The 144,179-nt window shown below is 37.5% G+C and overlaps 1 protein-coding gene and 2 long non-coding RNA genes across 3 annotated transcripts; 2 read left to right on the forward strand and 1 right to left on the reverse strand.

Moving 5' to 3' along the window:
- The first annotated feature begins 18,602 nt into the window (after nt 1–18,602).
- On the forward strand, nt 18,603–32,797 carry LOC309441109. The gene is made up of 4 exons (XR_014184313.1): nt 18,603–18,740; nt 22,390–22,495; nt 27,258–27,342; nt 32,666–32,797. It is a non-coding gene; the product is annotated as an uncharacterized lncRNA (long non-coding RNA).
- A 4,393-nt stretch (nt 32,798–37,190) lies between these two features.
- LOC309441466 lies at nt 37,191–76,837 on the forward strand. The gene is made up of 5 exons (XR_014184382.1): nt 37,191–37,280; nt 39,314–39,601; nt 42,009–42,183; nt 44,457–44,561; nt 75,982–76,837. It is a non-coding gene; the product is annotated as an uncharacterized lncRNA (long non-coding RNA).
- Nucleotides 57,130–62,317, reverse strand: LOC309441129 (uncharacterized protein). The gene is made up of 5 exons (XM_082055592.1): nt 61,729–62,317; nt 61,073–61,213; nt 58,189–58,326; nt 57,792–57,868; nt 57,130–57,705 (listed from the first exon to the last, which is right to left on the reverse strand). The coding sequence occupies exons 1-4, from the start codon at nt 61,806–61,808 to the stop codon at nt 57,796–57,798; spliced, it is 432 nt and encodes a 143-aa protein (XP_081911718.1). The 5' UTR covers nt 61,809–62,317; the 3' UTR covers nt 57,130–57,705; nt 57,792–57,795.
- Nucleotides 76,838–144,179: the final 67,342 nt, after the last annotated feature.

Consider the following 144,179-nt stretch of genomic DNA (forward strand, 5'->3'; position numbering starts at 1 on the left):
TCCACAACAGCTTCTCTTTTGCAGAGTGCAAGAAATAAGGAGATGAATAAATTTTCTTGAAGAGACAGAAAGGTCTAGAAAAGACCCTTATAATTCTTCTTCCTGTGTGCATGTACTAGTCTTGTTTATGTTTTGCTGCTTGAAAGGATTTATTTAGATTTTTCTTTTCAGGTACTACAATAAGCTTTTTAAAAATATATTCCATTGCAGTTTCCTTTGATTTATTTCTGATATGGTCTTTAGTGGATTCAGTTCTGAAAGAAGCGAGTATTTTTTGAAACTTTACTTCCCTGAATTCTCACGTTCTTGCATGGCAGCATAGTCTGCTCTATTTTTCTGAGTGAAAGTGTACAAAATACCTGTCTCAGCAGCCCCCTGTGAGTGAGATGTCATGTAAATTGCTTAACTATTTTTTTTTTTTAATTATGGGATTTTTTTCATTCCATACTGCATCACTTAGAGGGCAGAGGCTTTATAAAATGCATTTGTAGAATTGATGTTGGCAGTTCTTAGAGCTGAAATTTGCAGTAGTACAGCTAACTGTAGAGTTGCAGGGTTGAGTAATTAATTTACAATGGCCAGGAAGTTCCAGTTGTTCTGTTTGTTCCCTCCAGCTGCTGCCCAGAAAGACAGTCTCTGACAGAAACTTAGTTTCCAGATAATGCTAAAACTGAAATGATAATTGATGGTGCAGGATTTTATTGTACCCAAAAGGTGGAAGTGTCACTTAAAATAGCTTTCCAACATGGTTTCCCAAATACTTTCTGTATCTTAGTATAAAAAGTTGTTCTGGATCTAATGAGGCAGATAGTCTTGCTCAACAGTGCTGAAGAACCTTGTTCTTATATACAATTTGGATGTTAAACACAATTGGAAAGAGTTGCTTTTATTTTCAGTGAAACATTTTACTTGCTATTTTTATTTCTTTTTTATTTCCGTAATTATCTTCCCACTTGACAAAGCTTTGATTTGTATAAATACATCCCACTTACAGGGTGATGGCTATCTTATAGTGCATTTTGGTGCTGGGAGGAGGCTGAACTGAGGAGGGGATGGGTCAAAGCTCAGGAAAGTTCAAAATTCACTGCACAGAATTGGTTCATTGTGCAGCTGTCGGCACAGAGCTATGCAGTGTGTTCCTGTGGCACCTCAGTCCTAACTAACGGGAGGAGATCTGAAAAGCAGTTCATATCCTGATGTGTTGCTAAAGTGGCTAAATGTAGAGAGATGATAATAATTTTCTTTTTCTCTTCATAATTTACTGCTTTTGGAAAGTTTTCTGGATTGCGCTTGACTTCAGAAAAGCTGTTTTGGCTGTGTTTAGAGCAATGCCTCTTGGGATTATTTTGCACAAGAATAAAATGTGAAATCAGCTATCTGATAAAAGCATATTCATCTTAAGATATTTATTAGACTAAGGCAACAGTTCAAAAGGATTTTGTTCAGCATGGTTACAGTCTGTCTTAGTGTCGGTGCAACTCCAGAAGTAGCAAAGCTGAGAGCCTGGCCAGCGTGGAGGATGTTGGCCATATGGTGGGCAGTGCTTTGGGGCAATGCCATGCCACCAAGGTGGTGGAGAAAACTCTGTTTTTATGAAAAGACTTGCTTGTGCTTTTGGTCATCCTTGCTTCCTACACTTACTCCTGGTTTACAGTTTTTGAAGATCTTGTAGTGCCTGAAGTTGGCAAGGGAGATGCATAGTCGCATAGTGACAAATTTATTCAGAAACTAGTGTTTTGGCTTGGAATCAGAATTCTTCTATTTCCAATAGTTTTGCTTAATTGTGAAAGGAGTTGCTTAATTTCTAATGCCTTTGCATCATTTTGTTTCTGCACTATTTTGGGAGTGGGGAGCAGAGAGAGGAGGAAAGTAGCAGAGCAAGTATAGTATAAGCTACTTACTGCAACATCTGTAGTACAGGCAAAGGATGAAAACATGGCATTTGCACAGCTTCAGTTGGAATGGCAGTTAATGTGAGCAATACTTTTAAGCCTGTGAGATGGTTTACAATACTTAATACCTTAAGACATCAGGACCTACCCTTCACAGTGAGCTTGCCTAACATTTCAGACTTGAGTTGCCAGTATCTCACAGTGTGCACTCATCCACTGGCAGTGTGTGAAAAGGTTTGCAGCATTACTGTCTTCCACTTTGTTTTTAAAGTAGTATTTTTCAGCTTTAAATTAAAGCATATTCCAAGCATATAAAGTAAATTATTTTCTCAGTGTGATATAGCAGCAGAACTAGCAGAATAAATGTTTGGGTCTTTGTTCCTTAAAGTAACTTGATGCCTGATAACAAATGTTATTCTTATACAAGAAGTAGTGTCCAACTGCTGTTGTTAGTATTTGAATGACACATCTTTCTCCATCCTCCTGTGGTAGCAGTGAGGATGGAGAGATGGAGTTGGTGAGGATACCTCAGACAGGGAGCTGTATCCTGCTTCAGTCCCCATTTGCACTAGGGCACACAGACTACAGAGAAATTTGGCGTTTGCTGCTGTATTTGGATCTAGCTTAGTTGCCCCCAGGATGTGTATAAAGAGCTTGGAGAAAGCGGAGCACGCTTTGTAAGAATTAACTCTCCTGGTATTTTAGCTTCTGAGTTCTACCAAGTCTCTGAACTTACAGGAGATGAGGAATTGGGGCATTTAATGTGTTTTTTCCACAGAGACTTCTAGCTTGGGCATGGTGGTAGCTGAAGGCATATCTGCAAAAAGTGATGTCCCTTAATGAGTTTCAAGTCCCAAAAACACAAGGTCATTGCAGCTTTTCAAAGGAAGGTTCTCCAACATGAAGTAAACACAATGCATGAGAAATTGAGGCAGAAAGTATTAAGTATAAGCTACTAAAAGCTAGTTTTTGTCTTTGGTAGTACTGGGTGAATGAAAGAGGTGGGTGGGTGCATAATGCAACAATGAACTTCTGGGACAGCCAAATTTAGAGACTCATAATCTCTGATACACTTTTGCAAACTGTGATTTACCAGGGAGCTATTTAAAGTGTTTGGTCATTCTTTAAAACATGTACCTTTAAAGTAGGACAGGTTGTGGTATAAAAAACAATGCTTTACCTTAAAATTTCCAGATCCAGCTGTTTCAGACTTCTGTTCACTGTGCCATCATGAATTGTAGAGTAGAGATCTTGTTAGCGTTGCTTGCAAAAAGAGGAAATGCTCAGTTCTTGAATTTCAATTACATGCATTAATCTGCACAACAGCATTTTGGTCATGTGAGGTATGAACATTTTGTTCTCTTAGACTCCTTGCCCTTGTGCATGTTGCGTTCTATCCAAACTGTTCCCCGTTCGCATGTCATGTGTTTGCCATATGTCAGCTATCCAGCAGGGGAAAAAAAAAACAAGCATGGGTGGCCGATGGCTGTTGCAGGCAGGAACGAGGAAGGCAGAGAGAAGGGATCTTTATTTTTAAAGTGTTCTTGAAGTGTAAATTTTAAACTGCTGCTTCCATGGTAATGAAAGATGCCTTAGGATCAAACCTAGGGAGCTATTTTATATCAAGGGTGTAACTGAGATACGCTCTGTAGAGAAGTACAGCAGATGTTTCCCAATTAAACTTTTTTCTTGTAGTTTATACAGCCAGTGGGATGAGATGGTTATAGAGGATGGTGAGTGCAGTTTCTCAGATCCCAGGTGAGCCTTTCACCCTGACCTGTGGCATCTCTGGTGGCTGTTGGAGCAGGTGACCGCTGCAGTGTTTCACTATTCTGATGTGCGTCTGGTGAGAGCTTTTTAGTCTTCCATCTCATTATCCGTCAGCATATGGGTCTGTGTGTACAAACACAAACCCATGCTTGATCTTTTCCATAGCCTGGCTGTATCTTGGCCTTGTTCTACAAAGAGGGTTTTTTCATTTTGCTGCTAAGACTTGAAAGAATTGTTTCCCTTATTCTGAAAATTATAGCTCACAGAAAAGTACAGAGGCAAGGCTTGATTTTCTCTAAATATCACTGACACAAAGGGAATATGAACTTTCCATGAATTAATCGATCCATATTAGTTGTACAAACGGTGAAAGTATGAAAATTAGATTTTCTTTAGCTGAACACAGAGGTATGGGAAATGCTGTACATTTTTCATCATTAGGTAGGCATAATCTACCTGAAGCTGGATAACACATAAAAGGCTGAATGGAGATACCAGTATGTTTCTAAAATAGCTGTGCAGGTGTTCTTGAAATGTTTGAGCATATAAATGGATCTGTTCTTGGCAAGTTTTTCCCATTCTTATTTACTTTAAGTCTGAAGGGAACAAAAGCACATTATAAAGCTATGGTAGCATTCAAATGCTGGGAATTAGAAGCTCATTAAAAAAACAAAAATAAATTGAGATTATATTGCAGAGGAGAGGAAAACTTAGCAGCCATTAAGACAACAAAATTACTCCCTACGTGGAGTATTTTATGACCAAAACTCTGAGGAGGCACTTGAGGAGTGTCATCAAAATACCACAGCCTGAAGACCTAGTTTTTATTTTTAGACAAATTTAACTTTCTTCAACACTGAAAAAACAAACAAACAAGCAAAAAGATTAGCTCCTGGTTGCAGACTTTCTTCCTGAAGGGTCTTTTCTTCATATACAATGATAAATGAGAGATCATTAAAACATACATATTTAAAAGTAAGGCCAAACTTCTATCATCATTCCTTATCTGAGAAGCCCCCAGCATACAACACTGCATTTAGCTCTAAGGCCCAGTAGGTCTCATGCCTGGCATTAAAACTCTATGTGAAGTAAATTATTCAAAGTTAACAGGAAAAAAACTAAACAAATATAGAGACAGGTACTTTTTCAACAGATTTCATGAAGGAATTGAAGGTGCCTGCATTTGTGAATGCATGTTTCTGATGCAAGTATTAATTTCAGCTAGAATGAGTGTGTGCATATGGCTTCAAAGTGTCCTTTGCTTGCAAGTACCCAAGAGCTGATAACATGTTTTCAAAATACTTATGTCCAAAATGCTAACTTACCTACTTCTTGCAAAGCAGGTGATACTGTTTTATATTGAGACCACTGGGGCCAAGGGTTTAGAGGCTGTAAGTTCACCATCTTGTTCTCATGGTTTTTCTGGACAGGCTTCACCTTTAGGATAAACAAGACAGTTGTTGAATGAAAGACTTATCTCAAAGAATGCTGAAATATCACCCGGCTCTTACAGTTTGGAATTCAAGACACTTTTCTTCTATACAGGGTTGACTGAAGCTTCTCTTGTCTTGGTATTTTAGAAATCCAGTCAGAGCTCTTTGTTCCCGGTGCATTTCTCATTAACCTGAAGGGGCGGGTTGTCAGTTGCAGAGTAGCACTAAGGCTTGATGGACGTCCAAGCCCAGACACTGGGACAGAGCAAAGCCCCTGGAAGAGAGGAGGCTGGTAGCATACTCTGTTTTTTCCACAGCGTATCACTAGAACTATACAAATGTGTTAACACTTGAGAAGTGAACACTTCTTTCTTTCAGGAAAATAGACAAAGTAAATAATCTGAATGTTCAAATATGAAGAAATTCCTGTTGACAACATATAGGAAGGAGGTCTGTAGTGAGCAATGCTTATTCTTTTTGCTGGAAATGCCCTTACAGAATTATTTTATTTCTTTAGATAATGGAGTTATCTGCAGTCCTTGGCAAATGCAAAAGGAATTGGTCTCATAAGGCTGAAAAATATTTCCTTACTTCGCAGAGAAACTTTAGGGAAGGATAGCCTTGCGTTTATTATAAGTAACTCATACATAAATACCACTACTGTATAGTTACTTTTATAAACAAAACGTAGGTTCGTTTTTATCTTTCCCATATGTAAAAATACTGCTACCGCTCTTTTGTTTTTGATGTGTTTATATTGAAGCCGAAGATTTAATATGCAGCATGCTGTGTTGTAGTACTACTGTACTTCAGAGAAAAGCCAAGGAAGCTCCTTTGGACTGAATGTCCTAGCAAACTTTACTGGATTTTTATCTTTCTTCTTTCAAATATCTAAGAAAAGAGAAAACAGTTTATTGCTAATCATAAGAATGTTTACATTTAACTAATGAAGCTTGCAGATAAAAACAAAATCTACTGAAGAAAACCATTTTGGGATTCAGTTTTGCTTTTCACAGGTAAAGAAATAAAACCTTTTTTTTATATTATAATGGAGCCAAGGGATTGTATATGAAGTAAAGTTATAAATCTTTATGCACAGGAAACAAGTTTAGAAAAAGTCAGTGGTATTGAGCAAGCTAGCGTCAGCATTGGATATCATAGTCTACCATTAATGAGAAAAATAGCATGAAGTGTGGGGTCTTTTTTCAGGCTGGTTGCCAAGCTATAGCTGACAGTGAAATATATTGATCTTGTCAGAAGTTAGCAGATCCTCTGCTGTCTTTTGCTCTAAGGGGCTGAATCCCCAACAATCATCTCCACTGTCATTTGTCACATTTGGTCAGCTGAAACAATGAGGATTACTCGTAAAGCAACTAAAGGAGCTCCTAGGTTCCCTCCATCCCAAAGTTAAGTTTACTCTGTTTTCTTGTCATCGTCTTTTAGATTACTTTGATTCCTTATTTTTTTACTTTACTGTGCTGCCTTCTGTGTGTGTTACTTGGTGGAATGTCTCATGGTACAAGCAGAGTACTAAGACATGGTATTTCTCCATACGTTGTGCCAACTTCTTTCTTCAATCCAGTATTTTCCTAAATGCCTGTGGTCCACTGGTAAGGCGATTACAGAGATGCCTGCAGTCCTTCCTTACCACTTTATTAAACATTTCACTTTTCCTCTCAGCTTCATGGAATTTGGTTGTAGATAGAGAGCTTCTTTCTGCATTTCCACCTGGCTTTAGTTCAGCATGTTGGTAGCCCTCTGTATAAAATGAACCTTGATAAAGAGAATATTCATCCTTTTCAGCTAGCTTTCCAACCTCCTAAGTTTTGAATTATGAATGTTTTTCTTTGTAGTAGAGTGTTGTGGGAAATAAGAAAACACTTCAACAACACAGCCAATAGCTTTGGCAATATAAATGCTACTTAAGTGTGAAGCATGGTTTCTTCATGGTATGCTTCTCCAGGCTACAGTTCCTCTCTTTGTGTCCGTCCCTCTTTTCAGTTCAAAAATAAATATATTCAAACCAAACGTCAAAGAAAAACTTTCCTTTCCTTTTTAGAATAGTAATAGATTCAGGACTGTGTAAAGCCTTGCATAGAGACAGCTTTGCACAGCATCAGTCTTCTACTTATTTATCACTCAGGAAAATATTTGAAGAAGCATTATAACTCTGTACTGAACTGAACTGCTGCCCTCTGCAAGTTGGAGCGCATTATGCTTTGGTTCAATCATAACACATGAAGCTCAAAGAAAGCCCTCTGCAATATTTAATGATGCTTTCTATGCATTTCCGTTTTCTTCAGAAGTTAGGGCAGAAGGCTATTGAAAATCTCAAATTCACTAAACTTAAGCCAAGAATAATAACAGCAAGAAAAAATACTTATGACTTAGGAATGAGTTTTGGGTAGTCCCACAATAACCTTCTGTCTGCTAAGTTTCTGATCATTTATTCTGCTCTCTTGGGTATGTATTGAGTAAATATACCACAACAGCATAATTTAATTCATTTAGTGGTTTCTTAAGGCTGCTTGCAAGAATAATCTTAAAAACTCCATTAGATAAAAAGGAAATAACTGTAATTTTAACAAAATTAAAATAGCACTATGTATGAACAATAAAATAGTGAGATCTGTTATGAGGCCATGCCTGCAAGTTGCTGAATTTCTGCACATCTGACTTAAACTACTTCTTGGAAATGACCTTTCTCAATTTAATTTAATAATGTCTGTTTTATAAACTTTTTTGTAGTTTGCTGGGGAGGTTAAAGTATTTAACCTAGTTATTAAAAGCGTGAGGAAAAAAAGACAGTGGAAAGAAAAAATGCTTTGCCTTATATGTATACTTTTTTCCCTGGTAAGCAGAAGTCGAAAATAAAATAGTGTCTTTATACTCTGCCATCCTGTGGCCAAAATTGAATTTGACAGATGCTTGGTAGAGACAGGATGGGTTGTGGGTAATAGAAATTAGAATAGACATAAAAGCTGCAAAAATACTTAAACATCATACTTCAGATACAGTTTGAGAATTCTAATCTAGTAATATGTTCACATTTGGGCAGTTTGCCTTTGTACACATATACCTAAAAAACAATGAAAAATACTTGCAAACCCCTATTTTTAGGTGGTAGTTGCAATTTATAATCTGAGAGAAGATTAAATAGTGTCTGGTAATAGAGCAGTACTTGTATAGCCTTCTAAATGCATCAAAGTATTTTGTAAATAGGTGGGAAAACTGAGGCTCGGGAAAACCCATTTTTTCATACTGTTTGGCAACAGATCTGGGAAGAGCCTGCAGAGTCTCAGTTTGCAGTCTTGGCTTTGACCTCCAGCCGAGTGACTCAGTAGCCAGGCGAGCATCCTTGATTCATCCCACCGCCTTCCTGGCAGCCCCACTCGAGTCTGGGGGCGGCAGGACGGGAGGGAGCTGCGAGAAGGGACGTGCTTCAAATACCAGACAGAGCTCTTTGCCAGTGCGATGCGCAGAGTGAAACCTAAAACAAAACTTTCCCAACAAGCTGATGTCTTCCCTGGTCTTATTCTGTTGCTTTCTAAAATTGTCTTCTGGTATGAAATAAAATCTCCCGGACTGTGAGAGCCAAGAGCGACGGCAGCCAGGGCGATGCTGTGGGAACGTCTCTTCCCACATCTTGTCTGCGGGAGCCTCCACACCCCTGTGCTCCACACACCCCTTCTGCACCTGCTGCTTATGTACTTGTTTGACATTCTAGTAACATGTTACTTCTGAACTCTTATGCTGTTGTCTGAATATTAATATATAGGGACCAGTTAATACATGCTGGAGCAAATAACTTGCTTGTTATTCTCCTAGATGTCGGTTGCATGTGCTGTTTTAGTATGGTGCATGCGGTAAGTATGAAATGGAGTGGTGAGGCCCCTTTTCCAAGCCTTTTTGCTAATTATTTAGATAGAAGAAAATAACGGTTACCTCCCAGAATGAAAAGGAAAATTTCATCTTGTTTTTTTGTTCCAAAGATTGAAACTGTTTGTTTGTTTGTTTTGATATCTCCAGTTCTTACCAAAACACCATTAAATATTTCAAGTGACCACTGACATATGTTTGGTTGTACCTTGTCAAAACAAGAATATAGAACTTAAAACTATAGTAAAAAAATATTTGCATAGAACCATTTCCTGGTCTTTTAATGTTGAGGTAAACGGATAGAGACATTTTTATCAGCTGTAATTTGTTGGGTTTGCCTACTCGTTTTAGTCAAGTAGGAAGAAGTTAAATAGAACTCTTTATGTAGTTCAGTGAGTATATTAATTGGCTATGTGGTTTGTAGGCTGCAGAGGAAAAGACAAAATGGAAAAATGATTTACATTTTACACCTTCAAACTGTAAAATGCTTGGGCTATTATGTTTTATAAATATTCATTATTAATAATAGTTCTATTTCCCTTAACTGCTCTGGACTACATCTTCAGCCACTGGCTCTGGTACCACAAAGATTTCACTTTCTATCTCATAAATTCTCTGTTGGCAAAGTTCAGTTGTTTCAGTATAATTTTATTGTCAAAGGAAGTCATCACCAGGAGAAGAGGCAATTTCTTAGTGAGTAAAGCCAGTTGGAGTTTTCTGGATTGGCATTTGAGTTTATAGGTGTGACAGATCAGAGAATATAACTGCAGAATTGTTTTCTTATCAGAGATTATTAAGTTCCTCTTCTGTGTGAGCTGAAAAGTTACAGTTTTGAACCACATGGTGCCTTTTCATGCTGTCGGAAAATAAGAAAATTCCTAAACTAGTGTTAAAGACTAACACAGCAAAAAAAAAAGCCTATTTTGTTTGGTGGTTACTTAACGTTCTGTTCCTTCTAAAACCCAAAGGATCATAAAGGGTTAAGAACCTTCTTTCCTGTAGGAATGGAAAATGTAGCAAGTATCTGTTTACCAAGGGACTTGTGGGATTGTTCCTAGGGTACCAGGGTAAAGCAGACTTCTGGGGTGAGGTGGAAAGAACAGCTTCCTTTGAAAAGAAAGGTTGCTGGAGATATGAAGGTATGTCGAGTCTCTCTTGTGCCACGTCAGCACTGTTTCACAAACACCACAGTGCTGGTCTAATCTGGTGTCCTGCTGGATGCCCTGGTTATCCTGTGGCACTCTGGGGCCACAGCTGGGCAGTCCACTGGGTAAAACATGCTGTGTTTATCTAAAGAGGTCATTCTTGGTCAGGAATGACTAGAAGTCTGACAGTCCAGATAGTTTTGAAAGTACAAAGCCATTCTGTAGGCATCAGGCTTTCATCACATCGGTGGGAAGTTTGGAGATGCAGAATGAGCTCGGTGTGTGCGTCTGGCTGCTGGGCGGTCGCTGGGAGCCCCATTCGTTTCCACGGCTCCGCTTTCCCTTGACAGCTGCCCCTGCTGTGGAAGCCAGAAAGGAGGCACAGATGCGAGTAACGGGATGGCAATGCTGCTGCAGAAGATCCGCTTCCTATATCACCTGTTTAGCTTCGTTGGACTCCAGTGACATGGCTGGGAAGCAACAACAAAAATGTCCTGTTGCCATTTTTAGTCCTGAATGACATTTATAGCATCAGGCACAGGAGATGTTCCTCAGCTCTGAGTGAATGAAGCCTCTAAATCAAGAGCTGTACAGCTGCTAATAAAGCAGCTGCTTACTCATCGGATCTCGCCTCCTTGCAAATTCTTCACATCTCTGCTCAGATTTCATTTCCTAGATGTATGGAAAGTATATATCCATCAAGGAAGGTGCTATTAAGGACAAATAAATGATCAAGCTTGCATGTAGTATATTTTATTTGGATTGTCATTTGGATGAAGGCACTCTCAGAAATGGCTTTTTAACTGGCAGACTGTGCTAGAGCAGAAGTGATTCAGAGGAAGAATAAAGCCTGTGAAACTCGCTTCGAGCAGGGCTGGAAAGAGGCAGTAATTTGTCCCTTGCTCCATTATATAATTTGACAGTAGGTTAAAAGTGCTTTCGGCTGCAGAACCAGCTCTTCTAAAAGCAGCTTGTACAGACAGCAGATTTTCCTGTGTCCTGACTTTTTTTGAGGGCTGTTGACTCCTGTATTTTCAGCCTGTGATGCAGAAACTCAGCTCGAAGGCATGTGTCACAGCTTGTCCCTGAGGACAGAGACCCCAAATGCAGCCTGCAGCCAGGCTGGGGGATCTCCCCACCCTGATGGAGCCTCAGCCTCCTGCAGGGATGTGCTGGGAGCTGGGAAATGGGAACCAAGCGATGGGTGCCCTTGGCAACAGGCATCTCTCTCTCCTTCTCTAAAACCCGTGTTTTACTGCCCCTCACTTTCTACCTCACAGAACACAGTAAATATTCAGGCTGCATCTCTGCCCATTTCCTAATATTTGGAAGTCTGCCCTGAAGGGGTGTGTATGTAAGAACTGGCCAGGGAGTAAGGAGCAATGTTTCTGTTGAAGTTAAACCTGCTGCAGTAGAGTGAAAAGTAGGTGTGGTGTTTGTTTGTGGGTTTTTTTGTTTGTTTGTTGTTTTTGTTGTTGTTGTTTTGGGGTTTTTTGTTTGTTGGTTTCATTTTTTTTCTTTCAGAAACAAGCCCCAGAGCAAAATTACCTTTTCAGGAAATTCACAGATTTGCTTTAAAAATTTCCCTCTGCTTCAACATGTATTCTTTGCCAGCTGGTCTCTGGAATTCATTTAAATTCTTTTTGTCAGCAGCTACCATAGCCTAAGTATTAATGTAAAAGTTTCCAGTGGATTTTGTTAATTTGACTCCTTGGATTGTCCTGATGGTTAATCAATGGATCCGTTGTGGCAAGAAAGATTTCAGAAATTTGATTTTGTTTGCCAGTGCTTGGTAATTTCAGATATAAACTTGGTGAATATTAAAGAAAAATGGTGGCTTTTACAGGCTTTATTAGACAAATGTGTAAGCATGTTGATTATGCTGTTTATTTTGTAGATCTCAAATGACTGCATGCTAATCAGTTGCCTTTTCCTTAACTACTCTGGAGTTGCTTTTCTAGCAGTTTCTTCTTTCCTCACTCCCTAGCCATGTGTATACATTCTCTCTTAGTCTTTTGTTCTACATAGATGTTCTGTTGATGATCTTTGAATGCAGGCAGGGAAAAGCCCCTTGTCAGAATTGGTTTTTTTTTCCTGTCTTTGGCAGTGAAACATTTGGCCACGTCTCCACATTCTCTTCCTACCAGTATTGCTTCCAGATGTTTTTTTTTGGTGCTTCTTTCTTGTTTGCATTTGGATAGTTGCTTGATCATTAGCATTCTGCTTTCGAGAGGGAAGCCTTTGACTTGGTAGCAACTAGACATGAACACAAGCCGCAATTGTCTGACCTCAGCTTCCTCAGTTTGAGGTTATGTTTGGATTTGAGATGCTGGCTTGGCATATGGCAACAGTAAAACCCAGCCACAAAGTTCATTTCTGAATTTGGAGGTGGATTTTACCAATGATCCAAGACTACACAACATACTGCTCTGTGTTAACTACATGTAAAGTCAAACTCTCTTGCTAGAGATTTAACCCCCTTTTTGTTGTTTGGAACAGTGGTATGGGCAACTTGCATCTTCAGTGAAAATAAATGACCTGTTAATCCCAACTTGATGTGGTTTTGCTCCAGAGTGCCATAAATATCATCTCAGTAAGGAGGGCAGGCTCATTTTGTATGCTTGAAGTGAGACTATCTCTCCATGAGGTTTGCAGTGACCCTGGCACAGACCTGAGCTGTGCTGCTCCAATAGGGGGAACTGAAGCTCAGTTTCTGCCTGCAGCTGCCTCAAACACCTTTTCCTTCCCTTAGCACTGTGCAGGCCCTGGATGGGTCTCAGAGGAATGGGCCTTGCTGGAATGACAGCTGTGACAGCACTATGAATAATTCCCTAGGGCCTTTGATGCAGGAAGAATTATTAATTACCAATTTAAATAAAAAAACAAGCCCTACTACCCTATATTTCTCATGGTTCCCACTATTCATGCATTATGCACAAGAAAAGGAGTATGGTGTTATATAGAGCAGGTATTCCCATCCTGTCTCCTGGCTGTTGCTTCAGGCATGAAAAGATCAATTATTAGCTTCCCAGCCCTTAAGTGGTGTCTGTGTTTCACAAGTGTCTGTTTTTGGAGCATTTCCTGCCTCTTACTGGTGGAGAATTTGTCCCTTTATCCCATCCTTAGGGAGCAGAAGACTAATTGGAGACCAGGCTAACTACATGCCATCCTCAAATCAATTCAGCCATAGTTCAGAATTCAGATGGGTCCCAAACTCAGACTGTTACAGAAATGGAGACCTACAGGCCCCAAGTGACAAAAACATGGGAAGTATCCCATGAGTGACGAACACTTAACTGTGTTACAATAAGGCTGTTGCAGACAAATCCACCCCAGCCTAGACAAGTGAGATGCCTTCATCAAATTGAAAGCAAAAATGGTTTGTGCCTGTGGGTCCTCAAGACTGAAAACCCCATTGTTGGGCATCCGTACTGTCAGGAGGAAAAGGATGAAAAAAATTTCACTCTGCCATTCAAACCTGCTGAAAGAATTGAAGAGTAGTTTTTGTTGGTTTGGTTTGGTTTTGTTTGTTTTTGTTTTGTTTTGTTTTGTTTTTTAGTTTCGTTCCAGCAAACTTCATGTGTCACACCTCTTTCCTCATCTGGGAGAAAGACAATATAAACATGGTATTATAAACTGTGGCTAATTTGGCAGAATACAGATGTTTATTCCTATGACTGATGGGGAGCAGACTTGTACCAAAAGTAGTCCAGAAGTGATTAAATCTGGAGAACAATGTCACATGTGCATGGTTCACAGCGACTCATCTCATTTGTGCTTTCTCTGTCTCAGCCTGGAAGGAGTGGGCCATGACCACATTTCTCTAGATCTGGCAAAGGCATGAAGAAACACAACAGCTCTCCCTTTCTTCGGCCCACAGGAGGGCAACGTCGAGCTGCAGCTGAAACTAACAGGCTTTGCCAAAGCAGGTGTACAGTTTACTAATTTAAGAATTAATGAATTGAAACGAATTAGCTAATTTAGACATATTATAGACTATGGCTATTTAGTGAGTGGTGTGTCAGTCTGCATCCGCTCTGTGTTTGGTTGTGTTGCAATTAATCTGTAATTGTCCTAAATTCCTTTTGTCATTTGTAGCCAAAAAGAATATGTTGTAAAGAAAAAAGCAAATTTGTTTGTTAGATAGTAGGTCTGTGGTTTGTTTTTTTTTTTTACTTCATGCTTCTCTTCCCAAGCTATATTATATAGTTAAGTGTTGTGTTGAAGAAAACGGACTATTGGGATTATGATTTTGAATTTTGGAGTTATTGCGGAGTTACATGTATGTTAAGGACTATGTTACAAGGGTTGCAGGCTGAGAATTGCATGATACTGACCATTTTAAGTTCTGTTATTTGGGTGACATATCAGCTATAGTGTTTAATGCAGGTGGTTTTCAGTAGTCATAGTGGTAGCAGCAAATGTAGCTGCACAAAGGGTTCCTGTTTTGTAATAGCCTGTAGTCTCCATGAGCTCTGATCCCAGGCTGGAGCTAGGTGCTTAGGGAGGCTGAGAAGTCTGACTCTGGAGGAGCTGAGAAATGAGGTCCTAAGAGGCTGAGAAGCCAGGTCAGAGGGAGTTTGGCTCTCATGCTCTCTGAGGCTCTGGATGTGATGTTGTCAGGTTGCATTCAGTTACTAGAATAAAGCATTTCTTCCTCTGTACAGATAGTGGAACATGCCAGAAATAATAAGTTGGAGCAGAGACATGTCAGAGCAGGAAGGGGAGCAGGTGTTTGGTACCTTTGCCTTTGTTACTGCGCAGGTGTGAGCAGGCTCAGAGCTGGAGCATGGCAGAGCAGCCCAAGAAGTACATGCAGCACCTTACCTACCTTGGAGCTCTGGGCTAACCAAGTGGGATGAGGGCACCGAGCATCCTACTGATACATGAAAGGGCATGGAGACCTTGAGGAGGGCAAGTTCAACAGGCTGCTCTGAGCACGGAACCTGTGAGCTTTGGCACCAGGCTGGATGAAGAGGGCAGGAGTGAGGTGTTCTGCTTTTTTTATTGTGAGCATATAGAGACCTCTCTATCATTTTTTCCACAACCTATTTGTGTAGATGAAATGGGGAAAAGTAGTAAAGAATAGATGGCTAAAGACTTAGTAAGGAGATGCCTAAGGAAGTGCAGTATGCAGGAGCTTACTCTACAGTCTGGTACCCATTTCCACTGGAGCATACTGAGCCCCAGGTGATGGATAAGCTGGCAGTGAGAGATAAGGAAGGGAGAGAGCACCAGCAGCTGCAACAGGGACATCACAAACTTTTTTTCAAAACTCACCTCTGCTATATCTCTTTGGCTGGTGTCCTGGTTTGACTGAAAACAAGTTAATTTCTTCATGCAGCTAGAAACTCTTCTTTTCATAGCTAGCATGGTTATTGTTTGGATTTAATTTGAGAATAATAAGATAGCACCCCAAGATAGAATTAATGTTTTTCTTCAAGTAACTTTCCAGTTGAAATGAAGAGAATAAAAGAACTTACTGTTTCCTTAGTTGTTTTCTGGGAGACTGAGTTATTTCTGGGCTTTCTGTTTGCAGTTGTGAGGCAGCTGGGAAGGGGGAGTATAGATGGGGCAGACCTTGACTGACAGCCGAGCTGATCAATAAGAATGTTCCATGCCATTAGCATTTTGCTTCATATTTAATGGGAGTTGGTTTTCCAGGTAGGGAGACCAGTTCCAGTTCTGCTTAATTCAGGTTTAGTTCTGTTTGGCAGTTCCTTTAGTTTGGCTTTTTGCTGTTCTGCCATTTTGCAGTGGCCTCTGGGCCTTTCTTCCTTTTTGGGATTGGCTGTTCAGGACAAGGGTGCTGTCTTCCTGGGACTGTCTGCTTGTTGAGGACAGATTTCATGAGGAATTGCATTGAGTATTGCATTTTATTTTATTTTATTTTATTTTATTTTATTTTATTTTATTTTATTTTATTTTATTTTATTTTATTTTATTTTATTTTATTTTATTTTATTTTATTTATTTTTTCATTGTATATATATATTAGTAGTAGTATACTAGTATTTTTTTGTTATTTTATGAAACTGCTTTTATCTCAATCTACAAGTTTTCTCCCATTCAATTCTCTTCCCTGCTTGAGGGTGGAGGGTGGGGAGTGAGTGAGCGGCTCTCCTGGTTTTGATTACTACCTGGGGTACAACTACAACAGCTGGTAAAGCTGTTTTTGCCAGGGCAATTACCAGGATGCCTGAACTTTGAGGCCTTTTTCTGCAAGTGGGGTGGGAACCCGGGTGGGGATTGTGTTTGGCAAGGACAAAAAACATTGGTTGTTACTAACCAGAATGATCTGGAGGGACAAAGAAGGCAAAGATATTTAGTAAAAATGGTGTCTTTTATTAGCCCTACTGATCCACAGTCAGGTTGAGGGAGCTTTCACGTTTTATGCCCATACTCCATGGATGTTAATTGTATGGTTAAGAGATCTTCATTCAGGTGCTTTGTGGTCTCATAGAGATGTGTTGCCAATTCAAACAAAAGTTACAGTTTGGAATCTTTTTTTTTTTCCCCCCTCCAGCTGTATAAGCTAAAAGCATTTTTGAAAGTGAAAACCAGGAGTCTGTAACAAGGCATGGATTTTGTGCCAAGTTCCATGGTTCTGCAAGTGGAGAATACTTGAAGTCCCTTTTTAATGTTCAAAGCAGGAAAGAATGAGATAGGCCTCCCCTCCCTTATTCTGTCCTTTTTTTTTTTCCTAGGGGCTCCCAAAGTATACTGTCATATACTAAACCAGCTTTGACAGGACATTATAGGTGATGGATTGGTGCGTAAAGGATCCCTTCTAGTATTTTATTAGAAAAGTAATTGTTTGGATTTGTATCACTTCTAGTTTAGCCAGAGGCAGATATATAGTTTCATAGAGCCAGTAAGATTAACTCTCTGTGGATTGACATTTTTGTAAACTAGCAATCTTGCAAAGACTCAAAAAAAGCTAAAGTAGAAGAATGGGCCTGTGCCCATTTTGCTCTTTATCAGCAAATGCCCTTTTCAGGTCCTTGGGAGTCAGACTTGCATTTGAAAACTATTCCAAAGCACTGTGCTTTAAAGAAGGAAAAAAAAAAAAAATCAGTCTGGAAATGATCTGGTGTACAAACCTACTTTATTAGCCTTGTGTTGTTGGACTCCGTAACAGTTTTCTTTGTGCTGTCCTGCTGTTGCCAGTAAGAAGTGTAGGTCTTCAGATGCAGTTATTCAACTAATTTTTAACAAAGGGTAAGTACAGATACTAAGAGATTAATCAGAATTGTCTGTTTCAAGGTGAATAATAAAAACTCTTAGTGTTTTTATGTAAAGTTTATTTATGCTAATAAAATGAGCATGTTTGTTAAAAGTAACTCTCATTTCTATATATGCATTTGGCTTATTTTTGATGGCTTATGTAGAAAGGCTTCAAGGGCTTTGTTCCACTCATGTTTTACCTCCTCCTTCTGCTTTGTCACAATCCGATGGGAACAAGATGCTCCATACATCTTTACAGGGCAAGACCACCCAATAGTGATAACAGCAGCCAGATACATCAAATCCAAAAAAAAAAAAAAGGGGGGGTGGGTGGGGAGGGAGCCCGATGAAGCATATAGAGGTGAACACAGGGAAATATGCAGATGTGATCACTCTGTAGGTGATGAAAAGAAAGGCTTAGGTTTGTGCCCATCACAGCAGCTTCTCTGGCCACAGGCGTCCCTGCAGCAGAGGAGCTTAGCCAGGCACAACTGCCATCGCAGTGAAGTGCTCAAACAATGAGTGACGCAATCCTATGTCTGCCAAAGTCCTCCCTTTCATGCCTTGGTTTACAGCTAGAAACCCTAGGTTAGCATAACAAGGTAAGACATTATTTCAGATGAGCTCAATTTGCCCTGACTTGCCTCAAACTGAGATTCCACAGGTCTGCTCAATTTCTCTCTCCATCTAGAGGTTCCCTTCTCATGCCACCTCTAATCCATGTTCTCCAGCCCCCTTTTTCTACTGCTGTAGTGTCCTACAAACTCCTTCTGACACAGAGAAGTTCACAAGCTGTTTCTGGTGTCAGTGCTTCCCCCCACCCCCTGCAGTGCTGCGTTGCTGTGTCAGCACCAGAGGAGCCGTCACTGCTGAGGAGTTGCACAAACTGTGTGTGGGATGGGATGAGAAACATCTCAAAGGCATCACTGCTGCTATGGGAAATGCCTGTGAAGCTGGAGTGTTAAATTATCATTGACAGTTGATTTATAGCAAGTGGGATGATGTAGTATGGAAATAAGATATTCATAAAAACACAGCCTGTGAAAACAAAACCCCTTTTTCCTACTCCATCTCAAAAGAACATGAAGTATTTGGACTAGATCCAGCTATAGCCCAAACTTCTACACGAAAAAATGTCAAATGGCAAAACATAGAGGAAAATGTGAAACTGTGGGAGGAGACTGACTAGAGCATTATTCGAGGAGCTAGTACTGTTTTGACATAAAGTTGAAGGACTTCTGTTCCTTACTGCATAGCCTTGATAAATCAAAAACTTCAGATAACATCTTTTGAAATGTTGAACAATGATAACAACCTCTTGGACAAAGCTGCACACATCAAACTTACCAGTTAGGATGGTATCCAGTCCAGTAGTTTGCAGCTAGCAAGTACTTGTGAATACTTTCTGTTTTGGTTTGATTTTTTCAATTGAAAAATAATGCATTTCGAAGTGAAGCGTGAGTTATTTGTGTGCATGTATGTGTGTTTGTGTATAAATGCACTGATTTCAATTAGTTCCTTGGCCTTTGGGCCCTTGGCATGTAGGCCAGAACTAGGCTGTGATTCACTGCTGTTGAGACCTTCAGGAGTAACTACGGACATGGCAGAAATCCATACAGCTGTAATAATTATCTTATTCAGGATATACACAGTCTATGCCTAGCTCAATTAGTTAGATGAAAGGATGAGAAAAATTAAATGATGTTTCCAAATTCTTTAAATGAAAGTCTTTTTCAAGCTGCAGCTGCACTCGTGCACACACACACACAAATTGTCCTCCAGAAAAAACAAAGAACTCTGCATGTACTGCAGCTTCCTTGTGTAATCCCTTAGACACCCAAATTCCTAGCCCTTGAACATTCATAAATGATCTGAAATTTATTTGCCATCAGTGACTTCCTACTGTGGAGGAGGAGTCTGGTACTCTACAGAACATTCTGGGACCAGTACTGAGTGACCTACAAGCAAAACCCTCAGATAGAGCTTTGAAGGGCTGGGAACATGACAAGAGCTTTGTGAAGCAGGGCTGTGGGAGTCTTGGGATGACAGATTAGTCGATAGGAGGCTGCACATTGTGGCCACAGAGAACCTCGTGGCAGCAGTGAAGGCAACCACCAGAGTTTGTGCAGCTTAAAAGCACAGACCCTGCTACTGAAGCTAAAAGGAAATTGCCATTATTTTTTGATAACATGGAGACTGACATTGTTCAGCCATGTCTCATAAGTCTTTCCATGAGCAGCTGTGCTTCACAGACCAGTGAGCCTGCTCCTTAGATATGTCTGGTGACATGGTATGCGGCAGAAACAAGCACAGCCTGGTGGTGCTCTGAGCCATCATCGTATTAGCATGGCACTACTTCTGAGGTAGTAAATCCTGCAGATTAGCAAGTGTGTTAGGGTGGGCTCTGTGACATGCTCGTGCTCTCAGATGGCTTTTGGATCAGGTCTGGCTTGTGTCCTGACACTCCAGGGCACAGGCAGAGTGAACCTGAGTTGGATTCAAGTATCATACATAGGTAAAATACAATTTATTTATCTATTTGAGAAAAGGATGGGAAGCTCTCAGGTGGGTATAAATACCCTAGTTCTCCTGAAGTGGCTGGCTGGGTAGCTCCTGCAAACCTCTTGCTGTGGGATTTTGGCATTTGGCATGTCGTGATGAGTTGAAGTCCAGGCATCTAAAATCCTTAACAGCACTAAGGAATTAAAATCTGAAGCTCTGGATCATCAGTGTAAAGGAAGTACTATATAACTTAACTTCACAAAGTTCAGAGTTTTCATTCCCTTCTGTAATAGTGGAAATTTCTTTAAGCAGGGGAAGAGGTGTCCGTTTTGGGTGGTTTATATCATGTGTCAGAAGAGCAGAGGAGTATGCATGGAGCAGGGATGTGATTAATGACTGGGTGGAGAATAACTGTTACTCTCATGTATAATATTACAGGCTAGCAGAAAACAGAGACAGATGTTTTCATTACATTTTCTGTCTTCAAAAGATGGTAAATTAAGGGTGGTCTTAGATAGCAAGGTGCTTTTCAAAAAAAGCAAGGGGAGAGCACTGAAATTGATGTATTAGTCATTCTTTGTCCTCTGAAGAATGACAATGCAGTATACCAGGCTATGGAACTCTGCTTATAGTGCAATTTGTCATGAAAAATTGTGCTTTCTTTCTCCATCATCTTTGTTAATAATTGATACCTATTCTAAGATCTTAACACTTAGCATTTGTGCAGTAACAGAAAAATAAAACCTCCAATAGAGAGCCATAGACTAAAAAAACCCCAACCTTTTCTTATGCTGTTTTTACTGATATAGTGAGCAGAAATGTCACTTCTGGAAAAAAAAAAAGTTATGAAAACATTTTAGAGTGAACCGTCAAGGGACAAATTGTATCTGGAAACAGTAACTACAGGAGCATGTGATGTTCCCATTTTGGGGAAGCAGCACTATAGATGGCCCTATATATTTGCTCTACTTTATTAATCCAACATATCTGCATTACTAGGGGAGAAAATGATTTTTCAATAATAAGTACCATAAAGAAAAGGTAGTAAAACAATTACAATTTTAATAGTTACATATTATCTAAGTTTTTTTGGGATTTGTTAATATAATTGCCAGAAGCAATTATTTGCTCAGCAAGTATAGATAATTCTGTGCTCTCAGTTGTCAAACTGGAGGCAGGAACCAGCCAGCAATACTCCAATGCTGTCTTGAAGAGCAGAGCCTCAGAGCGGGTGTTTCCTTCTCCTTGGGTACCCCTCTGACCACTCGGAGCAGTGACCAGAAATCAGTTCTTGACTGCAGGATCAAGTATGTGGTGCTGAACTATTTATCAAAGAATGGATCCGTAAGACTGTAAGCTCTAGTATCCTTTATGGCTAGAGACAACAAATACCACTAGCCCACAAAAGCAGCATCCTTGAAAACCTGGTAAGAGGAAGATGCTGTGGATTTGAACTGACTGTACCCTTTTTCCTTTAGGAATGCTGTAAACAGAAGCACCTGACTTTAAAAAGCTGTGCTAGATTTTTGTTGTTTTTTGAAAAGCTGCTCTTTCAGATAGTTCATCAAAATAAGTATTTCTCTTTCATTTCTTCCTAAACATAAATTCTGCCAAATGTCAGCAGTGGTGGAAACTGTGAGCTGTGTATGCACGAAAGGAGCCATGCCGACACTGGCAGTGAACTTTGGCAAAGATGCTCAGCTGTGTTTAGAAAGGGCCACCTCCAGGAGCAAAAGACAAGTTCAACAACACAGCTCTCATAATATTTTCCAGAGTTTGCTGTGAGTGCTGATGATTTTCATACTTTCAAGATTTATTTTGTCAAGCCATAGAAGGAAATATCATCAACATAAATGTCAGAAAATTCTGTTTGGATCCAGCTATCCTTGGGTACAGCTGGTTTGCGTTTTTTTACATCACAGCTATAATGGTTAAAGCAAGGTATTCTGACTATCATAACTGGAGTCAGTTCCAGCAAACACTTTGCTTGTCCTTTTCTAGGGTGTTTTAAAGTGTGTGGCTTACTAGCAGTTCCAAATGCATGTTAGAAGAATTTATTTTAAAATTCCAATTACACATATTTGGATGTGAGCAAAAACCCTAATTTATAGTGGTGCTAGACAGCAAAAAGTACTGCATATTAGTTTTAGCTAGTGGCAGGAACATAGTAATCTTCCTAAAAGATCAGGTTATTTCAGTGTATATACAAGAAGGAACTACTAATCCTGTTTCTTTATTAAAGTAAACAAGAGATAAACATCCATTTCCTAAAGTTCTTTGTCCTGTGCATTTTGTTGGTCTTCATATATTCACTGAGCTTTCTCTCTGCTTGCTTTCTTTTCCATGGATTTTTATGGAATATATTTAGCAAGGAAAAGGTTTTGGACAGTCTCACTATAGTAAAATCATATGAGCACTGCCCTCTTTTGTAAGTAATTTATCCCTTCTCTCTTGTTAAAATAAATGTATATGTTGGGTAGTCTGTACTACCTGCCGTCAAATATCCTTGGCTTTCTGTATTTAAACCTTGTGTCTTGGCAGTAGGAGAATTTGACTTCTGATCATTGAGCATCACTGAACTTCCATACAACTAATGAAGCAGACTCCTGTTATGAAGGGCTGTTACGGGGAGCTCTGCAAATCACAGGTGAGTGACATTACTACTAGCTGTGATTTCAAGATCATTCCCATTTCAGGTTTAAACAATGCATGTATACATATGTAATAATAATGAAAATAATATAAGCAAAGCCCAGGAGTGCAGAAGCACTCATACCAGGGTATCTTTGGAGAATGGCCAGTTTAGCAGAGATCAGTAAAAAATCTTGTTGGTTGTAGCTGTAGCCTTAATTCACTATAAAACCTAATGAACTGTTAGGTCATATTTGGACTTAGATGTAACAACATTGATTAGAAAGCAAAGTAAATAAAGTATTTTTTTTTAAAAAAAAAAAGGCTTACAGAATCAAACCAGCAGGATACTTCTCCTGCCAGTTCCTTTTGTTACTGGGAAGTACTTGACCATTGTCACATCTTTTTGGATCAAACAAGATACTTGTGCCAGCACAAGCTGCTACATTTAGTTTGTATCTGAATACAGACTCATAGTGTTGGAGGCGATTAAGGCTCAGGGGATTCTCAATGTCCCCCAGTAAAACTCATGGCATGAATAGGGAAAAGAGACACACAGGCTTGCATGCCGTACACATGTACATTTGGAGGAAATGATTAACCAAAACTTGAAAACTTTCAATTTAATATTAAATGTGCTTCACCCTCAAAAAAAAAAAAAAAGCCCAAACAAAAACAAATGACATGCAGGATTCCTGAGTCTAATTGAAAAAAAAGTTTAGTAGGCACTTTAGTGTCAGTAATTAAGACAATATCTATGCTTAAGACATGAAATTTGAAATGTTTAACTTAATCATGTATTTCTTACATGTGCAATGGCGGTCTTCTGACATTTTTCAAACCTTGATTGCTTAAAAGTCCAAGTATAATACCACATTAGTATTCAGAAAGAATGTTGGAATCTTCATGCAGTATTTGATCAGGCTAAGTATGCATCCCACTTTGATTAAGACTTCGTTGATCCGTGAGTAAAATCATTAAACATTCATAAACGGCCATTGCTTTTTCTCCTCCTCAAGAGTGTACTGACAGATTTTATGCAATTATTTGTCTCAAGTAGCTTCCTGAACTTTTAACCCCCTTTATATTCTCTTATGCCTGCTTATATTAAGTCAAAAAAATCTTCATTTCAAAGCATTTTTAAAAGCTAATATAAAATTCATTTGAGTTCAGTGAAACAAAATTATGAAAAAGCACCCTGTCATGGTGCTAATTAACTACACGGATGGTTTCCTTTGAGGAATTATTTTTTTCAATACTTTAATTGCCAGGTTAAAATACCTTCGAGTCTAGGCTCATCTTTTAGAAATATGTTACTGAAAGTGATAGCCAGATAATGTTGCCCTCCAAGGCAATCTGATATCACTTACATCTCCTGCTCACACAGCTCAGTGGCATGAGGATAGACAGAGAATTTAATCCACATGGGATTTTTTTTTTTTTTTTGTCTTTTAGCCAGGTTTCCTAAACACACAAGGTTTATGCTTCTTTTAGCACTCTCTCACATGATTCCTACAACCTTTCTCATTATTTGTATGTTGTCTGATATGAGAGGAACGTTACTGGAGCTCCAAGGTGTGCACCGCAGCACGGAGCCACATCCAGCCCCGAGCTGTGCCACAGCTGCCAGACACCACCTTCCCTTCCCATGGGCAAGACCCAAACCACCAGAACTCAAGCTTGTCCTTGTGGTGCTCATGGACCTGTCTGAGGACACGTATAAGCCCGTTCCACCCTTTGGGGCTTGGCTGGAGCTATATGGAGAAGTGGTATGAGAGGAGAACTGCTTGCCACCCTGCGAGACCCACGGGCAGTAGCTTTCCCTTCCTCCCGTGCTTCATGTTCTTGTGCTCTAACTCTGAGCTAGAGGTGCAAGAGCCCAAAAGAAACAGATGTAAGCCATTATGTTCAGAGACTATTTTAATGCTGAAATACTTAGAAAGCAATTCGAATTGATAAGTATGCCAAACTGGGAGAGAAAGCAGGCTTTTTCCATGATTTGTTCTAAATCTGAAAATTCCATTTTAGAAATCTGTAAGAAGTGGTCTTAAATACTTTTATTAAGACATGCTTATATAATGTGTTTAAAAATTTCAGATGTGCACTTATTACAGTTAAAACTGATTATAAACCCCCTATTAGCTTCAAGAGGAGGGATTAATTAAAATAATGATTAATTATTGGAAAAACACCTGCATGGAATCTTAGGTTCTCAGACCTGTTTGCTTTTGCTGCTTTGGTTTAACTTTAATGTGTATTGAAGCCTAAGTAGGATTTTGGTACAAAATATGAAGGATATGTCTGTATTGGAGAAGAAAGGCATACATTTTGTATTCTGAGTAAGAACTAGATTGGCTTTGTTTAAAAGTGGACTGTAAATCTTCCTAAATTAGTGGATTCTAAAGTTTAAGAAAGGTTTTGTATTTTTTTTCTTAGTTCCTTTTATCTTCGAGATTTTTTCCCTGCCCCATCTTTTTCCACTGCTTGCTTTAATTAGAGAACTAATGCATTACTAACATCAGAGATACCAGGAAACAAATTTTTAGTCATTAATAACAAATGAGAATTTTAATCAAATAATTAGAAACATTTCAGGGTGGGTTGTTTTTTAAATACCTTTTTCTACCAGAAATCAAGAATGGAATAATTTCTCATGTGTCTATGCATTCATAGCACAGGATTTGGAGTTGTAATAGCCTTCCTTGATTCCTTGATGCTAAAAATTGAAAAATGGATATTGCTGGTATTTCTCTTTATAACTCTTTAAAGAGCAAAACCCCCTCAAAATAACCTCACATAATATTTTTTCAGTCCTCCTTTAAGGCTAAGTGACTATCTAGCTTTTACATATTTAGGACTTTCAGCTTAGCCAAGGGAATAAGAAAATTTCCTCCTACTCCTCTCATTATGTTGCTTACAGTCACATGTAATCTGAATGTAGTCAATACTAGCTCAGTCGATGCATAAAAGGGCCCTAATTTCTTTGTCAGAATGATAAGTACATCCTTTGACAAGTCATCGCTGAGACTTATTTTCAAACATTTTGCAATGCTTTTAGCAATCCATTGCTTTGCTAGGTGGCATTTAGCATCTCATGTTTGATAAAGTTTTTATTTTTGCTAATTTGTTAAGTAGTCCTTTTTCCAGCAAAATTTCTAGAAGCTATTTGTATTATTTGATTTACAAAAATTTTTTTCACCTTGTTAAAGTCCTTAGTATTGCAGGCAAAGGATATTTAGAAGTCTTAAAAGATTATCATTCTTGATACAGCTATGAAAAAAATAGCTGTTGTCCAAAAAATCCATGCGGTATTCTAACTTCCTTCACTAGTCTCAACATATATAACAACAAACACATGAAAAACCAGAAAAGTCAGGAAGACCAGAGTGCTGCTTTTCCAGATTTTCCTCATTTGAACCACGTGATTTTCTGACATTATTTATCACAGTGTCACAGTATGTTTGGGATTGGAAGGGACCTCAAAAGATCATCTAGTCCAATCCCCCTGCTGGAGCAGGAACGCCTAGGTGAGGTCGCACAGGAACATGTCCAGGCGGGTTTTGAATGTCTCCAGAGAAGGAGACTCCACAACCTCCCTGGGCAGCCTGTTCCAGTGCTCTGTCACCCTCACTGAGAAGAAGTTTTTTCTCAAATTTAAGTGGAACCTCTTGTGTTCCAGCTTGATCCCATTACCCCTTGTCCTATCATTGTTTGCCACCGAGAAGAGCCTGGCTCCATCCTCGTGGCACTCACCCTTTATATATTTATAAACATTAATAAGGTCACCCCTCAGTCTCCTCTTCTCCAAACTAAAGAGACCCAGCTCCCTCAGCCTTTCTTCATAAGGGAGATGCTCCACTCCCTTAATCATCTTTGTTGCCCTACGCTGGACCCTCTCCAGCAGTTCCCTGTCCTTCTTGAACTGAGGGGCCCAGAACTGGACACAATATTCCAGATGTGGTCTCACCAGGGCGGAGTAGAGGGGAAGGAGAACCTCTCTCGATCTACTAACCACCCCCCTCGTAATACACCCCAGGATGCCATTGGCCTTCCTGGTCACAAGGGCACAGTGCTGGCTCATGGTCATCCTGTTGGTCACCAGGACCCCCAGGTCCCTTTCCCCTACACTGCTCTCTAATATGTAATTTCCCAACCTATACTGGAACCTGGGGTTGTTCCTGCCCAGATGCAGGACTCTACACTTGCCCTTGTTAAATTTCATTAGGTTATTCCCCGCCCAACTCTCCAGCCTGTCCAGGTGTCACTGGATGGCAGCACAGCCTTCTGGTGTGTCAGCCACTCCTCCCAGTTTAGTGTCATCAGCAAACTTGCTGATAGTACACTCTATTCCCTCGTCTAAATTATTAATGAATATATTGAATAATATTGGCCCCAGTACCGACCCCTGAGGCACTCCACTAGATACTGGCCTCCAACTAGACTCCGTACCATTGACTACCACTCTCTGGCTTCTCTCCTTAAGCCAGTTTGCAACCCACCTCACTACTCTATTGTCTAGACCACACCTTCTCAACTTAGCTGTGAATTATAACTATAATGTTGTCAGCTAGATCTATATCTAGGTATATAAGTATCCATGCTCATTTTACAGTAACTATCTGCAAGTATAACTTTTAAAAATGCATTTAATATCATTAACCTGCTAATATTTGTCCAGGTTTTGGCTGGGATAGATTTAATTCTCTTTCTAGTAGCTGTGGTTTTGATTCAGTATGAGAAGAACATTGATAATATGCTGATGTTTTGGTTGTTGTCAGGTAGTCAAGGACTTCTCGACATCCCATGCTCTACCAAGTGCACAAGAATACCACTGTTTGGAACAAATGGATTATCTGTACCACGGTGAGCAACTGCATTATCACTTGTTTTGTTTATTCTATTATTATTACTACTACTATTTCCTCTTCCTTTGTTGTCCTATTAAACTGTTCTTGTCTCAACCCATGAAGTGTTGTTATTGTTTGTTTTTCCCCCCCTTTCTGATTTGCTTTCCCATCCCACTTGGTGATGGGGGAGTGAGTAAGTGACTGTGTGGTCCTAGTTGCTGGCTGGTGTTAAATCATAACATATTTCAAACCACTCTCACATATCTGTTTTTGACTTGTTTGTTACAAATAAGTCATCTAAAATTTATGTCTTGATGGAAACAAATTCCTTGTAAGTAAAATTTTTACCTTATTAACCTTCAGGATCTATCCAGCAAGAGTAGGATGATGCCAGTAAAGCCCTTTCACTGTCAATGTACAGAAACCAATTAAGAGCTTTAAAGTTGCATTTTATTTGCTGATTACCAGAAAAGCTTGTGGGGCTGCAAGAAAAGACAGATGGCTACCAGCCCATGATAACCTGGATTTCTCAGTCTCCTACCTTCTTACTACTGCAGTATCAGAACTGCCTTCCTAAATGTGGAAGAAAATCTTTGCTACCCAAAAAGTCTCTTTATTGCCATTGAATAGAAAACACTTTTCTGTAACATAACCTGTTGTGCACTGAAAATTATACCCTCTCTCTTGCATAAAGCTTTCTAGGAAGCTTTGGACTTGATGGAAACAGTGGCAGTATTGAAGATACATCTGTTCCCATTGGTCCCTGCCCAATCCATTCTTTTTGTTGCTTGTGTTGACACACAAGTTCAGTGATGCTGTGGCTATACAAATTGCTCTGTCACTGTTTCCATGGCAGTAAAAAGGATCAGTAAAATGTCTGTTTGTGGATATCTGCTGATTTTCATTTAGCTGCATCTACAGCTATAAAACCCATAATGTTTAGGTGGCTTCTGTGGCAGACAGAAGTACTGATCGCCTAATAATGCAAGACAAAGTAGAGTCAAGGCACAGTTTATCATAGTGAAAAACAATAGCACTTAGGTACCAAATACACACCACAGTGCCCTCAAACTACCTAATTTAGCAATTTCAGTACCTGATTAATATGCTAAATATGTGGGACATATTAGATCAGATTTAGTGGTATAAAAAGTTCATTGAAATGTTTTGGAAGCATTACAGTAAGAAGGCTTGAAAGCATAAGCCTTTTATTTCAGGATCATATTCTAAATGAACTGGTTGAAACCAAACCGTTTCTGTCAGTGCAGCAGTGAGCTACACAGGCTATACTCTGCATTAGGTGATATTACAGACTGTTACACTGATTATAGAAAGCCCTGTCACTACAGGATAATATTTGCACAGTGGTGGGAAAATGTCCTATAGTAACTCACATTTTTATTTTAGATGCTGCCACTTGGGCACTGTAAAGTATCCACAGTGGTAAAGAGGAATCTGGTGCTTACTTTGAAAATCCTCGGACAGAAGAAGCTCTGGTTTGTGTACAAGGTCTAGCAAACCACATAATTCTCTGAGGCACTTTTTTCTCAAATAGAAACAACACTCCTTTCTTCCTGAGCAGCTGTCTGTTTTTCAGCATGGAAAACAAACAAACAGATCAACCAGCAAACCAAACAGAAAAATAGATTGGAAAAGACTCTGAGACTAAAAAAATTTACTAATGCAAAATTTATGGATCAGCATTTCACTGTTTTGGAGCCTGGCCATTCATTCCTGAAAGCACGAGGGTGCCAAAACATCCCCACTTTCTCTGTGCCTTAAAGAAGTTTGGTGCAGATCTAAGATATTTAGCTCTGTGTGTGTATATGTAATGTTTGTTTGGGACAGTTATTCCAGGTGCAATAGTAGGTGAGTGTGACCATTTGAATTCGGGGATAACCACTGTAGTTTGTTCTTATCTGTGCCTTCCTGGGAGGGAAGGGCTGGAAGCATGGAGCAATTGCTGATGATTCCAGCAGCCTCATTCAGCTTATTTTCCCATAGTTTTGTAGATGCTCTATGCCATCTATATGATAATGCAATTTTTAGTTGCAAATGTAGCAGGAAGTGCCAGATTGCAAGTTGTCCTTTAGCCATTAAGCTCAAAAATATATTTCATGAAGTAGTTTTTGTTTGTTTGTGTGGTGTTTTTTTTTTTATTTTTTGTCATTGTTGGTGGTAGTTTTTTGTTTGTTTTTTTATAAATGACCTTTAGAAATTTGCAAGAAAGAAGCTGAGTTTTGGGACTAAATGTCTTACAGATTTTGTCGTTATACTTCATAAACCACATCATGATTGTTGGAGCTCATGCTTGTGTTGCAGAAGCTGGTAGATGACTTCAGTAAATCAGGAGGAAGGAAACTGGGAGTAGAATTAAGTCCTTCGTTTATATCCATCAGCCTGCAAGCATAACTACATACCTCCAGTGAACTTAAAGGACTAAAAATAATAGCTTGCCCAATACACTTTTAATTTCTTGTAACTTAGCAGATAGCTTAGGGGCTTCACACTTAAATTTTTCATTCATTCCACTTTATATTTTTTTAAGTGATCTCTTTTCCTGAGCAAGCTTTGCGTTGTTTGTATTAGTGGTTTTTTAAAACCCTGGTTCCAGACCAGTGGTGATAAGCAGCTCAGTCTTTGAACTGTTCACAGCTGGAATTTTTTGTTATGATAAGAGTAGGGAGAGAGCAGAAGATAGATGGGAATGTGGGGAGTTCCCTGTGTAGGCATCTTTTTGCAAAGACCAGATATGGAATCCAAATGAAATCCAAATGGTCTCTTTTACTTTCTTGCACATCAATAGTCTATTATTAAAACCCAGTAGTTGTGGGTCAAAATTAATTTAATTAGCTGAATCTTAATAGGGCAGCTTTAAATGTTCATCTACACTGTCCAGGGACCACCTAAGTTAAGTCGATTGAAAACTGCTTATAAATTGCAAATGTACTTTGATCCTTTTTGCCCACCCTTGCTTTTGAGTTCATGTGCAGAAAATGTTTCCCTTCAAGCCAATCCATATGTTGGAACAACAGCAGTCAATACATTGACAGCACATGCCATTTGCAGACAGATGAGGATAAGAAACAAGTCAAATTTGTTTTCAGGAAAAATACAAACTGTCCTGGCTAATACATCACTATTGCCATGCTCCTATCTTAGCAGGACCCAGTTCATTTTCTCACAGTTTTGGTGGCATGCCTGTCATTAGTAGAACAGACTGGAATTTTAACAGAGATAAGCAGAATATGTAAATGCAGTCCTGCTTCCAAATCTGTCAAAGACAGTATTTACTCTTCTCCGGGCGGGAGCATAAGACCCTGCAATATCCCAAAATAATGGTTCATTAAGTTTCCTGAACCAGTTCAATATTTACTCTGAATACCCCCATTAGAAACACTAACTGCTTAGATTGATCACCCTTGGATTGACCCTTGTTGTCCTTGTGGTAGAGCATGCTAAGATGAAACAGTAAAGCAGCGGACCTGATTAGACAGAAGTCCCTCTGGTCTTGTCTCCTGTGGAAGAAAGAGGGAGGGTGTAAGCTCATCAGGCAACCAGAGAAGCAGGACTTCTTGGGAAAAGGGTTGCAACACTGGCCCTTTTTGTAAGAGCCAGACTTCAACAGATGACACAGGAATGTCCTGGGGCTGGAGGACTGAGCTTTGAGCTAACTGCCACAAGAAAAGGAAATTCCAGCCCACTGGGGAATGACTGGTGTGAGCAACAGGGGTGTGGGAGGGAACATGCAAGTTTCTTCACTAGCATAGATTTCCTTTTCTCTATCAGACCACAGTAGGGCTACAAGCACTTTGACTACTATTAACTCCTTCATGCTGCCAGAAAAAAAATACAAGCAGTTCGTCAGGAGTGTGAAAGGGGAAAATCCTGTGTATAATAATGCAGGACCAAGATATATAAACAATATTTTCAATAATGACATCATACAAATATTTCTAGTTCTTTCTTATTTATTTATTCTAGATAACCATTCCTGCTTTGCCTTTATTGCTGAATATAGATTTGTTTCTTGAAGTTCTCAGGTCACAGTTTTTTATTTGCACCCTCCCTGAAAAGAAAGCATGATGGACTCAGAGGTCCTTCCAGGGAAGCAGTCAGGTAGACTTTACAGAGGTAAATGTAAAAGGAAATGTTAGTGAGGTTCACTGAAGTATTGGAGATGTTTTGATACAATATCCAGGATATTTGTATCAGACCTGTATAATATTGCTGTAAAAAAACCCAACTGTATCTCATAGCATCCTCAGAAATACCTGTTAACCTGTTAACTTCTTTTTTTTTTTTCTTCCCCTAAATGCTTTAAGACACATTCATTTACAGCAGGGCTGTCAAATTCATTTTCGCTGGGGGCCACATCAGCCTTACATTTGCCTTCCAAGGGCCAAATGTAATTTTTGGACTGTAACTACTCCTACATTTATACATTACGTTATTTATACACACTGTATAAATGTAACTACTCCCTGATTTAGATGTTTTTGTATCAGGTATTCCTGCCATTGGGAGATGTAGTAAATAGATTTCTGAGCACTGTAGCACTTTTTATTATACATTTTCACAATTCTTGATGAAACTAAATTGATGAAAAATACACTCAGTAAAGTGTTCCAGATTTCCATATTCAGAATTTAGCAAAATGTTTAAAAATAGTAAAAATTATACGCAGATAATAATTATATAGGCTAGTAAAAATGAAAAATAGCTAGGGAGTTCAGTTAATGGACTGCTGCTTTGTTTTTTTAGAATTATTTTTTATTGTATAATTAATCAAGAGAATCCATGTAAAGGTTTAATATTAGTCTTTTATGATGATAGTGATGTTCTCCATTGCTGACATAACCCTAACTGCTTTTCACAGAGGTGGTAGTAGGCTTCATGCACTGTGCTATATGTGTATTTATGTACTCATATCCCTCTTCAGAGACCGATAAAAAGTTTTAAAAGCTGTATTATAAAGCATAAATCCTGTCAGAAAAGAGGTTTTGCAAGAGATGAAGAAAATGTATTAAAAAAAAAAAAAATCTGAAAGACTACTGGTTTTAAAAACAGATGTGATAGGCCCCTATGAAATAATTTCCTGATGCTATTGTGCTGATTAGCTGCACAGATTGTGTTACTGGTCTCATGAACAGATGGTCTATGCTTCTTTTGTAAACTCCAGAGATACTGGACAGCAGAAGTATTTAATTTTGAGGGCCTTTAAAAAAATAATCCTGTTTTAGATTTATTTCTTCTAGAAGATTCACATATTTTTAGTGCAGAGTGATATTTGTCCAAAACTTAAATCACTACAACTGTATTTCTGGAATGATTCACAGGCTTTGTCTCCAACCTTTGCTGCGTTATATTGGTCTGGCTGCCAGCTCCAAGTGCTTTGTTTTATTTGCTGTTTGGTGACTGCTACACTCCAGCCATCTCCATGTGTGATTCAAAAGAAGGCAACATCAAGCAAGCTTTGCTTTCAATAGCATCTTCCAGAAGAACTCGGATACTTTCAGTCTCTCTGCATTTGTTTTTTCTTGGGTAAGAAAAGAACTGTTGTTTCAATGACTATCTTGAGAATTTTTAAGTAAATATGAACAGTTGCATGAACCGACTTTATGACTGTGACCAGTCTTAGTATGATACAATCCAGTGATCAAGTACAAAATACATAGCTCATGCCCGTCTGTCTTTACGTAGCACATAGTTTTGTCTAGCAGGGTGTATCATGCATATGTATTTAAGTATGTTTAAATATTTCCTGGCAGTATAAGACAGGGCTGTAACAGCTATCAATGCTGCAAATTGCACTGAACATTTTATGAACTCCGAATTTATCTTGCTGTTTAGTTTTGTTTTGCTTTTCTGCCATGTGTTTTCTTAGAAAGGCCTCAAGCTGACAATGTATCAAGTGAGTTCTAAGTTAACAACTTTACTGCCTTATTTTATATTTCTAAAAATTATGTTGGGGAATTTAGTACCTGTGAAACTCTAATAGCTTTAGGGCTAAATTCAATACAAGAATCTATAGCAGCACAGCTAGCACACACCATGGCAGATGGATAAATAAGCTGCAACTCCGTTTTCTCAGAAGGAGTTGCATAAGTCAAATCCAAGTGCAAAAGTTGTGAGTTTCTGGTAAATATAGGGACACAGCAGGCACTGTCCCATATGGGCTGCAGAGCTCATTCAAGCACTCTTCCAGCTGCTGCCATGTGGGAAAGGATTCCTGGTCCCTTCATCCCTGGCTTATTTTGGAGAAGAGGCTTTCTGGATGTAGGCACCTCAGCTGTCACAGAGGAGTGTAACTAATATCTCTCCAAATGACTATATAGCTTGACTATAGCCTAACTCCACAGCACAGATCTTCCTTACCTACCACCTCCATACTGGCTAGCAGCATAACTGCTTTTCTGGCCATGTTTGTCCCAATCGAGTAACAAAATAAGTGGCAGATGTGTAATAACCCATGTAAATATATATATACATATATATATATATATATATGGAGACTATAAATCCCATAATATCATTTGCATGTCTGAGATCATCTGACCTTCATAGATCTGACATAATGCACTGCTATTTCATACCCTGTTGATTTTATTTTTTGTGTAGCTGATGCTTCTTGCTCATTGTCTGTGTGAAGATCTAGCACATGGGATTCTGAAAACAAAGGTTTCATCAATTCACACATGCTTGAAGGAGTTGTATTTTTACACTTCTTGCTGAGCACATAATGGATGCAAATTCCCTGATTCACCATGTAGGAAAATGGCTTACACAAAGAGTTTTCTTTCTCTCTGTAGTATATTTCAACAAAGCCAGCTCTCTGCTTGCTCTTTTACCTGATTTACTACCCTCTTGCCCATGAGAAAAGACCAGGGAAGGTACCTTTCTTGCACAGTTTTTATTGCATTTGGAACTAGCCTCTTAGCCTCCTCCCTAGGTTTAATTTTTGACTAAGATAAGCCATCTGAGGAGACAGATCCAAGGACAAATTACTACAAGTGAAAACAGACCCCAGACCCTAGGGAGTTCTTAAGGAAAATCTCTATCTTCATATTCCATAGAATTACCACCTTCCTTGCTCGCTGTCCAGCAAGCACTTTTCTCAGAGAGGGTGTTTAGGCAAGAAGTGGAGTTATCCATTATCTCATGTATTTTTTCACAGAAAGAGATGACATGGCTCTATTGAGATCCTTTTCCACTTCGTTAACAACTTAAGCTTTTCCTACAAATTAGTAAATCTTCATTAGGTAAACTGAGATGCCTGTTCTGCAGCAGAGGATTTGTCTGTGCTTGTAATCTGTGGAAGGTGTATTCTAGCATCCAAATAGTTCACCTTTTTTTGTAAGAAGAGAAGCTCAGGGAATACACATGCCCGTTAGCCATATTTACAGTGGCTTTCACCTGCTCTTCTGCATCACTACTGCTCTGTGTTGTTCTCCACAGGGAAGGAATTTCAACTGTAGAGAGGTGACCTTACCTATTGTTATTAATTAACACTTGCACATAGAAGTTAGCAACTCTATCAAAGGCATGCAGGGAGCCCGCTACTCAAGATGTGCTGCAGGCAGCCAAAACTCTGTCCAAATGTGGGCAGTTCTTGCTTACAGCTTCTGCCAGGCTAAGCAGAAGAACATATATGCGTCGGTCTCTAAGACAAAGGATTATTTCTGAGGAAATTAATGGAAAAGTTATATTGCCAGAATATGTAATCTCCTGGGATGTCTAAAGAGGGAAAGTTCTTTTTTTAAAAAAAACATCTGAAGGACTGAGAAGATTTCATTTTCTCTCAAATATTTTTTAGTTGCTCTGTCAATCTATATGGTTATCTCTTAACATTAGAAAACTCAGAAATATATGGGATTGCTTTACAATATTGCTTGAGTTTATATGCAGTTCTGTCACATAAGTCAGGCTCTAGAGGGATCAGCTAACTTAGAAATGATCTCAAGGCTGCAGCAAGAACATAACTACTTATTTTTCAGTATAGCTGTTCTTTGAACCTTCAGCTTGATCACATAGCATGGATTTATAACCTCCTTGATGCTAAACCAGCATTTTCAATATCGTGTGGAGAAGGGCCATGGATCTGCCTGCTATGGGATTATCAAATTAGCTTTCTGATAAATAGTAGGCAGTTAGACTGCCAATAGTCTAAAGTAATACTCAGGGAACAAAATAAACTACCTGTAGAAAAAAACCTTTTCCTTTATTTCCTAATAATAAATAACAAAATACTGGTGTTAAATATCAACACTTGTGGAGGTAAGGCCTTGTACATAAAGATAAAAAGTTCTCTGGCATATAAAGAAAAAAAGAAAAAGAAAAATACTCTTGCTGTTTCAAATACTTTTTCCCCATATTCAGTGTCACTGTTGCATGGCAAGAGGACTGGATGAGCTGCTGAAGATGGTGTAACCAGCTGGCAACTGGCATTAGGTTCCTCTGTGTTAGGGAGCCATTTGATCTCCCTCATGTTTTCTTCTGGGAATTGATTTTCCTCTAACCTTCTCTCGCTCAGGGCTCTTCAGAGGCTTTCTTTGGAGATGCTTGGCTTTGCTGCTTCTGGGGGCTTGACAACACAGGTGAAATCCAAACTCAAGTACCTGAACCTAAGGACCAAGAAGGAAATGGTGGTGGTGCAGCCATTATTGCATTGAGTCTATTGGACATAGGTGGCCTCTGTGTCCCTTGGGTGGTGTAAGTGGCATCTTAAGGAGATGCTTCCTCCAGGCAGAGACAGGAGCCCTGTGCTACAAGACGTCCTTCACCCCGTGAGGGAGAAACATGCTCCCTAAATGGAGGCTACATCTATTCTGCGGTGCCTCCCAGATACTCGGCGTGCTCCAGTCTTGGGGGCTCAATGTTGGCTCAATTGCTCAATCAATGCTTGGGCAATTTTAGACTCTGGCTGCAATAAGTCTTTTTACTTAATGTATATTTAGACTAGGGAACAGTGCTGCTTTTCTTAGGGAAACAATCTTGCTGGATGAGAGTAAGTGGTTATCTATAAATTTAGCCTTTCCAACCTGTAAAACGTATCACAAATGGGTGGAAAAATGTTTCCAGTGAGCTTTTCAATTCCTTCAGAGGAGAAACAAGTTTGTGGTTAACATATATATGATCCTGAACCCTGTGAGTTTGGCATTTACTAGCTTTCTGCCCATGAGGGAACCACAAAAGTACATGTAGTGACTCCTCTTATGGAAATGTCATCTCCTTCACCCTCCAAGAGTCAAAAATGTTTCCATTTATGAAAAACAGACCATCAAGTGGTGTGGTGGAACTTACCACCACAAATGAAGATCTTTGATGAAATCACATGGATAGGTTTGTTCAAACTGTACAGTATATAATTTGCCTGTTCCACACATGGAAATGAAAGAAACCAGTGTCAGATGACCCTTGCAGGCCGGTGTGTGTCGTATTGTTTATTTAAACTGATCAAGGTTGCTTAGGATCTGTTGCACAGCTTAATTCTTGCTGGAAATGCAAAATGGGAGATAAATAATTAAGTAGTTGAATAGTAAAAACAATTTTTGCTTTTTTTTTTTTTTTTTCTCTGCTTGCAGGATGTAATTAGGAGTAAATGTTTCCACTGGGACTTATTGACTGTAACTGTAAACTGTTTGCACTGGCGGTGCTAAGTCCCATCTAGAACAGATCTGTTCAGTCTGAAGCCACTGTCCTATTGGGAGATCTTGCCCAAAAAACTTTTTCTCATTCATACTAATTTTAAAGCAATCATTTAAATTACTCCCGTTGTACTGTTTTCCACAGAGCCTCTTAGAGTAAAGCAGCATCATTTTACTTTGTGAAAATCCATGAAAGTTTTTTCTCCTCAGCTTACAGCCAGGCAGGCTGGGAAGGTTCCTTGGGGTTCAGGATCTCATGGAGAGAGGAAATCTGCAAAATCTCTCACAATTCCCTGCATTCAGTGCTGTGAGTATTGCCACGTGGTTTAATCCTACAGGTTAATTTTTGCAATTCAGTGTTTATACACCTTCAGCTATCAGATTGTAGCTGATCTTCACCTGCATACCACTCAAGATAGGTAAGTTTCTTAAACTAATTTTATATAATATTATATATATATAAAAAAAATATATATAATCTAATATAAACTCATATTAGAACACATCTTGTAGAGGGAATGCATAAAACGTTATTAGAGAAAAAACTTAAGGTAGAACAGATGCTAATGAAGCTTCATCAAACCACTAATATAATTTAGCAACACAAGTGGATTTCAGTGACCAAACATATTAAAAAAAAATTCAGAAAAAGCATTTAATACATAATCTTGATAAAGTACCAGTGGTGAGTTAGGCTCTGTAAGTAAACATGGGAAATGCACCACTGAATTTTAGCTTCAGTGGAAATTTACATAGCTGACAGCAACATAATAATAAATGTACTTAATTCCTTTTTTTTTTTTTAAGTTGCTACTTGCTACTTATTTCTTCAATGCATATTATTTTTTTTTTTTTTTCCTGTCAGTTACTAGGCAGAATGTACCAACACCAAAAACTTATCTGCATACTTCATTCCACTTTTGATGGGTAACTTTCAGGAAGCAATGATTCCTTAGCAGTCCTTTGGGAACTTTTCTACTTTTGCTTTTATTTTGTGAAGATAACAGACATAAAATATGGGTCCCTTGGACAAATGTGTTTTATTCAAATTAGAGAAAATTAAAAGGCAGTTTTCTAATTCTACCTTGAAGTGTTTCTTAAACGTCCATGAAGCTTTGTTAACAAGTAGTTCTTTACCAACTAAGCATCAAAAACAGTGAAAGCAAGTCAGTCTCAGCTTCTCCCCAGTAGTGAACTGAATGAGTCGGGATAAAAATTATCTCAGGCTAAGCAGAGATATTAGGCAAAAGGCTTTGGACTAATATTAAATTTTAAAAAGACTATAAGCATTGAATCCATAAGGGCAAGTGAGTTCAGGTAGTATCAGTTATGACTTGTCTCTGTGTTTAAGACACAAACTGGATGTAAGATGAACAGAAAGCAGGTCTGGATCCCACATTGCTGAATGGCAAATCTTGAAACAGGAATAACTGCTTACCTTCTAAATGGCAATCTGCTGCAAGACTTGTCTGCTGAAAATATGGTGAGAACAGTTCCTAGGGGACATATAATGAAACCACAATAAATCTGAAGCACAGGAGACTGAACGGAAAAAGAAACACCCTCTGTGTACACTAAAACAGTTACTTTATTATGATAAACTGGAGCTGTAGCAGAGCTGTGAACTTTGTCAAATAAGGCACCCCACAAGCCTTGAGATTTCGCCACTGCTTTTCAGTATACTGTGCTTCAATCAAGTGAATAAAGGCTTAGATGGAGGGGGCAGCAAGGCAGCGCCGTGACAACACAGCACTGTGCCCCACCAAGGCAGCAGGAGATACAGACTTCGGAAGGGCAGGAATGGTTGGGAATGCTGTTGTGAACAAATGATTCCCTGTAGCTCTGAGCTTCAGCATCTCTGATGGATGTATTGGCAAGCTGACTGCCACCAATGTTATCAAACATTTCTCTACAGACACAGAAGAACAAAATATAGCGCTCTCATTTCTTGTTACATGTCCATAGCCATTCCTATCCAGATTAATGAAGTCATCACTAATTTAGAAAAGCGTGTCTCATATATCTCTTTATATAAATGCTGCCTCTGAGGTGACATTTCAGTGCACCACCTGCCCGAGAGCCTCCCACTGTGTTAACTGAAGACATGGGTGGTCTCCAGACACCAACTGCAGTTGTGCAGCCAAAGCAGCTGACACTGCACCTCTAGCTGCGCTTATAGGGACTTGGAAATAGATAAGGCTATATTAGTAAGTAAAGACTGTAGTTAGGCTAACTTAAAGTAGCTTTTAATAGTTGCTAATTAGAATCTGCAGTTAAGATCCTTAACTTTTTTTTTTTTTTTTTTTTTTTTTTTTTCCTGTTTCATGAATACTTCTGCAGCTTTGGGTGCAATCCAATCCCATTGACTTAAAAATCTGGCTGGAGAATGCCACTTTTGCTGACAGTCAGAGAGGCTACCTGACACAAGAGGAATCCAAAACTCAACAGGGGCTTCCTGGACTAACTTAACACTCCCACTGAACTCACACAAGCCTCCTACGTGTGCCACAGGCATTGAAGAGTCAGCAGGCACTGTGCATCCAGCTCCAGCATGAGATGATAGGTCCACAGTTTTTTCTTCTTTACCAGGATCAAAGCACTGCTGTCACAGCTCAAGTGCTCATACAGGTAACTGTTTCCCTTCTAAAGCAATTTTGAGTTTTTTTGCACAAAAGGTGCCTTGTGTTCTAGTTTTCACAGTAGCAGAAGTTGCATACTCATGGGCAGGAAAAAGCCTAATTAGATTTGTCATGTTTTCATGCTTCTGCTTAGCCAGAGTGGAGATGAGCCTCCAAGCAAAATAATCTGCAGCCTCGGGGGACCTTTGGGCTTGGCACTTGAGCTTCACTCCATAAGCATCTCTTTTGCCAGCATGTCTGAGCTAGAAATAGCAAACATGGACATGACAGCCGAGGAAAATGAGAGCAGGTTAGAAAGCTCTAATGACTGCCATTCACTTTCAGACTCCTCTGTACCTGAGACAACTAAGTAATGAGTTTTGACTGGAGTAATGTTAATGCAGCTGTGGCTTCCCCCTCCTACAGCCCCGAGGCTGCAGAGCCTGGGAGCAGAGTGGGGAGTGGGGCAGCTCCACTGCTGCTCCTGTTGTTTCCCTTATGTTGGGAAGATGTCTGGGTGATTTGTTAAGTAGTTTTAAAGCTGCTCAGCTCTGCAAAGCAGAGCGGGCTCAAGGAGGCCAGCAGGTGTTTGGAGACTGTCTGTGGGGAGATGCTGTTACGCAGGGGGTGACTGCAGAGTGGTCTCCAGGACAGGATTGAGCCTCTATGGTGTGAACATTGGCAAGCCTCCGAGTTAAATCTACTTCCATTGAAGTGTCACTGTATCCTTAAGTCATACCTAGAGAGACAATGGCAGGGAGGAAACCTGACTTAAAACTCTTTGGGAAGACACAACCTCCACTGGTGAGACAGGACTTCTGTTTCTGCAGCAGGGCGTTGTTCCAGTCACTGTGCCCAAGTCCTGAGGTAACATGTCAGCAGGCCAAAAGAAGCCTCTTTAATGAGGTCCAGGGGGCATTGTGTCTCTTGCCAGCTCCTCATTAGTGAACCGACTGCACTACAAATAGGCAAAACCCAGCAGCCTAGTAGAGTCAGATACTGCTGCTGGGTCTGGTGCTGATTTACAAAATCAGCTGTTCTGGGTTAAGCAATCACATATGGGAACTTGTTGGGAACTTCCTTGAAGTAAGCCCTAAAGTAAGTTACATCTTTATGGGAAAATGTTTAAAAATAAAACCATGTGAAGAAGCATCAGGAATAAGGGCTGGAAGTGGAAAGAAAGCTCTGTTTTTACTTTGCTATAACTCACTGCATCTGGTACCAAAAAGTATAAAGAAGCAACTACTAAATGTGAAGTTGCTATTTCAGAGGTGAAGAAAATAGAGATTATTCCAAACTTAGCAACTTGTTAATTTTTTTTTTTTCCTCCTCCCCTAGGTGAGCAGAACTTCAGTTGGTTTGATTTTATTTCTGTTTCTCTAGTTGTGAGAAATTGTTATGGTGGGGCCATGGAGCAAATATAGCATAAGCTGGAGTTTCCATCACTCTCTCATGGCCTTGAATATTTCATTATTAAGTTCTAGTCTATATTAGATCAGAGTAGGTCTTTTGTGTGTCCAACAAGGACAAGGCTGAAAAATGGGTTGTTTTGGTGCAAGTGTAATCATATCTTTGAAAAATAATGCATAGAAATGTGACTTTAGCACAGCTATAGTGTCAGTAAACTCCAGTAGGAGAGAAGCTGTGATACCAAGCCCATAGTAGAGCGCATCATACATGAACTGTGTATGAAGGACATTGATTCATACAGTTTGTTCTTACTCTGGTGCTAAGGGAGCAGGTGGTGCTTTTTGCTGAGTCTTTAGTTAGGAAATGCAGTTTCAGTTTACAAGGGAGTTGACAGAGGTTTCTCAGGAATGATGGGCTTGTGGTCCATGGAAAATTCATGGTGGCAGACAAGATGGGGAAGAAAGGGCTTGTGCTGGGCAGGCCCAGACTTTCACTTCCTGCAGTGTGGTTTCCCAGCTTTCACTCCTCTAGGAAAAAGGCTCATGTATATCAGCTCATAATGTCAAAAATTAATTGCTAGCCACTTAGAGCTTCTATTCTAGTCCAATGTGTTTTGCCTCAGTATTTGTTTTGGAGTTTTTTCATAATCAAAAAGGGTGAAGGAAGATGTTTTGAGAAGTTGGCAGAAACATGCTAAGAATTTAGCAGGAAGCTAAACACTGTATTTCCACAGAAGTGTATGAACTGAGATTTTTTTTATAAGTAGGAGGAAATTAAGCTTATGTTTTGTGGGTTTTAAAAGTAAGTCACGATATCTCCCACACACTGCTTGCAAATAAAAGGTCAAGAAAGCTAAAATTATTCACATATGCACAAACTGGCACACACAACTTCATCTACAAATATCTGGAATTGATACATTTATTTATCACTGACTGGTATCCATGTCCTCTTAAGATTTGTATAACTTAGTGATTCCTGGATTTTTACTTCTCTCTTCTAATTAGAATGAAGATGTATCCGTCACAGATCTGCAAATCTGCCTAGGGTGGGAAAAAAGCTATGATAGAATATGAGAACAGAGAGATTTCAAGTGGTTCAGCTGCCTGGGATGCTCCTGGATTCCACATGTGTTGTCACCAGCCCAAGAGACTCCTACAGAATACAGACTGGAAATATAAGGTAACCCATGCTCACTGCAAACAGTAGGGGATATGGTGTGGCAGCTACAGAACCTTTCCCAAAAAAGGTGAATGTTCCTTGCTTTCACATTTTTAAAGATGAAAAATTACTCCTCCATTCACTATACTATTGTGATTTTATGTTGTTGTGGCTTTATAGCTGCTGTATTCTGCATTATATCTTGGCCTTATTTAACACATTAGGGGTTTAGATGTTAATATAGCAATACCAGATCCAGGCTCCTCCTAAAGCAGACAGCTATGCTATTTAATACCATGGATAATATTAAATTTTTTTTTATTAAATTAAAATTATTTGAAAAGTAATTTTTCCACTTGAGAATTTGTTCCATGGAAAAATTCAAACCTGTCTTTGATTCTTTTGTCCCCTCTGCTCCTGTCACACGCTCTCAGACTTTACTAAGCTTGGTCCTAGTCCCTCTGACTAAAACCCCTGCTTTCTCAAGTGAGGCATCTTTCTCCCATTTCCAGTCTATGTGTACACAAGTTCTGACGCTTTAATCAGTAAAGGGCTGTAGTCTATAAAATTGCTTTCTGCAATTACACTTTTTTCTATTTTAACCAACCCAGTTCCCCACGTTGAGTTTCTTCACTATGATATTCCTGTCCTCCTTGGTATGCACCAGTCTCCCAGTGGTGCATCACCAGCACACTCCAGCAGCAAGGGTTTTATAAGGCATCTTTCCTACAGGACCCGGAATGAGATGGAGCCCATCACTTCTCCTAAAGCACACTGTTTTAATGTCTTTCCAGTCTGATTCTTCTCATTTTGACAAAACTCCTAACCATTTCTTTCGTTATGGTGCTACCACTAGTTTCCTCCAAGTTAATTATTTCCCATGTGTTTATTGAAGTCCAGGCACATTAACACTATGGCATTTCTTCAAATCTTCAAAAAATGAAACATAGCAACAACAAAAAATAATCATCTTCAACGTTAATTCAAGGTTCAGTTCAATGAGCTTGATACAATTGATCACTATTAATCACATGCTGTATTTTAGTCTCATTTTCCTTCATAAATCTTTTTCATTATTTTATGATAAACTTATTTTTCCCTTTTTCATAAATGGAATTTCTACTTTTGTTTTTCCTCTGTCATGAGGCGTCTCAGGCTTGACCCTGTGCCAGTTGTTCTAGTATTCTGGATAGAGAGTCCTTGTGTGAACAAAAAACTTTCAGCCTTGGATGAACCTTGGATATGGTAACTTTAATTTCTATAGTCACAGTTCATTAGACAACCGTAGTTTTGTCCCCATGCTCTCCTTTATCATCTTTATTAAAAATGCAGGCACATGTTGCATTTCATTTTTGGGCTTAAAATTCTTTAAACTTTATACCATCCTTACTGTATAACAGTTCAGCTTCATTTTTTACCTGTCTTTCCTTCCCCACCCCATTTATTTGACTAACAATCCTTTTAGAATGCATGTTTTAAATTGAATTTGCAAATTCATCCTGGACTTGTATTTTGGCAGACTTTGCTTTATTAATTAGATCTTTGTCCATTGAAACTCAAATACTTTCCTTTCCAAGCCTATCTCTATGTACCAAGGATCTAATTTAAACAGGACTCGTAAGTGCAGCAAAGCTATTGTTCTGTGTATGTTTGTCAAAAAATATGCACTTATTATACAGAAGCAGCTGAATATATTCTTCATTTTGAAAATGAAAATCAGTAGGATATTAGCAGGAGCAGGTGGCTCTAGAAAAGGCACATAGCAGCTAAAAGCTTTTTATATGCAATTGGTGCACAACATTTCATAAACATTATAAACAAAAGAAAATAAGAGCAACCTTAATTTTTTAATTTCGTTGCTGGACAAGGGCATTTAAAACTTTTGCTCATCATTTTGAACAGCAGAGCTTTCAGAATACAAATTTAGAGCTCTTGTAAACAGGGGATACCTGTTCTCTCAGCCCACTAAGGAGTTAAATTTCTAATTAATATTTTTACAAGTGTTTTTCAAAGGTTTTTGTCAAAGATGAAAAGAATTGCTGGCATCACAGTTGTAACATGAATGGAGAAGTACAAGCTGTATTATATAAGCTGGTGTTATGTCAATTTTGTGTACTCATTGATAAAATTTTCTAAAAAATTTGGTCCTCTTGCTAAAATAATAGCCTGTCTAGAGTTATCCATATAAACACTACAATGAGATAATTTTTCTTCCCAGGTGTCTAATACTAGGCATGAAAATGAATTACTATTTTTTAAAAAATTAATCATAATAAATATTTTATGTCTGACAGAATGGAATCAGCATTTAGGTGCCAAATGACTCATGCCAAAATCCTGTCATCTGCAAAGGTATTGCTCATTTTTATACCTGCAAAAGCCTGAAGACAAAAATAGAGGTAAGAATTTGTGAATCCACTGAGAAATGAGACAGTTGTAAACAGAGATGCCAAATTTATTCTATTTTTACAGAAAATACTGTTTACTCTCTCCAATATTTGCTTATAGCTCCTGGGTGCTGGCTGAGGACATGAGTCATATCCTTGCGTGCCCTCTCAAGGGTTGTGCTGGGCCTCACCAGTGTCCTCTAGCCAGCGGACAAAGACGTGCATTCAAAATCTGGACTTTCCCTTTGGTACCAAGAGTTACCAGAATAACTCCTTAGAAAAGTAACTTTAGCAAATTGTCAGAGTTCTGAAGACTTACACTCTTTTCACTGTACCTGAGATGACTGCCTGCTTCTTACTAAAATGTGCAGCAAAGAAATTATTTTACGTGATATTATGTGTATGTATCTTCTTGGCATATTCACAAACACATCTGACATTCTCCTTTACAAATTTGTTATTTGGCTCTGATGATCTGCTGTGGTAGATATTAAAATATAAAAGAGAAATATTTAGAAACAAGGTTTCTGAGAACAGGCCAGTAGAAAGGTCAATGACTGAGATTCAGCTCAAGACATTTGAACAAATTACATAACAAAATAAGGTATGGAAGGAGAGATACATAAATCTGGGAAATTCTTATTAAGACAGTGAAGAAAGGCTGATATTAGTTTTGTTTTTGTGCTCTTAGAAAGACTTTTCCCTTCAGATTCCATAGCCCATGTCCCAACACCAACTTATTTTTTGTGTTATACCTTAGGCAACAGGAAAATTTTCTGAGGCCTCTGAATATTACTCTAGTCTTAACTGTGGGGCTTTAGTCCCAATACTGACATTGCTTTTTGATGAGCATGAGTAAGCAATTCAAGTGTATCTGATTCAAAGTTCAGCAAACTATAAACTGATGAATATTATCTTTGTTGTCATTACAGAGAGATTATCACATTTTCAGTTTACTGGAAAATATTGTCATGTTTGTAGTAAAGACATAAGAACTCTCTTGCTCTTTTATTTAAGATCACATGGATCAGAAAATTTACTAAAGAGCATCCAAGACCACCTGTTTCACTGTCAGCTTTTTCACTTATATGTGAGTCTTCTACAGTTTTACTTTGTTATTTGAAGTCTGGTCTGCCAAGTTATTTTCTTTCTTATTTAGCTGTTTGCCTCCAATACGCTGACCTGAACTTCAACATGTATTTTTTCTGCACCATTGAGTGCACTGGACTCAGGAACCAGTGCATCACCTTTTACACAAATATCTTTGTTCCCTTCTAACCCTTTTCTGTTTTGTCATTAGCACATAGTGTTATCACAAAGTTATGAAAGGTTAATCACATATGACAATACAAGTATCAAGCAGAAATATTAACTAGATTATTGTCTGCTCATGTGTACACTAATTATATATAACATGGAGACTTTTTACATAATAGTTATGCTTCACTAGTGCCTGTTCAGCATTGCAGAGAAGTGAAGAGAAAATGCTTTTCAGAGTGGTGGATTTCTTATGACAGATTTTAGGTTGTCATGCCCTCCGTCATGATGCCTCAAAGACTTCAGAGAGGTTGCCCATCCTTTAGAGATCCAGCAACAGAAGTGATGACAGATTTTCGAAACTTTATAAACATTTTTTGTGCTTCAAGCAGCCTGGAAAACAGTTGCTGCACACCGGGGTTATTGAGTGCCACTGGGCTGTGCTGGCAGCCTGGCTGGGTTGGACAGACCCGGTGAGTGAGGATTCAGGCTGTGTGCTTAAGGTGAAAAGGGCACAAATACTTTGTTCAGGTACAGTCAAGGCAATGGGTTTGAACCCCATCAGATCTAGGGACCTAAGGGCAAATTGGCTTTATCGTGAGTTTAGTGACTCAGAGTACCAAAGTGGAAGGAAATACTGGTCTAGGAGTAGTTTGTAAATAAGTCAGGATAAAAATTTAGTTGTGAAGTAAGGAAGTGACTCGAGGTTTCACTATGACATTGATTCCTGAGGCAAAGATGGAGTCCAGAAGGAGCAAAACCAGCAGCCTGATGATTTCTGTACAGGCAGACATGTTACAGAGATCAAAACAAGAAAGCAATAATAACAACCAAATGGTACTATTCTGTGTATCTTAGTCTCTGTACTTAGAAACAAAAGCTTCTTTTGGCATTACAGATTCAATATACTCTTTGGAGTTGCTTGATTTTTTTTTCTTTTTTTTTTTTTTTTTTTTTGGTAAGCAAGTTGTTTAGGCACCGAAGGGAAGATGTATGCTTAGCTATTTAAATATATTGTCAGTGTTTGTTTTTAAAGGAGTTGGCAAGACACTTATATTCCTTTAAAATACTTTTTAGTCTAAACAGCTGCCACATGCATTCAATTTTAGCAGCTTTTCATATTGGTGTCTCAAAAGGCAGAAAAGTATATTTTTGAAGTACATTTTTATTTGTTAACTGAAGTCCCTTCTCCTGTTTACATGTGTATAGCACCAGCAGTATATTGTTTTGCTATACTTGAAAAAGTAGGGTTTGGAATGGTATTGACAGTGATAACCTATGAACACTATCAGCTCATATGACTAGTATTGCAGGAGGTAATGCTGAAGAAGATGTGCAGTAGTAGCTTATGGATTGGCTCTGAGCAATGCAGGAAATATGCAAGTGTTTAAAATGATTTTGTTCTTCTTGCTTTCAGTCAGGATGCTGTCATATAGAAAGGCCAGGGTCTGCCTTCAAAGGAAAATATTGTGGCTCTGTTTTCCCTATAGAGGATATGTTTCTCATTTATTTCAAAATATATGAGACGTGGCACGCTGTCTCAGTCAGCTCACCATCTGCTAACCCGCCATGGAGTTACTATGACTCACAAGCTACAGAGGATGTTGATATTTTACCACTTCAGCAAAAATGTATATACTATTACACTTGTTAGTGATACTGTACCCATGCATGGGAAATTACTGGGCATTGTCAGACAACTTTTTCCCCTCTGCCCAACAGTCCATTAGGAGGAGAGGGGCCAGGGCATTTGATCTCCGTGCTCCAAGGGCTTGTTATGGATTGGGCTACATCAAATCCAAAATGGGGAAGGGGGAACCAAAATGAGACATTGCCAACCAAGGAATATTCTGTCCACCTGCAAACTAGTACCTGTTCTTTGAATACATGATCAGCTTAGCAGCACTTTTTAGAAACATGAAAATGTTGTGTTTTTATTATAAAACTGATGAAACCAAGATTTTCTGTAGACTTTGCTTTCCTAATTTTGTGACTGCTCAGTGAGGTGACAGTGGAAATTTCCCTTTCTCCCAGGCACCTTTCTGGAGGGGCATCTTTCCTCACCTTTCTTGATTTGTCCAGTTTATTCAGACTTTAAAATGATGAGAGACTGGCTGCCTCTTATTGCATGGACATGACTTTGCCCAAAGGAGTTTCTAATTTCAGCTGGAGTCTTTTGACCTTAAGATGTAGTGTTAGCTATGGTATTTTTCTGTAACAGAGGCAATTAGCTGACCTTGAATGTGAACTCCTATTAGAGAGGGAATCCCCAGAAGACATGTATACCTGCTTTAATATTATATGTCAAATATTTCTGTTTAGGTTCTTGTGGCACATTTACCCTCTGAGGATTATTCACAAGAAACAGAAGGGTGACTCAGTGCCAGTTTGAAATGTGACATATATTTCTACACAGATATTTATTTGACACATTAAAAAAGCCATTTTTGACACCTTATTTAAAATGGAATCTTCCACTCTATATGAAACGAATCTGTATTAAGGGGAAAATGGTTTAAAGTGCACCTTTGTTTTTTCTATTGGAACAATTATTTCAGCAGATGGTTTAAATCTTGTCATATGTTCCTGTGATTTCTATAACCCAAAGGCAGCTGAGGAACCATGCCACAGTTCTACATCCTCTGAAGCCAATATGAGTCCTTCTGATTACAACCAAAATTTTATTCTAATGTGAACTATGTTCATACCTCATTGGTTTTAGATCCATCCAGGATTTTTTTTTTCCAATACCAACCACAGAACTCAAACTGTAGCACAAATTTCTTTTCTTATAGCTCACTTCTCCTGATCAGGTATTTCCATCTCTTTTTGGCTTGCTGTCAGTATTTCCTGAGATGCATTCAAATACTTTTATAAAGTCCACTGTCTTCCTCAGGAAAATGCTGAACTTGGCCAGGAGTACTTTCATACAGGTGATATAAATGGGGCAGTACACACTGGTAATGGATGTACCCAGTCTTCAAAAAAAGTTTGGGCTTCTATGGCCATTAACTGTTATATGTAGAAAGTCATGGAACTGAATATACCTCTCTCCCCTATGAAATTTCCAGCTGTAAAATTACTGCATAGCAGAATAGCTATGATAAACTGTTCCCTGTAAAACCTTGGGCCATAATGCTATTAACATAAATTATATCCTATGAGTTATTGCGATACTGCTCACTAGTCTCTCTGTCATGAGAAACCATCATGGAAATTCTCCTTCTGTGATTACGCAGAGGAGGAAACATCTTTCTTCAAGGCTCTTTTTTTGCAGCAGGACTTGGAATAGCCCAGCATGGGGCAGCATGTGCTCTTTCTACATTTCTAGGGATTTTCTGACATAAGAATTTTTTCCTCCTCTATTTACAACAACAACAATAAAACCTGTCTAGATATTAGACTTAGTCTAAAAGGTCTAAAACCATGAATACAATGAAAATGTAGGCATGGCTGTTCAAGTCTGTTAAACATCTAGAAAAATAGCTTTCAAAGCTAATGTTTTAGACAGATCACAAATATTACAGTGAAACAGCAGGGTATTTTTATCAACAATCTTCTGTTTGATCTTTTATGAAAAATGCTGGGAAAATTCTGGCATCTTTCTATTTTTTAATTTGTGGGTTGTTTTTTTTTTTTTAAGCACAAATTTGAAGATAAATTGAAGTTAGAGAAACAGAAGTAGTAATGTATGCTGAGACATTTTCTCAGCCACTTTTTTTTTAATAAAAAGGAATGGGAGAAATGTTCAAACCATTGCTTTCCATGAAGGAAAAAGCTTAAAAACTTTTTTTTTTTAAACTTTAATTTATACACACTGGGTTTTTTAAAGTTTCTTCTTTGGTCTGTTTGTATGTGTTCTTAATTTTTGCTTTCTCTTGACAAAAGAAGAAAAAGCATGAAAAATTCAAAAAAAAACCCCGAAACAACAACAAAACCCAAAACATCCTTATTATGGGGAAGGATTTCTATTTTCTTAATGTTGAAGGTGAGGCAAAAACATGAGCAGAATATCTGGTAATAAAATTTTAGCATTACTTACGAACGTCTTCCATTGACAGCAACATACTGCTCCAGCAAGTGAACTCTAAGGCCTTGAGTCCTGCACAGTTTTGAATGGTTACAGTTTCTGTGTTTTAGCAGGGCAGGAAAGTTGCACTGCTGCTCCTACCTACTCATCAACCAGAAAAGAGTGAAAACCTGCAAACTTATTCAACACTATCAGCACAGCCAAATCTTACAGAAAAAAAGCAAACTCCAGCACAAATTCAAGTTCAAAAAAAATATCTATAACTACGAAATTGGTGACAGTGGACATACAGAGACCAAGATTTCCTCCCATTAACTGTCCAAAGAAGTATTGTTTCCTTATTATCAAGACATGACTTCTATACAAAATACTGTGAAAGTACTCTGGTGAACTTCTCTTTGAGGTTTCTTCAACTATAAGAAAGAATTACTGAATTTATTCTTCTATAATGGTGAAACCCTTCTTGGAAATGCCCTGGCATGTATAGGAATAATTTATATTGTTCCAGTTAACTTGTGGAGCTGTTTGCATTATACTGCATATTAATTTAGCTGTCATCACTGTGGGTGGGTTTCCATTTTCCACTGAATGTCTGAGTAATGAGTTGCTAGAAGACAGTTACTTTGGGAACACAAGAAAAAATGATCTACAGTAGCCATAAAAACAGGCTGTGTGGAAAACTGTCTTACCTACAGGTATTGATATTTCATTGCATACTTCAATCCCTAGTGATCAATAAAAATAAAATGCTCTGGTTAAGCTGGCAAGACTAGAAATTCCATATGTATTGCAGACTGCAGTCCTCAGCAAGTAACAGTCCATCGCTCAATTACAACCCCAGTATCCACACGATATAGGTCTTGCACACTCCAGATAGTGTTTCTGGCATAGAATGCAGGTGTCCGCAAATGATAAATATGACACAGGAAATAGATAACAGCAAAATCAGAGATGCGAGGATCACATATCCTGAAATGGAAGTAAAAATTTTATTTCTTTGTGAGAGATTCCACGTATCAGAAGGAAAAAACTCTGCAACCCTCCAAGTCCTTAACTCTTGTGAACAGTGCAATGAATCCTTTGGCTACATTCTGCTCTCTGTTGAATTGTGTTACTGCTTATAGAGATAGAACAGAACCAATACAGTGGTTACCTCTGCAAAGATTTAATTTTTAATATTCTTTGACAGTACAAAGTTAAGTATATGCATTTAGTTAATTTGGATAGCACTTATGTTGCCATATCTTTTGCTGGGCATGTAATTTACTGTCTGTGCATGCAACGCTTCATGCAGACGCAATGCGTATCCCTTATTCTGCCACTGCCACTTGGGCACTACCATTGCACAAATAAATAAGCACTCTCCTAGAGTATATCTTTTGTATTAGAGTAACAGATTGAAATATGATAACAAAAGCACTGAAACAATAAATGTTTCTGAAGGTTCAATGAGTTTTCTACTTCAGATTTTATTTTAGTGGTGACAATTAGGAGGCACAGAAAATTGCAGTACAAAGGTTTGTAGTTTTCATGTGGGTTTTGTTGTGTTTTTGTTTTTGGAATAGGTATTCTGAACAATGGGAAACATTATTTGCTACAGCCATATGTGTCCAGTAGAGCCCTACAGGATATTTCAATTCCTCCTGTAATTACATCACTTCTCTGTAAGCCTTCTATGTCAACATCTCGCTGCCTGGAAAAGCTTTTTTTTTTGGCCTTATGTATTCTTTGCCTGTATGCTACTTGCGTGACTGAAAATCTTTCCTGAACAAAGCAAATTACAAAGTGTCATTGGAATGGCTAAATTCCATGGAAAAGGCCTTCAAATAACAGACTTAGAACAACCACAATACGTTGACAAAAATTGCACAAAAGTAGTACCTTTTCTATTCCAGAATAAACCCTGCTGTGCTAAGGAAAGAAGGTGGAAAGTGGAGAAATGTAAGGTTTACTCTGCAACCAAACTGTCTTCTGTCTCACTGTTAAACTCTGTTCCACAAAGATGTTACTTTCCCAAAAAATTATCCTTCGCATCTGCTTGAGATTCAGAATAAGATGAAATTGAAAAGTAATATCGTTGAGTTAAACTTACTTACTAATTGGGAACAGCCTGGGATGGGCAAGCTCACTTACTTATCTGTGTGTGCTCACGTACAATACCCATAAAGAATGGCACAGATGAAGACAAGGGCATTTGCAAGCACTCACTGCTCTTTCTGAAGCCTAAAGACAACAAATGCTTTCTATGTCTAATTTGAAATAGGTTTCACTTGTTTTGGCACAAGTATACAACCAAGAAATGCTCTTCTTGCAATACTTCACTAGGTTACTTTCAGGGAAATTTCTAAAACTTGTACTCTTATGAAATAATTTTCTTACACAAAAACTGTATGTAGGTGAAGCTCCTGGCTGCTCTGCTCCAACCTATACATTGTCATCTGAAAATAAATTAAATTGCAGCAAGAAGGCTATAAATTTTTATTTCACAACCCAATAAAAACATTAATAGCTTAACGGTAGACATTTATTTTGAAGAAATAATAGTAAGTACTACATGTATTTTTGTTAAAAATATCATCCAAATGGGTTGACTAAAAATTATCTGATTATAATGCTATTTTTTTTCCCATCAACAAATACTTTCTCACTGATTTTATGCTGTTTCTGCTGGTATTTTATCATTTTACAGACCATTAAAATAAATAGTCTCTCCTCTGTCCTTTTGCCTTCTATTAAACTGAGTCATGTTAGTTATAAATAAAAAGATGTGGCACACTGAAGAACAACATTAAAAAAAACCTACATTTCAAATTTTAAACAAGAAGAATAATTTTGCTTCTGCTATGAAAAGAAAGAGATCAGAGACAACTACTTATTTTCCACCTAATTGCAGGATCTAAAGTTAATTTTATTTTGTGGAACTTCAATATTTAAGCAGGCATATATTTTCCTGTTGAAAGACTATGCCACATTCAGGGGTATAATATAGCTAATATTTAACAGAAAACAAATGGAAAAAAATGCTATATCAAGAACTTTTTAGCAGAGCCTTAGCTAATGGACAAACTTTTTGATGAGTATAGACCTGAAGCTGCAACACTTCTAACCTTGATATCCGGTTCCAATCCTTCCTCCTCCTGAAATATTTTCACAGGACCTTCAATTAGTTAATAGCCCATTCTGCTCAGGAACCAGGTGTGCTGTGAAACTGAGCCATGTAAAAATTTCTGTCTCTTTACAGAATTTTTCCACTGAAGTGTTGGAAGAAATGCAGGGGAAGAGCACGTTAGACTTTCAGGAAGGCAAGTGGCGTTTTCCAGCTGTCTGAGAACGTCTGCCCTAATCTTCAACAACCAAATTCCTGCTGATTTTGTCCTCCCTCTAATTCCATCCTGGAGCAGAGCCACTGTATGAACTAAGACATGTAAAACACATAAGAGACAGGATTAGTCAGTGTGAATATTTTCGCTAATTTGTATTCTTTTCACTAATCTTCACTTCTTTATCCATATCTGTAAATCACTAAACACATGGACCAAAATAACAGACTGAGCAGGACAAGGGGTAGACAATTCTGCTGGTAACATGACAGATCTAGATCAGCCTCAAACACTAATGAAGCTTCATCCTGAGATTATCTGTGCTCACCTCAGAAGAAACTCTGCACTCAAAGACACCTGAGGCATATGGGCTTTGACAAGGTAAAGCTAATTTGTTCAAGTACAAAGGGAAGCAAATGAGTAACAAAAAAGTTGTGCCTCACTGACAACTGCATAAGCCAAAAGAAAAAAATACATATCAAAGGCCAAGGGAAGATAGAGAATAACCTGGTTAAAGCCAAGGCAGACCGTGATTTATTATACAGATAATGTTCTTTGGCAACCTACAGTAAAGTGATGAAGAAAGTTTCTAGGCTTGGACCTAATTTTAAACCAATTTTTCAATTTGTTTAATTTTGAACTTGGCATAGGGACATCAGAAGGATACTACTTGAAGAAGCCAAATTTTCTGTATAAATTGCATCTACTAAAAAGGTATTATTTTTATGAGTCTTTATATGCTTGCATATTTCCCCTATCAAACTTCATTTTAATTATTTGTCACTCTCAACAAGTTGTTCCTAGCTTATTTGCAAAAGACATTTGCAATACATTATACTGTGAAAGTTACTTCCAGGGTAGCTGATAAGCAAAACTTATCTGCCTAGAAATATATATATATATATATTTTTTACTTTCTATTTTAATGGTCGACTCCTTATTCCAATATTAAAGGTATATTTTGACAGCTTTCTGAAGCTGAGTAGAGAATAATTAAAAAGAATATCAAGTAACCTTTTTTTAGGGAAAACATCATAGTGCAAGTGCTGCTTCAGGGAAATTTCTGTTGTAAAATCAAAAGGATACACAGGGAGAAAAATACTATTTAAGGCAAGCTGCCAGTCAAATTATGTCCAGACAAGTTCAGTGTGGTTGATTTAATGTTCCTTGGCCCTTCTAGTCAGAGTCATGGTTTTGAGGACCATACAAGGAACATTTAAGGAGAGATAAATATAGAGGATATAAGGTAGAATAAAAACAACATTGCAATTTAGGCTAAGAAAAATGAAATAGATTGGAAAATATATACATAAATACTTATGGAAAATTAAAACAAGCCTGATGCAATTAGGCCTAGTTATATTATTAACGGAAGTCTGACTTTTATACTTTTTACTGAAGAAATGGCTTAATTCTCTGGGCATTATTGGTAAAAGCATTTAAAATGGCTACAGTGGGTAAAACCGAAGGTCCTAGTATGCTGTCTGTAGCAATGACCAAAGGCAGATGCCTAGGACAGACCAAACTTGAATATTGAGGAAAGTCTAGTACTGAAAATCCAGTCTTTTCCATTCAAGAACATGCACTCTCCTCTTAAGAAATTCTGGAATTATTGACCAGAAGAAGAGTCCCCATCTGTCATTAAGCTGCTTTAACTGAGCAGTAACAGAAAGAATATACTAGAGACCTGATCTAGCAGTATCTGTCACTGTATGTCCTTTAATCAAGAAAACCCTTCCATACATATTAAACACAGAATGGTTTTCTAAAGACACAGACAGAAAACATTCAGAATGCCACAGCCTACAGCTGCACTGGCTGCATGAAAGATTGCCAAACATAAAAAATATTATTGTTTAGCAGGAAAGACCATGGGCTGCTTAGCTGTAATGGCACACAATTAGGCTTAAGAAAGAAACAACTGCAATATTTGTTCAGTTAAAAAGATAAAAATACCTGAGGAGGGTAAAATGGGAATCAGAGTTTTTGCTGCAGGATGGATCAGATATCATAGCAACAGCCAAACCATTGGCGTGACCGAGACATAGACTGATGGCATGTACTGCTTGGGAAGCTGAGTTACAAATAATTTATCTGGAACCAAAGAGCTTTGGAGAACTACTGTAGATTAATTTCTGTTAGTGTTGAAGTGTGTGTCTGTCCTAAATCCTTCCCTTGCTATGACTCTCCTTTGCTCAAGCAGAATAGAAAGGGATAAAGTTAAAAAGACAAACATTACTAGGGAGCTAAATACTGCTGGGATCTATATCATCATGAAGTACTCTAACTTTCCAAATGCAGATTGGAGAATGGGTATTGCCTAGATGGTTCAGTCACTACAGGTGTGACAGATGAAAGACTACTTCACCTTTTCCAAAACAAAAGGTACTCTTCATTCTGCCGTGAATTTTGGTGATGGGATTAGTTTGAAACTGATGATGGAAGAAGAGACGTAAATTGAGAGCTCACAGATCAATTTTGCATAAATATCATCAACAAATCATAAACTTTAGTTTCAAAAGCTGCAAGCTTTTAGAAAGTAAGATAAACAGCTAATAAAATTGCATGGAATGGAGAAGTTAGGTTATTTCTCTAATAAAGGTAAAAGCTGTCTGAAATCTGTATCCTAGTAAAATGTGAAAATTAGTAGTTGAGAGATTATTGGACAAATATCCTCCTTCAGTAGGACAGCAAAGAGCAAGTATGACACCTATTTGGAATGGAAAAAGAGATTTATTTAAAACAACAGCTAAATCTTGGAGATTTAGGCACAGAAAGGGAGATCTAGGGAGAAGAAGTGAGGAAGTGAAAGTTGCCAGACTTTACTTTGCAAAGAAAATGAAGAATACAGTGAAAGCCTCGGATGGCCAAATTACAGAGAATGACAGAAGATGGGAGGTTTAAGGCAATACAGAGGGGACTGTACAGGTTATGAGCACGTTACCTTTTCAGGAGGAATATTAATGTAGTTTATGGATCTGAAGAGAGGCCTGCTAATACAGGCCTGCCAGTTAGAAAGTGTGACAGCAGAGCTGGCAGTCAAATACAAGAACCTCAATACACTCACACTGACTTACTATTCCATCCTCACAGTGCTGAAAAAACCTGGCATGTAATGTTGCAAGAGTATAAAAAGGAATTTAATAATTCTTTAAGATTGTGGCTGTAAGGGAGAAAGGATACCTTATAGTTGTGAATATAAAATACAACAATGACAGTGAAGAATAGAAGGAGATGGGGAAAGAAGTAGAGGAGTAAGCTACGTGATGACTGTTCCAGGCAGGGGAACAGTGAAACAAAGGGGGAAGGAAATGGAAACAGAAGACCTAGAAGGAGGAGGCCTTGAAAAACAACACCAAAAATGCCAGAGCAGCCCACTCCTCCCTTTAAGACACACGTGTAGTAACTGTACATTACCTAGATTTTAAATAAGGCTTTGCCATGTAGCCAGAGCTGAGGAAGGGGAGGTGAACTGTGCATAGATGCTGCATGGCGAGCCAGGAGGAAGAGGCAGGAGGTCTGCATCAGTTTGGGCTGGAGTTTGCTGAAGGCAGTAGCTGCCTTTCCTGCAGCACCAGGAGCTGGACCCAGTGACAATAAAGCCCTTTGCTTTTGGGTGAGTTTTTCAGTTGTGTCTCAGGTCAGGAAAGTAGTTTAGTCTGGAGCATGAACTCTTCTTTTCCACATACTAAAGAACTGCATCTGTTTCTACACTACACGTTATCATGCACCTTTAAATATTTATTCATGTGCACCAGATGGTCACGGATATTTAGGTGCTGACAGGCAGCAGCTAGTATGATTTCTAAAAAGTAATGAGGGACGTTTAGTGCCTAATCTCATAACAACATTCACCCACTAGGATGAAGTACTAATGTTTATAGCCAGTTACAGTGTAAGGCGTTCTTTTTGGACTGGAGAGACATTTATCTATTACATTTGTCTATTTAATATGGACATTGTGTTGCCAAGCAAACATGTTCAAGCGACAGTAGCAAGTTTAGCAATTATTTTCACTTTAATCTGTGGATTTCGATCTATTTGACATTTCCCATTTTGTGGTCAGCAGAACCCAATCATTTTTATCAGCACTTCAAGTGCAACAATATGCCTCCAAGACTGGAGAAAAATGGGGATATAAAAGTAATCTCTGCAACAGGTAGAGGTGTTTACATATAGATAGCATGTTTATTTTGATAAATAGTTCTTCATGTAGTTGGATATTTCTCTAAATATCTGCTATCAAGAAAACACCCAGAAGTTGCCAAGTTCTATTTCTGTTTTCTAGATAAAACAAAATGGACTGAATTTTTAAATGCCTTTTGTATGCCACTCATTTACTCACATTAAGGTCTGAAAGTTGTGAAGAAGCACAGCAAACAAGAGGCTATTCCATTTTAATACAGAAGTGATGATTCTGTGACCTTTCTATGTCATTTCTCATATGATCTTACCAGGCAGCATGAGTGAAAATGACATTTGGAACAGGAGTCCAGCATGGTGAATGTAGCAACAGCTTGTTGTTTTCTGTTTTTCCCAGACATCTGTCCTGAAAAAAGAAAGGAAATCCAAAAGTAAAAAAATTGTGAATGCAGCATAATATTGAGTATAACTTTATGACAGATTTTAACGTACCAGTTCACACTGTAAAAGAAGTAAACGGGTTTTTGATTTCTTTGTTGTTTGTTTTGAAATCCTGTGATGACTTTAACCTAAAATAGAAAAAGGCAGATTTTTTTCTTCTAAAAGAAAACATATCAATATGTAGACACAGTGTTCACATGATAACAAAAGCCAGACTCTTAAACTTACAATCACTTTTTTTTTTCTTTTTTTCCCAATACAGATTATTATTGTTCCCAGTCAGGAAAAGAAAGAAGATAACTCCAAATATAATGTAGAACATATACAAGAGTTTTCCAATCTTGTTTTCAAAGTATAGTTTTAGGATATGGTATTCACATTACATGGGTAGGATATACTGGCTACTGTGTGTGTTTGTTTGCTTGCAAACGCAGATCCAATCCCCTACCTGTAGCAGTGATGATCCAGGTAAAGCCTAGGAGGGAGCTCTCGCTTGATCAGTATCTGTCCCCAGGTGATGTGACACTGTGAGCAGGTCAGTAGTTTTCGTAGCTTCACCCCTGAGTAGCCACAGGCCAGTCCAGTGCTACAGGGTGCACAGAAAACAAGTCCTCAGTGAACAGCATCACCGCTTTGCTGGGCAGTGAGGAACTCCTCCCAACATAATGACATTTTCAAAATGCAAGAAAGAATTGATCATTTGATTGTTTTTCTTCTTGCTACTTGCTAGTTATTTGATTTGGCAGATCTTTTCCCTCTTCTTTTTTTTTTTTTTTTTTTTTCCCTTCTTCCATCAGAACCTGTCCCCCTATTGACTGCAGGCCTTTCCAATTTACATAAGTAGCCAAAGTTAGGCTAAAGCATGTTATAACTGAGAGCTACGCTTTTCTCCCAGATCTCATTTTTTCTGCACTAGATTCAGATAAACACATACATAGGTATACATACTTACGTGTGTGTGTTACATATACATATGAATATATGAGTGAGCATTTATATACACACATATGAGAAACCTAGAAAACAAAATTTACCCTCTCAATTTCTTTCCTGAAGATTAGACTGATCTGAGTGCATTCTGATTTATAACAAGATACTCTGCCAGTACAGTAACTAATTATCTTCAGCCAGCGCTAGTTTTTGGTACTTTAGCACTTTATACTATTGATGGTCTTGCTTATTCCATTTTAAAGAAGAAATATCTACTATTCTGGTTTGCAATAGGATTCACAGAGAATATCCCTTTCTGTAGCAGGAACATTTTTGCAAAACTGAAGACTTTTCTTTTTTTCCTATTTTTCATAATAAAAAGCTGTCTTTGCTAGAGGTACTTAGGGAAGGGGAAAAAATGTTTCCCTGTCGATTATTTTTTCATTTTACTTTTTTTAATAACCTATTTATTAACTATATCCAAAGAAGCGTATGTGTCTCTTAAGTACTTTTACTTAGCCTCCATGGTTGTTACAAGTCTGAATGACATTTTTTGGGGTGTAGCATTTGGATGAACTTCATATATTTTTAAAAATAAAACTATATAGATTATTTTCTCAATTTCAAATAAAGGATTAATTGAGGTATCAATTTTAACTGATCATATCCTGCTAGTACAGGCTACAGCTACAAAAAGGTTTTAGCAGCCTTCCCAAACTAAATCTTATTTTTCACAGCTCATTAACTTTGGTGAACTCTGCTACAGGCTGAAATTTTACAAGATTCTAGCTCTAAAATATTTTCTTAAAAAACTGATAAGTAAAAATGGTTGGTAAGTTCAATGTTATATAAAAATAAATAGGTCATTAATGTTAGACACTACTTATTTACAGGACTTATTTACAGGACTTGTCTGACTAAGAAAAAGGTGGCAAACAATTCCCACTGCTAATTAACTTTCAGCTCTCTTCTGGGTACATTTACTGTAGCTTTGAATGAAGTGGTGCTCTTCAATGCATATGAAATAGGCTAGTATTATTTTGTAAAAACTTCCTGAATGATGTCTTTGTCAAAAGTAGAGGGTATTCAAATCTCAAACAGAGACTTAGCAGCCAGAAAACTCTCCTTGCCTCCTCTCTTGTCTAGCAATTCTGTGCTTTGTTATGTTCCTGACTCTGATGTTTGGGGACTGGTTTTCTTCCTTTCCATTTTTAAAGATGACCTTGCTGGTAAATCTACTTTTAAAGGTCCCTCAGCTCCATTTAAAGTTCAGACCTTTAAATGTGGTCTTTAATAGTTGTAAAATGTTCTCATAAATTCCAAGCTATGTATTTTCTGTATTGTTTCTTTATGGTTCATTTAGTGTGACATTATATAAAAATTTTAAAAAGGCATTTCCTTCTAAATCACTTTTGAGTGAAGTGTCTGGAAAAATCACTCTTATACTGTTCTGCTTGAGCCATTAATTAGCACACCACTTGTTAACTGCTGCTGTAGCTTCTGATTCACTGGCACCAGCACACTTCTGGTGTGATGGATGTGCTGGAAAGGCTTAGGCAGATAGGTTGAAATGTATTTATATGTCAAAGTAAAATGATATATGACATTCACTTTCAAAATGATCTTTATGGGATAATACTTTATAGAAGTGATGATGTCGTCCTGGATACTGCAGCTTTATAAGTAAATACAAATAATGTTCCATGTGTTCTATCAGCCTTTGTCAGTGTAACCCTTAACATAAAATCAAGACAAATTCAGTGCAGTATTTTAAGATGAAAGGGGCATTATCATAGATAGCATAAATAACAAGCCAAGAATTTATGTAGGCAGCTATGAATAAAGATAAAAAGGTTTCCTGAACATAAGAAAGAGTCTACTGTGATGGAAAATCAAAAAGCCATATGGAACTGGAAGGATCTACTGGAAATCAGACCTCTTGAGATGGGGAGGAATGTAATGGATCTAGTTTTATTTTTACTCTTGTCCTATAAAATAAAAAATGTTTTAACATTGACCAACAATTTTCTATGTGAATTGTATATAACAAACTGTGGTAAAGAAAGCTTTTTTGTCTAATGGGAACTAGCAACCGAGGAAAATAAAAAATACAGAGGGAAGTATGTGGAGTTACCACAGCACTGGACACCATTCTCTTTCTTGTCCTGGTGAAACGTCAGACCTTAGGACACTTGTCCTGTCTTCCAAATGTCCTGTAGCACTGTCACAGCTAATACGGTGTGGATGCAAGTCTTCTGGCTACCATAATCATGTCTACCTGCACAAACTCATGAGGCACATGGCTATGGTGAGCTGAAGGGCCACATACACCAGAACAGTACTGGGTACCCACCACAGTCCAAGCACAGCACTACAGACACACGATAGGGTGCAAAGCTTACCCAAGAAGGCAGCTGAATGAGCTCATGCTGAACTCTGAGCTGCCAGCATCTGCATTAAGTCTCTTTGAAGATCTCTGTGAGCCATGGTGGTTCTTGAGATGGCCTGCTCCAATTGCTACTCTGGATACAGCTTTGAAGCTTCTGAGAGATAAAAGGCAAACAGGTGCTCAGATATCACTATAATGAAAGGGCTAGAAAAGTACTGCAGATAGGAAAAGTAGCCTGAGAAAACAGAGAAACCCTTTCCTCAGTTTTGTTGGTCACCAGGAGCTATGACACAGCAGCAATGAGTAAGGCTTAGGCATCTGTTATTTGGTCACAATGAATGGGCTTTGAAAGCAATGCTGCTGCTCGAGTGAAAAGCCATCCCACTGCTGTCATTTTGCACAGAGGAACAAGGCTGAGCGAGTGCCCAGCTCAGCCCTGGCAGGTGGCTCCTGCTGCAGCTCCGGCAGGGACCTGCTCCCCAGGGCTGCTCCTGCAAACCTGCTTTTGCAGAAAGCGACCAGGATTACAAACAGCACAAATAAGGCTGTAACTGGATGTCTCAGGGAATTATCAGGGATGCTGGTGAATCACAGAGGCATTTAGACTGTGCTCCATGGGAGCTAAAAAGTGAAAAAGCAATTTCATTCTGTAGCAGGTTTTCAAAGCACTTGGAGATGAGCATTTCCCTGGGTAAAGGCCCAGACTTGCTGACTTTCCTTCTGCAAACTCCTCTTTTTGGTTCTTGCATCTGGTGCTCTTCTATGTGGCATAATAACAACTACATATTTGGGATAAAGAAGGCTTCCGCTGGCAGCAGTAGCACCAAACCTCAGTTATGGGAGAATCATGCAGGATTTTATTTTGGTTGCTACAAGTAGAATTAATGAAAGGTCACAAGGTTACTGTTGAAAGACATAAGAAATGCTTTTGAAAGTTGGATGAAGCCAGTGAATAATCTCAGCCAGAAAAAAAAAAAAAAAAAAAAAAAAGTTTTCAATGTCACACCTACCGTCTATAAAACTTAATCTAATATTTTTAAGAAAACTCAAATGACTGGGTTTAGGCACTCAACGTTAAATGTAACTTTGCTGTGTATCATCTCAGAACAGAAAAGTATTATACAATGCTGGTATATAGTGCATTCTACTTATGTCAGTCAGTAAGTGATAGCATGTCCTATCTAATTAAATCCAAATTTGATGAGCATCTCGTACTTTACTTACTGTGCAAGTAATGGAAACTAATGTTAAAGTATTGAAATCAGACAACAATGCATTTCATGTTAATATAGTGTGTGGAAATGTATAATTTGAAATACATCTTATAAAATGTGATCTCTGTTACATATTGCATACAGCTCTAATACTGATCAAGATATTCCCGGGACTGTACGAAGAGAGGAGAAAATGAGTATGTTCTCCTTCTAGGGATCAGGAATGTTAGTCTCAAAAAAGAACACTAGAATTTAGTCAGCCTCTCCCTAGCCAGATATTTTGCAGAGCAACATCTGAGTGATCCCTGGCCTCCTCAGCTCTGTCCATTTTCTGATCCCACTGGTAATGAAACACTGGCATACAGCTTCCTAAGACAAACTTTGCTTTATTTTCCCACTTTCAGACAAAGGTCCAGGGGAGCCAATACTTTTTCCGGAATCTGCTATATCAACAATATCTATTTCTGGCTAAGGATTTGCTTCTTAAATCATAGTTTTTATTTGCAATGGAACAATTCAATTACAGTCAGGCTGTGCTAAATACAAACACATTTGTAATTTAAGCTCTTTAAAATAATTCTCTCTTGTTCCTTATGGAACTATGTCCAATAAGAAATTACGTGAAAATTCCATATAGATAGACTTGAGGTAGACACTCAGTGCTATTAAGTAAGGCTTTCAAATTTAGAAGACATTATGGGATTAGAGCCTTATATTTTAATATTCAACCTCAATGCTTCAAATAAATTTATGGGAGCCTGTACACCAGCAATATGGAAGGTGGCAGGTGTCCTCCTACATTGGTATCTGCTGTCTGGGGACCAAAAGCAAAAATTAATGAAGTAGGAGTCTGAAAACTGAAATAAAAAATGAACTCACAAAAGGATGATATCAACATTGCTTATATCCCTGAAACAATAATTGTTACCGTTGCTCAGATTTTTTAGATTTTTTTTAATGAAACAGGCAGTTGAAAATGTTCAAAGAACAAAATTATCTGAGAAAAAGGACACCTTAACTCTTTTCAATCAGTGTTATGTTTTCCCTTGGAGAAGCATAATCATCTGCCAAACGTGGAATGATTCCTTTGTTTAAATCCTGACTGGCAGGAAACAAAAAAAGATCTGCTCACTGCTAAAATTTTCTAATTTTGTAGCTGTCTCGGTGATACATCTGCTTTTATCAAATGATGCCCTTTCTTCCTTGCTGGTGGAATACTGACTGTGCTCCATAAACAGTCACTTTGCATTATGTAGATTATTTCACAAGAAAAGTGAAGAGGTAGGCTTTTAACAATGATGAAAACAAGGAAGCATAAAGAAATCAAAGAAGATCAAAGATGCTCATTAGTTTAGATGGTAAGAAATAGAGCCATTAACAATAACATTATTTTTCTTTTTACTGTTTCATACTGTATGAAATCCCATAGTTGTCACACCAGAAAAAGCCTCAGTTAATTTTCAATAATCAAATATTTAAAAGAAATCCTTATGGCTTTTATCACACATAGTAGAGGGACATCCTCATTTATTGTATTACTTTGATGTATTTTTTTTATTACTTGAAAGGCCAATTCAAATTGCAGGGGTTTTATGAATATTTTATAGACTCAGTGTTCTGAGTGATCAGAAATATCACTCTCTGATATGCTCTGGGCTTATATCTCTGCTGTGCTCAAACTAAGCCCAGCACAGGAATAGACTGAGGAGGAAAAAACCCAGTGGATCCATCTTCCATATTCCCATATTTCTAGTAAGACCACTCATATATATATATATATATATAAGCTCATACCTTTATTTGGGGAGCATCTAATTCAGACAATTTAATGTTAGTTCAACCTAAAACTAGTCTTGATCTTACTTATTTTCTTGCGTTAAATTATAAATGCTTGCAAGTCTCCTAGTAATCAGTGTAGCAGTTTTAATGTTACTCTTTCCCTTCCCCATTTGAGCTTGAAGGATAACAATAATTCAGCTGATTTTATTACATTTTTACTACTTCTTTATGTCTGCCTATGCTTACAAGACTGCTGCTGTATAGATACTGAATTATTTTTATTCAGTAATATATCAACAATTGTTAAATTTTATTCACTATGGTATTTCTATATATCCTGCTAAAGAGAAAGGGAGCAGTGTATTTAGGATAGTGTGAGGAAATATTCTGGGCAAAGCAGTGGATACATCAGTAAAGGACAGATTAATATATAACCTCAGCATCAGCAGCAAGAAAAAATGCATGCTGAAAAAAATAGTCTAAGTATCACTAAAACCCACAATGCATATATAAATGGCTTGTTCAAAATATAATGGATAAAGACTGTACCTTTCTATGTTGTACTAGTGATAAAAACCTCATCAAGTCATTTCTGCTTGCTCATACAAGGTCTGTGTTGTCTACATTGCTCAGAAGAATTGGTGTGAACCATTTCAGGTATTAGGTCTCAACTATATCATAACAGGTTTGAAAAAATATTCTGTAATCCTGTTACACAGCCAATGTTCCACCTGCTTATAGCAACTTTGTATGTACTATCTAACCAGTAAATCAGTATAAATGGTCTAATGACATTTTGCAATCACTTGAACTATAAACTTACCAACATTATTGGGTTTGCACGGTAATGAATTGCCATCATCTGAGCATTAGTGAACTCCAGAAGCAGAGAAATTGGTGTCTGTGCCTTAAGAAGTCATCATGTTTTCTTCATGAAGAACAGGCTGGAGGTATATGCTACTCTGAAGTTATGGGAAACATCCTTACCAATGAGACATGGGAGGGTTTGTGCAGTTCCTCTTCTTCATATTCTGCTGTTGCAGAGTCTACAAACTGCCAATGTGGTTAACCATTAAAAACAGTAAAATATCAACACTGGTAAATGTATGCAACAATATATATGAAATAATATGGCTGAACTGTGAGAAAAAGAGAGGGAGGAAGAGGAGCGAAGCAGAAGACAGATTTTTATCCTGTGTGTCTACTCCCAAGCTAGAGACATATCCAATGCAATTCAGTAGCATGAAAATGGTATGTTTGAGCAATAACCTTTAAAATTATGGTAAGAAATTTAAATTAAATACTGCTTGTCTGTGCTCTAGAGTTTGATAAGAAAATTAGCTTCTGCATAATTTGGTTGGAAACCGGAGCTTACTCCAGAGAAGAGGATAAAAAAAGCACAGTATTGCATTGTTAAATAGGTTTGGTATTTCAGTTAGGTACTACATTTCCTTTTGTAAATGTTAATAATTGGAAAAATTCTATACTGTGTTAAAAAACTCAGTTTCAAATTCCTTTTGAGTCTTTTAACTTATGCAAGACTGACACAGAAAGGAACCTCTGAAGCACATAAAGGCTATGGGATTTAACTCCTGTTTACATTTTCCTAAAAAATTATTAAAACCATGCTCGAGTAATCATTTTTTAATGAAAGAAAATATCTCTGTGAGTTAAATGCTCATCATAAGCCTTATGTTGTGAAAGAAGTGCATCTCAAGATTATAACGCCTAATTACTGCATATTTTCAAGACATTATTATTAAGGCAAGCAGATTTTAGTGGTGGTTCACCATCACACTACTGATTTGCAAGTGTATGCAACTCTTCCAATTTTCTCATACATGAGCCAGTTATCAAATAGTAAACATACTGGTATTTACTCTACCTATTGGCTCAGATATTGAGGGAGTAGGGGAGGGAAGGGAAATCTGCTACATAACAAAGATTTTTCCAACTCAGCCTAAGGGCAGAGACATTTTTCTGATTTTGTGGTCCAGATCAGTTAAGGGTAATACTAGACCTAGGCAGATGGATTAGACCAAGGCATAACGAGCCCCGTAATAAAAACTTGAAAGAAATATTCCAGTCTGTATGTCCCAGTCTCTTCAACATGCGCAGGGCATCATTAGTCTGTAAGTTTTAAAAAGGAAAGCACAAAAAGCAAAACCATTTGCATGCCTTTTTACTTTATGCCGCATTGTGCTTTTTTTTTTTTGTTTTATACAAAGCAGGCTAAATCTAACAACTGTAGCCATCTTACAACCTGCAGGCCATTTTCTACCTGCAAGCTGTGGTGAATTTATGATGGACCCAGGAAAAAAGAAAGGCAGCACAGAGCAGGATTCAAATGCTGCAGTAGCTACCAGTCCTCTCCCAGGTGCCCCCTTTTTGGGCAGCAGTGCCTCTGCATTCATGACAGGGAGTGGGGAAATATTTGAAATGAAATAATCTCTTCCCATAACAGTAATGTAATTACTGAAACTTTTAATAAAACCATTCCACTTCACTGGTTTCAAAGCAGTCACAATTTACTTATGGCACATTTGAATTCAAATAAAAGACTCAAACTGTGTCAACTTTTAAATGATCTTGTGTTCTTCAAGATACTGGAAACTCGATATCAGAAATTCCTCATCCCTTTATCTGTCTTAAGAAAAGCTTACAGACCTACAGGTCATTTTCCCATTCTATCACAATTCTACACAGGACATGAGAAAGGTCAGAAGAAAACCTCTGCTTTCTCTGACTTCGACCACACAGCTCTCCAAAATGCATATTGAATATCATTGCACCCAAACAGAGAAACATCATACCATCATCTTTTTGTCTATGATAGATGGCATTGTATGGCAATAACAGAGCAATACAATGGTAACCTTGTCTTTTTCGTGGTTTCATGTGTACTGAATTCCCAAAATGAAGCCGAATTTATAAAGAAAAGCAAAGAACTGAACTTTAAAATCCTACTGTTATATAAGCATGCCAGGTAATCAGAGTCCTTCAAGGAGTTCCTTTTTATCTGAAAGCACATGCAAGTTCAAAATGCAAATTCAAATAACCACATATTTTCCCAGGGTGGCCCTTGAGTCTCAGGCTTCTAATTATCCACATCAGGAATCAGACAGAGAGGCAATGTTTGAGCCTGTGTGGGCCTGGCTTTATTTCCCTTAGAAACAAAAGTGCAGGAAGCAGAAAGATCTTAAAACTTTACACCAGGGTATCACCTGTGTAGATGAGGTCTTGCAAACCAGTATGTCTGATAGGCAAACACATATCCTTTCAGTTAACACAGTGCAAAAGTCTTTCTGTAAAGCATAATATTCTGAAGCTATGTTTAAATTTGGCAACAAATCAGAAAAAAAGTTATAAAAATATTAGCCATCTATAATTATAAATATGCAGATTTTCTTTTAAAGAAAAACATAAGGACCAAGCCATGCTTAATTTATAACTACATTGCAAAAACCTTAGATGTCTCTATACTACATTGAAACCACAATGTGAAGGTACGGTGAGGTTCGGGAGTGCCATGTAGATATGTTTTCCGTCCTGAACAATTACAATCCTTTACAGAAGAAATTGTGAGTTAAATGAATTGGTATGTTTTATATGGATTTGGTGGTTTGGGATTTGCAAATGGGTGAAAGCACAGTGGCACACTGTTCATTAATGACTTAGCAGGAAATAGTTACCTGTATATAAGATGAAGTCTGCCTGGGAGAGGAGGAACTTTGTTGTGAGTCTGCAAGATAGAAATGAACTGTTAAGAAAGTCCAATACCAGAGTAAGTGATGCTATTAAAAAAAAAAAAAAAAAAAGTCATAAACCATGAGAAAAATAATGAACTGCATTTCTGAGCAGTTTAGAAGAGAAAGAGAAATTAATCCAACTACTTAAAGTGAGCTGGTTAGAAATGGTTTATAGTTTTAATACTTAAGACTGCCAATGACAGTAAAAATTAAACCCACACTAGACATTGTGGCCTTTATCATTCTCCCTGCTTACAGTCATGGAAGATATCTGTGCCTATTGTGTGTTTACCAACACTAAATTTTCTGAAGGCTGTAAATATTGATAACTAAAATGACGATGTTAAATCACCACAACACTGTTAAGTGAAGTATATTCATCATGCTCACACTTCAGAAAGCAAGTGCTCTGTACGAATGGCTGCAGCCCATTCATGCCCATTCATGGTGCTATTGGTGTGGAATTTCTCACTGTGGTGAAAAGAGATAGGCTCTGGATTTTGTAGTTTTTATGAAGGCACATTAGAGGACATACTGACAGACAGGTCTCCACACACTTTGGGGACGGAGATATTTATTCCTTCCGCCAACTAAATTGAATGCAGTGCACTCAAAAATTTAACTCAGTTTCAGTAATGAAAAGAAAAAACAACTGCTTTGATTGGTTGTCTTAAGGTAATAACCAGCAAACTCCAAAATCTCTGCATAACTGTTGAAAGGTTGAAACACTTGTGTCTAGGTATAAAACACTCAAAGTCTTGGACTTGCACAGAGTAATTGTTTAGTCCTATGTAGTACTAATTTATTTCTTTCCTCATGAACAGTAACGTCTGTCAGATGTACACTGTCATAGTACTAGAAGAAAAAGTTTTATTGTTACTTTCTTTTTAGGCACTAAATGAAGTGGTGTCATTCACATTTTACAGATAAGGACATTAGCTACAGCGAACTGAAGTGTCTTGCCTAAGGTCACAGAGGAATTATTTAGTCTGAGCTGGCAACCACTTATCTTAGTCCCATAAAATAATTTGCATCTCAGGAAGCAACTGATTGTCCTTAAATATGTCATGAACCAAAGAATAAAGACTGGGCAACACTGTCATCATTCAATGCAAAGAGATCTTGGGGGCAGGGGGGGCATCACAAATGGGAGTTCTGCAACAAGAGGTTGTTTTAGCAAGTGTAAGGCCAGAGGCTAAATATCAGAGTTACAGAAATCATATAATAAATGGAAGATTACTGAAAATTTACCTAGTTTCAAAAAGAAGAGGATGTGGTATGAATCACATCACAGGTTTCAAATTCTTATGGCTGCCTTTGTATCAGGTTTAGGAAAAACTGTTCTGATATATGGTTTCAAGTTGAAACCATGTGAAATTCTCTTTTTGTATTTTGATGTAAAAACCAGCCTTATGTATTTCAAAATTTTGAGGCTTTTAAATTTCCAGACTCAATAAAAACTCAGGACAGTTAAAATTGAAACACTTAAGACTCAAGCAAAATTTTAGAGGAGACCTTATGCATCGAAACATGGCTGAACTTATCAAAATTCTAGAGAATATAGAAACTTCAGCATTTAGTCATAAAGGTTTCTACTTCCGTAGAAACCCTAATTTGCACTGTTATATTAAGTACATCTTCTCACCCAAGCTGAGCTGTAGAACTGACCTAGCACCACTACTTACTGCTACTTTTTGTTGTTGTTGTTTGTTTTTGTGTTCTTGTTGTTGCTGTTTTGAGTCATGGGCAAATTTTATTAGCACTGATTTTATATCACTTTTCAGATACTTGTTATTCAAGAGATTGAAGTATTCTAAATCAAGTGTATTTCTGTGGAAGACTTGTCATAAATGATGAGAATGGAGATTTCTTATTTAAGATTACAATTTGTAATCTAAGAGTTGATCATTCTTAACATCTTACATTGAAATATATTAGCTTTGTATAGACTTGTTTGAAATACATTGCTTTCTATGTCGTTAATTTAAAGTATGTTGAAATTTTAGATGGTTTAGCTGCTCAGACATGAGTGTTTGCTTTGAACTTCATTATTCTAACTGATTGGTGAGTTTGCAATTTGATGTTCAGATGCACAGAAAAAACAACATTTTTATTCTCCCATAAAATTTTAATATGAACGGTAATAAACAGCTTAACCAGAAAACCTATTCCTATTTTTAAACTGATTTATGTACTTTTTTTATAGTGCCTGTGTTTTTAGTGCCCTCTTTAATTTTTACAATTTATGGTATTTATTGCTACTAGAGGTTAATTCCTCTGATAAGAAAAAATAGCACATGCAATAGAATGTATACACAAAGATTAATTTTATTGCAGAAATGCTTCATCTCCTAATCTTTAGGAGGAAAAGAATCCAGATATAAACTGGAATGAAATACAGCTTATTTCCTAGACTTGCAGAAATTCTTAGACAGCAAAAAAAATGGGAACTCCATTGACTATGAGTACTTGGTGATGCACAGGAATACCTGCACTTTTCCAGACTCTGAGGTTGCATAGCCAACGCAACCACAAGGCTGAGCAGAGTCTCAAAGCCCACCCAATACTGACCCTATGCCTACAGGAGACCGGGAATGGCAGCTGTATACACCTGGTTTACAGCCCTTCCCCATCTCAGGCAACCATTTATCTGAAAGAATCAGAGAAGATAGTAGCTTTTTCTTCAAAAGATTCTTCTTGAGGAAAAAATCCACAAAAATATTTACTCTTACCGGAGATATGTGACCTGTGTGAGTGTTTACAACAGGCAGACAAACTGGCAGACTACGAGTATCTGTGTTGGATCTCCATATTTTCTGATGGCACGTTCTTTCAGTGCTCCTCTGACTATTCCCTTCAGGTGCTACCTCTGGAGCCTCACACTATGCTTTCTGCTAAAGTCAGAAATAAATACTACTCGGCAGAGCTCCCACCAGCATAAATATGATGACAAGAGCTGGGATCCCTTTCAGATTATATTCAGGAAAATAAGGAAAGTTCTTCAAAGGGTTTAATACCAAATTATGTTTGGTGCAAGTAATTACACATAGGATTACATCTATCAAGCACCTAAATATTAATTTTGATTTATTTTCAGAATTTTGATTTGAGTCAAAAAGTTCTAGTTTTAGAGTATGTGCTTTTTTTCTTCTATCTCTTTTAGTATGTAAAAGCATGCAACACTTTTGTAAGCTGGCCTCATAACTCTAGCACTGAGGGTTTATTATTTTTTTTTTTTTTAAATTTCCTGGGTGTTCTTTTCAGGAAGAAAATAAGTTTTGTTAAACCAGTTAATTAAAAAATGGGCTGCAAAGCTGCTGAACAGTAACATCATATTGTTACATTTGTTTATCTGAATAATGAACTATTTTGATTTCTTGGTATTGAACAAATGGTCATCGAATATTTTAAGTCAACATCACAGGTCAGAGAAAACTACAGAGTTTGCTCAGTACAAGTTGACTGAAAACCTCTGTCTTTGTGAGCTCAGACAGTGAGTAATTTTTCACTCAGCTTTTAATAGGTCATGTGCAGTTCAAGGGCAGAATGATTTTTATTCACCACATTATCCTACAATATGTTGTTTTTGAGCAGATTTGAAGCTAAAAGCATGTAACTGGAAATATAAAGAGCTGTCACATTTCGATTACACTGATCCCAGTAGATAAAAGTTTCTCAATGTATCAAAAAATAATATCTAAAGGTATTCAGAAGAGACTTAAAATTATTCATTATAGCATTTTTAGATACAGTCATAGAGCTCGGCCTTGCTGAGCTGTATTCAGCCTAAGGTTGAGTAGTATTAAGAAGACTCAAGCTGGCTTTGTACCAATTGAGTCTTTTATGAATTCAAGGCATTAGAAAAGGGCAATTTGGCTTCCTTACAACTAGTATTGTGTAAAAACATGTTCACAGCTGCCTAAATCACATCTGTGGGATGTAAGAAGCTGTACAAGCCAGAGACCAGTAGTGACACTTGGCTGCTTCCTACATATCATGCTGGGATTTCTGAGAGACTCTTATAGGTCATTGGTTTCCAAATGTTGAGCAAAGATGGCACCAAAGAGAGAGAGATGGAGGCAGTTTTCTTACCTGTCAATTTCAACAAAATTTGATCTTATTACATAAAAATGTACATGCTTTAAATAACAACTCAATATAGCGTAATTTGTGATCCAGGCAAGCATGAATTGGAAAGTAATACATTTATGACTTCTCTCTGCTGCTTTTTATTAATATAAAAGTAAATAAACTAACCTCAAAGAGTCACAGAACAAAACTTCTGTGTAAGTTACTTGCATGGGTTCATCAGCAGAAAGTTCTACAATAATAAAAGTGAGGAAATATCAAAAACATTTACCACCTTCTTCAAAGAAATTGCCTGTTTCGTTTCCATCTCAGTTTTTCATAGGCGCATCAAAAATTTCTGTCTAAGCAGGATATAAGGCAAGGAATCATTCATGAGAATGCCACATAAAGGATCACTGTCTTTTACAACATGGAGCTTACCAGTCATCCTGGTATGCATACTGAATCAAGCAAGCTCCTTTTTTTTTTTTCTTTGGTGTTTCTGGTGGTTTTGTCAATCAAATGGGGAAAAAGCTTTATAAATCCTTTTTTCATAATGCTCTGTTTGTGCAGATTCATTACAATAGAAATTATTATAATACCTTTGTTGTAATGGACACCAAGAACACTGTACAATAAAGCAATTTAGTGTTATCTTTTTGCCAGTGATACACTGCCTGTGGGAGGATCAGGAGAAGGTAATCTGTGTTCTGTCACCACTTCAGCATAAAAAGAATTGAAATTGAAATTGGAAAATACTGTATCCTCTGTAACAATATGAAGTAGTAGGAAAATACATGGTTTTGCAAATCCTCACCTATTCAGGAGAGCATGAGTCACAAGTAATCAGCATAACGTATCCCTAAAAAAAAGGGACTGTAAGAGAGCAAAGGTGACTGAGTGATTAAACTAGGTTCAGGAGGGTCCCTTCTCCTGCCAAAACCCCTTCCTGCAAGAGAACCTCAAATTTCTTAATCCAAACCAGTTTAAAACTACTCCGATCACCTACCTGTTCCCTAGTGACCTTTTATGTAATTTAACAGGACGCAACATTAAGAGTTTATTTTTCCCTAAGAATCAGCATAAATTTCCCTCTCCTTGCTTTCATCCTATTACTTATCCTTAGACTACTTCAGATCATCCTGAACGTTTCCATGGTTACTACCAGCAACCTAACTCCTGATAACAACACCCTCAGTGAAGCTTCCCATTGATATTCACTCCTTTTCAGCAACTTCAGTGCCATTGCAGTGGACTATGTGTATGCTTGAACTACAGCAGTAATAAGCCAGTCACCAATAAGAAAAAAATGTTGCAAGAACTGGAAATATATATATAAAATAAAGCCAACAAAAAAAAAACCCCAAAACACTTCACAACAACAGAAAAACAAAAAACAAACAAACAAAACAAAAAAAACCCCAAACCACCAAAACCTTGAGAAACAACATTATATTTGTCCCTGGGAGAAATAAAAAAAAAAAAAAAAAAAGACCAGAGATGTATTCTTCCAAGTTTTTATGGAGACAATAAACCAAGAACTGGGTAATATGTTCTGATCATCTGTTTTAGGCAGACTCAAAGTACTTGTCTGGTAAAATGATTACTTTATATAACAGTCTGTTCTTTTTATTTTGATTAATGGCTATGCTAGTTTCTAAGCGGCAACAGTTCCTACAGCTACATTGGAGAAAGCACATTTTTTGGAACTGCTGTTACCTGCTGGTGAGAAAATGACTGTCCTGCCAATGCATTTTACAGAATGTAATTAAATCTTGTCCTAAAATAGAAAGTGCCTAGTGCAGCTTTTAAATAGGTAAGAATTTCCAAGCTCCTTGTTCTTGTTTTTCTAATTCAACTGCATTACATACCATGTGAATCTCCAGACAAAATAAATTGCTTTTATTTGAAATTAATTTACTATGTAAACACATATTCTCTCTAAATATCTTTGGAAGCACTTATACTTCCTCACAACTCCTTTTGGTAGCTCAGGCAGATTTTACAGCTTGATTTTTTTTTCAGTCTCAGTGCAGTAAAAGTACACTGTGCACACATCTTTTAGTGTTTGATCTTTTTAATTTATAGCGCTTGGTCACAGAACAAGGATACGTGAAAATATAACTTCATTTCACAGACATATAATCCAAAACGGTAGTATTCAGATAATGAAACTGAATAGACTTTTAACTGTTGCAGAAGCTTGAATACTGTTGTGCTTGTTTCTCTCTAAAGAAAACACAGAAAACTGGCAGAGCTAATTTTGATGAGTTGCTTTTAAATGTGATGGACAAACACAAGACAAAACCCACCGCTTTCACTTCTTCAGCAGACTCATGTAGCTTGGCAAGTAAGAGGCAGAACAACATCTGCAACCAAGTGCAAGCTGCTGATCCAACCTGTGCTTCAAAGAAATTGGATTAGGACAGAGGAACTTTAGGCAAAATGCTGGAGTTTCCACGTTTTTTTAAAGAAACATCTTCAAATCTTTGGAAAACAGTAAGGGCTAGGAAAAAAGAACAGCTAATTTTCAAGTCACTGTTCTTTGAATGCAAAAACTGGGAACCAAGTCTTTACGAAATTGTTTGAAATCTATAGCAGGAAAGAAGGTGTGTTTGTTTTCCAGTTGCCAAAAGTTAAAGCTACATGTGCAAAAATCTCTTAAAAACCTGCATGGAATGAAAAAGGCTGAAGTGGCAGCCAGATTTTGAGAGAGCATCTGCCAGAGATTCATGTTCAGTTGTATGAAGTGGACATATGGATTTAGTTACATTATGTGAAAAGAGTTTGGCACACAGAAGTTGTACTTCTGTAAAAAGCCAAGGAATATAATGGAGGAGCCAGGAGAAAAAAGTCTTTCAAACTAAGGTAGAAAGTGAAAGGAAAGAAGATGAGAGAGTTGTGGGATCTTGTGTCCTGTAATAAAGTGAAAATACATTTCTCAGAGCATTCATGAATAGATCTAGAGCTTAGTGCCACCTTCCAAAAATAAATCAGAACAATCTGTGTACAGGAAAGGTTAACAGTCAGTCTGCTATTATAAACTTATTCGGTTTTGTTTCTAAATCTTTTTATTGTGGGTTGTAGTTGCTGGATTTGTTGTTTCTTGGTTTTGCCTATTTTTTTTTTAGAAGAAACTTCTTACTGCATCAGGCCAGAGACAACTCTATTAACACAAAGGACATTCCAGAAATTAGTAAAGCCCTCTACAGCAAACTCCAAAGGCTTTTCCAGTGAATGTAGAGTGAAGAGGACACAGCCTTCCCGCCAGAAAGCCAGCCAACACTGTAGATGACAGCTCCTTATACTCGTGCTTTCCAAAGTTTTCTGGGTCTGGAGGGATGTGAGAGGTCTCCTTCATTACTTTTGTGCAGATCTCTACTACGAGAGTGATTAGTTGCTGTATTAGTTGATTATTGTTCAGAATCGTGCAGGCCAGAAAACATCTTTCCTTGGAAATTTAAACTTGCTTAGGAGTTTCTACACTCATTCTAATTCCTTGCAAGAGACACTGAATTGCTTGTTTTCAATCTGCATAATCTTCAGATGCTACAAGATGAGGTGATTTATGTAACCAATGCCTTTCTATCATGTGCTTGGTCTGATCAGAATGATAAAATCTTTGCTGACACTTATTTCAATGAATGCTCATCCAAATTCTCCTTATAATTAAATTTCACTGTATTTCCTTATCAATGGAGTTGAAAAACATAAAGGGCAATGTAAATTTAATGTTATCTTGTTACACGTTTATTGCGCAACCTCTAGCTACTTCAATCATAACCGAAATCCCTGTCTCAAAGCCTGGACATTTCTACACAGTTATTTTTGTAATAGCTGCTAAATTCCTCCTATGATCCTCCAGTCACATCACCTGTGTCAGTGTTCTCAATAATTTTCTGCTTGCCTCTTTTCCTGGAATCATTGTCATAGAACACATTAAAAATGACAAAAATACCAGGATCCTAAAAGTGGCACTCTAAGACAAATCTGAGAAAAAACAGAGGTTTTACGATCTCAGTCTGATTACTTCAGCTCAATGGAGGATCAAAAGCATTCTTGTGTTTAATATGAAGTCTCAACCTTTGTCTGTATGTTATTTCTTCATGCAGCTGTGGGCTCAGGACTTCTATAAAAAGACTGAAACATGGAGATAGACAATCAAGCAAACAGCACTGGCAGTGCCCAGCGTAAGTCTGAAGAGCTGTGACGCACCACAGGAAAACTACAGAGCAAGTTTGGGTGATGACTTTGACCAACTCTATCTTTGACCTTTACTCAGTCTTTGTAATTATTGTGATTTTCTTTCATTTTATTGTGGTTTTTCAAAATACATCTGCACTTTACAAATGCTCTGTTTGCTTCAGTAGAAAGAATCCAAACAAACAAGCAAAAAACTGAGCCAAAAGCACAACCCCAAAGCTTGAAACTACATATTAGAATTTAAAGCCAAATTGTGCATGCTCAGACATTTCTTATTCCCAGCCATGTGTTTAGAAGGGAGAAAGCAAAAAAGCTTCTGTGGTTCTTCATCCAAACCTGCCAACCTGACCAATGCCTGTCAGGGTCTCCACATACCCTCAGGCCATCATGCACCAGCCTCCACTGCTGGACGGGACTGCAAATAAGCCCATGTCCCTGGGAAGCTGATGAAGGTGCTGTACAAACTGGATCTAGACACTCCACCTGCATTCTCCAGGGAAAGGGTCTAGTTCATGCTGAAGTAGAAGACAAACTGCTACTAAACAGGAGATCTAAGGCCATGAAATTTCAACCTGCAAACAAACATCATAATATTTCTGTATTATCTATAAAAAAAGAGATGAGATTTATAGTGCTTTTTTCAGAAGTAACACACAGATGGGGACTGAAAAGCCATTTCTTGTCCCTGTAGTGGAACACTACTTTGCGATCTGAAACTGGCATCTGCCAAAGAGATTACCATTCACATGTACAAATGAACTATACTGCAAGATTGAAAAATTAATTAAACCATTGTTTATTCAATTACATGCTGTGTCTCTGCTCTATCTAGATAAACAAGCTGAATAAACTTCTGAAAGCTCTCAGCCTGAAGAGCCTGAATCCTATTATCAGCTGTTAAATTAAACATTTAGAAGGCTACATTCCGTGAAAGGATATTTCCAAGGACCTATGGTACTTCTGAAACAGCACATTTAAAACATTTTGGCAAACTTACTTTGAAATTTTTAAGAGCTTAAATATACCTGCAAATGAGTTAACTTCCATTTAATGTTATTCCAGCAATTTTTATGTGGTAAAATATTTTTTAACATAAATGGAAGACAGTCATCCAATAAATAAGAGATAGTGTGTCTGACAATGTAAGATTTTCTTATCTGAAATCACAGGCAATACCAAACAGTGTGAAATTCCTGTCTACCTCACTGAGACCCTGTCATTAGGTGTAGTTTCAGAGCAGACCACAGAAACTTCACACTTCTGGGCTGCCACCACAGGCACGTTAATTGTGCAGAGACTACTTCTGTGTTAGTACTTCCATGACACTGACAAGGGCATAATGAATTTTACTTGTAAGGAAATACTACAACACATCAATGGTGCAAGTTAAAGGGAGACTCAGGCCCAGGATCAACAGCATTTATGATTAGAAAAAGTTACAATGACAGAGCAGATGTATTTGAGCACAGAAACCACCTGGCAAGTGTCACTTTACAGTCCAGCATGTGTAGAAATGCTTTCAAAAGTGATGAAGTTTACAGCACCACTGTAATCATATACTTTTACTACATGAGAAACTGGCAGCAACAGCAGCAGCGGGACAAAACCTCTTCCATTGGCCAACTACATCCTTTTGGAGGGAGGAAAAGAGCTCATGTATTCAGAGACAGAAACCAGAATATGATATGCATGTGTCACAGGGACGTCCAGTGGCTTAGCAGATTCAACCATCAGCACAGAAGTGCTTCATATTTACTTTTGGCTCTTGGACAGAGATTTTATTAAAAAGATTAGCCAAACAGAAATAGTGAGGAGAAATGTATGCCACATAAATTTCCATCTTCCTGTAAGTGACACAGAGCATAAAGTCTATGGATCAGTTCTCACCTTAAAACATCAAAACAAGGAAACAAATATTGTCCCTGTTGAGTAACAAGACAAAGGTGGAAGAACTTAAAAAATAGACCACTATTCTTTCTGTGTAAGCAAAGAGATCCGGTATGGAAAGTTTTACAATCATCCCATTGCATTTTTGTATATTTTCTTTATCTGTAAAGAAACTCTCAGATTTATTTTCCATACTGCTCAAAAAAAAAAGAACAGGAATTTTCCCCCTGACTGGATAAAGGCCTCAGAATCAAGAACCTGAATCTTGTGTGTCTCTTCGCAGTTTTCCTTCATTATTTATTACTTAAGTGGTTTTGCCAGGAGGAGTAACATGGCATGGCTCTGTCCCAGAAACAGGCTGGAGACCAACTTGGGAGTGTTCAAGAGGGTTGTTTATGCAAAATAACATTTTTCCACTGTAATGCACCCCATGATTTACCACTGGATGCAATAACCTTCACCCAGCAGTGAGAATGGCAAGGCATCATACAGCTGCTGCTGAAGTCTGAAAATTTATGTGGTAGAAATAAAAGTTGTCTTTTGCAAAACCAATAACAATACAAAGGCAGGTCAGGATCCCCAGCCCAGAGTGATTCTCAGCATTTTTCTCCCGTGTCTTGTCACAAGAGGACAGTTTCTGCATATAGCAAAGTCAGCTTGCTTAGCCATGACTGTTTAAAGCAGCAGTTTCAGGCTGAGCCTGTGCCAGGGGATTTCCATGGCTGGCTGAGCAGGGAGGTCCCAGAGATATCATTGTTCTCTGGTCCTACTGGGGGTAGTGTCCAGATTCTTGCATCATTAGGCCCAGGGCCCAAGTTGTATTCAGCACAGCTTATTTGTCATCAACAGAGTTATTCCCGATTTTTGAAAGCGAGTAGGCCTCTAGCAAAGTCATTGCCATCTTTAGCTTGTTTCACACAATGGTGGTGTGCTTTGCAATAAATGATTCTGGTGACTCTGGGAGAAAGGATGGATGCGACATCATAGTCTCAAGAGGGAAAGGATCATGGGTTAAGCTCAGATGGACAGAGATATTTATTCCAATGCTCTATTTAGATAACAACTCAACTTTCACAGCATCAAAATCCATTAGTCATTCTTGAATGAAGACAGAGTGGGAAGAAAACTGACTTGGGCAATTAACTCTTAAAATTTCAATACTATTAAAGTTCAGAGTTGAAAATAAGTACAACCCAAATGAAAATCCTCTGGCTATAACTGAAAACAAGAATTCAAATGTGCCACTGCTCTGCAAACCTAGCGACCAGAGCCAACCCCCTGAGGCAGAAATGATGATCTGCACTTGCACTTGTTGGAGGTGCCGTAAATCTGGTCTGCCCAGGGGAGTATTGTACTGAGCTCAATAGACCAGATTAGCCCTTACTGTCTTCAAAGCAGATTTACTAGGGGACTAATGGGTTTTTAGCCATTCCATCTCACACTGTGACACTTCTCCACGTAGCATATATGGGTTTTCTGGATGAATGACATACCAGTCAGAGATGTAACTGTTGTGCAGCAGATCTGGACTTCTACAAAAAGCTTTATTTTCCTGTGTCTCTACAAGTGTTATACAGAGATCAACCAACAGCACATCTAAAAGGTGTCCTTACATTATCAGTTTCTACCTATGAATCCAGATTTCAGTCGAGTTGGGCAGCACCTCTCCTGAGAAGCTGAACCTCTTCCAATATGCCATCCAATTTTCCCATTCGGTACACAGGGAAATAAAATGCAAAATAAGCATGGATTTCTATCTAAGCAGGTTTGCAGCCTCAGGACTGTAATGACTGAAATTTCTATAGCTCATGTTAAGAAAGACATAGACATACATGCAAGAGAGTCAAAGAGCCACTAGAGCAAGGTCTGTTTTGGAAGGGGGTAAATGCAGTAAGAGCAACTTTGCAGGCCACCAGCCCCAAAACAGAGACCCAGAGTATCCCAGCTCTCCGCTCTACTACACCCTGGCAACATCAGCACTGTAGAGAGATGTACTAAAATTGCTTAAGAGAGTGGATTTTTTTTCAGTGTTTTATGTAGTTTAGAATCTTAACTACAAATTCATTGCAGCTCTGCAAGCTAAGATGAAAGGTGCAAAAAGCTTTAGTCCAAATATAGAAGTCTTGAAGGAAATGTCTCTCAGCAGCAAAGTACTTGCTGGCAGAGGTGGTTCACCAAGGCTGCAGGGCTGCACTCCCAGGGGCAGGGCAGGCAGCTGGGCCAGAGTTGTCTGCGCAGCATGCATGGGCAGTCTTGTGCCCCACAGCCCTGCAGCCTTTTGGGCCAGCCTTACCCTGAATGGTTTGAAGGTTGCCACTCTCATCTTCTTTCCATGCTCCATTATTTTTTGAAGAAATTCAGTCCTGCTGCTTTCTACACTATGCTGTGGAGCAATGCTGATCCAGTGATGTTGTCTTCTTTTCCAAATGGGTAACATTTGGGACTCTTTCTGTGTCTTTAATAACCTTTACCACTACCAGAAAAGCACAAAGGAGGCTTTATGGTACAAGCTTTAACTCATTTTTTTATATTTATTCCTACAGAATGACCTTTTCTTTAGCTTGAAGCTCTACTTTGCTTATTCCAACTATTCTCAAAGTATTGCACTAGGGCAGAAAATAAAAATGGATGGTGATAATATAAATTAAGACCTGGCAACCCTATTTTTAACAAGGCAAAAAGAGTTCATTTATTAGTTTTCTCTCCTGCAAAAAAAAACGAAACCAAAACAAACAAAAAAACCCACACAAACAAAAAACTCTGTTCTTTTTTTCCAAATCTGACTGCTCTAAAAGATAGGTCAGAAGGAAGAGAGCTGGCGATGGATATAGCTGTCTACCTACTCTCTTCAGTCTACTGCTCTGGGCATTCATTTAAATGTCAGGCTTGGCCCTATCTCTGCAATAGATACAAAACTGCTTTTGTTGAATTTATCAGATCTCACATTATCTATTTATAAATGCGGTGGGGGTTTTTTCATAACTACTGTTTAAAGAAACAGCAGAACTTTCCAAATGTGCATGTTCAGTGTTTTTGAAGTAAAAAAATACCATGTCTCTTCATTAATAGTTTTGCCTGAATGTATTAGTGGTCAGTCCAGTCCTCCTCTTTATAACTCCACTATATTCTTGGAAAGTTTATAGGATCAACTTTTTTTACATTTTGCCTTGTGATTTAACTTTCATATTATCTGTTATTTTCTTGGGTTTGCTTTTTTATTTTCACAAAGGATTCAGAAATAAACCCTTGCCCCTAAATGAAAATTATTGAAAAGGCAACCAAAGTTGAACCCAATTAAATTTACTTCTGTTTGTGTGGTACAAAAAAAGCTATAGTTGAAAATTAATTTTTCTCTATTTGATGGCAACTGCAGCACATCCAGAGACTATACCTATCTAATAGCCAAACCTGCAAAAATAATGATTAAACATCAAAATACTTACCAAAACAATGTATTTAAGCAACTTGTCCATTGTTTACAGAACAACATGAGAAAAGTGACAAAATAATTCACTACTGTCTTATCTTTATCTCTCTAAACTTTTCTTAAGCTATACCTTTGCCATGTGGAATGGGCTGTTGTGAAGTGCCTACTTCACATAAGCCCTTAAAAATGGAAGCTAGTTATGAGCAGGTATTTTGGAGATGAATGTTAATGCCAATCAGGGCTTTCAGCATCAGTCCCTTTTTAGCACCTGATTACCCTGCGAGCAGCTTTCTTTACCACAGCACTTACTGTCTTTCCTGCAGCGACAGTGACTCAAAATGGCTCTTATCATTCAGATACTTCTTTTGAGAGACTCTCTCCAGGTCTGATTGCAGCACAGGGACATAAAGCTACAAAATAATCCCTTTACTTAATCTAAGCTGCCGAGACTGACACAAGCCAAAGAGGAAGTTGTCTTACAAAGTTATATGTTCACCGGCTGCCTATGAACTATGGCTACATTACTCTGCCTTTTCTGTTCGGTTCAGCTGTACTAGTCTGATGCAAAACAGGGCAGAAGGAGGCGATGATCCGTCAGAGCATTTAAGCACTTCCTCAGTTTGCAATCTCTACACTGTTTCATTGGAGTTAATGCTACTCTTCTCTGTATTTGGACTTATGGGTATGCAGTTTGTCAGCCCTTACCTTGAGTTTAAAGACTTTTGACAGCTCCTCCAATGTTCATGTAAACTGACAGAGAATTTTAACACAGAGTCATAAAATGCAGCATGTTCTAGATGGTGTTTCGGAATACAAAGATAGAGCAAAGAATATACATGGACCTTGACTTGGACAGAACGGCTGCAGTCTCTCTTAAGGAAACACACAAGATCAGAGTCTGACATTTTTTCTCCTCCCAGTATCCTTCCTAACTGATTTTTACATTGCTTTTGTTTTGCAGTCTAATAAATCACAGTAATGCCTCTGTAATGCTCTGAGACAAGTGCTGGTGTGTTAGTTATGAAGATAAGGGTGTGTAGGCGAGCACTCATTAGTGTTAACTAATGAATCCTCTGACAAAGTCACACACAATGGAGAGGAGTATAAGTTACTGAAGCCTTGAGGCTTATTGCACTGATACTGTGGGCTTTCAGGGAAGGGTTTTTTGTTTGCTTTTGTTCTGATTGAGTGAAACTATTGGCTGCCTTGCTTGCTTTGTAAGGGGCAACAGTACCTGACTACACTTCTAAACTGAGCTATGGTTTATGGGAGACCCTACTTTTATGTGGAACAAAAGCCAGATTTGCCTGGGAGTGATCTGAAATGCAGTTTCACTGTGCTGTAGCAGTAATAAAACAACATGATCCTGCAGAGATATACAGGTGTACTTTTCTGAATATACGAGTGACTTCATAGCACCATTGAAAGCCCCTAAAATCCAAATGAAATAGGTCTTTGTACTTGGAAAAACAATCGGCCTCTTGAAGACCTCAGGGAAAGCACAGATGAGCTTTGGTTTCTGCAGAGGCTGGGAAACACAATAGGTTACAGGGAGTGAAAGTACTGTGGAAAGCTGCCATAAGCCACTCTTGTCTTGTGAAGACTGTTTCCCCTTCATTTCAATACTTTCCCCATAGCTATAAGAGACCTCTTCTCATTGTTTGTATAGGTAACATTTTTTTCTTGAGATACAGCAATCCTTTCTACCTTCCCACTTGAGAAATGGCCTCTACAAGGGGAAAATTGTGACTATTTATTTTTTGTGTTCTTCATTATATGCTGTATTCCTTTCACAAATCAGTGAGCTGGGGAAGAAGAGAGGAAGCAACATCATTTCTCAAAAGGGGCTGAGTAAATTCAGGGTAAGAATCTCCAAGGGCCTCCAGGTACAGGAGAGGCAAAGCTGGAAGCTGCACACTGTGTTGCAGCTTAAGAAGGTTGTGGAGACACAAAAGCTAATCCTAAAAGCAACAGACAGCTTGCAAAGACTGGCATAGAATATGCCACTAGTTTACAGGCCCATTTTATTTCCATTTCCTCTTACTTTGTTGTTTTGAGTTTTCCTGATTTAAAGAGTTTGAGATTTTAGTGTAAGCAGATCCCCTTCAAAGCTCTGCTTGAATTTGTCTCCCAGGGCTATAAAGACCTGGCCAAACATGCAAGGTTACAAAGCATTTCCAGGGAACACTGTCCTGGCAATGAAAGAAGAGGAAAGCTGAGCATGCCTCATAACATTAATAATTTCAAAAGGAGGAAAAGTGAGAGGCCTCATGGAGTAGGACACAAGAGAGCTGGATACAATTTCCAACTTTAACATGTGGCAATTTACTTGATCCATTTTACAGTCTATGCCTCTGTCTATATACTGTGGGTGTGTGCTCTACTTCCTTGGACTTTATTGTTACTAACACAAATAACATTGTGAATTTACTGATTTTTATTCCTCAGAAGCACTGAGAAGATGAGATTAAGTGTTTTAAACCTTTTCAGAAATCCAATCTCTCTTCCCCTCAAGATTCAGTTCAAAGCCATGGAGTTAGTAGAAGTCATTTCGAGGTGTGGTGAATTCTCCCTGCTTACCTTGTGGTGAATTCTCCCTGCTTACCTTGTCCTCAACACAACTGGGGCAAAGAGCAAGTTGCCTGCCAAGTGCACAAGGACTGGTAAGGAGAGGATGCATCTTTGTCTTTCTCTTATTAAGTCATAGCTACACATGTAAACCAACATATTTTTCCTGCCAAAATAGTCTTACTCTTTTTTCAGGAATAGAATAGCAATACCTGTTTTGACTCTGGGGGAGTAAGAACATCAGTGAACTTCGAGGGAAAAATTCAAACATTACAGAGCACACATTATGCAAAAAATGAACTGCATTTGGAAAGTTGGCTGACCTAACATTAGCCTGTGTATATATACAATGATTAGGATAAAACATTACCAGTATACACGGAATAATATACCAAGTAAATCACATACCAGCATAAATAAATGAGATTCCAACGTTAATAAAGTACATAGAGAAACATACCTCCAGCATTAACAAGCAAATGCTATGTTCAATCTGGATTTCATTGAGGATTCATTTGAGAACTTAAGTCGGAAAACTAATCCTGACATCTCATCTTGATTGAATACAATTTTCTCCATGCTTCTCTTTGTGTGACCAGGAAGTTATATGTTCTCATTAAAAATCCTTCCTAACTGAGACAGCTTGGAGTAGAAAAGCAGGAGAATTTTATATAAAATTGATTCTTGGAGGGCAGTTCTCATGAAAGCAGATCCTTCACTGTCCTACACTTTAAACCATTTATAATTCACCAAAGTAAATAATGACACAACTGGGTTGACATTCTGCTCTAAGGAACTGTTACTATAAATGTTCATCACGGAGCAATGAGCCCATAGTGTAAAAAGTACAGAAAGACTATGCCCTCTATCCCCCTTATCACTGGTAGGGCAAAATGCACCATTTTTATGAAAAGTATCAATATATATTTCTTACAAAATCATGAAATGAAAATAAAACGTTTAAATCTCCTCTTTCTTTTAAGGGACAAATACAATGCATATAACAGCTGGCTGTCAAAGAGAAAAGCAATAAAATCTCCATGGAAACAAAATAATGTATAAAGTACTTCATTTTAGCCATCATCCTCTTGTTTTGTAAACCAATGGAACTGGAACATAATGTGGAAGTTGCAAAAGGGCCAAAGAAAAACTGAATACCAACTGTCCAGTAGTTACAGTTCGGGGAAAAAAAAAAAGGTTCCTGGTGAGGACACACCTCCCTGGGTTAGCAAAGAGCTCCACTTACTGGCAGATGCAGCCCATGGGTTATTGCCTCCCACTTCATTATTGAGGCAAAAGTAAGTAGCGATAAATTCATTACCCTGTCGATCATCCCAGAATAGAAGAATTATATTGCCTAAAAGTACCTGGTAACAGCTCACATACTTTCCAATCTGCATCCTGATTTGAAATGAAACTTCTTCCATGAACAAGTACATGGGCAAAATGTAAAGTGGCACTTTAGAAACTGCTGAAACAGAATGAAGAATGAAACAAAGCCCACTGGAGTCTTTCCCCTGCCATCAGTAGTTCTTGGCTCAGCTCCAGTACAAAAGTATGGGTGAGATTTTGACACTACCAGTACTTCTTGTGAACCTCAGATTATTATAGTCTGGTATAGTGACATTCTATAGTCAGAAAATTAATCCAGTTTATGCACAATCTTCTTATGTTCTGGCATACAGTAGTGCACAATAAACATAAATTACAGATTATTTTTTTTCCTAGGCACCATAATGCTGCAAAGAAGATGTTGCTCTTTTTAAATTGTTTTGTAAATTGCCTTTATGAGTATTCTCACACATCTTTATCTTGCATTATAAAATTATTTTTTCACCCTTACAGCAGTAATTTTTTGGCCAGTAATTTTACCCAACACTTCTTCAAAAGTACCTCATCATGTTCACTCATGTGGATGAAATCACATTTGATGGTGTGCAATAGGGTATTTTGCATGTAATGAATGATCAAAAACTATTTTCTTCTATGCCAGAAGGATAAAAGTATACCTTTCTCCACATTTGTGTCATTAAAAACTTAAAATTTATTCTCAAATACCTGGGAGGATCCTGTGGAATAACACAATGATAAAGGACTATAACACTTTGCTAGGAAGGAGATAAGAATGATAAACTTTTGGGAGAAACAGAACAAGGGTCAGAAGTGAACCAATAGCATTTTAAAGAACATTAATAATAAACTATTTACATACCATCAACTAAAATCACACAAAGTGCATACATAGCTGGCAACAAAGTCAATTCAATGAATTTTATCAAGATCCCTATTGAAACATTTGGATTTTTTCAATTAGCTGTCTAAATCAATTTGGCGCTTTTTTTTGTGGTTTTTTGTTTGTTTATTTTTTGGTAAGGGTTTTCAATTAATCAATGAAGGACAAATTGTGACACATTGCTAGTATTTCGTACGCTGTATTCACAGTCTGCTGTGTCATAGGGACTGCTGATAAACCAGTGTTCTCTCTCTTTAAGTCCATGAATACACCCCAATAAACAGATTGTCCTGAAAGAGCCAGTAGTGCTCTCAGGCCCAGGAAGCATTTAATGTGGAAAATTTGTCACAGTAAGTGTTTAACAGGCATGAACTTGATCATAACTTAGGTATTCTCTTAAATTTGGGCTTTGATTGTTTTCCTCCCAAAGGCAATGTGAAGAATTCAGAATGCTTGGCTTTCTCTTGCTGTGTTGAGAACTGTTCTTTGCAATCCAACTACTCACACTGTGGCTCCTTCTGTGCAGTTTTCCACAATCACGATAGCCTGTCTTGTCTTTTACAGGTATCTAAGTTTTGTCTCTTCACACCTACTTAGGAGTAACATCACTGTAATTGCGATCAGAATCGGACGCACACAGGCGTTTACTTGAAATGCATGCAGATGGGAAAGAAATAGTATCTCTTGTCTGGCCTGCTTAATTAGCTCCTTGACAATACTACTACAAATGGAAGCCTGTCTTTCTGGTGCCTCGATTAGTGTCTGACATAAAACATTCACTTTCTAAAAAAATCTTCAAGGCACATGCATACAGGAATTAATTTAAGACTCTGAATTAATCCATACAGGAACTCCTGCTGTATTGCTCATTCTAAGCATGAACTGGTTTAAGGGAGAGAAAGTACAATAATTATGTAGCTTTCACCATCCAACAGAAGCATGCTGACAAGATAATAAGCAACAACACAAGATAGATAAGCTTCCTTTATTTGTAGACAAAGAACTAGGAGACAAGTTCAATTCTTTTTCCCTATCAAATATTACACAAATGGCCTCTAGAGGGATCCAGGTTATTGCTTTTCTGCTGAAACCTCTTAAGCTTTTCTCTTTTTTTGCTATTATTTTTTAACAAGTGGATTATTCATCTAGAAATAATGATGCAAACATTTTACATTAATGGGTGGTAGAACTACAGAGTTCATGACCAGGAGGAAGCTTTTTGAAAATCCAGGAATTACAAAATCCGGAAGGCAAGGTTCACAGTCAGTAAAAGTCCAGTTTCAAACAAATCAGCTCTCAACTCATGTCAAATTGAATAAAACAGTGCCTAGACATTTTGCTGCCTACCTGAAACTCAGCTGAACTGGTGAATCTGCACAATTAGGTTAGGAATGTGGCAGGAATTAGTCTCATGTTTCTGGGGAATGAGTCAGTATTTCACATTTCAGCTCCTAGAATACCAATGAAAAAGTATATTGCTTCTAAATTATTGTCTCTGGCTTGGGCTTTATTTGCCTGAATTATTCCACCTAGTTTGAATTTTTACAGCTGTTTTTAGTAAACTAGGCATATAGCTAGGAGTTCCAAGTTAAACAAAGAGCAAGATTTTCATTCTATGGTGTCTATATTCTGTATATTCTGTATTCTGGTTTGACCAAACAATGGATGTGACAAGTAGCTTCAAGCCAACTTAAAAATCCAATCTAGTATCCAATCACTGAATAACACTTCGCATGAAATCAAATGTAAGTAAAGTAGATGTAATGACTGTGGGGATGCAGAAATGCCCATGTGCACAGGTGTGATAGGAAATCCTAGACATTCTCCCACTCTGTTTGTAGTTACGTCTTCAAGTTCATACTCTGCAAGACGAGCATTTTCAGAGACCGTTGTTGCCCATAAAAATGTTATATGAAGATACTCAGCTAATGTTGTATTCTTCTATTTGTCAGAAGTGTGATTTGGCTTGTGCAAACCAAAATAGAGAGTGAAAGGACTAACAAAAAGGTTACACCAAGGCCTCCTTGGTCCACACCCTATGATGGGAAAAGGAGGTCATAATTGGAGACTTCATGAAACTGGTCCCTGTAAGCAAACTCCATTGCAGATTGCAAAATAAAAATAAAAACACAATACAAAGCCCAGTCGAAATCCGATTTGGTCCATTGAATTTAAATTTTTTTGAATTGTATTCCTTCTGTTGGAGTACTAATAGATGTCCTGATAGCACATCAAGACAAAACCACAGTTCTGTGGCACAGGCATTTGGTAGGGTACGGGAGGTATTCGTACAAAACTGGACACAGCATGAAATCCACAAAGATATTTACTGTTTCTGACATATCTTGTTCCAGCTTCTAAAGTGCAAATAAAACATCTCCCTGACAACAATTTTGTGATTTTTTTGATAATTTGTTAATACCTGGACAGACTTAGCTAAGTGACTAGATCACAAACTCAGGTAGAAACACTCAACAAATTAAACCAGACTTTAGGTGAGAAAGATATGATCCTTCACTAGCGAAACTAATGAGAGCTTTTGTCTCCAACTAGAATAGAATATCATGCAGTTAAAATCTCTTGTTGCTGATTTTTGGTTTTAAATTTCAGTTTGCAATAAAAAGGGAAAACATTTAATTAAAAATGCCAGTATAAGCCAGGCAAATTTGCCTTATCAGAATTAAACATTTAAGATTCTTCCTAAGGGTAAAATAACAAAACAAACAACCATAAATTGGAGTCTAAACAAATATTTCTCATTCTACCAAGTGTGCTGCTAGCTGAATTTCTTGATTATACCTTCTATCATTTAATAATCTAGACTGCAGAATACCTCCTGAACCAACTAGTTTCAAAACTATTATTATAACAGTCCAATGAATAATAATACAAAATGTTTTTCCACTTATGCATTAAGTAAAAGGAGCCCTTCCTAAAACAGATATGTTTCCTTTGTTGTCCAGTTTGTTACTCCCACAAAAAAATCTTCTCTCCTTTAGTTTGTTAGTATTATCTATAACAGCAGACATAAGTTGCTTTCCTTGAGTTGGAATTCACAGAAATAGCGAAAAGTTTGGGGTTTTGTGGGGTGTGTGTGTGTTGTTTTTTTTTTCCTCCTGGAACTTGACTCCACATATCTACTATTTAGCTGATGCTTTGTTTATAATTATACAGTCCTCTTGAAGGGTTTTGATAAGCAAATTATACCTATTCCCATTCCAGTGGATTTTCTCTCATGACTTCAGTAGAATAAGAATGGTCCTACATGATTTTTTTTTTTACTATTGAAAATACTTAGTAAGGTAATCCAGTGAGACTCTTCTCACACGTCAGGGCTACTTGTTCAAAAACAAACAAACAAAAAAAAAAAAAAGGAGAGAGAAGGGAAGAAGTTCTCAAACATTAAAAGGAGTATTGAACATAACAGCATACTGTCCACAGAACACCGCCAAATATTTTGCACATGCTTTACCACTTTTACAGTGGTTTACCTTACACTGGGACTTGGAAACTTCAGTCATGGTGTGTCTCTGCTGTGTTCAGTTCAGAGGTCCTGAAGATTACTCTAGCCAGTTATATTTTATCAGCTTCCGTGGACTGTATCTCAGGTCCCATGATGCTGGATTTCTGTCATTACAGACTACCACAAATCAATCTGGCTGGAGGAAAAAGAGCATATAAGATCACTCCTGTTTAGGAAAAAAGCTCCAAATTTTAAAGGTAGAGACCATTGTCACTGTGTATTCTCCAACCTGCAAAACATAATCATGAAAAGAAATGTAAAAGAAAGTTAATGAGCTGCTATTGAAATACAATTCAAATAACCGTGACATTAAACCATTAATAGAAGAACCAGATCAAGGAATTAGTGATGGAACAGCAAAACCATCCCTCTCTTAACTCACAGCAGACCTTACACCATTTTTAGTATGGTCCCTTCTTTTTAATTTGGTGCAAAGCCCTAATAAATCTACAGTACTTCTTTCCATATCTACACATATTTCAAATTTGCCAAACAAGGAATTGGGTTAAAATTTGAAGAGCAGGGATTAAATTCTGATATGAGAAAAATGTGCAACATGAAGTGATGTAAAACTCCATTCTCTGTGCAATAAGTTGTTTTGCTCAAGGATAAACTAGCATTTCTCAGGTTGAAGTAGTACCTCCTGTATATGTATGTGATTTACCACCGTAATGTTTTCTTCTCTTTCATGATCCTGAGTGATTTCTGGCACAACTCCTTGGCTATTAATGTATTTAGAATTTAATTGCACTACAATTTCCATTTCACTTGCTGCCATTCCATTTTATTAGGCTTGTGAATCACAGGAAAACAAGAAACAGCATCTAGTATACAAATTTCCCCCTTTTGCTAGATAGGAATAGAAAGATTTTTCTCCTGTGGAATTTTACTGGGATCCAGGCAAGTCCCAGGAAAACATTAACTTAAGAGCTGCAATCAGAATGGCAGCCTCGGCACTTCCCAGTGAATTTCAGCCAAGAGCAGCTGTGATTCTGGAAGAAATGCACGGAAAGTGAATTTGGAGAATTTACCTGACTCTGTTATGTGGGTCAGATGTGAAAGACAATGTGACTCTTTATTTTTCCACTGCATAGAAGAAAAAATGCCTTTGCCTCCCCTAAAGTATAGACTACCTTTGAAAAGGTACAATAAATCTCCCTCTGCTACCTGGCTACCTATTTTCATAAAACTTGTAGTAATGACTTGCACAAATATCTGTGAGACTTCAGTTTAACTTACTCAATGTGTTCATAAGTAGGGGAATATGGATAAACACACACTGAGACACAGACCGAGGGACAAAGAGCAAGACAAGAATCTCAGTAGCATCAATGCTGCTCAACAAGGGCTTGCCTGAGAACAAAAAACAGCTAAATTTCTTTGCTTAAATTTCAAGAGCCTGATTCAGATAAGCTATTTTCTATAGCTACTAGATGATTGCAAAAGTATTTTTACTGGCTTGCCAGCAAGACATTTCTATTTCCTGTAATCAAGATGGACTGTAAAAGAATAACAGACTTTCATCAAGTAACAGAAATCATGAAGCAGTTTGTTTCTAATGATTGAGTCATAAAAAGTGCATGGGAGCATATTAAGCCTTTAAGGATGTCAAAATGCTTTGTTTTCAAATAGAAAAAAGATGGTTAGAAAAACTATGAGTAAAGTAGAATTATGGATACTAAATTCAAAATAATGATATTTCATTCTTTTCTCCACTACGAAAACTGGCTAATTCAATGGTGTTTTCTAAGAAGCAGCCACTCCATGTCCATGACTGTCATGGATTTTCATAATAATAATAATGAAAAAAAAAAAGTAATAAATTGGCTTTGTTAAGCAAAAGTAAAGCTGTATATCTACTCATGGTAGAATTTCCCACACAGCTTTTTGGCACATTTTCTGGAGTGATCAAGTGTATTGATTTCTCTCTCTGTAAAGCACCATATACATACAATATGTTCTGGCAATCCAGGTAGGGGTGTTTTCCTAATTAGAAAAGTTCACTTGATTCTTACCCCCTTTGTAGGGGGAGTAAGGAAGCATAGAGTCTGCACTGCTGTATTTGTTCTACAACAATGGCAGACTGACCCTTAATATTATAATGGAAAAAGCTTCTGTATCATTTTATATACTTAGGGCTACATCTGCAGCTATAGTACTTTATTGTTAATATTATTTTTCACAAGATAGAATAAAAAGAATTATTCTCAGCAGAAATGTTTGCATGGGTATATTTTCAGCTCCTGAACAGATGAATACATCAACAGAGATTACTGCTGAGGTCATTTCACTGATATCAATCAATTTTTATCAAATGACAAAGCATCATAACAAAATGAAGTACCAATGTAACTGATGGGATTTGTTTTGATGGGTACATGGATATTTTATAACAAAAGTCATAAAGCTGCAGCAAGTGTAAATGCAGCACAGAAAAAAAGACTTAAGTTCTTTCTCTTTATTAGTGGACAACAATATTCTGAATACCATGGTTTCTAAATCTTTTATTAAACATTAACTACATCTGCATCTATTTTGTCCAACCCAGTGCTTTTAATTTAAAGATGATATCTGAATTCCTCATTTAGGTGATAGGACTTACCCTTGGGAGCTGTTTGCATTTTTATTGTCTTCTAAAATTATAGTGAATAAAATGTATCCAACCTGAATTTGAACCACTGTCCTGAAACCAAACTTAACCACTTGAACAAACTGTGAATGGGACTTAAAAATTATCTAGTTCCTTCTGCCCTAATAGTACTGATCACTTGGGTGCACACAAAAATAAACAGAACATTCTTAATTAGCTCATCTGAAAGAAGTGCCTCCTAAGGGTATCTTCCCAAGCTCTGTTTATAATTGCGAAGTTGTCATCCTAAGGGGAAAAACTTAACTGTTTTCATGCTTCTCCTGTGTAGTCTTAAGCTAATGAGTTTGCGCTTGGATTCATTAATTAACATGTTATATATGATTTGTATAAGCAGCTTGCCCAAGACTCTGTTAGTCAGAATCTAATATGTGAAGATTTAATGCCGTTAATTGTCTAAAAAAGACTATGGTGAATATTTGGCTGAGTAACATATGTCCATATCTTGATGAATTTTGAATGCTGCTGCAATTCCCACTGAAAACAGACTATTTTAAGCAATCACATTGACTACCCCTACTTCTATACTTAACATGAGAATGAAGCACATAATTCTAAATTAATTTTAGTATCAGGGTAAATCACTACCCAGGTTCTAATTGCGTCACTTATGAGAGCATCTATTTCTGAGTTAAAAACAGAACTGAACACTTGTTGCTTTTCAAGAAAAATAAGTCTTAAAATTAAGATGTTGAAGATGCAGAAAAAAGATGGTGTACATAAGACACTCATACCTTTTCAATAAGTAAAATACCTTTCAAAATATGCCTCATTGTAGAAATGCAACTCAAATTAAACTGGTCAAATGACCAAATGAATTTTCTTGATGTCAATACACCTTGAATCAATCTTACTCTTACAGCAGAAGCAACAGAATTATGTATGCAAGTGTATAGATCAGCTTATGTGGTCACTGGGTTGATTAGCTGCAAGTGGTATATTGAGTTGGAAAGCCACAGAAAAGTCATACTGCTACACTGGAAATGGACACAGTTGCCAGAACCATAACACAGGGAGTCAGGAGACGCCAGATGAATGGGTCTTATTTATAAGTAAGTATTTTGGCAGGGTCCAAACACTCTCTTCATTAAAGTAAGTAAGAACAGTCTCCAATGAATTTAGAGAACTTACTGAATTTCAGAGATGGGTTGGAGTAAATAATTAAATTCAAAAGAAACACTTTGGGTATTGCCTCTTCTTGAAATGTTTGAGTTCTTTGTTTAAATCATTAGCGCATTTAAGAGGATTGAAAAAAAAAAAAACAAACCACTGTCCACAGAATCTGAAATAACCACATATTTCTCAGCCATTATCAAATGTTAAAAATAAAACTCAATACAAATACATCAGAAGGGAGAAAAAGCAACTGAGCATGAAAAATGTGCTTTTGCCAGTCTGCTTTGTTTCCCTTTGATGTGATGATTTCTCATAGAAATAATATGCCTGGAAAACCGTATCTGTGTAGCGTTACATCTGATCAGCTTGATTGTTGTAGCATTACAGCTGAAGGCTGATCAATATCAAATTACTTTGAGCAAATTCAAGTCTACAGCACAGTTGGACCATTCCATTGTGTTCAAGATAAAGACATAATTTGCAAGTATAAATCAATTGTGTTGTTCATTTTCATTTGCTACCTCATCATCGAAGTTGTATTTGATTCTGAGATATGGCTTTAAATTCTGATCTGTTATTCTGGAAAAAGGAAATACAAATCACAGACTGTCTTCACTATCGTCACATAACATGAATGTCACATATATGAAGTAGTATTCTTTGAATAAATAATGTTGATCCTTGCCTGAAACATTTAAAAGAGTAGCTAACCAGGTCACATACAGGCACTGAAGGCGTCTGGAGCCTGGAGTATTCCATGTGGCAATTACATATTACACCAAGTTTTTCATTACTAGTTCAGCTGCTTGAGCACTCCTCCTCTGGATGTTCGAGACCAGAATTCTAAGCAAAAGTAAGAACATGTAGCTTTTATTTTCCCATTAAGCACCTGCTGTTGGGGTCAAGTGGAGATCCCTGAGCTTAGGTTAGCATGTGGTTTCTCTAGTAGGACTGGGATTGAGGTTGTGTTTATGCCTGGGATAAGTTTAGTAATAGAGTTCTAAAAATCTTTTCAAATTCATTTTAATGCAAAACACCTATTCCTGTTTTTAATTGTACTACAAAAGTGATTGTAAACACATTTCTAGCATCAGTAGTCAACGTACAATCTCTATTTGGCAAACCTTAGTTGAAGTGTTGCCTATACGAAGATTTCAATCAATGCTTTGAAGTGGCTGGTTAGGATGGCCTTCTTTCTTGACTATACATTTAGTCCTTTACAATGAATTTTAGCTCAAACTGATCCAAAACCACAGGACACAGAATATAGACTTTCCATAGCACTGCACACACACCTCTGGGAGGTTGGTTTGGACAATCCCTGCCGTCAGCCCCCACAATGGTGATGTGTATCAATGTTCCAAATCTAAACACAGTTTTAAAATAAATTCCTCATTGCTTTGTTAGAGTTTGGATGTTCTGTGTTTCACAGGATGAAGCCTATCATAGATACGTTTAATTGTCCTGTTTCAGGTTCAACAGCCTTATTCAGACAGACCTAGCAAGCTTTTCCTGATAGAAAAATCAACCTGCATGACACTTCCAGTCACTTACCTTTTGTGTATTTATTTCATGAAGCAACACTGCCATGCCTGAAGCTTGACACATTCATAGTGAAACAGATTTCCTGGTGCAATTCTAGGTGATACAATCATATCTTGAATATAAAAATTAAACTTCTACTTATTCAAACAAGAGCTCCTACAAAACCTGAGATTACATTTGGAATGAAAATTGATTTGTAATCAATTACTGCTTACTGGTTCATAATGAGTCCCCAAACTATTTAAATCTCTACAAAAAATATAAAATTACATCACATTCAGAATTATTACAAACAAGTGTATTATTTGGTTTCTTAGTTTCCCTCCTTCTGCCCTTCCCCCCCCATTTATTGAAAATTCTGGGTATAAATTTTTACTTAAATGCAATTGGGGTCCTTCTTCACTTGCTAATACTATCATTTTGAATGCGTAGCATTCAGTGTGATGATGAATACAATTTGGGGGGGAGGCATTCTTTTGGTACTTTTGGTATGACATAGTTATAATCGCATATATCTCCATTTCTAATTAGTTCATCTATTAACATTTCACATGGATTCCTTTGATTGTGCTGTTCATTAACAAAACAGTCAACAGCCTCACCTGACAGCTTCTTGTTGGAAGGCATCTTCCCCAAACAGTATTCTTGCGTAGACCAAAGTATTTTTGAAAGTCTTGTATAAATGTTGCTAGCAGTTTTAAAGTTTTTCTCATGCTCGCACTGGTAAGAGCACAAGCTGCTGAAGCCTTGGAGCCTGGCACAACTTTGTTACAGATTTCAGCCTTCTTAAATGCCTGTTGTTTCTCCAGGAAAAATTTGGAAGTATTCCAGTTGTTGGTTAAAATTCATCCCGTAAAACTGCATCTTCTAAATTTTGAAGGATAAGGTTTACTTTCAGTCATATGAAGCAATTTGTCTTGTGATGGACACATGGGATAAACTGGCCTCTGGAAGTGTCTGTGTCTCTTCCATTTTGTAGGACTAGAACAGTAGCTACACAGAACGTATAGCCCATTCAATGCTATGACACCATCCCCTCCCAACACTCACACTTAAGAAATGAGGATGGCTTCACACAAACCTTTTTCATCTAGTTTTTGTGTATCTTGCCTTAAATTTTTATATCACTTTTACTGCTCTGCACTTTCTCAACATGAGGATTTAATAAAGGCCCTAGGGGAGGCTGGCCACTGTGGCTATTTCTTATCAGTATATTTAATTCCCCAGACTAAATAAATAAATGAATGAATGAACAAATAAATGAATAAAATGAAGGTCTGGAATTGGCAATGTTGTATCTGAAACCTGCTGTTATGATTAGGGTGTCTTTCTCCCACAAGCAACCTGGAGTTTGTTATATGCAGGTCAAGCTCTAAATCAGAGGTATTGGATGACTCAAAAGCTACAGAGAACATTAAACTATGTGACTTCAGCTTAAAGAATCATAGGCAGAGAGAAATTAGGGATGGAAGAGTTATTAAACTGTCTAGTTCAATCTCTGCCAGCACAGGATTATTCCCTGGAATGTATTTTACAGCACGTTATCCAAAATTGTTTCCATATGTGATTCAGCTCTGGAAAGAGCCTATAAAATGTTCTGGTATAGTGCCATTCTGATTTAATCCATGGTTTCTTTCTCAGTTGCACAAAGTTTAAAGAAAGATTTTTTTTTTTCCTATCAGTTGAAGACATCCACTCTTTCAATCATACACACTATCACTTATAATAGATGTTCTGTGCAGCACCCTCACCTTTATTTGCATTGTGTAACTCCACATTATGCCTCAGCTCACTCTTATTGCCTTAGGCATACTGTGATGCAGGAAAGAGGATGGAGGTAACAGCAGAGGTAAATGCTTTATCAGAGATAAAGCGATACAGATTCTTTGTATTACCTACATGTGCACTGAGACTTATAACATTAATACTGTATCTCCCTTCCACAGCTGCTGCCCTCCTGTTTCTAAGACCACAGATTCTGAATCGGACCTAATGAATCCTTCATTATTCCCAACTTCCTTCTGCTGTTACTACAGAAATTATTCAAATATTACAACCACTCTCCCCAAGAGACCTGCCTTTTAGCTTTAGGCGAAGGAATAGTTCAGTTACCTGAGCCCTGAAACTGCCAAGATTATTATTCTGCCTCACAGTAAACTGGCTTGCTACTAGCTTAGTGCGCCTTCATCTTCTCTTTGACTCTAAGTGTGACCTTTACATTTTTCTCTTTGATTTTATTCATAGTTCTTTTCTTTTTCCATTTCACAGTTTTAAATTCAGAGTTCATCCTAGAACTGGAGCATAATGTTGATTTTCTTGACTGGAGTGATCAAACAGGTCACAATTTTACTTCATAAGATTTATCTTTGTCAGTTCTATAGGGTTCATTCCAAGCTTTACGTAAATAGTCCTCCTCACTTTATTATCACAGTGTCCACGCTTTAAGGTCAGATGCAGGTGGGTGTGGGGCAAGGACACTCATGGATGCTGACAGCAGGGAGCAGATAAATGCCCAGGGGAGCACTGACTGCAATGGCTCATCTGGGATCTTTTCACAATTCTTAGTCAAGCAACTTTTTTTTTTTTTTTCCTCTCCCCATTATTCATCAGATTCCTGTTCTTTGAAAGTCTTGAAGCTCTTAATTTTTATGCTGCTTCCAAACCAGTCCAAATTCTAATGCCATCGAGCCACTCTTTAATTATTCGCGAACACAGGGTAGTGTTATATTCTCACCACTACCATGGGATGTCAGCAGCTCTGTCTCTATGACTTTAACACAAATTATGCCTTTTTTCTCAGTCTTCACTTGCCTGTCAACATTAGCTTTCCTGAGGCCCTTCACAATGTCCTTATGCTGTTTCCACACTGCAGCGGGCAGGCAAGCACAAAGCATAACACAGGCATCTTCTGGAGACCTGACTTGCCCTCTCAGCTTGAAGCCTTCTTGCAGACAGGCTGTTCAGGCACTCTGGTGTGATAATATGCTACCAAATGTACAGATGTGGAGATCTGAGGGACCTGAGAGGTGCACTTAAGCATGCCTATGTTTATACTTGCTGGCTCTCTACTGTACAACCAGTCAGGCTTAAAACCGCAGTGTAGGTTTAATGGTCATTACCTATAGATTCCCTGTCAGCAAAGCTGAGTTACATCTCTTCGGTTCACTGTAATCGCCTTTTCTTACAACCACAGCAGTGTCTGCGGGGATGGAGTACTTAGAGAAATCCCACTTAACGCTTTTCCACTGCATTTTCTAGGCTGAAGCTCATCTTGCCTGCTGTAGGTTGCTGTACCTCGTCTTTTGTATCTTACAAGAGAAAATTTAACTTTGTCAGTCCTTATTCTCGCTGTAGGCTGTACTGCAGCCTGAGGCTTCCAGGTGCATTGCAGAGAGAGGGCAGTGCTCACTGCAGCAGGTAAAGCATTAAGCAGGACACCCTGGGAAGCTCAGCTGTATTTTTCACTCTGCCACAGTCTTGCTGAAGGACGTGACCAACTCCTGGGGCCTCTTTCTGCATTGGTTTCACCATTTTTCATACAAAGATGATATTGGCTTCCTTTATAAAATGCTTTCAGGCCTAGTGAAGAAAAATATCCTGCAAAAGAAAAGCTATTACTGCTTGGCTGATGCAGCACTTGTTATTTTCTCATCACAGTCACAAGCACAGAAGTATTATATATCTACAGTGCCTGTAAGCTCACCTACCTGATGGAAGAGATCCTTCCTAATCATGGGAGGGAAGGGTCAGAGCCCTCCCAGAGCCTCTGGCTTCTGCACTAGAACTGCAGCAGTTCTGCCAATACTGCACCTCTTTCGACTTTCAGCTTTCCAAAAAATTTGCAGTCCAAATATTTATTTTTTTAAGCTGGAGGAAAACAAAACAAAACAAAAAACAAAACACACCAAAAACAAAACAAAGAACCAAAAAGGGAGAAAATAGAAGTTGGATAATTTTCGTGTTGTATCATCTGTGATTTCTGTTTCTGATCCTGTTACAAGAGTAAGCTTCTCCCATTGCGCCACCCAAAAAGACTGGTAAATGTCCGTTCTACTTGTTTTCCCTAGGCTATGTTGAGTGAATATTCAGCTCCCTGAGAATGAAGTATACTGATGTAAATTTACTGTGATAGAGACACACTGCTGCTGATTGTTGCAGAACTACCACAGAGTACTAAATGCTTCACTGCTCTGTTACCTGGGGGGCTGAACATTAACTACACTATTGAACAGCAAATGCTTATCATCCCCTATAATTCAAACTATATAAATCACTGAAGAGAGACAATGTGCCTGCAGGGAACTCACATGGTCTATAAAAATGTAAAAATTTGAACTATATTTAGCTGACAGAGCTATACTTTAAAAAAAGGAAAGTATTCAAAAGATAATCTTAGACATTAACTCATCTTCATTTCAATCTACTGAAGCTTTGATAGAGTTTAATCTTTTCTGCAAACATTTTTATCTTTAACAGTGTTTTTAAAAAATAGGGTTAAAAAATAAAAGCTATTACTCTCTTCATTCTGTCTCCTGCAACCATTCATGCAGCATATAGAATGTACTCTTTTAAGCTCATCCTTAGAGCAAAGCAAAACACCAGTATTTTTTCCTTCACTGAGCAAAAGCATCTCTACTTTACTTAAAAAAACCCCAAAAAACAACAACCTAACAGAAGTTTTAAATTATCGTGGTTAAAGCACATATCCACTGAAAGTAGAAGACAGAGTTTCCTTTTGTTTAAAAACACAGTTCTTCAAATATCGGGCTCATGCAAGGATCATTGCACTCAGAGATTAATGTTTTAAAGTTAAAACATTCCTCCGAGGGCTGCAACCAAGGACATAAGCTTCCATTCCTGGATAAGTAAACAATCTGAAGTGGACACAAGTAGTTCCATTACTGTCAATTAGTTATTCATGTCTAGGATTTAAATATAGATGATCATTCGAAGAATCAGGGGACTTTATAGTAAGCTGGTGCTGCATATGCCTTAATGTATACATAAAATAAATTCTGTTTCTTCTTTTGGCCTCAACCATGGAATAGCCTCTGGATGGGCCTCACCAGCCCTCCTGTAATTATCATAGAGTGATTATGCAATTTACTGCAGAGCTGAGGCCTTCAATACTATTCTGCAGTAAAAAACAAAACCATCCCCAACTGTCTATCAGCAGAGAAATAGAACATGTTACCCTTTAATACACAAATGCAATTACGCAAAAAGACAAAGAACAAAACCAGATGAGAAAAGCCTTGGGGGAGAACTGGTATTGGACTTTCTGAGTGTTCTGTGCTGATGAAAGAGATGTTTGAGAGTGGAGTTGTAAAATGATCACAAACAATCAATGTTTCAAAGAGGTCAGAATCAAAATCAAGTAAGAATACTAAAGCTTTTGTTATTAATCCTTGGACAGCTTAGTAGCTTCCCACTAACTTCTATTTCTCATGAAGATCTTGTTCTAATTAAACAAATACAGTTTTGTTTTTTTTTTAGTTTTATAAAAGTTGAGGTCATCAATGATTTACGTTTGACTTCTTTTCCCTACACAAATACCTGTAAATAATTAGTAGGGGTCTCTTACCATATTTTTGAACCCGAACTAACCAGCAGTAAGAAGGATTTTAAACAGAAATATATATTTAAGCAATGTAAATATTTTTGAAACACTAACAGAAAAACACGAGGAATAGTTTAAAAACTGGTTCAGACAAAGCTAGGCAATCAGACAAGAGTTCTCTCAGCACAGAAAGCAATGTATATATAAGATCATTAAGTAAGAATGTAGCAAATAAGGCCAACATACTTCAGATGCACTCTCAGGGCACCTTGTTATCAAGAATGGAGATAAGAGTCTTTCTGTATATATGCCTAATGTGGCTTGCATGTGTTGCTTTGAGGTGTCTACAGATGAAAAACTGTTAATTAACTCTGAACAAAATCTAGGAAGTTTGAAGAAAACCAACTCTTCCAAAGGCAACTCTTTCATCTATGGGGTGTTATATATTCATAAGGATGTCAACACTGAGAAGAGAGCAGAATATACTAAGAAATTGTAGTGAAAAATGCTTAAATTGGGGTTGATGACAGAAAATTAATGCAATCCAGCAGTAGTTTAATATGCTGGCAAAATAAACACTTACATGTAATCCTCCAACATGTATACCAGCTGCAAAATTCCAGATGAATTTAAGATGTTAGTCCCACAGGACTACTCAAGTGAAAATGACCTCATGCTTCAATATTTTCAGATCAGAGCCATATGCTATACACTAGCAGATTTTCAGTATGAGTACCTTGCAGTAAATTTCTTAGAGCATTATTGAAACTAATTTCCAGTGCCAACAGTCAGCAAACTTCTGTCATTTCCCTCTGGAGATAACTCTGCAACCTGGATCAGTCCTATGTGATATTATTCTTATACTAAGCTGAAAGTATCTTCTTCATTTGAACAAACATTTTACATCCATAACTTACTATGTGCCTGGAGAAAATTTGGTGATAAATAAGCCCATTGATTTAAAAAAGAATTCTCCTGATGTTGTTAATTAGTTGCTGCAAACTCACACCGATGAGGATCTGCTGGGTGGCCCACAGTGTTAAGCAGGTGTGTGAATACTGGCATAAGCTGGGCTCAGGTGCAATCAGACCCTTTCTCTTCTGGCATATCAGGAGGTCTTATGCATTATAATCAGACCTTTTAGTTTGTTTTACTCCTAAATATTTTTAGCTTCCCCTTGACAAAAAATAAATACCTGGAAGTGAAAAAAATTAGGCCCCTTAAAAATTAATCTCAATTGCATTATATTCGAGACCCACTATTACACTCCATGCCCATTATGTTCATCCTAAAAAGAATATTAAAAAACTCATTATTTTGTTGCTGGCTTTTCTGCTTAATTATTACCACAACAGGCAGGTAATCATTATGCTGATTACTCAAGACTGAGATGTAAATAGCTCACGTGGGGGTTAATAATCAGATAATAACAGTAAGCACTGGTTATGTATAATTAAGTCAAATGACATGATTTATACTAGTGCAAACCTACCTCCAAAATTAAACATTTAATGACATTTCTGTCTTTCCAAATAGCCCTACATTTTGGAAGTATACTATATCTGTAGGTTGCTTAAACTCCAAATTTTTTGTATTTACAACATTTGAATTGAATAGGGACACTTTGTTTCAAAATTGCAGTAATCTATTTGTCATTAATGTTGGATACCATTAATTAAATTTCCTTTTTCAATGGCCCACACTTCATAGAAACACAGAATGGTTGAGGTTGGAAAGGACCTACTGAGGTCTTCTTGTCCAACTACCTTGCTCAAGTAGGGCTGTGCTTGCTGATTGCTTCCAGAAATTCAGTCACCTGTGCATCATAATATTCCTTTAAGTACATACTGAACTGCTAATGTGGCCAATAACAAAATTGTAGTAGATTTTATAAAAATAATATATAATTTATAATACAGACTTTATAAATCATAAAGGCAAAGAAGTGATAGTTGCCATTCCCATTTGTGCAAGCACCATCAGTGCTAGGTGTAAAGCAAAATAAGGTATCACCAAATCACATGCAACAGTAAAAGGGATGGTTTCCTCAAACTATAATCCTTCAAGGAATAGCTAACTATTTTTAGCTGAGTACTAAAATCACTTACTTATATTGCTGCCTCTATTAACTCAAAACTCTCTTTTTCAACTACAGAAACTTAAATGGTAAGATGCAAGAACCATTTCCTAGATATTATATAAAGGTTATTTTATCTGATTGATTACTTGAGAGGAGTTCTAGAAGCTACTAACAGATTTGCATTTTTGCTGAGTGCCCCGTGTAAGTTAACATTTCTAAGTTGGAGTTACAACTTCTTGAGTAGTCCTACTGAGTTAAATGAATTTTGGGAAAAGGCTGGGTTTTCTTTTACATGACTTCTTAATGTGGGAAATTTTAAAAAAATATTTTGGAGGTTTATTTGACTTTGAAGTTTGTTTTCCTTTGCTTCTCTTTCTTTTGTGTGTTTTTCCCTAAATCACTCTTAGCAATTTGGTATGACTTTATAGGCCAGATAGAATTGTGAGGACAGGAGAGGCCACCTTCCCCAGGGGAGGATTTCTTTCAGCTGTTACTTTTTTAGCTCTTCCAACTTTTGGAAGTTCCTATAAGGCCCTGCTTTAACCTGCTCAGCCAGAACAGTGTTGCAAAATAAGCCAGACAAAGAATTCTGGAAGGGGATTTCATGAAATCCAGGAAGAGGCAGGCCAAATAGGGCTTTATGGCTTGCTATCCTCCCAGCATCAGCATGCACAGTTCATTCTACCTGAATATTTGTTACAGCTGGGGTTTCCAGTGACATCAGGTTGCAACAATCTCCAGCAGCATACTTCAGGTGATAAGCTGGAAAGCCTTGAAGAAAGAAAAGATCAATGGCCAATGTAGAAGAGGTTCTTTATTTCTCTCCAGCATAGTGTCTAGGGTAATATAAGGAGTACAATATTTTTTCCATGATTCTTGTTATACTGCCAGAGAACTGAGTATCTATGAGTTGTATCCAGATTTTAATGCATACTTAAACTACTAATGTCATCCTTCCACCTGGGCCTGAGGTCAAAAATGCACTTGTATAGCACAGCACCTTGCCAATGAATGTCAGAAATTGTCCATCAGAATGTATGTCTCATGACCTAAATTTTTTTAGCAGTTTTACAAACTTCTCTCCTTTTTCTACTGTGTATTTTTCACTGTTTCCTCTTATTTCATTAATGCCAGTCTGATTGAAAAGGGCAAGTGGAAAAGCAAGCATTCTGCAGGGTAAATTGGAAGAGAAATGGACAGAAGCTTTTCTTAAAATGTCACTGCTCATAAGGAGCTTGTGACAGCCCAGTATTACATAAGGCTGGCTTTTAAAAAGTTGTGGTTAAATTTACACTGATTTATCTCATATTTTTAGCTTGTTATTTTAATCGCCTCTATACAGAATTTTAAAAAATGTTTTGAACTGCTGCTTGTTACAATTCTTCGTCATGTTTCTAGCCACTGGAGCAATGCTGTCCTGAATGAAGACAAAGTAGGGACATTATGGCTGTCAAATGAAGTTACTGGTATCTGACAGAACCAGTTATTGCTTTAGCAAGAGACTTCAAAGCCCTCTGTGCACGATCCGACTTGTTACAAGAACCCGTTGTGATGGGATTTGGGGTGCTTGTGTGCATATGTTGTTACGAGTGCCTTTTTGTTTATTTGCACACGGACTCTGACCGGTTTATCCCTTGGGGTCAGTGCTCAAAGGTTCTGACCCCAGTTGCAACTGTCATCAGAGACATTACATTTAATGTGAATGTTGTCATGACATTAAACCAACCAATAGCTTTATTCTAGATTTTATGTGAGAAACTGATACTGAATAAATTTAGACACACATAAAATACAACTAATATATATATATTGCTTTTGATGCATCCAGTCTAAAAATTATAGAGGGGATCTACATCACAGCTTTTTTGAGGTGGTCTCTTCTATGCACATTTTTAGCTAGTTAAGATTGTTTAGAAATTATAAGACCTTTAAGAATATAAACACAATTATTTGAAGTGTCATTAAAGTAATTTATGCCTCACTATGGAGTTTCAAAAACATATTTTTCAAATTTTTTTCGCTACGATGTATCTGAAATGTAACTGATCCATCCAGAAAACAGTAGATAATAATCTCAGGAATCTTCCTACTTTACTTTTTCAGTAAATGTTTAGTATAATCAACCATTTAACACCTTCTTTAACATCAGTGTCCTTAGATAGCACTTCCAAGCAGTGCTCAGTGCTGCACCTCTCTGTATTCAACCCCTGGGTCTGTTCTGGGCCACTGTGAGCTCCTGCTACAGGAGAGCTAAACAGTAAGAGTTAAGGCTGGGGTTTCCTTGATACAAAACCAAAACGGTGAGAGGAAGAATGGATTCCAGAGTGGGGACATTTGAAATCTGTGTCCCTGCCTGCACTGCTGCAGTATTGAAGGTTTCCTCCCTTCCTTTAAAAACTCAGCTAAGTCTCATGTTTGAGTAAGAGCTTGGGTCTGTAAGTTGGGAGGAGAAGACATCCAGTGAGGCTCATTTTGCGGGTGGTTAGTCAAGGAAAGCTGAGGGTCAACCTGCATGAAACTCACCTTCTTCCCTGCAACTGCAGCTAAGGTGGGAGCCCGTTGTGCCCCTCCAGCCTGAGGCTGGGCCCAGCTCTATAATGCATGAAAACCAGTGCACTTTTCCAGAGAAGACAGCTTATGGTTGTGACAAAGTGGCAGCAGGGAGGAGTGTCTCTTCCCAGGCAACATTGCTATTCCCATGCCAAAAATATGTGGCAATGCCTTAAGGTGATGGTTACAGATGGTAGTGAATAACTCAGAAAACACAGCAATGTTTCTGGGCTGCCTGGCAATGGTGAGACAGGGATTTCCAGCTACACTGTGTGATTGCGGCACCTCATCTTGATTTTTGGAAGAGTTTGGTGTTGCTGCTTCAGGTCCACCATAAGGCCAGGCCAGGACTTGGGCAAGGCTTGGGGCTGAGCAGCCCAGGATGAGGTGGTCATTTCTCTGGAGTGAATTTAGAAGCAAAAATAAAGGAAAGCTTAGGGGCTCACAGGTTTCACAGCACTGCCTCAAGTCTTTTTTTGAGTGTGCTAAGTGCTCATTTTTTGGGCTGAAATATTTATTAAGGTTTAGATTTAAGGTAGTTTAAGGCTGGGAAGAGATGGCAGTGTTACTTCAGCATCTTTCTCTCTGTGTTTTCAGGCTGGGAAATTCAGAAAATAACTCCAGCAGTAAGCACTGAAAATCCTCTTGGGCTTTTCATTCCTGTGCTTTCTTTGTCATTTACCTTCTCCAGCACTGACAGAAGCCCTGTTCTAATTGTAAATCTAAATCAGCTGCATATCGATCCCCAGGAGGTCTGATTATATTTGTCCAAAATAATAGAGATGAGCAGCTGACTCTAAAGACAACTCTAAACTTCTCTCTCTAAAAATTTAGATCTCAGATTAATGAGCTCTTAAGTAATTGGGTCAACCATAAATAGGGTTGTTTGCTAAGACATGAATACATTAATCTGTAAAGGTCATATTGCTAGTGTCACTGAGAAGTATTACAATATTTATATCCCAGTTTTGAGGATCAATTGGTTGTAGTCAGATTGCATCTGTTCCTTTTAAAGATACTGAGAGAAGGTTTCTTCCATGTAGTCCACAACAAAGAGCAAATACTTAGGTTGAAAGCAGAAAAGATTTTAAGTAGTTGTGCTATTGACATTAGCTTCTTTAAAGGGAATAGGAATAGAGTACATTTCCTATGAAGAGCTTCAAACACCAGTATTGATTTCTGGATGTTTACTTCATGAAGGAAGAAAAAAATTACTTTCCTGGGTGTTAGATGTCTAAGAGATTATTACAGACAGGAGAAGAAAACCTCAGGAACTGCTTGTTCAGTAGCTGTCTGATAAGGGATAAAATGTTCTCTACAAACCTGGGTGCACCTTAGAGGTATGTAGGGACGTCTGCATTGTATCCCATTATATTACAGTGGCTTTTCTTTTCTCAGGTCTTGCAGGAACTCCTTTTGTACCATGCTGAGGAATAAATGATTTATTTGGGGACTTCTCTTATGCCTTGTCTAACTGAACCTAGTATCCCCAGTGGTCTTTGGGAAGTATAAACTACAGTAAAACTAAAAAGGATGTGATTTTACAACTTTCCTTGCCTGAGCTTGTCATGGGAATATAGGACACATCAGCACTGTAACACTGTGAATTGAAATTGCTCACTCCGTTTGCTTTTTACACATTCCTCACTGTGACTGTCTTGTATCTTCCTGAGCTCCTCCATCAGGCTGTTAGAATGAGAACTGAAAGTGCTTTTCTAAGTTGTTAAATTAGAAGTAAACTGCAAAGTATACTGCTGTCTTCAGCAGATTTCTGGAGGATTTAAACCCCATTGTCGCAATCCTTATTTAATCTATGCAAACAAAAACCCCTCAGCGTAAGATGCAATTAAAATAGAAGAACTTATTCCATGAATCTTAATTTAAATACAGTTGTGCTCTGTCCTAAAAACAAATGTACAACCTAGAATAATTTACAGCTTCAAGTTTCACATGAAAAGTTTCAGGTTTTGAGTTGGGGTGATCACAGGGAAAATGGTACAGCTTGAAAACAGTCAAGAAACCCAATGAAAAAGAACTGAGGTACTAAAATAGGCCAAATTTTAAAAATGTCAGAGGAGAGACCTGGTAGGTAAATCTGAGCAAACACCTCATCATTAATAATTTTATTATATCTGTCTAATTTTCCATATTCATAATCTGTGCAGTAATTGACTGGGAAATTATCAAATATAGTACTTATTTAAAAAGTATATAAAAACATTTCTGCAAAGGCCATACACATTACGAACTACAAGGGAATGTTCACCAGAAAGCTCTGGGTGAGGCAGCTGCATCAATGGATGACTCAATAGGGACTACTTAGATTATGTAAAAGTAAAAAAATTTAAGTCAAAAACTTCAAAATTTCCATTTCAAAATACCTGCACATTCAATATTATTTGGAATATCTGAAACTGAATTTAAACACTATTGAAATTATTACAGAAAAGAAAGTTTATAACAGAAATTGACTAAATAAAGAAAAGCATTAAAATCATATTCAAACCCAGGAAATTTTGTCAAACAGATAATGTATCTAATACAGAGCAAATGTCTTTAGTCAGATAGTTTAGCTTCTGGAAAATGCAGTTTGGGGTTAATAAAATGTTCTGAGTTTTCAATACACTTCTGTGACTAATTCTATGACAAACTAGGGAAAGAGATTATTTGAGCATTTCAATATCTATCTAAAATAATTAAAACAATAGGAACAAAAAATTGAGAAAATAAAATAAACACAAAATAAAGAAATGCCAAAATAATGCAAAAATCCATTTCAACTAAGTCAACTCTGTTAGCTTCACTTTGCAGACAGAATGAACACATGTTCAGTTTGGGGTAACACTTCTATGATTAGCTGTTTCCAAATATAATTATTAGTTAGAAACTATATTACAATTCTGCCATACATATAACAACAACATACTTATTAGTTAGCTACACATACTACTGTAACAAACCCAGGAAAGGTCAAACAAATTGTGAGCTAGTGAGAGGATGACACCACTTACTTGCTTAAGGCAGACAGCTCTGAAGGAGGATTGAACCAGGATGGGAGTTCACTGTATTCTTCTGTTTCATCTCAATTTTTCCCTTCACCAATTCTTCCAAAAAAACCCAAACCAAACCAAAGAAACCCAACCAACCAACCAACCAAAAAACCAAACAACCAACAAAAAAAACCCAACAAAAAACAAAGCAAAACCAAAACACCCTAAAGAACTCAAAAACAGAGCCACAAACAAAACTGTGAACTGCTTTCTGGCATAAGTTATGACATGACTGAGATTTCAATACAATTTATGAAATGAAATTTGCAAAAGCAATATTAATGGTGTCTCTCCTTTTTAAGATTTTGCAGTTATGTTTGATTGTGAGATTTGCACACTCTCTGGAAACACATTATATTAAGTGAATACTCAAACACTCTCTGTTGGGTTTTTTTCCTCTCTTGGTTGTTCTTATTATCTGTCTCTGCTTGACAGAATTGCAGTCACAAAATAGTTATTGTAGGATAGCAGCCACAAGCTGAAGCATCAATTTCAAGTTACCAAACTATGGTTATAAGAGAGTTTTGGAGAAGAATGCTCCTAAAATAATTATATCTGCTGGCATTCTTTGGTAAACTAATGCAGTCAGCTTTCTTGCATTTCAGAGACTGGTCTACACCATTATTATTAAGAAATAGTCATACCAAATATCTTTAAACACTTTCTCTGAGTTCAGAGGTAGCTGCAAACAGCATCACCTCATTTGCAGTGAACCTCTCCTGGAGCCCTTTCAGGTATATCTAGCAGGCTACTGTTTTGTTGTGTTTAAGGGTTTTTTTGGTTTGTTTTTTCTGGAATATTGATGCACAGAGATTCCCCTTACAGAGCGCAAGTGATAAGAAATGAATTGCAATGGGAGTTGAGAACTATGTGGAAAAATGGGCACTAGGACACAATATGTTACATACTGCCAGGCTGAGAGTTGATTCAAGATACTTTTACTTAATACTTGCAGGAGTGGAGTCCTGATTTCTAAGCTGGTAAATGTCCATAAAATGGAAAATATTCAGTCAAAAAAGAAAACAGAATTACATCAAAATGGTGCTTGGTTGAAATGAGTAAGACCATAATATAACAGGTGACACACCAGCAAGGGAGCAGGCCAGCAGGAGATCAGTGCACAGCAGTAGCTTTTTATTAAAAATGAGAAGTAGCACATAGTGTGATGGTGAATGCTGAGCACTCTTCTCTGGTATGCCTTGTGACCACTAACTTCAAAGCTTTCATGAAAGCAGTATAAACATGTTACAAAATTATGCTTTAATATCAATGTTGTTTATACTTTGCATAAGCAATAATTCCAGGTTTGTAGGTGATTTGGAATCACTTGTAGTAATAATAATTATTTAGTTACCAATTAAGTTTACAGGATGAACATAGTTACGTGCTTTATATTACTGGAGAAGTTAGTAATTTTCCTGAGAAATCTATGCAAAATTTACTATTTCTCCTTTATCATACAGTTTATCTTCTAGTTGGACTTCAGGACATGCATTAATCAATATTTTAGAAAAAAAACTTTTATCCCAATTATATAGAGTTTCTTTTGAAACTGCCTGGCCAGGTTCCAGTCAAATGATGTTTCAGCATGCTGAAGGTTACTAGCTGATGGTCTGAGCTTTTAACTGAAACTGCAGAGATATTTAAATTATAGATAAGCGATATTATAGCACATAAGACACCAAAGATGCCGTGCCAGGAAATTGATCTTTTTGAAGCTGCATCTATAACTTCACACTGCAATAAATACACACATAGTCAGCATGGGTGAGGGAGGGTGAGGGAAGCCCAAGATGTTCATCTCTGTGTGATGCTGGCTGCTAGCTAGAAACACAGAAAACAGTGCCTGTAACCTCCAGGGAATCAGTCCATCATTAGATTAACCACCACTAAGATAAGGCCATACATCATTAAAAAAGACAGGCACAGTGTTGACAATACAAGAATAATAAGTAGAATAAATTGCACTGTCACTTTGTGTAGGAATGCAGAAGTCTTACAGGTGCTGGCGAGACAGGGGAGGGTCAATAAGTAGTCATTAGCTCAGGAGAAAAATGATAAACCATGTTCCTATTCAGCAGATGTGTCTTTGCTTATCAAGTTGATCTGCATTTACAGTATGCTATGAGAACTAAATACATCAGTTACTCAATGTCTAGACATACCTTTCCAACATGAAAAATATCCTTGGCTATACCGATAAGAGCTTAAATGCTTTTTATTTAACCTTAGCTTTCTCTACTTGTTATTCATGTGAAGCATTTTCCAGCCAAGCTGCTTAGCACAACATTGCTAGAGAATACTACAGCATGGATATGGTGTATTCACATGGAGTCAGAATCTCACTGCTCCTCACATGGATGCTGGCCTCAGGTACTTGGTGTCATTCAGTGTGACTAGAAAAGGCAACCAACTTTCAGTCGATATCAGTAAGGTCTTTAGTGTAAAATTATCCCTTGTTACAATTAAGTCCTTTTAGACTCAGTATTCGGTTAGACTATTGAAGGATAAAATCCAGGGATGAGTTTCAGAGCAGAGGCTGCAATTTTTAATATTTTTTTTTTAATAATGGAAGGTGAAAACTTCATTTTGAGGGTTCTCCAAAGAGACCAGACATTTCTTTACTATGGACAGTGCAGGCTCCCATGGCACTTAGTATTCAGGATCTTCAGCTTAATTTCAATCTGTCCCTCACTTTTGCTTCACAATTTCATGAATTGAAATAAAAGTACATATGGGGAGCCAATGTAGGTCAACTCTTCCTTCTGCAAATCAGCAAGCTTTACACTATTCAACATATAGGCATCTCTGCCTCCCACTCCAAGTTGGAAAGCCTTCCTTTTGCACACCCGGTTCATGTTGGACTGGTCATGGGATGCACCAGCAAAGATACCATGTTTCTATGTTGATGTCTCTTACCAGTCTCTGAATCTCAATCATCTCTTGTTCTCTCTGATAAAATTGTCTATCTCATTTATAATATACCAGAAGTTGTAATACTGTGGTACACAAGGCTCTGGGAGCCTTTCAAGGTAGTATTTTCTTGGCTTAGTCAATGTGAGCAGAGTTGATTTACTAGCCTCTAAAAAAACTCACTTGTAGCAACCCAAATTAGTATTTAAGTAGAACTTTTGCAGCAGAAAATCAGAGCTAGAGAACAGAGTATGATGATTCACTTTTTAATGTAAAAAAGTACATAACTTGTATGCACAACAGCAATCCTATACTTAACAGGTACACTAAAAAGTTAATATACCTTTCCGTTTCTTATGCCTATAATTCAGTGAACTTCTGAAAACAAAGTATGTATTCCTCCTCCTATGGTGCAGCATCTATACACTATCCAGTCAGTAATTTTTACAAAACAGAGGAAAAACTACACCAGCAAGACACTAGTTTGTTTTATAGTCTTCCAAGATTTAGGGTTTTTGGCAAAAAAAATTATGTTTAGATAGTTAAATCTATTAGCACATTCATGTATTGCTTTTAGAAAGTAGACCTTGGTACACTGATAAAAACCTTAATCACTTATAGACTTCATGCTCTTACCAAATTCCTCAGGCTGGGGATATATGAACAATGGGATCCGAATGGTCTGTGTTCCACAATAAGGTAATTGAGCCTAAAGCATATTCATGCAATGGTGGTGATCTCCAATGCACTGATATAAATCCTACAACAGCTACAAATTTTGCTATAAGCTCCATTCAAACAAATCGCTCCTACCATACCATGGCTCTGCAAGTAGTGATATCTCTTGTTCCTTTTCCCTGCTCCCTCCCTCCTCACATAGAGACTCCAGGATGGAAGATAACCAAACACACTGGGTAACTGCTGAAGTTTAAGCAAAATAAAATAAATTTATTCTGTATGATTTTTTTCAGTCTGGAGTGCCTATATTTTCAATTAATCTTAAAAAAAAAACCCACACCAAAACACAAAAAAACCTTAAGTAAACTCTCAAAAAACCCCACTTTCCTTCTAATTAGGATGGCATATTACTTATGTATCTAGATTTTAATTGCACTCACTTGATTTACTCATTAAAATTATTTTCATTACAATCAAGCTTATTACTCTAACTGCATTATTCTCTAAATTCAAGAAAAGAAAAAAACAAAACGAAACAAAAAAGTAACAACCAAAAAATGAGTCCTGAACAAAATTCTGGCACCAGGCACCCCTTGAATCTGAATTGAGGACTATATCTTTTGACAGACAGAAATAAACATTGTTAAATGACTATTATACAGTTCTCAAAGCCTGCACACACAGCGTGAGCCCATGACCCTTTCTCCTAAACCTCTATATGTTGCTCTTCAGTAGCCCCATTAAGATGCCCTTTCCCAGTTGCACACTGGCTCCTGCTGCCCACCACAACTGCCCATGACTTCACCGCTCCTCTCAGCACTGTCCACAGCCCATTTCTGCCTCCAGACTTGGTGTTCTCCATATTCCCCCTTCTTGCAGTCTCAGGACTCACCTCCTTCCTGCACAGTCCAACCCTCCGCAGTCGCTGCTTAGCCCGATGTCCTCTGGCCACCCACGCAAATGTGGGAATGGGGCAGGACAGCAGTGGGACACCTGCCCACCCTGGCTCCAAACTAAAGCAGCATAAACAGTGACAGAGAGGGATTCACAGACTCCCTGGATCTGTCCCTCCATGTACGGTGGGACCTCAGCTGCACCAGTCAGGTCTGGAGGCATTTCTGTTCTTCAAAATCTATCTGTTTCTTGTTAGTAATGCCCCTACACCCCCCGCCCCAACATCTGAGTTTTCACAGAAGAAGATTATGCCACATAGTTCAACATAAGACATTTAGGGACATACTACGGATTTGGTTCCAATTCCTTTTGGAGTCAATGTCTTTCCAGGTGCTTCAGAGACATGTATGCTACCCAGTGTTTTTTACAAGAGAAGGGGAAGTAAGTTTTTACTAAGAGTAATATATACAAATTCCTGTTCTATTACCTTCAAACATAATATGAGTTTAGGTATATTTCTCAGAAATATTCCCTTGGCCATTGCCATAATAGTGACTAGAGAAACAAGTAAAATGAAGCTTGACAGACCTCAGTGTAAGACCTCAATCTGCCCAAGTAGCTAAAACAGAAAGAACAAGCATGAAACTTCCCCACATCTCTTCAATTTAAAAAAATAAGCAAATGCCAAACTGTTTAATGTAGTAAGCCCTATGTATGTACACCCTATGTGATACTGCCTCTTTGGAGCCAGGTTGTTCAACTTCTATTTTTTGAACATCCAGCTGTCCTATGAAAATGTATAAAAGATTTCTGAGTCACTTTTTTTTAGGAGATATAACAAAAACCTCTTAATTAAATTCATTAGCTTTTGTATTAGCTTAGTTTCACTTCATTGGAACAAGACTGTTCTCCATTTCTGAAGAAATTTAAAAATAAATAATGGGGAAGAAAATTAATATAAAGTAAACTTACCAAGAGCAACTACAAATAACCTTTGGATGAAAAGTCTTTTGTATAATATTTGAAAACATCAAGTATTTTTTTCTCCTCAATAATTCAGTTATTTCCAGCATTTTGGGTGCTGAATTATAAGTAGAACCTTCACAATACTTTGTGCTATCTTTTCATGTTAATGCATCTCGTCCACTGAGGAAGGTTCTGTTTAACTACTCACAGAGCTGAATTCCTGATAAGAAGTTCAATTAGTATAAAAATATTTTAATGTACATCATTTCAACATCTAGTAGTGTAACTAACATTTCCTTCCTGAGGAAATGATATTAATTCCTCTTTCTTCCCCTTGCAATAAAACATGCTACATTTACTTATTTCTGTTCACTTACAAAGCAAAATACAAAAAAAGCAATTTTGGTAATGTCTTTTCCCTTTCACATAAATAGTTTGATAATATTTTATTTAAACAGGATCTAAAATTGCCGCACACACAGCGTATATTGTCAGCATTCTGACACAAATGAAATATCAAAGTTGAAAGTTTTAAAATTTTCTTATATAGTGGGGCTATGAGATTTTTCTGACACTTCAGGGAAATTCAGATCAAGACTGAGATTTTTAACCTCTGACTCTTCCCAAAATACCAGGAAAGCATCCTCCAGAAACAATGAGGTTACAACGTTGTAACATCCTGCTTCTAAGAGTAGAAGATTAGACTATTACACACACAACATATTTCACGTAGTCCTAATGATGAGGAATCATTCTGATCTGCCCTTTCCCTGATGGTCTTTCACTTTACACCGAAACACAGGTCTTTTGCTGCTGGAAGATCTTTGTGGTCAGAAAAATTGTCCCTTCAGAATATTCTATTTCTAAGAGCTTTTCTACTGTTTGAATAGATATGAACCATGCATGGAAAGCATGCTCATATTTTGTCCTCTTTTTACTACCAGTTTGTTTAGAACATATTCCATACCGAAATGACAGTAATAAAATTTTATGGTAATTCTTAATCAGATTTCACTCTGCCTAATTAAGATACATTTTTTTTTTTCTTTTTTCTTGTACATGATTGGGCTACTTGTCAGTGTGTCAGAATACAGCCTGACCTACCTATATGTGCTCTGTGTCACACACACACAATCAGAACTACTGGACTGTAGCTCACAAGGTGAAGGCAACTTACGGTCATCAAAAGTTTTAAGTGGTACAACACATGAATTGGAAGATTACTGTCATATTTCACCACCACTGTGTATCTTTCCTGTTCTCTTGATTTTTATATTAGAGTCCATCAAATCGTACTGTCTCCTGCCTTTATGTCATAGCAATTTTCACTAGCTGAAACCCCAGTAGCCTCACCACACACCATTGCAACCAGGCAACTCTATTTTGCCAGGAGGTCAAATACCTCTTTAATATTTTTTCATCCAGCAGGATTGAGAGGATTTATAATCCATTCTAGTTACGGGGCAAGAAAGTGATGGTATTATTTTCCTCAATTTTCAAAACCTGTAGAAAACCCTTCTCAGAAAAGGCACATAAGCAGTTTTTTATAAATCTTAGAGAAAGGAGATTTGTGAGTAAGGATTTGTGCCAAAGTTGCCTGTAATGGCAGTATCTTGAAATCCAGCAGAGTTGTTTTTTACTGCAAACCTGCTGACCATAACAATGTTGACTTAAGCAAACCACCAGACCCCTTAATTGAGGGGATGTCCTTCACACATAATGGAGAAGGTTTTAAAGGTGATTCACAACAGCAGCACATTGGCATTATCACTCCTGAGAGAGTTTTATCTCTGAAATCACCCATCATCTGTGCCGAACAGTGCATGCCTAAAATCTTTGGCAATGCCATGCACCTCTGGATAGCTGTAAATCAGAAGACCCCATTAAGTTTGATCATCACCAAAAGTCCAGGATACAGCTCAACATAGTAAGTCTGAGAACACATTTTAATAAATTTACCTCAATGCTAAAATTTTCAAAACAACTACATAAATGTGGTCATCTGTATTTATAATCCATATCTGTTGGATTGTCATTGTTTTCCTGACATAAATGGGACACAGCAGTTTAATTTCTGCTTCCACATCTTCCAGTGAAAAATCTGCCCATTGATTCTCTCACCGAAAATATCCAAGAAACAGAGATACGTTAAGATGTTGTTCATTGTATATAAATTGTAATTCCTCTGAAATATACTGCCTTAATAAGGGGAAATCATTGCATGGTACAGACAGAAAAGAAAGTGAAATAATTGGTTTCCAGTGTTTGAGCAGCTTTGTTCCTTTGTATTCATTCAGTTTGACTGTTGGTGGAGTTAAGATTTCATGACAGAGTGAGCTATTTGTTCTAATAAGATATCACTGAAATATTATTTCTGCTTTGAAATAATGTTTAAATGAGGTTAGCTTTTAAGGGCTAAATCATCAGGGCAAAATGTTAAAAAAGCAATTAATTGTACTCAGAACTTAAAACAAGTTCCTGATGCAGCCTGAGCAAGGACGTGCCTGTAAGTGCATCAGCGTGGGCGGCAGATTGACACAGTGTGGGTCTGGGTGGCAACTGCCTTCTTGCTTCTTGAGAGGGGAGGAAAGTGCCAGGTAGACTTTCAGACATTGGTCAGCAAACTCCAAAACCTCCTGTGAGCCAGTGTTGGCGCACTGGATGGGGAAAAGTGAAGGTATTTCCATCTATTTAACACACACAAATTAAAATATACTTAGCAGTAAATATTAGTATAAATGAGTGCACTTTCATTTCCTTGTACTTCATTGTGTATGTCTAGTAATACTTTTAGTCTAGCTCATATAATTTAGAGGGTCTGACATCTATTGCCCTGATCTCATTTATCACCACCCCATCTCCATTTCAGAAGCACAGATAGTCAGTGTACAATTTTTACTGTAAAATTGAATTTGTTTCTTGTGACAGAGTAGGCTTGTTCAATTTATGATTTAACACTGAACATCCTTCACCTTGAAAGTAGCTCTCCTGCTATAAAAACGAGGCATCTCTCTCATGAGGACACTATAATATCATGATACAGATGCCCATCCTGTTAGACAAGGTTGTGCCAGTAGAAACTAAACTTAATTTTCTGAGACGTTCCAATGTTTAGCCCTATTTTTCACTTTACAAGGATAAATATTGGGAAATACTTCATCCCAGCATAATAACTGTCCTTTCATCAGTGTAACAAAAAAGTGTTTGATGTTCAGTTCAAAATAGCTGTGTGAAAGAAAATACAAAATCATGCTGAAAACACATTATTTGTTGATCTAATGGTGGTAGCCCTTGTCTTTACATCACAGAAAATAACTAAATTATCTCCCTTGTACTTTGGAACCAGACTCTTCATTATGGGTGGACATTTTATTCAAAACTGTATTTTTTTGACTTTTACAAATTCTTTGTCAGTCAGTGTACTGCTTAGCTCTCTCCTTACTCTTCTGTCCACCCCTTTGCCCTCTGCAATGACTGTCAAGTTCCCAAATAAAATTAGCCCTGAATTCGCCTTAATTAGTTCATGTTACATAGAAGCAGGAACATCTTGCTGTTTCCACCTTGTCTTCAAACTTTCATAACCTACTTGAAGTCTGCAAATTATGTGTTTCTTCTTTAGTAGCACTTCATGGCAATGCACTGCACTCTGCCATGTGGGGACAGCAACAGCAGCACTGATGGATCTCTGAAATGCAGCCCCTGTGTCCCTCCAAAGTCTCTCTCCTCAAGCCTTGCCTTCTTTTCCTGTTTTAGCTCCTCTCTGTTTGTAGAGGGTCCACAACCAGCCAAAGCTCATTTCCTCCAGGAAAGAAAGCAGAAACCGCCATCCTTATCTGTTGTACCTTTTTTGCTCATTCTCCTTCTCTGGAGAAATTTAGCCACTGCCAGCTGTTAAATGTATTCAGCAATATTCCCTACAAAGTAAACACTTGCAGGCTGTAATTACAGCCTGTAAACAATCCTCTTATCCTTAAGGAACTCAGATGTTGCAGATTAAAGCTCATCAGATCTATCTGGATCCTTTTACGACCCCTAAAGAGAAGTCAGTTCATAGCTGGAGAAATATTTTCTAATTCTAATTTAAACTAGGAACTGTGTGAATGCACATCCCTGTACTCATCAGAGTAACTGATTCTGCCATACCCTGGAGATCTTACAGAAGAATTAGTTGAATTAAAATATTTACCAAAAAACCAACAACAACCAAACCCAACCAACGACCAAAAAAAAAAAAAAAAAAATCAAAAACTCCAAAACAAAACCAACAAAAAATACAACCCTCCCCTCCCCCAAACTAACCAACCAACAACAACACAAAGCCCCCCCCACCATTTACATGGTCTCTTAATACTAAATTCCAACTCCTTAGTTCCTTTGCTTTGCTATAAATCATCATGCGTGAAACTTTGCTGGCCTGCAGCAACATTGAGTAAAGAATGCATGGTGCTTGATATCAAGCTCTTTCCTCCCTTTTAAGTTCATTAACTTCTGTGGTTGCAGGGAACATTAGAGCATCATGGACCATATGTTTCACAGCAAAAACTTTCAGCACTCAGCCATCACTTGCAAAAGCTTAATCCACAGAGTGAGGCCTTTTTTTAAGAAAGAAATAGGCAGCCTTATGTGCTCTTGATGCGTTTATTCTTCAGCTGTAAGAATGTGCATCCTTGAAGGAACTTTGGTTGATAACGCAATTGGATCACAAGGTATCATGAGCAAAGGATGTATAAACTTAATTTTTTTTCTGGGAGGCAATGGAAGATTATTGTACTAAGGGCTCAACACTTTTCAGATTTTTTTTTCCTCTTCCTCAAGCTATTCAAGTTCTATATGGCTTAACTTCTCATTTTGATTTCCTTTCTACTATTGTATATTTCTCACTTACAGAAAACAAATCACCAGAAGAAGTTATTTTTAAAATGGCTTGAACATGTTTTATCCAACAAATCCAGTGTAATCAGCAGGCCCTGATTTTCAAAGTTGAAGGTTTATTTTACAATAGCATGCCAAGTTTAATCAGTTCTACTGATACTGCACAGTACTATCTACTCTGACAAGAATATGTTGATCATATTACAAAATGATTAGTGCTAGTGGAGATCTTTTAGACAAGATTAGATTCTGCTTCTGTCCAGATGCCTCGAATACGTTATTAGTTTTTGGTGTCATATTTTTGTAACATTAATATGATCAGCTTATGGGCTTGCTCATATGCTATAACTTCAGCAATTTATCTGACAGTGAAGCTGTCAGGATCGTGCAGCATCTAACCCAATGAACACTGCTGCAATCTCCATCAAATTAAGCACTACCCACACAATCTCACCATTGCTGTGATTTGACCAATGAATATTCTGATGAGCCCCCAGCCTATGAGATTCCGAAATTTACATTGTGTAGTTTAACAGCTTTTTCCAAGAAAGCTGATTACTTCATGATAATATTCCTAGCAGTGAATCTGCATATTTTTAAAGGAATGTAGCTATTTTTTTTCATAAATCAGCAAAATGGGATTCAGAGCTGTGCTGCTTTGACATCCAATTAATGTGGCACTGTATGGGAAGCCCATTAGTGTAACAGTGGTTGTGATAGTATGTGTTCCATATAGATATAGAAAGGATGATACATGACTTTGTTTATAAAACACTTTTCTTTTTTCAAAGTTACTGGATATCTACAAGTACTTTGCATGACTTGTATTTACTAGTTAGACACACACACAAAAAAAAAAACTTTAAAAGCTGAGAAGCATGAAGATTTAGTTTTAATACATTTTGACTAGAGAGTCTTACAATATCAAATACTCAGTACTATTACCCCTAAGTTTAATAATACATGCTGATATGTGCTCTTATGGTGTGCTTCATTCCTTTTGATAATATGCCTTTAAAAACAATGTCCTTTAGGGTCCAATGGACCATGAAATAGTCTCTGCGAAAGTACCAGTGTTGCCAATGCTGAGGCAAACATTCATTTTGGCTGTCAGCTTTAAGGACTGAGGAAGAAATGAAGCACATTTATTATATACTGATGTATTCTGACTAGATAATCCTTTTCAGTTTTAGGCACTTATAAAGACGAGTGCAGATTACTGTGGGGGAACATTTAAAAAAAATCATATGGGCTGAAACAGTTGTGCTTCCAATTTCACAGTTGGATAATTTGCTTTATAAACTTCTATTTAAAAGAAAGTTTTACTGGCAATGAAGTACGATAAGTAAACAATCTATAATTTGAAAGTAAGTTAGAGATAGTCAGAAACTGTCTCTACTAATATAACATTTATTAATTAATGTTGGAGTTTGCTTTTCTATGCTGCAGACATTTTCAAGTTTTTTTCTTAGGTAAGCATTTTTTTATTTTATGGCATTTTGTGGCATTATTTTATGGCATTTTGATAGCATGCTTATTTTCTGCATAACTATGATACAATCTAATCAACTCATACTGAAATCAATAGGACCTCAGGATTTGGAACACAATATTTAAATCATAAAATTTTGGTGCATTTTCTAGTGCACAAACATCATTATTCCCATTTCAAAGCTGGGAATAGGATGCAGAAAGCCTAAGGGATTTTTTTCATTATGCAGTAAATGGAAGAAGAAGAAGTAGCTGTATCAGGAAATCTTACCTGGCTCCTGGCTACCAACATTTGACTTTGGCCTGCTGAGCCCTTATCATCAGGTCTTTTAGGAAACATTGAAAAGCAATCAGTCAGATGCAACCTGTGTCTGACTGAGAGAGCAGAAAATTAACAACTAGAAACACAGTCTTTATCTTTTTTTTTTCCCCCAACTCTATCAAAGCCCAAATCCAATGTATTGAAAATTAGCAAAATGGAGGCAGCCTAAGAAGCCAAGAAGCAATGTAATTTCACAGCACACGGTAACAACACAAGACCTACTCTGTTGAGCCCAAAGTTTTCTCTAAAATCCCTAAGTACAAATCAAGGAAGAAATCACCTCTAAGAAGCTTTATGCACATACACCTATGTGAAACTAGCACACAAGGAAATTGTGCAACTGACCAAGTCTTTACCTACTACAAACGTTCAAGGATGTTGTTAGGTACATCATTTATATGTTTCCACTAGCTGAAGGTCTGGCATCTGAACTTCTGTACATTCTTCTAATTTAGAAGAAATAGCTTATACAGGTTTCTTTAACTCAGTTACAAAATAGAAATAGTCTAGTGATTTATGAAATTCTGACAATGTTTAGATGTATTGCCTCTCTTTCCTGTTTTTTAAAAATATGTCATGACATAAACACAATTCTTTAAATAACTAATTCACTTTAATTTATAAAATCACAAGAAAAAACTAGTTTGTTTGTTTGTTTTGGTTTGAGTTTTATTAACAGTTTGTTTAACTATCAAGAGTTCTGTGTTTGAGAGAGCAGAAATGACTAGAAGAAAGAGCAGACTGCAGAATTCTGTAAAGGCATAGTCTTTCTACACGGTGAAAAGCACATTGTTCTCTAGTTTCTCTGCTAACACGTGCCACAGCTGAGGCAACATCTCACTGCCCAAAAGTTGCTTGTATTGTATATTTCATTCTGCTGGCATGTCACATTTCAGAAAAAGCAGTGTATTGCAGTATTTTACCTATGTATCACTGTTGTCTTTATGCACTCTGAGATCATACAAATTCCTTATGAGAAATTTGAAGAATTGACTGTCATTCATCTATATACTGAATATGGTGTATAAACATTTGTAAATTGGGCTGGTTTCTTATTTGGTGCAAAGTGTGTGGTGTAGTGAGGAACACACTCAGAGAAAACAATCTATTTTGAATATACCCGAACAAAACTTCTAGTTTTGTTTCCTACCCAAATGAAAATGTGAAAAAAACCCCACATTTAAAGTTGACAAAATATTTTATTCTGTCGAAATAAAATATTTTTTTCCAAATTCACTGATGACCCCTTAAACACTGAATTTAGCTAAATGTTATTTTCAAATGTCATACCAAAATAAGAACTTGAAATATTTTGTTTAAAAATTGTAAAAACAAAATCTATTTTACTTTCTGTTGCTGAACATCATTTTTATTTTGTTTAGCAGCGGTCTCAAAAGGCATTCAAATTATTTTAAGTAAGTAGCCTGAAATGGAGACTTGTGAGAAACTTCAGCTTCACTAACTGTTCAAATAAATCTACTTAACCAGTATGTTTTTCTGTATTGCATGGTGTCTCAGTCAAGAAAATCTCCATGATGTTTGTTTTCTGTACCACTCTCCATATGTCATGAAGCATATGTTGTAGGAAACTGCATTTCAGACTGACAGCTGCTTTGCTATTCCAGCTCTCTGTTATGAAGGAAGACATCTAGCATTTAAGCAGAGAAATTCCTCAGTAATCTGTTTGGACACTTGCCTTTAGAACTTAATCATTATGAACTCTGAGGCTGTCTGCCTTTGTAGTTCAGTATTCTGATTTCCTAATAGTCATCTCTTTTAGCTTTCATGGAAGTAGATAATTCTAATCAATATTAATCTCAATTCTTCTAGGAAACTGTATCTTATGCCACACATATATCATAAATCCCCAGATAAATCTAAATATTGATTTTAAATTTAGTTTAAATTCTTCAGGAATTACTTAGCCACTTAGAAGAAAACTGCATTCTTTTAAATAAGTCAAGGAGCTATAGATCATTCTTAGGCTCAGTTGGTCTTTTTCAGAATCAAATATGGAAGAAGTTGATACAGTTTCTTATAAACACCAGTCTATCTCAGTGCCAGGTTCACTGGTGAGATGACAAACACATATTCTGAAATGTCTCTGAGATGCTCAGCTCTTTTACAGATACTGGTAAGATAGTTATTTTGGTGTTTCTCCTGTGAAAAATGCCTTTGCATTCTCAGATTTATTATACATAGGAAAATTGCTAATCCTTGAAGAGCTCATACTGCCACTCAACTTATCAATTAATTCCTTCCACTCATTATATTTTCAATCCTTCTGGCAAAGCTAGAGTTACCTATAGCATACACTTGGTTCATATACACATACAGTGTCACTCGATGATTGTTTCTGAAACATTTCTTTCTCAAGAATTAAAGAAAGGGCTGGAAGAGAGTAGGTCATCTTATAGCTGACTCATTGACAGACCTCTACAAAGGTTCACACTACTTAATATTTCATATGAACACTTAATTTTTGTAATCCAAGAACAGCTGATTGCTCTGAATTGCAGGTGCTATGCTACCATGATTGCAGTAATTAAAATAATTATGGTTGGAAGAGGTATAATTAACTTATTAATATACAGAGTCTTTGTCACATGCAGAACACGAGGTTTTTGACAAGGCAATAGAAGCAACACGATAACACTGCAAAGGGTTAAAGTGACCAGTCACATTAGAAGTCAGAAAACTTCCTTTTACATCAATTTGCAAGCAGAAAGTTACTCATAATTGGAAAAGCAAGTGATATATATAATTTTTAATTCCAGTTGAGATAACACTGAGTTTGGGATATACTTTTATTCCTAATGAGGATTTTTAGTTTTGAGGAAGTTTCACCAGAAGCATTACTATATAGAAGTTAAGATGAATGCAGAGATATTAAATGCCAGATCCAAAATAGCTTACGCTGTTAGGTTATGTTTTTTCCTGTCTGATAACATGACGAGATATTTAATTCCACTTAGAAATTTGTTATTTTTCTTCTACATAAAGACTATTACAAATTTACATTATTTAAAACAGAGTGTAAACTCTTTTTCAATAAACCCATCCCTTCCTTCTGTTATAATAATAGAAAAATAACCTTGGCAGAATTTTTAGAAAATCGAATTGCAATCCTCTGCCTCCTAATTACAGGGCATAGCTGCAACAGTCATTAGTCTGCAATTGGCAAGATTCCACAATTTGCAGGCCATCAGGCACTTCCTTGCTGAAAATGGAAAGGAATGCCAAGAGCCAGATCCTAATCCAAAGAAAGAGCCACCGTTTCCACTGGCTTCTGATCAGATCCTCACTGCACAAAATATGCATACAGAGAGTACATCATCCATAGTGGCTGTAGGTTAATTTCTTAGGTGGGACACATTAGTGTTCCAGGAAGTTTGGGGCATTTTTTGCTCTAACTTTCAAGATGTGTGGTTTTCAAAACTCACAATCACTTGAGAGATGGAAATGTTGAGAACAAGTCAGATGCCTTTGGTGTTGCACAGGAGTCAGCGGATCTGCTCACTATGTGATGGGAAACTGACCTCTAACATACTGGGGACATTGTGGTTACTGAGGCAAAAGAAGAAATCAGATTTTTTAAAAAGAAAAGAGATCAATAATATCAAATAAAGACTTTTATATATTTTGTATGTATATGAGAATGTTTTACAGCTTTACATACAGTTATGAAACCAGAAGATTATTTTGTAACATGGTTTCTTTATTTGTCTGCTGTTTTGCAAATATACTGAGAGGCTGTTTTGCCACCATACCTTTTTAAATACATATATGAAAGTCATATAAGCTTCTTACCAAGTTTCATTTTTGCACATGCAGAAAGAGGGGAAAGCACACACATAAAGAACCACTTGCAGGTTTGAACACAGATCTGCACCACAAATGTACACGTTACATATTTAAAAAACTGTATCTGTTTTTCTGTGAAAGCTGAAGATATTTCCAATATCTGAAAAATTAGATCTTTTAAGATACACACGATGGGTTGAGATGTTTACCAATTTTAGGTGCTCCTATTTTAGATGTCCTGATACAGAGTGAAATCAGAGTCTGCTGTCAGGCAATACAGAATTTACTCATGTGTTCACAGTGTTACATAACCTTAAATTTGCATTTCTTCTAGAAGAGACTGAACCCAAAGTCAAGCATCTTGGACTAGCTGGAAGAGGCATTCAAATTTAGGCTGAGAAGTTTAAAATTAATATTTAGGTTAAAACGGCAGTAGCAAAGATTTTAGTATGTTGTCATTTGAACCCTGGCTTTTAGCTGGTCCACTGCACAGGGAAGCTTCAAATTGTGAGATCCCATAGTCATTTTCTCAAGAAAAGGAAGATAAACATAAATTCTTGCTGTCTTTGATCATTCTGCACTAATTTGTTGCTCTCCTTATCAGGATTATTACTAGAGGCAATGTATTCAATGTACCTGATGCATCCAAGCCTCTGCATGTGAAAATGATCTTAAAGCTGAGCCCTTCAAAGTAGAATTAAAGATTTTCAGATGAGGGAATACAATCGGTGTTTATCAACAATCTTCCATTCAACACAAAAACCTGTTTCTAATGTGTGATGCGTCACTAAAACCCTGAAAACACAATTATGTCTCAAACATCTGCCTTTTTTTTTTTTTTTTCAGTGTAGCTGGTTTATTTTATAATAAATGAAAACAACAGAATTAAAGGTACATGGCACAGATGTTTAGGGACAAAACTGGCTTCATGGTACAGCAATCAGGTTATTTTCTTTTGTCTTTGAAATAGAAGCTAAGATGGAGCACTGAAAGCAGGCAGCTACTGCCACCTCCCTTACTGGTTTGTCTTGCACAGATCTGTGACATGAGATCCACCTTTTCTGATTTGTAGTTTGACATTTCTGGTTACGTGGCATTTCAGTACTTGCTACTGAGTAGCTGCACTTTCATGTCACCTTCACTCATATGGGTAACGTGTCTGTGGCTTTTAGATCCATCAGTGCCATTTGCTTCCTTTAGGGCTGGATGACAAGAATATTTGTCTAAATCTGCCACTCTTGTACAGATTTACCTGCAGTAAGTCAGACAATGTGACATCCAGCACAAATAGCGCAGTGGATTTAAAAGCTGTACTTGCAAAGTTCTCCAAAGAAAGGCTGACAATATTGGTTATGCATTTCCAACACTTCTTTGTTTTCCAATGATTTTACGCACTCAAGTATATGAAAATACCAGTAAAGGGGTGAAAATGCCAAAAAGTAAATCAAAAATATAGGCCAGCAGGTTAAGAAAAGCACTCAGCAGGCACAAATCAGAGTTATAACACATACCTCAACAAAAAGTTCAACCCCCACAAAGATCAAGCCATCAGAGTTTATCCAGTAAAGTACAAAAGCCTTTTAGGAGAACTATAAAATAGTTATAATATAAACCAGTATAGAAATTTTGTTATTGTTTTTTAATTTATTTACTTAGCTTTTTTGGTTGGGTGGTTGATTTTTTTTTTTTTTTCGGTGAATGTATGAATTATTTGGCTTTTTCTTTTCCAAGTGGGTTTCTGAGAAAGTTTTCCTGTCATTATGGAAAACAGTGTACCTATTGGAGCCAAATAAAACAAAAATATTCAGATGACCACAGTTCCCTTCTTTCTGAATTTCTAGCAGCCTGTAAAGATCTCCTAAAAATTCCTCGAAACTCATTAGGATCAAACCTCTCATTTCCTTATGGCAGTTTTTGAAGAGAGCACCCAAATATAAAAAATACAGCATAATGCAATTCTTAATGCTACAGGATCACTCTAGCAAGCAAATCTGACTCGGATTATTCTCAGGGTATTCATTGAGCAGGAGAGGAAGATTCTTTTATTGGAAATCATATCTACTATTGCTTTGGTTGCAAGGTGTAAAGAAAGGTACTTGTTAAAATACAACACTTAGGTGTTTGTATAGGACACAACAGAGAATCATAGAATGGCATGCATTGGAAGGGACCCACAAGGATCATAGAGTCCAGCTCCTGTCCCTGCATGTGACAGATTTATACCAAATGAAACAATTTTCTCTTTAATAAGAGATCTTCATAATTACATTCTTACATTGGGAAGCTAACAAAAAGAATTCAAATATAAGCTGTTAAAACAGTTAAAAGTTAAAACTGAAAAAGCATTTTGTGTTTCACACAGCATGGTAGATACTGATGTCAATATGACAAGTAAGGTGAGATCACTGCGGAACAGCTCAAGGGAACCTTAATCAATGACCATCACACAAATAACCTAATTAGCACCTATTTCATTCAGTAATCTTTTAAGTACAATGTAAACTAATTTATCTCCTCTAGAAGCTGTATCAGCTTTCCAACCTTTTTATTACAACCCTGCTTTATTTCATATATATATTATTTAATACAATTTTATTTGTTATCCCAGTTGCATTCTCCTCTGGTGATTCAAGTAAATGTTTTGCCACTAGTTGGAAATTGCCATCACTAATCAGTGTGTTGACATCTTTTTGTTTCTGTGCATGCACTCTATGTCTGGAAAAGCATTCTCTGTGCTTGTGCTGGGAATGAAGAGAATTGGAAAAAGGCCTAACAGTTCTGCCAAGTTTTTTTTGACAAGTTATGCAAATATTTATGGGTGACAATGAAAGAAGTTCAGAAAACCTTAGTTTGCACAGCTGTCTAACTGGAATACAAATTTTGTATTTAACTTTGGCTTTTTCGTGAAGTCTTGGCCCACTTTGAACATTCAGTGTATTCAGTGCATCAACAATGAACTGAAAACTACCAGTTTTACAGACTGCTTATATAAGCAAATACATCAAAAATGAAAAAAAATATTTTGAATATAAGCAGAAAAAATAAGGCAGTATTCTTCTGATTGTTTTATGTTGTGCCTTGTAGGCCATTGATATTTACATTCTTAATAGACAGCTCCAAAGTACACAGAGTTTTCTTTCCAGGCTTCAAACTAACGTATAAAATCTGTCCGCCTTTTGGGAAAAGTAACTCAGATTCCAGGATGCATTAGGTGAACTTGTATTCTAAAGATTAACATAATACTGTGAAAGGTATTTTTAAAGATATAAAATTGATCTAGAATCTTCTTTTAAAATAGTAAGACTATAATAAATGACAGTGAAACTGGGAAGAAGAAAAAAACCTGTAAGAAGATAGACAGCAATTTTGAAAACTAGTAAATGGTTTGGTTTGCATACCAAATTTTGGAACAGGCAGAGACAGAAAGAAAATATTCAGGGCATTTTATCACTTGAGACTAATCACTATCCTTGATTGTTTTTTGGCAAAACTACTGAAACTGATTATTTCTGATTCAAAAGTTGTGACCTCCACTGTGTCTTTTTTTTTTGCTGGTCATACTGCAATACAATTGGTACAACAATGGTTTGAAAGCTTACCAATTATTTATAGCAAATTTTTCTGAAGTCCTATTTTTATGTTCATGTTACATATTTCTGGATATTATTTCTTTGCTTGCTACCTTTAGGCTACACAGTACTTGCCTTCTCACAGCAGCGTTCATGCTAACTTCAAAAAGTGACTGCTCATGCAAATAAAGCAAGGAGGTTTTGGCCTTTGATGTTAAGTGATACAGCTGCTCTTATGATTAACACAGACTTTTAGCCCTGTTGAATGTCAAATAGGCAAATACTTCCCCTTACACTGCCACATAACAATCTCCTCTGTATATTACAATTCAGCCCCAAACCAGTGGAAGAATCAATGTGATCTGGAAAAGAAATTCCTGGTTGACATTTCAACCATTTTTTTGACAGAAGCAGCAAACGTTTTTGTAATTCAGTAGTAGTTCAGAAAGAACTCCTCCTTCCACACACCTAGAAACATGGGAAAATGCTGGAGTAAAATAAGATATTGACTTCTGAGAAACATCTAACATGTTACCTGAATGTATTTTGGGATCGGCTAATGCTGATTTGTCTGTTGGACAACAGAACACATAGATGCCTTTCATGTCTATCAAACATCATAAATTATGTAAGAAGAGTAAAGGAAGAAACTGTAGTCTCATAAATCTCTAAGTGCAGTAAACAGAAGCTTTGTGGCATCCCCAAATTTCTTTCCTCAGTCAAACACATGGCTAGGGAACATCTGACATACCAGCTAATAGAGTCAAGCTGCTCTGAGATGACAGAGGAAATCAGTATTTTACAGCTACTGTCCATGCTATTCCATGCTCAGCCAAGTGCATTTTGTGAAACTGGAAGGTACTAATAAAAAATAGTGTTTGTAAACCATAGCAATTTCTGAGAACCTCAAGAACATGCTGTCAAGACAGTATGTATCATGAAATCTGGCCATATTAATGAAAGAAGCAAAGCAGAAAATGACATCCTTTCATCTACTGGAAATGCTTTTCTCCTTTAAAAGATTAATCAATTTTCAATCTAGGTTTGCCTTTATTTTTTTTCCCCTTACAGTTTCTGAGCATGCAATATTGACTAAAGCTAGAATAAAAAAATTTGTCTGATTGAAGATAATTTAGTGGTCTCCCTTTACCCTGAAGTGTAATTTTCTACTGAATTGAGGTTCTTAAGATAAATTTTAATCTCTCAGCTCTTTACTTGTCATTTTCAAGGAGAAGCAAGGAAAGAACAATAAATCCCTGTTTGCAGAAGTAGGATAAAATGAAACCACTCAAGCATTTACCTTACATTACCGAATGTGAACTTTAGTTCCTTGAGACTCATTTGCTGGACCTCTCCCCTGTACTTATAATGCATTTGTCTAATAATTCATTTTTAGGCCAGCTTTGACAAATGCTTCTGACATGAAAGATATTAAAAAAAAAACTTCTCTAGACTGTACAAAGAGCACTAACAGATTCTTTTTCTTTATCTGTTACAGTGTTCAAAAGAGTGAATATCTTTCAGAGGTACTTGGATGGGTATTTACAGAGAAAATCTGCTCTGTAGCTTCTAAATCCACATTTTGCTAGTGCAGACCGAGTCTGTATGCATCCCCCCGTTCATTAGTCTGTGAATAGGTGTGACTACTCATGGTTTTCATTACCAAATACCTCACAGTCTTTACAGTTCTCACCTATCAAGCAGAACAACATAAGTTACCCTCATCTTGCAGGCAAGGAAATGAGGCCCAAGATTACATGTGATTTACTCAAGGTCAGAGAGGAAATCTGCATTAAGATATGAACTCAAGTGTTTTGATCACTAAAATCCAACTAAATCAACCATTATACTATTATTTATCTCTGCAGGATGTAATTTTGTGCCATTCCTATGGTGCTTTCTGCATCAGAGTGAGAGTTCTCAATATCTTGCATGCCCACAGCTGCAGCAAAATAAATGACTTTAGGGCAAATTATTCCATGAGGGTGAAATATTCAAAGGTACAGCCAAATGTAATGAATATTCTTCTTTACATACAAACAAATCCAATGAACCAAACAACAAAAAAGCCCCCCCACAAACAAAACAAAAACCCAAAACCAAACAAAACACCAAACGACCAACCAAAAAGAAATAGACTCTCCACACTCAACAGACTCTTGGGTACAAGATTCTGTCCAATACTACAGGAAGGCAGTGACTGGATTCTGTAAAGAGAATTACAGCTCAGCTGATGACTGTTAGCAAACAGCACTAGGCAATAAGTCATGATATCCTTGTGATCTATCCAAATTTATAAAGCCTGTGATTTGCTTTCTTATTGGTTGGAGCTGAATTAGGACCTTGAGGAAGATATAGCAGGTATTTACAGTGTATATAGGCCATACCTCTGCCTCCAATTCCTTCTCAGTTCCCTTGGGCTTCCTTGCAGTCCTAGCAAAAAGGAGTATTTTCACTTCTCAGTACTTTACTGGCCAGCCAAGCCCTGGAGAGTCTCTGTATAAATCTGCACAAATCCTACAGAGATGTTGTGCTTTCCTGGACTCTGTGGCCAGATTCTTATTTTTACTGATATTTTCCATCTCCAGGTATCATGGAAAAGAAGTAAGGCTAGAGAAGGCACTCACTTTGCCTTTGTGGAAAACCCTATATATGCCTCTAATACCTCTGGCCTAAACTTCAGAGCTTTGTTGTGGGAATGGTAATTTTGTCTTTCCCTCCCTTGAGGGAACATTAGGCAGATTCCTTCCAGCCCAGCACCACTGCCAGTTTGGGTAGCAAGATGTTATGGCAGACTGTCCTCCAGTGGAAAGGACTAGAACTGACAGCCCTGTGCTCTGCATGGTAACTTCTGAGCAATTTACAAACCCCAAGCTTTTGCAGCAGAAAATTGTGCATTTTATTAAATATCTCATTCTATTCCTCTGCAGACTGCCAAATTGCAAGGGTCTGCAGTATCCTGACCACTGACAGAGTTCCATGGCCATTTAATTGAACAATGGCCATTAGGGCAGCTTTCAGGAGTCTGAAACTTCACAGATGGATTTTCATTATACAGAAACATGGAAGATGTCAATGAAGTGACATCTCTATTATCTGTTAATGTAGAAAGAATAATTTTAATAGAAAAGTAGCTACATTTTTTAAAAGTGTATCTTGAAGTCTTCTCTTTTTAACCATAAAAAATTATAATCTATACTATGTCTAATTCCAAGCACATTCTCAGTCGATTTGATTTTCTCAGAAAAAGAGGTAATCATGTAGATTTTAACTCTGTAGTTGCTGTTACTTTACAGGAGCAACTGAGACCTATCATTTTATTTTAGATATCCTCTTTGTATGTTGATAAACATTACCAATAATCTCACATTCCATTAGAAAGAGGCTATTATTTAATTTTTAACCTACCACAGGACAGGAAAACAGGGAGCCTTGCCAAATTAATTGATGTTTCTTATTTTGAGTCCCAACAAATTATCAATGCATGTAAGGGCCTCCATCTGGCTTCTAGGAAACACAAAATTCACAAAGTCATTGTTACAGAAAAGAAAAGGAGACTATGAGACATGCTCTATAAAGTATGTCAAAAAAGCAGAAATCATCCTAATGTGCTCTGCTTGAGAACACTGCCTTCAACTAATCAGCCAACTCCAAAAATGAAAAGGTCGTCAATTAAAAATATTGCATGTGTTTTACCTTATTTCTTTGATAAGGAAGTAGGAGAGAACTACCTCAGGAATTGTGGTAAAACAATCTATCTAACAATCTATCTAACACAATCTATCTAAAACAATCTATTGTGGTAAAACAATCTATCTAAACTCAATCTATTACAAAAAAATGTTGATGCAGTTGTATGTCATTAGTGGCAATAGTGAGAGGTCAAATGTTGCATGGTAGAGTGATATTGTGCATTAATTGGAAACTGCTCATGAGAAAAGAAAACTCTTATGAAATTAGGTTTGTAATGCTAGTATTTCAGAATAACAAGTCACTCCTTGAGTAGCTAGACATCTTGAAGAGGCTTATTTTTGGTGTTGTTTTTTTAAATTAGCCTTATTTTATATTTGCATGTGAAAACTTGCAGAACTGCACACTGAGAGGAAGCAGAATTGCAAGAATGAGGCTCTCCAGCTATCTGGGAGAGAAAAAAGCAATTTATTCTGAGGTAAGTGGATGGGTGATCAGGGTAAGACTCTAAAATAGTGGATTTGGTTCTGACTCATGACAATCTTCACCTACTTGCCCTCAAGCAGATGTCTTTTATCTCAATTCAGTACCTATAAAGGAGGGTAGGTAGTAAAAGCAATGTGAAAAAATGTAATTACTGTTAGATGCTGAAGACTGTGTACATACCTAGATAGACAATGCAAGCAGAAAATGACAATAAACGTAGTTCTGAGGCTCATTCATTCTAATCAGCTCTGTTGTGAGACCTGTACCCCTTGAGAAAGGGGGGAGCTACACGGCTTAGTTACTAATGCAGTAACGCCCTGCAGCGTGTCTGCCAGTGCGCTGCGGTGCTGAGCAGTCTGACTGGCAAGGTTCAGTCAATCACTGCTGAAGGACACAAGAACATTTCTGCTGGGCCAGATAAAAGTTACGTCTAGTCTAGTACTTTGGTCCCAGTAATGGCCAAGGAGTGGATATTTGGAAAACAAATAGAGAGCAACATTTTTCACACAATGCCCTTCCAGCAATGTGGACTAGGTTTCCTGAACTGAACAATGAATTTGCATAATAAATCTGAACAATGAACAAATTGCGTATGTGTCGGGCCTAACAAATCATTGCCTGAACTCCACCATCCTATGGTCGCTGCAACCAAGGCAGCCTTCAACCTTTACCGCTTCAACCAGACCCTCCTTGTGAGTGAGGATGAGATCCAGCAACGCTACTCTTATAGTTGGCTCATCAACCATTTGCATCAGGAAGTTATCATCAATATACGAATACGAAACACACTTATTAACTTCCACTTATGTCTCTTTTGGACAAGCAAGGTAGCTTGTGCTGTCCTGTCCCCTACTGACACTGCAGCAGCAGCTATTGCAATGGCTTCAGGAGAAAAGCATCATCACCTCCATGGTAGCCCACACAGAGTGCACAGTGGCAGTTAAATCCTTTGAAAAAATGCATATTACCCTTACAATGAATTATATAGGAATTCATCTCTGTAACTTCAATTCAGGTTGTAGTTTTTCACCATTTTTGTTCACAAACTCTGAATTTGAAGTCATTCGCATATTTATAACAATACATTTTTCAAGTTTCAAAAATGGGTCTATTTTTTTCACACTTGAGAATATAAAGCACTGCTATCTTTTCGTCAATTGCTGCTCCCCTCTGCCATCCATATGCTGCCAAACATAAGAAAGGTAGATAAACATGGAAGATGGAAATGAAAAGGGAACAGATGGGCTCATCTGCAATTATACCTCTGAAAAGACTGAGCGCCTCACAGAGATTTATAAACCTTCTGGAGACCAGACATTTGATGATCACATAAAATGATCCCTGAAAATGTGTTAAATGAGTAATTGAAAATAATAATTTTATGTGGAATATAGACAACTTCTCAGTCAACAGTGATACAACAAGGAGAAAAAAAGTAGGTACCCAAAGGTTTTTGCAAGTGTACCTAACTTAAGCATATGTGTTCCAGAAAAGTAATTTTTCCCTGCCCCCACCCCTAAGATATCAGCCAAACAAAAAAAGCAATTTTTAAATAAATGCAATAGGATGACTTCACTAACAAGAATGAACCAAGGGTAGCGGATGTAGTCTGTCATTACGATGTGTCATTTATCTCAGTTTTCCTCTATAAGAAGCAACATAGCTTTTTTTGGTCTGGTAACAGTTATGCCACTAAATCTGTGACACTCTTCCCTTTCTGGACTAGATAAAACTGAGCAAATATTCTGCTATCCTCCACCTCTGCTTCCCCCATTAACAGTCTCTTTGGGATCTTGTTTTTGTTCCTGTATGTGTTAAAGGAGCGTGTATGCGTAAGTGCATTTCTGCATTAGACAGAGGCAATGAGTGCATCCCTGCAAAGTTATAAGTGCTTATCTATTATACACTCAACTATCTGGCAAAAAAGAAACTAGAGTTAATGGAAATAAAAACTCAGGGAATATCTCCAGTTTATCGCCCCACTTTCAGCAAAATTTAAGGCACTGATTTTGTACCACCTGCTCAGTTGTGATGGCTTTCCTTCTGAAATGTCCCTTTTTCTCAGTAGGACTTCAACAGGCTACACAGGGATAACTTCAGCTTGGAAAGTGTTGGCTGTGCACTAAAAATAGAAAATAATTAAATCATATAATCTGTATAAACCGCAAGCTCTTGCTATAAGAAAGTTCATATAGCAAGCACTGATATCCACAAGTCTGTTGTGTCTAGCAGACTGATTCACAAAAGTCTGAGTCAACTTGCTAAGTATCCAAAAGGAAAACTAAAGGCCATGTCTTTGAAAACTACCAGCTGAAGCAGTTGAACTGACAAAATTCTAGGAAATTTCATCAACCGGCTTCTAAACTGAGTGGGATGCGGTGGATGCTCAAAGTGGAATTGCTCCAAGTACAGCGGCCAGAAAACATCTAAGTGGATGCATTAAACTTGAAAGATTTTTCAAGCAAAAGAAAAAACATTTTGAGAAGCACTTTTTCTAGGAAATATGAATAGAAAATATTGTCACACAAGCTGTCAGTAAGTGGCAATAGAAAGAAATAGAAAGACCATTTGTTTACCCAGTGATAACATTTGTAGCAACATATTTCAGTGCTTTTCCCAACATTAACCAAAGTTTTGACCTTAAAGTAGTTGAAAATGGAGAGACATTGTAAGGAAAAAGAAAAAAATAGAACCCAAACCTCAGCACCAGCAAGGCTAGAGAGAGCAACAGAACTACTCTGCTGTGAAACAAGGACTCATATCTAATTTCTCTGAAGCTGCTTTTTTATTCAGCCATGGAAAAAACTTTCCAGGCTAAAAAAAATACAAATTGACTTAGTCTGGAAGAAATAGCATTTAAAATAGAGAAACAGTTACAGGTTTTCGCAAGTCATTTTCTAAAACTTGTTCTGAGAGACAGAATTAATACATGTGCATTCTTGTACTTCTTTTTTCCCCCAATAAATCATGGATAGAGAGAACTGGATTTTTTTAAAAAAACAACTTGAAAGAAACTCCAAGATTAGTAGTATGCAATGCTTTTGAAAGTGCATTCAAGAGGTTTCTGGGATAAGAATTTCAAATAAATTTATAAAACAATGTGAGAAGTAGAACTGGGAGTCAAGAAAACATCATAAATTACTATTGTTTGTCTCCCCTCAAATGTTTTAATTCTGTAAATATAATTCTAGCTTAATTGTTCCAAACTTAATGTTCCAGCTGCAAGCTGGGTTCCATTTCAAGCTATTCTCAGATGATCAGTAACTCAACTAAACAAACACAATGTTAAATGTCATACAGTCTTGTTCTACTAAATACAAACAGGAACAACATGAATTCGTTATGACATGATGAAAATAAACTGCTGCATTTTTGTATGAAGCCAATAAAATCAACTCATTTCTTCATTTTGGCTGTCATTTAAAAAAATATATAAGTGAAAACAGGAAAGTTGTGGGTTTTGTTTGTTGTTTTGTTTATGGTTTTATTTGTTTTTATTTCTTTTTTGTTTGTTTCTTTGTTTTGTTTTATTTGGGTGTTTTTGTGAGTGTGTGTGGTTTTTTTTGTTTGTTTGTTTTCCCCAGGAAATTGATTTGTGGTAATAGTTTTCAAATATCCTCTGCAATCATATGTTTATTTTAGCCTTATTTTCTGCTAAGGCATTTTGGAAGATGGACCACGGTAGTTCATCTAACTTAAGCCCAGAAACCCATTTCCCCAAACACTTGATTATCTAGGGGGGGGAGGAGGGTCATACAGCATAGGGAACTTAAAAGAAATCCAATTATCATAATCTATTTTCATGGTTAATTTCTTAAAGAAAGAGATATCAGAAGATGTATATAAAAATGGAAAGAGAAAGTCTGGAAGCTGAATTTCCATCTAGAAAAGGGTACATGTTTTTAACTGGAAAGGTTAAAAATGTTTAGAATATTTTATCAAAGGGAATAGATTTTTCACAACTTGAAATGTTTAATTCTTAATTTCTAGTCAGATGCTATATCATCGATACCAAAATTACTTAGTCTGTAATATACTGAAAGACAAACTCAATGATTAAAGTAGACTCTAAGGGCTTAAAAGCAATGAATCTCTTAGAAGAAATTACTTTGGGATTAGCTCAGGGAGGATATTTTTAGTGCAAAAGAGTAGAAAAATATATCTACTTCATCTCGGATCAGCTGTAGGTGTTAAAAATTACTTGTTTTTTATAGACAATATTTTAAGCAAATAATTTAAGCAAATATTTTGGTAGCTAAAGCAGTATTTGAGACCATTATTTTTTCCTCTGTTGTATCAACAGTGGTGAGGTTCCTAGTATCTTTTTCTTTACAATATTTCTTCCATCCTCTCATTTGGTACAGACCTCCATTCTTGCCCCATTCACACATGCTTCCCAGGAGCAAAACTGCCAAGTAGTTCACTAAATCCTTGCAAAATACTCCATGTTCTAAATGTTTCTATTTCTACAATGTTGAATCATGAAGGGAGCCTTCCATGCAGCATTTATTTGCAGCGAGGAAAATGCTATAAAGTTGCACAGCTATTGTAGCTCTGAGGTCATTCAGAGCACAGTGGAATTCAAATTACACTCTGCCACACAACCCTGCTGTAACCAAGGTATGGGAAAAGGGAGAAGAAATTGAAAAGATGGAAATGCATGGGATATTTAGGGCTGAGGTGATCACCTCAATTACACAGAAAAGTAAAACAAAATGAACACAGGTAGATAAGGTCAAAATGTAGTTTGATATTTTTCTGTAGCTTAAAGGACAAAGAAAAAGGATTTATTTGAAAATTTCTCCTTACAATTCTCCATAATCGATTCTCTCTCAAATAACCATACAATATAGGTTTAGGTACTGGAAGTGTGTGGACAACCATGCATGCACAGCAGGGTGCTATAGCTTCCCTGTCACCAGCAGTGTCCCTGCACGGCTTCAGGACAAACTTTTATCACCATTTCTAACTTCCACATTAATTTTCTGTTTAAAACCTAAAACATTCCTGCTGGCATATATTCATATGTAGGTATATAAAACTTGCATATTAAACTTATAAAGCTTATTTTGAAGGTATTTTTACATGCACTTTTTCCCTATGTAAAAGGTAAAAAACCCAGGAAATCGAAGAAGGTTGGAAAAGGGTCAGAAAAGATTGGAAACATTTCTGCTTCCACTCCCTTTTCTATGTACTCTGGGGATAAAAAGAGGCATATTCTGGTCTCCCTGCTGTGTCACATAAATGATCCCAGTGTTCTCTCATGGGTACTACCGATGCTCTTGCACAGTATGCAATGAACTAGAGAACCAGTAAAAAGCAGTAACAGGAGCTCCTTCTCTCTCAGACCAGTCAGTGCACTTCCCACCAGCCCGCCTGCTCTTTCTTCAAGTAAATACAACCTTGAGTGCCTGTCTGCTCTTCCCTTTGCAGAAACATGTGTCCTTTCACTCAGATAAGGAAAAGAGAAGGTTATCTGCTGAGCCTGTCATGCAGCAGGCCAGCCTGTCTAACTTACAAGGTCAGAAGATTCAAAAAAAGTGAGCTTTTTCTCCTCTTTTCCAACATAGTGGAGCGATAAGTGCATACTTGATTAAACCAGCTGATAAAAATGTCTATTGTAATTTTATTCGCTCTTTTCATGCCTTCCTTTGGTTCCAAGAGATAAGAAGGGAAAACTTTTAGCCTGGCATTGATCCAAGCTTTGAAAGGGCTTGTTGATTATTGATAATGTTCTTATTCAAATGAGCAGTCCCTCTGAAGCAAACTCTAAATGTTGCCGGACTGTGATGAACAGGATTTAATCCTATATTTTAAATAAATTTCCATATCACATAGAAGAGTATTTATATATTCCAATCTCTAATCTCACTGAGATTCTTACCATTGACTTCTGCTAAAGAAGAATCTACTCCACATGAGGTCCTCAAGTTAGAGCACGATTAACTATCTTAATTGTATGCTTCCATAAAGAAAACATGAACAGTCAGAATAAAGGACAAGAATATGAGAGAGTTTCAAATGTCATATTAAATATATTTGAATTTACTGTCTAACTAAAAATTTATAGACTAAGTATAAATTTATCTAAGATCTCCCTCTAAACTTCTTCCTTTCCAACAAGAAGTCCAAGCCCACTTAGCCATTTCAGATATGCAAACCATTTCATCATCCTTATTTCCTTTCTTTAAAGCTTTTAAATTCCAATACATCCCTTCTGAAATGGAAGAGACACTAGAAAAGCACATAGCATTCACAGTGTGGATGAATAGTGTATTCATACAGGGGCACTATTTATTTATTTATTTTGTCTCTATTCTTTGTCTTATAATTCCTAAAAGGTGATTTGTTCTGGAAACTCAGCAAACACTGAGCTGTTACTTTTCACCAGCACCATCCATGACAAACCCAAGGTCTTGCTCTCGACTATTAATAAGTCCAGATACCATAATTTTATATGCTGAGCTCAAACTGTTTTCTGCTTCTACTACACTGAATTTCACCTGCCATTTTACTGCATAGTCACTCAGTCTTATAAAATCCTTCTGTAATTATTCTTGCCCTTTCTACCTTAAATAACTAACATCAGTAAATGCTGTCACATCACTGCTCACTCCATTTACCAGATCCCTGATGAATATGCTTAAATTCAGAAATATATGCTTTTTCCCCCAGTATATAAATCAGAAACTAGAATTAGCGATGGGAGTATGGCCTCTTATACATGTATCTGCATTTAACAGAGATGATAGCAGTAGAGTCAAGAGCCTGATATAACACAATATTTCAAACACAGATTATTTTCAAAGTTAAATCAGGCTTTAAAGATACAAAAGTATCTAGTGGACATATCTCTCTCTCTCTCTCTCTCTCTCTCTATATATATATATATATATATACATATATATATCTCCCGGTCAAATAGGCTCTGCAGTAGCTGCCAAGCAGCTGCTTAGGTTGCAATTCAAAAAGGCATTTAGGTATGTATTGCCCACCAAAATCACTTTGAAGGGCTAATCTCAAAATGAATATTTACAGCTTCTACATACATTCAGTTTTGGACATCGCATTACGAGTAACTCTTACAAATAATGTGACCACATATCAGTTTTCGCTGTTCTCAGTTTCACTGTGTTTCTTTCTTCCAAGAGAGTATACACCTTTTTACGCAACTGCTTCAAGAAAGTTACATGTAACTTAAACTGCAACTGAGCATTAAGAATATTTTTCCCTGCTACTGACCTTGTAGTAAACGCTATCCATAATTGACTGGGCATTCCTGTCTATTTGAAAACTGTGACAAAATATGTACCTCATCTCCTTTTGTTCTTTTGAGCATGCATTTACAATAGTTTGCCATGGGGGAAAACCATGGAAATGATAATCAATGTTTTGTGTCTATTTGAAATACGCAGTTTTGCAAAGACAGAAAAGGAGTGCATGAACTTCTGTGATATACAGCATGGAAACTAAACTGATTTCTATGAAGACACAAGCAGAACTGGAAGATCTCAACACTCAAAAGAAATTTAACCAAGTCCCTTTCCCAGCTTGGTTTCTTTCAGACGTGTGTTCCATGGGTAAGTGCTTCTGGTGCTAACTCTGACTGAGGCCTCACCAACAGTTGGGGCATTTCTAAAATGTTTCTCTTTCTGATATCTGGTAAGAACTGATCTCAACGTTGAACTGTTCCTCCAGAGAAGGCACTGATGGGGCCTCTCTGCTCTGACCAGTTATCTTAATGCTACTGAAATTAACTCAAGATGTTGAGTCATCTTACCCTCTGTTAAATACATCTGAAACTGAGCAACAGGTTCAAGAATTGTGGACACATGGATGTACATAAAAAAGCCTCCAGAGGACTGACAACTGAGAACTACTGATCACTCTAAACTAGTGCAGCTTGTTTTACTTAAGCCGTGTACTGTAGGCTGTATTAGAAGTTGCAAAAAATACTTCTTGTCTCTTAAAATGTCCAGCACTCTTGAAACACCTTTCCTTGTTACCTACACAGGCCATCCAAACTCAGACACAGCAAACAAAATGCCATTTCTCAGAAAACCTAGAGCATATCCTTAAGCATATATACATTTGGGTACTCAAATGTTTATACATAAGTTTTTGCATTTAAATACAGAATGATTTATTAACAATTTTCATTTTCAAATCCAGTTAGAAGTCAGTCTCTAAACTTTCGATGATTCCTTCCCAGTAACTTAATAAGCTCTGCCATTTACTGGTAAAGGCAGTGTTCAAACATATTGTCATTGCAAGAGTCATGCCACTGCGCCTCAGACAGATGTATTAGCAGTGCATGCATATGAAAATATTAATATGAAGAATATTATTGAAGTTCACAGAAAAGAATGTATAGCTTTTTTGTAATACTGCATATTGAACAATCTTATAATGCACTGTACATATAAAATCATTTTTAGCTCTTAGAAATGTATAAGGAAAGTAGAATGAGACAATCTGAGCTGCAGAAATAGTAAAAGTCCATCAATTTCCAGGTGGAACAGGAGCAGAACCCTGTTTTTTGGTGCTGGGAGGAGTGTAGAGGCAACAAAATAGGATGGAAGTAAAGAGAGACTTGTGGGCTAGGGCTACTATGTATTTTACTTCCACAATATCTCTTCATTTTTGGCCATGAAACCTGAACCACTTGGAATTAGAATTGCACACGTTTGTTTTTTATTTCAGGCTATTCAAAGCCTCTTCAAAACAGTGGCCAAACCTCCAGCCAGAATGCTGGATATCCAGAAATCCTACCCTGCATGACAGCAAAAGTATAAAATATACACAGACAGCCTGATAAATCCAGAGACGCACACGTGCAACAATGTAAAACCCACCCCATTTCCTGTGCATTAAAGGAGTGATGCGGCACAGCGATATTACCTGGCAGTTTAGAGCTACCCCGGCATAGGCTCCACAGCACTGCACAATATTTCCGAGTAAAAATCTGCAGTAGGAAACCCCAATTGGGACTATGAAAATATACAGAGAAGACACTGTTTATCAGCATGGAATATTACAGGATTTAAGGTATCTATTTAAAGACTGAGAATTTACCTTTTTCTGAATTACAGTTTCTGGAGTACAGTTGACAAGACACTTGTGCATATCCTTAAGCCAGAGCAGCAGGCAGGCTAGTTACTTGTTTTCCCATTTCATTCAGTAGCAACCAGAATTAGAAATGCTTGTTAATTAACGTATTACAGGTCATTGAATACTAACAAGGAAAATTAGTGTAACTTACTAATTATGTGGGGATTTTTTGTTTTGTTTTTCTCCAACAAACAAACTGGAAGTCCTTAGCTGAAATATTTTTGCTTCTTACACTCTACAGCAACAATCAATCCTTTGAAAGAAGCATCAGCATTTTAAGTTACGTTACACTGCAAGGGTAACTGTTTTCTGTTTGGTTGGTTTTGTTTTTCTAGTGTAGGCAGAAAGGCTGAAGTAGATGGAAAAGCCTTTTTTTTTCCCCTCCCAAGTTTCCTTCTTGCTGTCTTCCCTTTATGGCACCAATAGCAGCTACATTGATGTAGAATGGTACTCTTGACATCATCATGTTAACAACTGGTCTATTCTGTTCATTTTCACCAAGACCTGCAGGGTAATTTTACTGAGGTCAAGTTATTTTTATGAGAGCCTCTCGGCAGGAGGGAGGGCACTCCATGCCATCTCTGACATTCACAGTATGATGGCACATTGCAGCTGCTTTCCCAGAGACTGGAAGGATAATCAGCACTGCAGGATCTTCCACAAAAATCAGTGAAAGACATGTTTTAGCTGTCTGGAGAAGTCCAAGCAAAAGGTATTCACTGCATGGACCTGAATGAGAAACTGTCTTTTCTGCAGCCGAGGAAGTTCAGTGACATGTCCAAATCTAAACTGAATCTGGTAATTATTCAGAAACGAAAAGTACTGACCAAGACACTAACTGTCAGCTGTGATTTCCTTCATTTAGAAATAAAACAAGTAAAATAGTGCCACTAAATACCTCACCAACAGGACAGAAAAAAAAAAAAAATATATATATATATATATATATATATATACAGCTGAATGTTTATTTAGCTAAAACCAAAAAAGTGGCTCAGTCATATCAGCTATCTGTTCCATCTTAATACAATAGCTACTGGTTTTGTTGCTTTAAAGGTGTATAATTGGGCTGACAGCTCACATCTATAGGAGAGAACCATGAGCTGTAGGAGCTAATGTGTAAGCAGTGTTTTTGTTTGTCATGTCCTGTGGTCATGGGAACTGTAGGAGATCAGAAGATGACTGTCAAACAATTGCCACACACACACACACACACACACACACACACACACACACAAAATAGAGAGAACAAAAGAGCTGCATGTTTTCCTGTGCACGCAAACAAATGACTAACCAGAAAAAAAGGAAAATAAAAGCAAAATTGATTATGTGAAGCCTAATATTCAGTTATAAAATAAAACCATTGCAGTAACACAGGTCCTGGTGGGAGAATTTTCAGTGACTGACATACGTCGGCTTCAGAAAAACACACTTCCATTTTATCTGAATTAGTGGTATAACAATAAAACCACAGTTTTTGTACTCTCTTGTTTACAAAAGTAAGTCCTGAAACATAAAAGCAACAGCTCAACAGCACCAGTTTATAGACTATCAACTGTTCACATTTAAAATATTACCTACTCCTATGTTTCCATCTCAGCAGTTTACTACATTGTCAAGGAGGTTTATGGTGGTGGTCTGTAATTGTTATTTATGATCACTGGCTATACACAAAAAGAGGTCAAATTCCAAAAATTATCACTCCACTCCAGCAGGTAAAAGATAATTTGATCCTGCTGATAGCCATGTTCTACTAAAAGGAATAGATTTATTACAATTACGATTTATTAGGATAATTTTCAGAACATTAAAAAAATCTGAACTGGACTTTTCTAGATCTCCCAGCAACGCCCCTTCACTGGCCACAGATGAGAATATATTTGTAAATCATAGCACACTATTGTAAGGTTTGTTGTCTTTGGAGAGCAAATCATCACAGTTGTGAATTGTACACAAATGAACCTCCTGTAATTTTAACTGACAGTGAGATGGACCATTTCTTCTGTACTCCTAATCCTATCCTTGGCCTAGGCTGAAAGGCAGCTTAAGTTTTTGGACATCCTATTGAGTTAAAACTTCCTTGCAGTCCCACAAAAACTTTATAAACTTATTTTCCAAGATGTGCTATGCAATGTATTCTTAAAACGGTTGGACTTGATGATCTTGAGAGTGTCTTCCAAGCAAAATGATTCTGTGAAAAATATGTCTCTGTAATGGGCTGTTCCTTTGCTGTGAGCAAATGTGGGGACTGACTGCCCAGGTTGGAGATGGAAGTGGCAAACACATCAGGTCACAGACTTTGGTATTACTGGCCTTTCCTTTCCCATTTGTTTTCCAACCTCCAGCCTCCCTTCCCTCTCTTTCTATCCTGGACTGAGGGCTTATCTCCAAAGATGCTGTCTATGTGCCCCAAACAGCCTGCCTTTCCCATGTGCTTTTGAGAAGGCTGTGAGTGGTGAGGAAAGAGCAGAAGCAGCCCCGTGCCCCTGTCAGGCCTCAGCCGCTGGGCACAGGCATTTCCCTTTCCCTCTGTTCTACACTGCTTTGTTCCTCCCTCCTTCAAACGATCTTTTTATTTTAGAGCATGTCTGAAAGCTCATTGAGCATTCTGTTTACAGCGTTATTTTGCAGAGCTCTAATTACCAATGTATTTAGCATTCTGAGTCTAGAATTCAAGCCTTTTAACAAACTATTAATCACAGAGATGAGACGCTCAAAAATAAAAAAAAAAATGAAAAGCTTACTTGTGGCCATAGGCATGTTGATCTTTGTTATTTAGCAGTTATGATTTTTTACATGAATACTAACAGAAATCATGCAATGGGAAAGTTTCTGCATGGGAATTTATTTTCTGAGTGACATGTAGATTATTAATAGTAGGGGCCCTCCTGCTTCTCTCAGCTGTGCATCAGCTTCCTTTCAGCCCATTTTGTTGAAAGAACAAATCAATGTCAACTTACTTTCCCCACTGACCTGGCCTCCTCTAGTCTGTTTGTTAGAACTGTGTAGGAAAAAACAATCAAAAATTTTTGCACCATATCTTTAAGAAGGAGAGTAATAAATGTAATAGACTGTAAAAAAAAATAAATCTCACTAACTAATGTAGGGAAACCCTGTTTTTCTTC

Source organism: Streptopelia decaocto, assembly GCF_964273445.1.
Source record: "Streptopelia decaocto genome assembly, chromosome: 6".
In the NCBI taxonomy this organism is placed as follows: Eukaryota; Metazoa; Chordata; class Aves; order Columbiformes; family Columbidae; genus Streptopelia; species Streptopelia decaocto.

Bases quoted from the DNA above. Each gene is read 5' to 3' on its own strand.
- LOC309441129 (XM_082055592.1), bottom strand. From the start codon at position 61,808: ATGCAAGAACCAAAAAGAGGAGTTTGCAGAAGGAAAGTCAGCAAGTCT. The intron at 58,327-61,072 runs GTAAGCTTTGCA...TGCACCCTGTAG, and splicing joins TCATTCAGCTGCCTTCTTGG to CACTGGACTGGCCTGTGGCT. The intron at 57,869-58,188 runs GTAGGGGATTGG...TTTCTATTTTAG, and splicing joins CTGGATCATCACTGCTACAG to GTTAAAGTCATCACAGGATT.